At 44.4% G+C, this 143,577-nt stretch overlaps 5 protein-coding genes and 3 long non-coding RNA genes across 23 annotated transcripts in view; 4 read left to right on the top strand and 4 right to left on the bottom strand.

Annotated features, from left to right (window-relative positions):
* Positions 1-1,683, bottom strand: part of LOC146181928 (uncharacterized) — a 10,179-nt gene extending 8,496 nt beyond the window's left edge. The window contains exon 1 of the long non-coding RNA XR_014700028.1: positions 1,571-1,683. This is a non-coding gene — a long non-coding RNA (uncharacterized LOC146181928). The remainder of the gene's footprint in view (positions 1-1,570) is intronic.
* Positions 1,684-17,437: 15,754 nt separating this feature from the next.
* LOC146181927 (uncharacterized) lies at positions 17,438-25,418 on the top strand. Its single transcript, XR_014700308.1, has 3 exons — positions 17,438-17,714; positions 22,381-22,437; positions 24,792-25,418. It is a non-coding gene; the product is annotated as an uncharacterized LOC146181927 (long non-coding RNA).
* LOC146181926 (uncharacterized) lies at positions 17,739-30,333 on the bottom strand. 3 transcript variants are annotated; one of them, XR_014700307.1, is made up of 4 exons: positions 30,278-30,333; positions 19,813-19,860; positions 19,290-19,338; positions 17,739-17,920 (listed from the first exon to the last, which is right to left on the bottom strand). XR_014700307.1 is itself a non-coding variant. In XM_084576929.1 (4 exons), exons 1-4 carry the CDS (start codon positions 24,248-24,250, stop codon positions 17,750-17,752), a joined length of 321 nt encoding a protein of 106 aa, XP_084433055.1. In that variant the 5' UTR covers positions 24,251-24,314; the 3' UTR covers positions 17,739-17,749. The 3 variants fall into 3 exon arrangements, 2 of the variants coding, with proteins under 2 accessions (XP_084433055.1, XP_084433056.1); XM_084576929.1 differs by lacking the exon at positions 30,278-30,333 and adding an exon at positions 24,198-24,314; XM_084576930.1 differs by lacking the exon at positions 30,278-30,333 and adding an exon at positions 21,795-21,880.
* A 17,301-nt stretch (positions 30,334-47,634) lies between these two features.
* LOC146181924 (uncharacterized) lies at positions 47,635-95,628 on the bottom strand. 9 transcript variants are annotated; one of them, XM_084576918.1, is made up of 5 exons: positions 95,513-95,628; positions 67,505-67,660; positions 55,659-55,694; positions 55,118-55,166; positions 47,635-47,949 (listed from the first exon to the last, which is right to left on the bottom strand). In XM_084576918.1, exons 1-5 carry the CDS (start codon positions 95,580-95,582, stop codon positions 47,928-47,930), a joined length of 333 nt encoding a protein of 110 aa, XP_084433044.1. In that variant the 5' UTR covers positions 95,583-95,628; the 3' UTR covers positions 47,635-47,927. The 9 variants fall into 9 exon arrangements, with proteins under 9 accessions (XP_084433044.1, XP_084433046.1, XP_084433043.1 ...); XM_084576920.1 differs by having other exon boundaries at positions 67,505-67,642; positions 95,513-95,625; XM_084576917.1 differs by having other exon boundaries at positions 67,557-67,642; positions 95,513-95,554.
* On the top strand, positions 66,532-77,736 carry LOC146181925 (uncharacterized). 4 transcript variants are annotated; one of them, XM_084576928.1, is made up of 5 exons: positions 66,532-66,648; positions 69,779-69,845; positions 73,116-73,157; positions 73,579-73,627; positions 77,543-77,736. In XM_084576928.1, exons 2-5 carry the CDS (start codon positions 69,790-69,792, stop codon positions 77,711-77,713), a joined length of 318 nt encoding a protein of 105 aa, XP_084433054.1. In that variant the 5' UTR covers positions 66,532-66,648; positions 69,779-69,789; the 3' UTR covers positions 77,714-77,736. The 4 variants fall into 4 exon arrangements, with proteins under 4 accessions (XP_084433054.1, XP_084433052.1, XP_084433051.1 ...); XM_084576926.1 differs by lacking the exon at positions 66,532-66,648 and adding an exon at positions 66,668-66,704; XM_084576925.1 differs by lacking the exon at positions 66,532-66,648 and adding an exon at positions 66,959-67,110.
* A 477-nt stretch (positions 95,629-96,105) lies between the features above and the next one.
* LOC146181923 (uncharacterized) lies at positions 96,106-103,621 on the top strand. The gene is made up of 4 exons (XM_084575575.1): positions 96,106-96,246; positions 100,106-100,144; positions 100,621-100,669; positions 103,363-103,621. Exons 1-4 carry the CDS (start codon positions 96,191-96,193, stop codon positions 103,531-103,533), a joined length of 315 nt encoding a protein of 104 aa, XP_084431701.1. The 5' UTR covers positions 96,106-96,190; the 3' UTR covers positions 103,534-103,621.
* Positions 103,622-110,165: 6,544 nt separating this feature from the next.
* On the bottom strand, positions 110,166-123,752 carry LOC146181922 (uncharacterized). 3 transcript variants are annotated; one of them, XM_084576912.1, is made up of 5 exons: positions 123,567-123,752; positions 122,835-122,864; positions 118,204-118,245; positions 116,595-116,643; positions 110,166-110,352 (listed from the first exon to the last, which is right to left on the bottom strand). In XM_084576912.1, exons 1-5 carry the CDS (start codon positions 123,620-123,622, stop codon positions 110,209-110,211), a joined length of 321 nt encoding a protein of 106 aa, XP_084433038.1. In that variant the 5' UTR covers positions 123,623-123,752; the 3' UTR covers positions 110,166-110,208. The 3 variants fall into 3 exon arrangements, with proteins under 3 accessions (XP_084433038.1, XP_084433039.1, XP_084433040.1); XM_084576913.1 differs by lacking the exons at positions 122,835-122,864; positions 123,567-123,752 and adding an exon at positions 121,499-121,706; XM_084576914.1 differs by lacking the exons at positions 122,835-122,864; positions 123,567-123,752 and adding an exon at positions 121,531-121,701.
* Positions 123,753-124,145: 393 nt separating this feature from the next.
* Positions 124,146-137,410, top strand: LOC146181921 (uncharacterized). Its single transcript, XR_014700305.1, has 3 exons — positions 124,146-124,278; positions 128,330-128,366; positions 136,745-137,410. It is a non-coding gene; the product is annotated as an uncharacterized LOC146181921 (long non-coding RNA).
* The last annotated feature ends 6,167 nt before the right edge of the window (positions 137,411-143,577 follow it).

The raw sequence follows: 143,577 nt of genomic DNA, 5'->3' as shown, positions 1-143,577 counted from the left end.
ATTAATGACCACCACTCATGCTGCTGGCTGACAAACTTGAAGGACCCATGTGGCCGGCTAGCTCGTTGGGCCTTAGGCCTACACGAATTTGACTTCATGATCGTTTACAAGTCTGGTCACAGGCACATCGACACTGCCAGTTCGTGGCGTGCACCTGTGCAGACTTACCAAGGCAGCGCAGATGACTATGTATTTTTTGGTGCAGTAGCATCGTCCGACATCATCGCAGAACAACATGTGGACGAAGAGCTGAAGCTGCTCATAAAGAATCTGGAAGGTTATCATCCATTGATTCCGTCCCGCCTGGCTCGTAGGCTGCCATCCCTCTGTCTTCGTGCTGGAGTGTTGTATAAGAAAAACTCCACTTCCACAAGTAAGAATTACTTTCTGTTATTACCATCCGCCCTCCGCAAAAAAATACTCCTCATCTGCCACGACGATCCCCCCTCCGAACACCTTGGATTCACGCGAACACTTGCCACAGTGCGGCAGAATTTCTATTCTCCCAAGTTTTCCTCGTGTGGGAAGCGATACGTTCGGACCTGCCGTAAGTGCCAGAGTAATGAGGCGTCTCCTCTGAAACTTCCTGCCATGTCGCACTCTATCCAGCCTCCCAAAACACCCTTCGCGGGCGGCGGCGGACGAGGCAGCAGACCAAAACCCCCAGAGGCCAGAGCCGCACAGCAGCGCACAGCTCCAGCATCGAAGAAGAAAATGGCAGGCGACGACATTCCCAGCCAACCGTGCCTTATTGTTGACTAGGGTGCCTAGATAGCCTCGGTGCCCAGGAACACAAGAGCATCGACGTACCCTGTTATTGACGGAACAAACATATCTCATTATTTTTACAATCTGTGATTTTTCTGCCTTAGAGAAAAACGTTGTACTAAATAGTTTCAAATGTGTCGTATATATTTCATATTCATTTTGTATTATTTTGTCCCTATACTTAAAATGAAGAAAAAATACATTATAGATGTGTTATGAGTTCAACACTGCAGATTTTTACAAATATAATGAAATCCAATTTTGTGCCCGCTAAGTATATTGTTACGCCCTTAGCGTCGCGACGGAGACATTCTAGTCGGTTCAGTACGCTAGGTACACACGGCTAGCGGGAACGACACAAATAAGTGCCACAAGACAAAGGTCAAACGGGCGCGCACACTTCTTCTTCCTCTTCCTTCTTTCTTCATCCGTCCTCTGTTTGAGAACAAGTCCGTAACAATATTTATAATGTATTAAAAATGTACTTTATTAGGTTCGTCTTCTTATGCGGTGATGAAATATGTTTCACCAATAGACTGACAGCGTACTTTCAAACCATTAAAAAGTACTCATTACCTTTTTTAGTGGTGGCAGGAAGTAGAAGTATATACTGTCAAAAGTATGAATACCTTGTATCCTTCGGATACACTCACAATGCACCAGACATAGAAATAGAATTCTTGAAACTAGTCATAAATAAATATGACTAGTTTTGTGCCTCTAAATACTCTACGAAAATAAAAAATCCACCCAGCATTTCCAGAGCTGGCTATCAAGAAACAAAAAGAATAATTATATTCACCAGTGTCACAAGAGCTGGTCTTTGTCACTGCTTTCGTGCCCCTTGCTTTGGAGCTTTGAATGGCTTACACGAGCTGACGTTCCATACATTTTAAACGAAAAGTGTTGAGCCTTGCTGGCCTCATTACGCGATACATCATGCGTCTGTATGCGTACGTGTGGAAATTTTAATTACTTGGCGGACGTCAATGCGGCACCTGCTATGAAAAGTTTCTTTGTTGTTTATTGGTTCACAGGAAGGGAAAGGCGCAGTATCTGTCACACTTGCTCTGTGGACACCTGAACCGCGCCGTAAGAGAAGGAAGGAAGGTGGGAGTGAAAGTGGAAAGAGAGAAAGGGGAGCCGTAATGGAGGGCTACGGAGTAATTTCGACCACCTGGGGTTCTTTAACGTGCGCTGACATCGCACAGCATACGGACGCCTCTTCGTTTCGCCTCCATCGAAACGCAGCCGCCGCGGTCGGGTTCGAAGCCGGGAACTCCGGCACAGTAGTCGGGCTTCTTACCACAAGTTTCGTGTCAGATGTTTTCCTGAAGACCATTTCTTGCGCAGTGATCTCAATACTGAAATTCGATTACGCGTGTAAAGTACCATATCCCTGATAGCCAAGTTACACGCTATTTCTGAAAGAGATATGAGCTAAATGAATAAGTGTGAATTTTAAAGGTAGGTTTTACTGTCGAGCAGTACTCTATGTGTACTTCACACGAAATAATTTCATATTTAAAAAATTACACCTTCAATACACTGTCGGCGTGTTAAAAACGCATTAATATTTTTCACGTATTCGAAATATGCTCGCAGCGTAACATTTCGGACAAATTTTAACAATGCATTTCCAATATGGAGCAAGATTTGAAATGCACTTGAGGCAAACTATGTTTATATTTACAGCAGTACAATTTTAATTAATTGCCAACCTGCTAAAAATCCGCGTGTATTTCGCCTATTTGAAATATGCTCGAGTGCACTTTAAAGTATGGTATTTGTTATATATGTTAAAAATACAAATCGCTTATTCATAAATAAATTTACCAAATCTATTCCTAACACATTTTGGGCACATTCCTGAATACAAATTATATTTAAAACACTTAGCGAATGTCCCGCTAAATATTTCAAACGAATTGTATTTCTCTAAAGGGATAAAATAGGCGTGTCAGATCACATGAGAAATACTTCAAATTAACATGCTGCACTCTGAACTTCTCTTCGGAGTATTATGCAGCATGACCGCAGAGCTTCAAAACAACTTAGAAAAAACAAACACTTAGAAAAAAAAAAGGCTGTAAGAAAACCGTATATTTCGTGCTCCATAACTGGGGGCTAATTGGGGGACCATTCAGTTTACATCCCCATTCCAAAGAAAGGCAGTGGCAAAGATTGTTCCAACTACCGCACGATCGCGCTTATTTCGCACGCTAGCAAGGTGATGTTGAAAATCCTCCAAGGTAGGCTGCAGCAGTATGTGGATCGGGAGCTTCCGGACGTGCAAGCTGCGTTTCGCAAGGGCAGAGGAACTAGAGACCAAATTGCCAACCTTCGCTGGATCATGGAAAAAGCAAGAGAGTTCCGGAAACCCATCTACTTCTGCTTTATTGATTATGCGAAAGCGTTTGACTGCGTAGATCACAGCAGGTTGTGGCAAGCTCTCCAAGAGATGGGAGTTCCAATTCACCTCTTCTGTCTCCTCAGGAACCTGTATGAAGGGCAAGAGGTCACAGTCAGAACTGGGCATGGTCTTACTGATTGGTTTCCGATTGAGAAAGGAGTGAGGCAAGGCTGCATACTGTCGCCCTGTCTATTTAACCTATATGCAGAGGGCATCATGAGGAAGGCCGGTCTGGACGAGTCTTCAGCTGGAGTGAAGATTGCTGGAAAACGTATCAACAACCTTAGATATGCGGATGACACCACTTTAATGGCAGAAAGTGAAGCGGAACTCAAGAGACTTCTGATGCGCGTACAAGAAGAGAGTGAGAAGTTTGGGCTTAAACTGAACATTAAAAATACAAAGATCATGGCGTCTTGCCCTATCAAGTCCTGGAGCATCAAGGGACAAGAAGTGGAAGCTCTGACAGATTTTCTCTTCTTGGGCTCCAAGATTACCTCGGAAGGAGACTGCAGCCATGAAATTAGGAGACGCCTGCTTCTTGGAAAGAGAGCAATGGTTAGCCTTGACCGCCTAGTAACGAGCAGAGGCATTAGTCTGCCAACCAAGATCCGTATAACTCGTGCTATGGTCTTTCCAGTTGTGATGTATGGATGCGAGAGTTGGACTGTGAAAAAGGCTGACCGCCGAAGAATTGACGCGTTTGAATTGTGGTGCTGGCGAAGACTCTTGAGAGTTCCTTGGACTGCCAGAAGATCAAATCAGTCAATATTGTCGACCATAAACCCTGACTGCTCATTGGAGGGTCAAATTCTAAAGTTAAAGCTCAGCTACTTTGGTCATCTGATCAGAAGAGAGAAGTCGCTGGAGAAAGATTTGATGTTGGGAAAGGTTGAGGGTCGCCGGAGAAGGGGTAGGCAGCGAACGCGATGGTTAGATGGCATCCTCGAGGCACTGCAGATGAAGTTATGTGATGTTAGGAAGATAGTGAGAGACCGGAAAGCGTGGCGTGACATAGTCCATAGGGTCACGAAGAGTCGGACACGACTGGACGACTGAACTGAACTGAATTGAACCATGAAATTTTGTTTATGTATGCCGAAAAATTCTTCCCACAACAACCTTTGGTTAAGCTGCATGCTCCGATGCCGTAATACTAAGCAGAGGTAACACCACAAAAAATCGTATCACGCACACTTTTCGCATAAACAGGAATGAAGGTATAAGCCCCCGTGGAGGACACCATCTTCCCAGAATTCCCGCTATCCAGAATTGGCGCTATTCAATATCGATTGCTTTTCCAGAACGTGTTTCCAGCGAGGACATGGTAGCAATTTGTCACAGACAAGCGATAATGATGGCATTAAAAAGCGTGCACAGCCATTTTTCTGCAAAAGCTGCACGAGATACATTCCTGCCTTACAACTGTGCAGAAAACAGTTAAGACATCTCTAAGTCACAAAAGAGGGTGTGAGTAATCTGAAAGCCATTACTATTTATTTTCTTCCCGTCGCTAATCGCGGCCTTCATGGACTATGTCTCTAGAGGACAATAAATTTGATAGAATGACCAACCTTTCATAATCGCACAACATTCAGGTTTCGCGCCGAAGTACTCAGGAAACCATTTTTCGAGCCAGATAGGAACGTATCACGCGCCACACTTCAGATGTTTGTGAAGCTTAAAAAAATGTGATCGCTGCTCTGGTCGCAAAAATGGTACCACTAAAGAGTTCTCCAAACAATGCGTATGTCCGCATAGCGATGCATTTATCCTTTTATGAACAATAATTAGTTATCCTTGAGTTTTTATTGAACAGCATCGCTGTGGGGGCGTTACGCACCGTTGATATAAAATGCTAAGTCAGGAATAAACAGTCTGCATAAGAGGTGGGAGTTAATAGCAGCAGGGCTAGGCTGTTGGGCTAACTCGAGGTGAGAGGTATACCAGATTTGATTATCGGGGCTCCAAGAGGCGTTTACTATTGAACTTAATTTTGAGTACAGGCTCCTATAGTCTACCGTGTGGCTGCCGTCATCTACATCGCACTATAAGGCACTCTTTTAGGGCCTTCAAACTATCTTAGTGAAAGAATATTCATGTGCGTTAAAGAAGTAGCACGCACGGATCGCGACTCAAATTGCTGCGATTCAACTCCGCTTTATGACTTTTTCTTTTTATTTCAGTGTAGGTAATTTTCTTTTTTTTTTTTTTGAGAGGCACATCGTAATGTTGTTTGGCTTAGTGTACAACCATGGCGATGACGTCACAACCTTGCCGAACCACCTGATAGAGCACTTTCTAACCTGATGAACTACTGGCTGCCGCCGCCGATTTTCGACGATGTCAGTGCACTCTGGGGAATCTAAGGTTGTCGAAATTTCTGGAGCCCTCTACTACGCCGTTTGTCATAGCCTAAATCGATTCGCGAAGTTAAACTCTTCAAGCCATTGAGTATGTGCCCAGCCATATTTAGTAACCTGACCTCGCCGCCATTTTGGGCGTCCTGTTCTGACGCTCGTCAAAAAAAACTGTTTACCTTTTCCTGTCCTGCTAGCGCTGTGCAGCGCCTTTCACCCGTTAGAGAAACGCCCTTAACACACCGGCGGGGAACGCAAGGGCTGTCGTGTAGAAACATGCTTCTTTATAAGTCTGGTACAAAATATCTTGATTTGGGCTCGAACTTTTTCCGTTTCCTTCTTTCTACCCCGGATCGACCAGAAACTGGCGGCAAACGGGGCGAATTTCTGTGCCATCTTCCTTGTTACATTTCTTATTTTCAGATCAGCAAGCCTTCGACACTGGCGATGCATTTAACATGCCATTTTCATGCTATGTAAAATTCAGGCGCAACATAGTCCTTCCCTATCATCATACATTTGTCTATCAGAAGAAAAGTAGAAAGCATCTTCTCGGAGCCTACAGCACAAACTAAAAGCGTCAGCTTGCATGCGCATGTTTACGGCCATACATTATTTCATCTTCTGATATCCTCATAGCTTCCGCATTGGAAAATTTTGTGTCCGTTTTATACCGGGTTTTGTATACCGGATTCTCGTTAAGGCTGAAGCGACATAAACACGGACGGAACTCTGATTTTTGAATTTCCTATAAGGTATGTGGCTTACGTTTCTGAAGAAAAAAGCAGTGTCGGGCTTAGAAATCATACAAAGCTAAACAATAGCCAGTACATTTAAAAAATACCAAAAATGCAAAACTGGAAAGAGAAAATATTTCGACCAGAAGCTGGGATTCAAAGTTTAGAACTTCAGTCCTCACTACCCACACCCCGGCACAGGAACCATTACTCCATGGCTAGAGTACCCCGATACACGAACCATTACTCCATGGCTAGAGTACCCCGATACACGAACCATTACTCCATGGCTAGAGTACCCCGATACACGAACCATTACTCCATGGCTAGAGTACCCCGATACACGAACCATTACTCCATGGCTAGAGTACCCCGATACACGAACCATTACTCCATGACTAGAGTACCCCGATACACGAACCATTACTCCATGGCTAGAGTACCCCGATACACGAACCATTACTCCATGGCTAGAGTACCCCGATACACGAACCATTACTCCATGGCTAGAGTACCCCGATACACGAACCATTACTCCATGGCTAGAGTACCGGGGCGTGGTGAGTGAGGACCGATGTTCGAATCGCAGCTTCTGGGATCCCAGCTTCTGAGATTCGAATCGAACTTCGGTGTTCACGCACTACAACCCTGTACCCTAAGCATTACTCTCCCGCCACTTACGAATGCGGCAGTTATTTTCCCCCTTATATCACAAACTGTGCTCTTTCGCACTTCTTTCTCGTGTGTAGACGTTGCGGTCCTAATTCACCGTTCCCCCTTTAAACCCGTTGAATCGTTTTCCTAGCCATCACGAGAGGTCACGAATGTCCCGCATCTTTATAATGCAGCGCTGTCGTGCAGAAAAACCTCAGAACATTCTAATTTAGTAGTTCTTAGTGTTTCTACGTCGTCTTCGAAGGCACGTTAATCTTGCGACATAGAGATATCCGGCCCAATAATGTTTGTCATATTGCATGTTTTAGCTTCACATTCTGCCAGCGGAGCAGCGATGTTAATGAATGCAGTTCCGACTAAATGTTTAGCATATGTAAAAGACTCGAAATGTCACCCAATATGTGGCTATGTGTATATTTCGACGGTCAGCGATGTGTTTCACTTATGATCAAGGATATTTTTGTCGTCGCTATTGAACCGCTGCATTCTTCCTTGCTCTGTAGCGTCAAAAGTTCTCATTCAGTTAAACATATGAAGGTATACCGCAAGGTGGGACGAGTTGCAGAGGCTGTTGCACACGCAGTCGCTGCAACGGTCGCTGCCTATCTTGTATATAGGTTCCATATAGTCTTGTATATAAGTTTCATACCGGACTGAGATGTCCTATTGAGATGCTTACCGAATTTGGTCTGTCTGGTATTAACTCCATAGTGAACCGGTCCGCCCGGACTAAGATACATTCTGGGGGCATGGTCTATACGGCTCGCCCTGCATACCGGATGTGTCTTGTCCGATATAAGCCCTATACCGGACTGGACTGGTCCGTTCAAACGTTATACCGGTCCGGTATACACTTGCTTAAGGGGTTAAAAAGGAAAACGACGCAATGTTTTCGAAAGCCCGGTTGAGCACTCTGAATTGTTCGGATAGATTCTGAAAACATGAAGGAAAAGCTATGCTGAAATACAGGTGCCTTCGGCGAAGTGACTACATCTTATTTCTCGTGCTGCAGTTCTTGAAAGAAATTAATTGAAGCATACAAACTTGTTTCGAGCGCAATTTTGTTATTGCAGTTTGAACATCAATAATTGATTCGCAATTATTCAACCTTTTATGAGCTTGGCTGGGGAAAGTGTGTCGCCAACCAAAGTCAACCACATTATGACATACTTTCTATGCATTAAGCATAGAGATTTAAAGCTTTCAAGAATTGATAACGGCTCAAGTTTATTTAATGTGTAAGCCCAGAATATGTTTGCTAAAATATTCGAAAAAGCTGCATAATCAAGTGGCATAGGTATTATGTCACACCACAAAATCATTGCAAGTATTTTATTTCCCATAAGCCATATCTTAGCAAATTTAGCCTTCCAAACTTTATTTCAGGCAGCGGCACAACTGTTGAGGGTCTGAGACAATGGTAATGTCAAAATCAGCTCACAAAGCCAGCTAGTGTGCAAGCTAGGTGAGAAACGCTTCTACCTCGCAAGTGTGCACACACAAAAAACCCACCCACAGGTAACTGAACGAGTAAAACTGCGCGAAAAAGACAGGAAGTAAGAAACACACAGGCACAAACAAGGCGCAGACTTCCAACTAGTTTTATTCACGAAACAGCTGGCTTATTATTCTCTCAACAAAACAAAAACACTATCGCGAAAGTCGCTTGACAGTTACAACAGCACATTATTGCAGCATTAAAGCGACTGTGAAAGCTGACTTCCAGATACTCTATCTCCTGCCTCGATAGCGATACTGACGGCGAACTGACGGAGTCTTCACCTTTCTTTTGGCGATTAGGAAGGCCTCGATGATCTCCCTTTCAGTCTTGTTCCTTGCCCCTACCGAAGAAGGTGGTTCTACCTGACAGGGGTCACATCCGCAGCTTTTGCAATGCAGAGGTAAATTGCTACCTGCTACCGCGCAGTTTTACTCGTTCAGTTAGTATGAACAAACTAGCCCTTCAGAGTGTATTACTCCATCCACAGTACAATGTGATCCAAGATGGTCTGAGTAATGTAAAAGTAGCGAACGTTACCGTTTGCTTCTTACGTTTCATGATCACGTCCATCATAGAAAGAGCCGCTTTCGGGAGTTAATCCTGAAAAACCAGCTAACTCTTGATAAAATAGGTTTTTCCTGTCGGACGGCAGTGAATAACGGTGCTGACTACCGAAAACTTGGCCGAAGAATAAACATCGTCGGTGCTGCCTGGAGAGGTCACAATGTCGAAGATCCAAATATTTTACATTTGTTGGTGCTCTGGAACCGGAGGCTCGTCCTCTTTTAGACATTATCAATAGTGAAAAATAATTGGAGAACGCTCAGAGAAACTAAAGTAAGCAATGCATTTTATTAGAGGCTAATAGCAGGCGTCATCAGAGGTGCGAGTTAGCAGTTGCAAGTTGAAAGTCTAAGGAATGCGGCTAGTACAGCTACTAACAAGCGCTAATTAGCGGAAATCATTTTAGCTAAGGCGGTGCTGCCATGTATTGCGTGGCTGCTCTTTACGCGATAATACAGTTCCTTAAGGCCCAAAACTGTCTCGCTTTCGAAAGGATCGCCACCTAGTTTACAACTGTTCAATTCCAGTTGATAAAGTTAATTTCATTTAAGAGGAAGTCTTTTCCTTTCTTAAGTGGTTTGCTTGGCGATGGCTGTAGCCCTGTGAATGATGCCACAATTGTGCCGAGCCGGCAGATAAAGCAAATTCGCCATGCGGTAGAACCCATAAGACCAATACTGGTTACACGAAGGCAATGTCAGCCCTACACAGAACCAGTACACTGCTAACACAGTTCGATAGGGAGTCGATATATGCTGCTTGAGCCCTAATCAGAGGACTGAGCATCACTCTTCTAGTTGGATAAGGAGTGCTGTAGCCATAAGATGAAACACCTCCTTCCAACAATATAGTATTCAGCAACCACAGCTGGACCACGACACTGGGTAGTATGATAAAGGCGGAACGCGCGAGCTATATAAAAAAAAACTTAGAAAGTAAGTATTTATCGCACCTTGGGAGGGCTAGAGAAAGTCCAAGAGCCCTCTGGCCTCCACTTCCCGCCTCACACGAGTGAACAGTTCTCACTGGTTCATTAGATCTGGGGCAAGCAAGATCATCCTCCGAGGGAGAGCGAGAAGGATTTATAGTGAACCTGACGGATCGCAGGTAGGTGTAAACCGAGTTGTAATGGTAGAGGTCGCCTGCTAGTGCCTGACCGGTCGAACAGTGAGTTCGAGTGCATGCAACTGACCGTTACCAGTTAGACACACGAGTTGGTGAGAAGCTGCCTCCATAGTGCGCTCTCGTCAGTGTCCGGGGAATGTTGTTGCGGTGGGCAAAGGCACCTACTCTCGCGTTATTAAGTCTTCAAATCATGGTTTTGGAGTATGCCGTTTTTGCCACTGTAGTGGGCGTTATCAGAGTGTTCCACCGACATCAAGAAAGAGGTGTCTCGAACGTGCGCCGGACAGTGCCAGTTATTGAGGGTACCCTTGTTTTCGCATCCCTACGTGTTGCAGAGCGCGTGAGTGCCAGTGCACATTAGGCCTCACGTGGAATGGTGCAACAGTAACTTCAGTATGAGCTTATTAATCCGTGAAGATGGCCTTCACGTCCGCTTGTCGTATGTCCTGCTACCCAAGACCGTTTTTTGGTTAGCCTCATGTCTGTCGAGGTTGGCGATTCGTGTCATCTCTTTTTCAGGAAGAGAGAGACAAACATTTATTATGAGCAGGACTGAAATGTTCAGCCCTAAGAGGGCAGCCTCCTCTGTCCAGGAAACAGTGGACCCGAGCCTACTGCCGAGTCCGGCTGACCAGACTACGCTGATCCTCCAAGCTGGGGCTTGACAGCTCAGTCTCCCACTGCTCTTCGGTTATGACCATGGTGGTTATAGTGCCATTTGGTCCCTTGCATCCCCACACCATATTTTGGAAGGTGTTTGGTACGTTGCAAAATGCGCATTTATATCTGTAGGTGGTAGGCTAGGTTCTGTGTAGTAAGGTACCGTGGACGTGGCTGTTGGTTTGGATTTTTCGGAGGGTGACTGCTTCTTCTCTGGTTAGTTTCTTGTGGGGTGGAGAATATTTTCTTCTGTCAAGTCTGTAATGCAGGAGGATGTCAGTATATTTCTTGGGTACATCGTGTGTTCTCCAAAATCCCTCTGGAAGTGGTGCCCGGTTAGCATATCCTCGGGCTGAGGCATTGACGGCCTCGTTTCCTTCTAAGTGAGTGTGTCTCGGAGTCCATATGATGTAGGTATCTGGGAGGTGATGAGTTGTGGTGCGACGGAAGATTTGAAGCGCTATGCTGGAAATTCTTCCCTTTTGGCAGTTTCTGCATGCAGACTGTGAATCAGTGAGAATGACGACGTGTTCTTTGCTCATCGAGACCGCCAATGCAATTGCGGCCTCTTCGGCGGCGTCAGTGTCATTTGTTGGAATAGTTGCAGAGGTCTCTTCTGTAAATGTGGAATACATGACGCTAATGGAGTGGGCTTGTCTTCCCGGGTATTTTGCTGCATCAGTGTATCTCGTTTCCGGATCTGTTCCGTGCGCTTTGCTCAGGGCCCGAGCTTTTGTCAGGCACCGGTCTTTGTTGTATGTAGGATGCATATTTCGCGGGATAGGGGCTACGGTGATGTATGAGCAGATTGCGTCCGGGATGCGCTGCTTGGTGTTTTTTTTTTCTGTTCTAAGCCTTCTCTGTATCCCAGTTTCTTGGTGTTGTACGTCCAGTTTCTGTTAGTTTTAAGCGTTCCAATTGGTTTGCTTTGTGGGCCTCGGCAAGCTCCTCCCACGTGTTAAGCCGCGTTCAGACTACGTGCGCATCCGTCGTAAGTATCGTATTTATCGCAGTGCGTATAGCGGCTGGAACTCCCGTTTAAGTAGCTTGCGACCGCGCATGTTCACACTGGGCCGTTCGGTAAGATGCGTTTTTTACGACCGGCCAATCACCGCTCTCAACATGGCGCCGGTTAGCGAGCGGCTGATAGCGGAGGTCTGGGCTCTTCAAGCTCAAGATGAGAGGTGAAAGAAAAGACTGGACACACAAATAAAATACGAAAACGAACAATGGGTATATTAGCAATTAACCACTCGATTACAAATACACTTCGTTTCGCACACGCACGTTCGCACACAGTTTTCAAACGTTCGCTCACCAACAGGCGTACGGTCCGCCTGCATCCCTTCTTGCGATTTTACCAGGGCCCCGGAGCGATCTTGAAGACGGGCCGGGACGGTGACTCAAAGGCCGTACTACTGACACCAAACAATGAGCCGGGGCGCGCGGCAGACACGGAAACGGCCGCGGGACCTCGTCCTCCCTCAGAAAATGCTGTTTTCTTTTTCTCTTTTACGGTGAGGTTCTTTCAAACTTCGACGAGTCCGCACCAGCTCCGTTCTGCGGCCCGACCGCAACGTCGCCCCGCATCGGCCTTTCGCTGCCGGCCAACTGTTTCCTCACTTGTCAACGGAGTCGATGGGCTGCGAGAATGCACGGGGAGGAAGCGGGCATCCCCCGCCTCCATAACCTCACTTTTCTAAACTAGAGAAAACATTTGCTTGTTGAGAGCTTGTTCGCACATGAAAAAACGGATTGATAAACCACTTACTACTTTGACTCAGCGCACTGGCAATTTGCAGCCAGGCATCGTTTTGCACTTCTCTCTGTACGATTTCAGCTACTTTTAGTAGAGAGCCGGCCTCTGCCGAACTTTTTTTTATGAGAGGCGGATAATTCCACAGCGAAGATTCCGCACTGCACATGATCAAGCTGCGGACAGACACAATCACCGACACAGACACAGACACAACACATAACACCGTCCAGACACTTCAGCAGAGTAGGAGCGTTGGATGATGTCGCCTACAAGGGTTTGCGCACGAAATCAGGGAGGACCGGAAGCCCCGTGACCGGAAAAGGAAAACCGAAATGGCTGTGCGCATTGGTCGCGCGTGACAGACGTATCTGTGCTAGTCGTAAAAGTCGCGGGTCCTCCGACATTTACGCCCATGCTGGCTGCGTACGTAGCGCATTTTACGCTCAATACGACAGCAGTCTGAACAGACACGTTACGTTTTTTGCGCTTACGCTTACGATCCTTACGAACGATACGTGCGTTGCACAAGTAGTCTGAACGCGGCTTTATGAAGGGCGAGGTGGACGAGGCGTTAGATGCACGTTCGGATGTACCGATGGCGATTTTGATGGCTTTATGGATGAGAGTGTTTAGTTTTTCCATTTCTGCTTTCTTTAGATCTAAATATGGTGTTCCGTATGTTACGCTGCTTATGATGAGAGCCTGGATAATGCGCACAGTATCTTGTTCTTTCATACCGTGTCTTCTGCTGGCCTCGCGGCGGACCAGGTGCGCCACTTGAGTAACAGTAGCCTGAAGTCTCGGGGGTGTTGCAGACCCTGATCCATCTTTCGAGATGTTTAGGCCAAGAATGCGAAGAGAGTCGGCTTGAGGGATAAGGGCTCCCTCAAGAAAGATTTCCGGATCAGGAATGTCATATTTTGGTGGTCTTCTTCGAGTTCTGGCTTTAAGAACCAGGAGTGCAAACTTCTCTGGTACGCAGATGAGTCCGCAATTTCTTAGGTAATTATTCGTGCAGTCGACATCTTCCCGAAGGGTGTCTTGCTGCTAGCCTGAGCAGCCACCTCGAATTCATATTGTTATATCATCGGCATATAGAGCATGTCGTATGCCGTTGATTTTATCTAGATCCCTCGGGAGTTTCATCATAGAGATATTAAATAAGAGGGGCGATATAACAGAGCCTTACGGGGTGCCTTTGTCCGCTACCAGGAATTTGTCCGTCTTGAGGTTTCCCAGGCTTATGGTGGCCGTACCATTTGTCAAGAATGTATGAACATGTATTTTATATCTACCCGCCGCGTGTTTTTGAATGTGATGTGACTGGCCGTTCGAAAATTCCGTTTATTTTACAAAGGAACGAGTGTACAAAGGTAAAACTGTTAGAGCCCAAGAGAATTTCATTTAAGGATTCCAACGAACACGAGACGAAACATTTTTTTCGACAACGTGACATAACTATTTAGCAAATAACATAAGAGCAAAGACCTAATGACAGGGCGACATCAAATAAACACTCTATCAACATTCGCGAGCACAACAAAATACAAACTAAGACGAGTTATGTAAGATAAGAGTTTGGTTGTTTCTGAAAGGTGCGAAGCTTAGGTAAAAATTAAAAATTATAATCAACACTATTCCTTTGGTTCGTTGCTCTAATTTCTAGAGTTTGTTAGCCATAATCAGAGCATACAATTGGAAGGAGGAGCAAGTGCCGTACAGTACAGTAGGTCTTTTGAGCAGGTCCTGGTGGCAGTTCCTGGCCCTACGGGTTTGGGACGGTGGGCCAACGACGCTCGCGGCGGGGGCTAGCCAATTTTTATCTGTTGTAGGCCTCCATTGCACCCGCCACCGCTTCGGTGGTGGTGGACGACAATCGTTGTTGCGACGCGCGTCTTTCTCTCCCTCTTCATTTTCTCCTCTATTTTCTCTTCTGTCCGCATGAGGCAGCGGAGGGCCCCGCCGGGGTGGTGCAGTGGTAAGACGCCCGACTACTGTGCCGGAGTACCCGGGTTCGAACCCGACCTCGGCGGCTGCGTTTCGATGGAGGTGAAACGAAGAGGCGTCCGTGTGCTGTGCGATGTCAGCGCTCGTTAAAGATCCCCAGGTGGTCGAAATTACTCCCGTAGCCCTCCACTACGGCTCCTCTTTCTCTCTTTCCACTTTCACTCCTATCTTCCTCCCTTCCCTTACGGCGCGGTTGCGGTGTCCACAAAAAAACAAGTGAGACAGTTACCGCGCCATTCCCTTCCTATAAATAAATCAGTAAATCAGGTAGCGGAGGTGGCTCAGCTACAGAGCCAGTAGCAGGCCCGTGCATTTTCTTTTCCTTTTTCCTACAGCCACAACAACAACAACAGTAGATCTTTTGATGCTTGATAAGTGAGAGATACAGTTGATAAATTTACGACATTGTTAATGATGTTGTAACTCTGGATGATGACTTAAATAGTAGATCCGATGATTTCTGTCTTCGGAGGTGTGCAGGACGAAACGAAGAGGCGTCCGTGTGCTGTGCGATGTCAGTGCACGTGAAAGATCCCAGGTGGTCGAAATTACTCCGGAGCCCTCCACTACGGCATCCCTTTCTCTCTATCCACTTTAACTCCCACCTTCCTACCTTCCCAAACGGCGCGGTCCAGGTGTCCACAGAAACAAGTGTGACAGATACTGCGCCTTTCCCTTCCTGTGAACCAATAAGAAGAATAAGAAGAAGAGGTGCGCAGGACCGGCCCATCTTGCCACTGAGTTGGTTTTTTGCCGCGCCAATTCTAAAGAATAATGGTTTGGTTTGTGTAGTGCAACGTCCCAAAGCGACCTAGGCTATGAGAGACGCCGTAGTGGAGGTGTCCGGAAATTTCGACCACCTGGGGTTCTTTAACGTGCACTGACATCGCACAGCACACGAACGCCACTCCGTTTCGCCTCCATCGAAACGCAGCCGCCGAGGTCGGGTTCGAACACGGGTACTCCGGCACAGTAGTCAGGCGTCTTACCACTGCACCACCCCGGCGGGGGAAAGGATAATAAGTTCGTGGATATTACATGATGCATCTCGGGAACCTCGGCTAGACCCGCGCAAGTGGCACCACTGTGTGGAATACTGGCACCGAGTAGCCGCCCAAAGACTGAGGATTAGAGCTGTAGAGAGTTAAGGGCTTTTAATCTTGGCAAAGCACTAGACCATGGTAGCTAACATGCAAGAGCGCGTGCTCACACCACAGCACAAGTAGCGGTTCTCTCGCTCTTTGACTAAGAGAGACTATGGAGAGAGTAAAAGCTTTATACCACCCGCCAACCGCGAATTATCACATGTTCCAAAGCCATGGGCTTCTGTATTGTTCTTTTAGTGACAAATCCGTGGGCGAACTTTATCTTGGCCATCAGAAGCGTCGTACGTCTCGACCATTCGTGCTGGTCTCCCGTGTTGTGGCGCGTTAACGTCGGGCGCAGGTAGGTGAAAACATGAAGGAAAACCGCGCAGCGGCTGCATTAAGTATGTTCGCCTGTGACTAATTTGGAGGCAACCTCTTAAAAAGTGGTGATTAGGAACATGGATAGCAACTCTGCGCCCCATGACATTTCTCAGGTTCCGACATGCCATGCCCCCTCGGTTCTTCTTTCTGTTGAATATTAGTGCACTCTGATGAATCCCATGCAATTGAAAATATTCGAACCCCACCACTACAAAGTCCTTACAGCCTGATTTGTTATACCGGACAAAAACATAAAACAAGCATTGCCATTTCTCTGTAATATTGCACCAAGGCACGTTGTAGTGGACTTCAAAGCAAGACCTAAACTAAAAGTAAGCACTAACAAAAATTTAAATCGCATTAGGGATTTTTCAGTTTTCGTTTACCGTTTGCCCTGTTAAGAATACAAACCAAAATAGCTTTTTTAAATAGCATTGTATTTTATGAGCCTAATCCGCCAGGCCTGGAGCACCGCCAGTTGCGAGCGGTAGCCACGATCCCTTTAATTTTTAATATTGTCAACTACACTCAAAGCTTTCAAATTTGGCTCAATATCTCATTTATTGTGTAAATTTATTGGAAGTAGCATTTGAGGAGCCATTTAAGTGTCCCGCATAACGTTTATGCCCAAGTCATAATTCTCAATCATAAACAAGTATATTCAAGATAGACAGCTTGTTGTTGAATGCGTAAAGCCACGCAAACGTGGCGTCCACCAACTCTTTGCAACAGAAACCTCCGGGTGATGTGAGTAACATTTTCTGACTCAGCTTTTTTGGGGAGAATATACTCTTATCTTTATTTCATTCAGCTTTGCCAATGCGGTCTTGAGGACAGCTAATGTGTCGGGCGCTTTTTCTGTCACAATTGTGATGGCGTTTTTAGCCGTCGGCCAAAGACGCTGTAATTTCAGACATATTATAGGGCAAGGTAAGAGCCCCATCCATACATGCATCCAAGGAAGATGTAATTTTTATCTTGTCTTCTCTTTTCAAACCAGGGACCGATTCGCTCCTAGCAACTGCCGGCTCGTGGTCACAGGTCGAGACACTATTATACTAGTCCCGCTGCTATGTGCAGAGACAATCATCCTTTGCAATGCCGAATCGCCGCGCCCAGAGAACACTAAGCATGCCGAAATTGCCGAATTCACATAATAGTTTAAATGCGGTGCACATTCGACGTGGAAACGGACCAGTGGCTCGGCATTGAGAGGCCTGAAATGGCGGTTGGATGAGTGGCGCCATCTGCAGTGCACGAAGTGAGCTGCTTTTTTTAAGCTATGTATAAATGATCACCTTATCTCTGCTACGCTGCGTTCAGCTTTAAAACTGGGCTATGCCTTCAGTTCAAAGAATATATTCGCTCCCGGCAACATGTTTCTTTTGGATGAGAAGTGCACCATCCTGGATAAGAATTATTCCACGGGTATTTTTCACGCGAATCGTTATGACCTTTCTGATTAACATTCTGAGAAGCTAGCGGAAGCAAAGCCCATTATAATATTCCGACTCTGGAGATTCCGTGAACTGCTCTAGTTACTAAATATTTATGGGAATTTATTGCGAGTGATACCTCCCGCACTACTGTTTGGGTACTGTTCCAATAATGCACTTTTAGCGTCTCCAACATAGTATATCCGGGGACATGGTCCGTCTATTCATGGCCGAGTGAAAGTAAGTAGAAAAACCATCTTTGCTCTTAACCCTCTTTATTGAGTTGCATATTTTTTACGAATTTCCCGAGAGATTTGGTCGTGAAGTATGCCCCTGGCTGGCGACCATATGCAAGAAAGTGGCAGCACACCTTTTCCTTTAGCGTTTGCCACGCACACGCAATCTTTGGTACCACACGTATCTCCTAGCCTCTCTGAAAGGCCACACTGTACGAAAAGAGGAAAACATAATTTTTAGCATGAGAGCAATAAATAATATAAAACTCAGGAGTTCTAATCACATCACATTCCTAGGCAAGAGCGGAAAACGAAGAGGGTCTGAAACACGTTTGTAGTCCACTAAAATAACTTCACGCCAGTTTATTTTTACGTAAGGGGTGTTTCTATGTAATGATCGAACAAAATACACCATACTGCATCTTCCCGAGCTGAGTACGCTGTCGACACAGCTCTTGCGTCTCATAATCCTAACAAAACTACATTTATGGATCTAGTTTACCCATACGTTTCTTGTCATCTCTGTGTAGGGGCACCAAGGACATACTTCAATAGTTTTAGTCAGGCGAAGACAAAGAGAATTGTCTTCGCCTAAGCACTGACGAAGACATGTCCCCTTATCGAAATGTGTGGCTCTGCTTACGACTGAAGCGCCCCCTCAAGCCGTATTCAGTGCTCTTCATTCCGCATGGTAAATGTAACATTAAGAAATTGGAAGCGTGCAGATTGGGTGAGAGAAATAAATTAAGTTAATGACAGCTTAGTGGACATCCAGAAGAACACATATCCCAGTCGAAAATAACTACAGAAAATTTTCTGTTGTTACGACACACTTTCTGTGCGGTTTTTGACGGGAAACCGGTTATGACAACAGAATATTCTGTAGTAACATCAGACCTTTCTGTCGTTACGACAGAAAAGTACTACAGAACTACAGACAACAGAAATATACTACAGGAAAACTACAGAACTACAGGAAAGTACCACAGAACTACAGGAAAGTCTGACGTTCACGACAGAACTACAGAATATTTCGTCGTATTTTTGACACGGTTCTGTAGTTTTTTTCGACTGGATGATCAGGGCATGTAATGCGAAGAGAGAATAACCAGTGATCAAAAAGGGCAGAAAAATTAGATATCAATGGAATGAAAGCGTAGCAGGGGCGGCGGGAAGTCAGGTGAAATTGGGAGGTTAAGAAGTTAATTCGCACGAGTAAAGTGGACACAGCTAGCCCAGGATCGAGTAAATTGGAGGAATATGGGAAGCGCCTTCGCCCCGCAGTAGATATAGTTAGGCTGATGATGATGGTGTTTCGCAAAATAATCCTATGCTGACTGCCATGAAGTATTTACCTCAGCGGTGGCGGATTCTTAATACATAGTGGTGACATGCCCCGCAGCAAAACATAAAATTAACGATTCCTCCGTCTTCAATATTCGCGCTTGAATTGCAGTGCCGGATTAGCCATCTCTACACCTTCGTAAACTGCCGCTTTTCCTAGGGGCAAGGTGGGTATGAAGTTTCAACGCTATGGTTATGTCAGTTTGCAGTTCAGAAAGTATCAAATGTCCCTTACCCAAGGCCTGCAACGAAGATTCTTGTTGCGTCTATTTGTGTACGTGACCCTGGGCATAAAAGAGAATTGCTTCAATAACTGTTATCGCACATCCAAACGAATGAGATAAGATATTAAACTCGCAACAAACTGTCGCTCTTCAGAACGCTTCCTGATAAACCAAAACCGCGTCTACGCTATTCACTATAGGTGAACTTTTAGTCAATAAGAGCACTTTTGAGTTAAGAAAAAAATAGTTTTGCGCTTCCCTATGATTCTGTGTGCCACACGTTTACAAGTATAAAATTTCTTCACTGCCTAAGATATGTGCTTAGTAACCTAATATAAATCACACATTTAGAACGACTGGACACCACATGGTACTCTGGTACACATAGTACTTCCTCTTCACAGTCACTGATATAAAATCAGAAAAGTGGCATTCCAGCTTGGTACCGGCACAACTTAATTATAAGATTATATTTCTGCCATTCGTGCACGAGTATAACTGGATTGAGCAAATGACATACAAATAAGTGATTACCATCTGGATAGCTTCGATCGGTCTTGGAGTACATGTGGTGGTTGGGCTCTATAAAAGAAACAGGACACTCAGATTGAGAAAGAAAATAGTGTCTAGACCAGAAGACATGCATATCACTCTTAATCGCCGCCCACGCTGAGGTTTGTATCGAAATAGGTTACCCTATATATATGTATTCCTCTAAGAAGTAGATATTACACTGGTGTTTTATTTGAATTGGTGTATAGTGTTTAATATTTCAAAGCGGCTCAGACTATTAGGAACACTGCAGGAGGAGGGAGGAGTCTGGAAATTTCGAACACCTGGGGTTATTTAACGTGCCTTTAAATTGCACAGTACATAAGCTCCTCGTTTTGCCCTTCGCCCAAAAAACGGCCGCCGCCGCCAGCATTTGATCCCATGTCTTTGAAATCCAGAGTCAAATGGTATGTTTTGCCTATGTAAATTGTACGTTGTGTAACCACGCTATTTCCTAAATTGTTGTTGTTGTTGTTGTTGTTGTTGTTGTTGTTGTTGTTGTTGTTGTTGTTGTTGTTGTTGTTGTTGTTGTTGTTGTTGTTGTTGTTGTTGTTGTTGTTGTTGTTGTTGTTGTTGTTGTTGTTGTTGTTGCTTTAGGAAGTATGAAAAGAAAATGCACGGGCCTGCTAGTGGCTCTGTAGCTGAGCCCCCTCCGCTGCCTCGTGCAGACAGAAGAGAAAATAGAGAAGAAATAAAAGGATTAGGGAGAGAAAGACGCGCGCCGCAACAACAGCCGTCGTCCACCACCGAAATGGTGGCGGGTGCAATGACGGCCTGCAACAGATAAAAATTCTGTGCCAGGCTAGCCCCCGCTGCAAACGGTGGCGACCCACCTGTCCCAGCCCCATCAGGGGATTACCAGTCCCAGCCCCGTAGGGCCAGGTTGATAATTGCAGGAGCCTGGTAGTGCCTAATGTAAGGCTGCTCGGAAGGTGGCACTCGGTAGATAATCTGCCACATCTCTGCAGTACGTGCATGATATAAGATACGTGTTCATCCACAGCTTGCTGACAGGGAGAATGGGCTAGCAATGTTTTCTGTATAGTTAGCAGTAGCCTGTATTACGTAATGTATGTCCCAGTCTTCTGAAATGAGGAAAAAATGAATGATAGGAAACTGAATAATATCCTTCAGCCAAATATCAAGACAAAACTTTGGTGGTGTACTTTAAAACCAAGACAGTGACGACACTCGTGCATGTTTTTGTTTGATTCGCGCCACTTCTTTTTGCGTCTAAACTATGCACAAACCTGTCCTACTTATGTAGAAAACGTCCGTATTTAAATGGAGTGAACAATACGCTCAAAGCGCAAAAGACAAGTCAACAGCGCGCACAGCGTACGGCCTGCATGGAAGCATACACAGAAATGTTTTTCTAATGACGCGATGCGTAAAGCTATATTATAAATATTACAGATCACAAAGTTACCCCATTTTGACATCTGCTGCACCCAAAACCACATATAGGAAACATAAGCTGCACTGAACCGTCAGAACATTTTCGGTGCAGCCGTCTTGTGTAGCCTATGTGAGCCGACCTGGCTCCAGTCTCCCTTTCGCACCACTACAAGACATTTCTACTTCACTGCAGGCGCAGTAAGGTACATAAAGGAGACAGCAACACTGGTCCGCTATTCATTCGATGAATTATTTATGTCACGCAGATACCAAATACAAATTACAGGAGTCAGTGCACTAGGACAGGAGTTATTAAGGAATCAATATTCAGAATGGAAGCAAACGAAACATTTTCGTCAATTCAATACTCCCGGTCTTTCGCTTTCCCATTTCACCTCTCCAGTGACGACACGTGTGGGACCAATCGAAACATCCTGCATGAGCATGTCAATACAACGTCCCGGAAGATCTCTTCTCATAAATTCCTGGTTGCTATACCACGTTTTTGCTACAGTTGACGAGATCTCTCCGGCACCTTGCAAAAATAGAATGCGGAACAAAGATACCGGGAGCAGGCAGGGGATGAAGACATTCCTTTGCCACCATGGACCCTCAACTGTTGTGCATTTCTCGTGAGCCCGCTCCTTTTCCGTCTCTTTCTCTATCTGCAAACATCCTACAATAATGAGGAGCAAGTGGAGAGGCAGTTGAATTCTTCCATGCATAATTTGTCTGCATAGCCACAGGTGGCTGTCCACGTGTATAGGGGCGTGAAAGCAGTGCAAGCCTTTGATACAAAGTAGTAACCAGCGCCTCTGTTGGTGGTTTTGAGTCACTTGCTTTGCCGAGCCCTTGCGCAAAGCAGACATGTTGAATTAATGGACGTAATATGCAATACAACAATGCTACACAACAATTTTTTTCTAATGGACACAATTTGCAGTGCATTTGCTATTTATTCAATCGTCAAACGCGTGCCTGTTCACGTCATATTCGCCGCAAATTGCACTCACTGTGGCGACACGACTTCTAGATTAAATGAAAATATTAGATACCGAAATATTTGCTTTACAACAGGCGGTAATAATACCGCCATAACTCAACAGCTGCAAAAAAAAAAAAGCAAAACAATGTATTCAATTTATGTTTCAGGTCCCCTTTAAGACAACTTTGGCAGAAGACGTGAGGACGGCGCCATTTGAAGCATAGGTAACACACAGGCTGCTTAGCACATGCTCAAAACCGCTACAGAGAGCGAGAACTGTTTTAACGCAGAGACCACACTATCTCATCTCAATATCTCAGCCATTGTTCAAAATCCAATGACCTAGGGTTTCTTTTTTATCGCGCGTTGCAGCAAGGAAGCTTGACAGTCACCTCGACGAAATCCTACGAGATGGGTAGTAAATATTGCGCATAAAAAAATTGCTTCCAGTAAGCCTCGAAATAGCGACAAGACAAAAAGATCAGTCTTGCCGGTCATATCCATCTAAACAACTAATTTCGTCTTCGTTGTCTAAACTGCCAGTCTTTCTCGCTGCGCTTCTGATGCCCTTATCTGCGTCCCCTCAGGTAGTTTCACTGGGGACCGGAATGAGTGACACTAATGCGAAAGCATCCCTGGTCTCATAAATGCCGTTTACAGTAATTATGGAGATATGGTTAGAGCGTGTCGGGAAGAATACTGGCAATGAGTGTCTGCAGAGCGTGTTGGCACAAACTGGCACTTAAGAAAAAAACACTGCCGCGTCTGGGTATCGAAACCGCGCCAGAACGAACAGATCAGCTTCTCTGACTCGTGCACGAAAGGATTACACTCGCCGTCACCGATCTCGCCTCATTTAAAACTGCAACGCACAATTGCGCTGAACACTGAACACCGTCGTCTTGAAGTTCCATATACGCCGCTCCTTCATTTAACCTAGTATATAAGCCCATATGTCCCTTATGAATGCGGCAGAGGACCGTGATCGTAGCACCGGGCGAATACACCAGGTGGCGCGACAGAACTTCCAATGATTTCGCATTCACCCACATAAGAAAACTTAAGTGTACGTCTTGACTCTTTTTTTTCATCGTGATTCTGCTGCTGTATTACGACACCTGGACCCCAGGTAGCGCGTGAAGAGGGGCAATGTTGCACTTGGAACAGAAACCAACAAAATAATACGATGCGCCCGCATATAAGAACCTGCAGGGAGGCTTGTCGTGGAGGTTAGCATAAGATCGTTCGGTTTATTTGTAACAGAGCATCGCCGTAATAAACGGCGATAAAGAGAGCGGTCAAGACGACAGCGACAATGCTAGTGCGCGGATTGCACGATAAGGTCAAAGCAGACCAGCGATGATGACACTGGTGAATATTCCTTGCTTAACTATACAGTCTGAATCTATTTTTTTTTTTACTGGGACACAGTTCAAACGAAGCTATTTTATCACTACTGGCAACTGCGGTTGAAGACTCCAAGAGTTATAGCTGATGCACAAAGGGAAAAGCAACCACTAAGGGCTTTCACACAGCGCGGATTTTAAGCCCTTAATTAGTGGACGCATATCCTGCACTAAATAAGCTTGATGAAAGTCTAAATCAAGAAAGGCTCATGGGGTTGAGATAACTTAACTAGCGTGTCATCATGGTCCAGAGCGTCTTGTACCAATAATAGCCTGATCATGCAGTTCTCGCACAAAAACCTAAGTGCATCATAAAGAGAGAAAAAAAAAAACAAGACTCTGGGGTCTAAGATTCTCCAGGTGTATAGTTAATAGAATGGGGGCATCAATAATATTACGTCCTGTTTTGGAAGTGTTTTCATGCAGAGGTGCCACGTATCAGGAATCCGTGCACAGGGCCGCATAAAGAAAAACAAATTTCAGCTATTCCTACTTTACGAGTAAACTCTTTTCCTTTATTCTCATCGCTCACTTAAATACAAGATGCACTATAACTGAATGAAAAAGCCCATGCTTACACTGATATAACCAATGCCGCAAGGAAACAGAATAATAGGCATGTGAACTTCATCTGTCCAGCTCCCTATCCGTCCGTCATCAAATAGAATGTTTCTCAGAACGTTTTCTGGCGGCGATTAACGCTTCAGCATTTATACAAAATAAATGAATATTTACTGAAACCCAGTCACACGTCAAGACTTTTTTTTTTCTCCGTCATGAAATATTTATTGGTAGCGCAAATATTTCCATCAGAACATTGTGAAAGAAAGCAGGGAACCTTATTCTTAAAGGACCTTACTTATTAACGCGCAAATATTTCAGAGTCATACTTTGATCTGTTGGCACTTTCTTTTCCTGTACAGTTTAGCTTCTTTCACATTTTTGTGTACCTATAGCATGATATCTTTCAAAAACATCACAAAATGATGCAGTAGAAGGCACTCCGTCCATATCTTACGTGCAAAGTTGAAGCGATAAGACATGATCTGTTTCGAGTGGCTGAATCGCCTCCTAAAACACGTGCTAACGTGGAACCTCCTTCTTATAACAGTCCATCCGGTACCTGGCAATGTTTTATAATGCTGCTGCAGCTTTTGTATTGTCTTTTTCAGGTCAGTGGATCATAGGTCTCCAGTTCAAGCAAAGCCATATTCAACGCAAGAGTCTTGCATTTTTTTTTTTATTTGAAAAGTTTGCCACAATGCATAAGCATAAACCGCCGCCGTGAATTCGGCGCTGCCCAGGCGAAGACAACTTCACTTGCCGAAACGTTGGATAACCGACTTGTATGGATGCCGTTCAGTTTTGTACCACTCTTTTGTACTTCTTTCGGCCTTGGATGCTTTTTCAAATACATTTAAGAGCTGCAAATGCTAATGAAGGCGCTTCTGAGGCTTTAAACACACTGTGTAATTACTTTGGTTGCGCTAGCTGGCCCATGACCATATTTGATATGGAACACGGCGCCAAAGGGACAAGGTGAAGAAGGAAGTTAAAAGAGCCGCCAGCTCTGTTGCTTTGCATTCGTTCTCAATGCTGGCAGGACGCAGACGAGTAGTTCTGCCAAGCGTTCTTCTTTTCAATTCATTTAGAATGGCCCTCCTAGTGTAAAGAAATCATACGCTACCAGACTCAGGTATGAAGAACAGCTGGCACTGTAACTCACACAAATGACTCCCTAGGTGCTTTTGGAGTTGATGCTGCAAAAAATACCTGTTTCTTGTATGCTTTCGCAACGGCTTGACAATCAAATGAAAATTCTGCTTGACGCTTTCAAGTCAAAGGATAGTTTTTGGAAGGTTTGAAAGCTTTCGAATAACGCACGTCTGCACTATAAAGTCATTTTGCGCTAACAGTCATGAAAAGCCGCGGTCTGAATTTTCTCTAAAAAAAGAGTACAATAACAAACGTAATTAATAAAAATAAATGAGGTTGAAACCCTTTGACGACGTAATAAACTTATACCGCACGGCCAGACTGAGACACAAGAGGAAACCAATGACAATCTGCTTTCCAATGTTTCTGAGATACTCACGGATAAACTGAGTATTGAATGACCTCAAATTGAACGTAGTCACAGATAGGCGAAATAGCAGCGGTCGAGGTCATTCGTTTCCTCTGAAACTTCTTTATTTTTGCGCAAAAGTCAAAGTAATGAACAGTTTGTAGAGCATAGTCACGCATTAAGGCGGGGGCGCTAAGGTCAGCGTTCTCTGCCGATGAAGGAAGAAAATAACAGCGCGTGCTCGGCGCGCACGCACGGCACGGGCTGTTCGGTTCGAGAAGCCTGCCACGCTTGTCATTTTTAGTGCTTCGCTGCGAGTCTGTAAATTACGTACAAGTTTCTCAAAACAGAAAGGGTCTAAATTTTACACCACGGAGGTCGGTTTAACTACTGTTAGCTGTTTTCGACAAAAGTTATGGGGTGCGCCTCGGCTTCCTTTCGTAGCAACAACTCTCGTTTACGGCTGCGATTTGACCATAACATTTCTGATAGCGTTCCGTACGTTGGGGGTGACGTTTCAAATTCCTTGGTCGGCCCTGTTGTTCTTCAGATAAACCTGGTGTGCAAAATGTGCATCCGTCCTTTTAGCCAACAGCCGGTCTGTCTACTTCATCGAAGTCATTCCTCCCACCAGTCCTTTTGAATGAGTCGCTTGTTATTCCGCTGAAACTCTGACCCTCTTTAATGTTCATTCACAAAGCGTAGTGAATAAAATGTTCAGTCCATTCTAGCTCAGCTCGCAGTTTTAATCTAGCTGCGAAAGGCCTCAAACCCAAAACATTAGGAGGTATCTTGATCATAAAGCTGTCCCAGTTTCGCCCACTTCTCCTAGCCGTATGCCTTCACATCTTTTTCGGATTTCAACAGTGCCGAATATGTCTTTATCGCTGTCTTGATGATCGTTTCGATGAATTTCCAGTGCCTAGTAAAACAAGTCACGTTAATATGACAGTTGCGTTTTTTTTTTTTAGAACGCTTAAAACCTGCATTAACCGTTTAGTCCCTGTGAAAACTACACAGCTAGTACATGTGGGGCCCACGTAGGTCCCATATAGGCAAGTCGGTGTGGGCAATCATTATAACAGCGGACCATGATGGGGGCACACGAAGGAAAGCCCCATTTCGGCTTACCCCCGCTAAAGCTTCAGGAGGGCCGTATCGGCCTCACTTGGGCTAATGCAGACCGCATTCTTGCACCGAGACCACAAGGGCCCCTTGTGGGATATTTGAGGGCAGGTCAAACCTAACGCGGGCTCTGTGAAAAAGCCTTCGTTGAGGCGAAATGGGACTGCCTGCATTAAATCACCACGGGGCCTGAGGTGGGCGCAGAGGGGCCAAAAGCGAGCTTTCCCTCATTCTTCCACATGCGGTCCCTTAAAGGTTACTTGAGGGCATGGCGGAATATAAATGACAGCTGAAAGCGAGCAAGCCTTCGTGAAGTCCAAATGAGTCAACCTACATTAAACCACTTGGGCTTTCATATCGGCCTTGACGGGCTGGAAAACGGGCTTGCCTACATGCTACCCAAATCGGTCCCTTGTAGAAAATTTTAATGCATGTGCGACAACAAGGTGGGCCTTAGGCGAGAAAAATAGCACTCACACCAATAGGGACAGCCCGCGCAAATTTGCTAAAGGTCTCATATCGTCTTGGAGGTGATGGACACTAGAGAGTCCCCTCATGATAACCGCATGCGTTCAAATTGTTACGTAAGAAGGCTGACGCGAGCTAAAGAGGTCTATTTGTGCTAACAAGCCTCGCTGACCCAAATCGGCCTGCCGATTCATTGCCGCTGCCCGTCCTACATTGGCCGTAGCGGGTCTGAGCACACCGGAGGGCCTCTGTACTGCTGTGTACGCATTCTTTCCATCATTTTTTGTAGCTATCCTAAATTACTATTATAGACGATTTTATAACTGTTATAAGCCTTTTTAATCAGTTATTAAAATTGCATGACATTTGTTCTCATGCTCATCTAAAATGCGCTCTAATGTCAGAACATACAACTTAACTGCCTGTGGAATAGGAAGACTGTGCGAATACATTAGTCAAATGTAATTATGTATTCGCGTTGGATCCGTTTCCGATGTAAAAATATGTGCAAGCTCAAATTAGGCTTACTCCTGCAGAACCTACATTGATCCCATTCCTTTATTGGAGGGGCTGACCGAAATCATAAGTAAACCTTCATCGAGAGCGGCTGCCCAAATCTGTTCAAAGTGGGAACACCGAGGGAAGTTGGCGAAACATGGGCCGCCCAACAAGGGTTGTCCGCATCGCTCTTAAGAGGGAATGATCGGGGAGTTAGTCGGTAGCCTACGTGAGGCTCCCGCCGACCCCCGTCGCAGCACCCGCATTCACCCTACCGAGGCTGATCGCATTGCTCCTATAGAACCCACCGGGGCACCTATTTCATATCCCACTTTGTGCTGCATGTGTAAGAAAAAAAAACAATAGCCTTCCCTCGATCAGCCGTGGTATTTTACATCTCTCACGATGGATGAAACGTTACGATCATCGAGATCATGTTCTAATCCTGAAAGCGTTGCCCGTTTTAACAAAACTAAAAAAGAGCTCCGTGTTTTTACAACTTCTGCGAATAATTTTTATCTCCATATTTAACGGTAAATGCTACTACACAGCTATCCCCAAAAGTGTAGTCCACGATCATTCGAAATAATACTCCAGCCAATTTATTTATTGTTATTAACCAACCAGTTCCGCACTCCAAGGGTATTTGAGATGTTTTATACTATTTCTTTCAGCCTGTATTACAGCGCCATAATTTTGTCACTCAATGAGTATGCGTTATTCTGATTTTTCCATTGAGAGTGTAAATGTTCCGATATGGTACTGAATTTATATCCTAAGAAAACGTATTAGCTAGATGAAACTCAAATGAATTCGTTGTTAAATATTCGCTGCGGACACTACGGATTTATATTTAATAAATTTCTCACTTCTGGTATTGTACCTAAGCCTTGAAAATTTTCAAACGTTCTTCCGTTACTCTAGCCGGGCAATAAGCAGCAGCTTGACAACTACAGGCCAATCTCGCTTACATCACCATCATTTAAAATGCTGGAGCATACCAACGCACATTTTACAATTTCTTAATTTCAAATAAACTTCTATCTAATGTTCAGCATGGTTTCAGAAACGGCATTAGCACAAGTACCCAATTATTGAAATATGTGCATAAGATTGCTTTTAATCTGGACGGTCGTTATGAAATTGGTGCGTTTTTCATTTACTTGTTTTTCAAAAGCTTTTGACACTAATTCATTCTATGGTAATGTTGAAATTAAATCATTTCTTGAAGAATTCGACCTTTGCGACTTGAACCTCTATTTTTTTCTCTGAGCGTTCACAGTTTGTTAACTACAATTATAAGTCCAATCTTTGACGCCGCTGTGGCATCTGGTGAGGCGAAGAGCTCGGTCTTAGGACCTTTATTATTCATATTCTATTTTAATTACATCACTCTGGATATTCAAATGTATGTTGATGGTTGCATTTAGTAGAGACATTATTCACTCTTTAGACGATGATTCTCGCATTAACAAAACATTTTCTAGCTTAGGCAAGTGGTGTGACATCAGGAAGGTGAACAATAATGGCCGCAAATCTGTTCTCATTGCGGTAATTTTCCTGCCTTTCGATCCTTGACTACTCTTCTCATAAAAACCATTGAAATGATGTATGAAAAGAAGTATATAGGAATTATTTTTATAAAGTCATTATCGTACACACATATCGATTTCTTTTGTAACAAAGCTCTCAAACAATTAGGATATATCGGACGAATCCAGGACCTTTTAGCCAAGGAGACAAAACCAACGACGTTACAAATGTATAAATCACTTATCCGTCCAATTCTTCTCTGTGGTTGCTTTGTGTGAAATCCTTACAAACTAACGGATATTTAAAAATTGAAGCTCTCCAAATGAAAACAATTGGATTTATATGTAGTCAATTTCGCCGTTGAATTTAACCTTCGTGTGCTATCTGATCATTACAATGAATTTCCATAGCCGCCTGCTGCCAACAGGAATCATTATTTTTTTTTTTTACCCTGCGGTGATCATTCGCTGTACCGACTCTCAAACGACAAGCACCTCTGGAGTGCCACACCATCACAAGCAAGACGTTACGATGATCTTTATCTCTCACCCTGCACTGGTCGCCCTAATTTGCTGAAATACAGTTTCTATCGGCGTATCATTAAATAGTGTAATACACTGGCCGGTCCAATGCGTTTTTTTTTCACAATATATTTATTTATACATGCGAGAACTAATTCATAATCTCTTCATTTACTGTTCCCACGCACCTAATATGTGCTGTTTGTATGGTTGCAACTTTGGAACATAAATTGAGTCCTGCTGTTTCTTTATAGTATTTATGATACCTACGAAGTTTGTACATGTCCATTCCTGCGACAGCCCCTGCAAAGGCTGCCGTTTGCTCATATAATTGGAGAAATGGCAAGGGCCTTCGCCCTGCAATGCTGCTGCTGATGATGAAGATGATAATGATGATGATGATGGTGGTGGTGGTGATGATGATGATTAGGATAATAATAAAAATTACGGGGACTCTTAATCTCCGCTCTTAAGAATATGACACGACAGCACTTTACACACACGGATTATATTCTCTAACTTCTTTAAATTCTTATTTTTTCACATCAATACTAAGCAGCAATCATTGGCTTTTAATTGCAGCAGTATAACCGATTTAAATGCGTTTTTAATCTTTTTCAATAACTTCAATTATTGCCTTCATTCATTACACAAAGCAAATTTTCCTAATTAACATCATCAAGCATTCGCATTTAATTCTGAGAATTTTGCCACCTTTGAAACCCCTTTTTAAAATTGGTTTTTTTGCAAATATTTAGTTCCTGACATATTTACAAAAATTTCATTAAGTCGATATTTTCTGTCACACAGAGTGAGTCACCAATCACTTCTGCCACGATTTATTATGAGACAATTTTTATGCAGCCTCCGATTATTTCCGACATGCGATGCCGACTGCTACGACTCCGACGGCATTTTGACCGAACGAGATGTATAAGCTATCATTTAAAATAAATATTGCATTATATCAAGGTAAGAATATCCCTTTACCCTGGCTCCCGGAAAATAGCAGCTTTACCGAGAACCACCTGTCGAGAACCCCCTGCTTGAAGGGATGCACAATATTCCCGCATATCCTTATCACCAGCCAAGACCGGAATACAGCATCCTAATCTTGGAGATTCACGTACGTGGCGCGAACTTTTAGGCGCACAATTTCGCAATGAGAAATATTTTAATAACGAGGCTTGCTTGCTTGCTCATATCATAGCTTATAGGATACACCGTAGCCGTAAATATACTACAAAATACCGCTCTGAGAGCTAAAAGGTTATTGCTAATTATTGTAACCACGGCATCCCAACTGACTTTATGACAGTGTGAACTGCTGCATACAAGCATAAGACAAAATTCAGAAACAAGAACTTGTTCTGGATTAGAACATTGCCTTACTCTTGTCAGCATGCTTCTAATAGTATCTCACTATATTTTCACTATAAATGCCAGAAAATCATTTTCACAAATGCATACCGATGCTTTACAATGGCGTTCGCCGGACAAATTGAAAGCGACATTTCTTGATGCATTAGAAAGCTATGTCGGTGCCATAAAATGTTTATAGCTCTATATGATAACAGTCCAAAGCAAAAGAAATGCAAGAAAGCAAACTGGTTATCTGAAGAGGCCTTGCAAATAGCTGAAGAAAGGAGGATGGCAAAAGTTATGGGGGAAAGAGAAAGATACAAGGTTCTCAATGCGGATTTTCAGAAAATAGCAAGGAGAGATAAGAACGCCTTCCTGAACATACAGTGCCAAGCAATTGAGGACAACAGCCAATTAAGGAACACAAGAGCTCTGTATAAAACAATCAAAGATATCAAACGAAGCTTCTGTGCTAAGCTGGGCGTGATAACGGACAAACGAGGTAAGGACCTCACTGAAGCCTTAGAGATAAAGAATAGGTGGCAAGAATACACAGAAGAACTGTACAAGAAGGACCCGGATGTGCAAACCCAACATAAGACGGTTGTGATTACTGATCTCGAGCCGGGCATCCTGAAGAGTGAAGTTGAATGGGCCTTAGCCAGTTTTGCTAAGCACAAAGCTAGCGGGATTGATGGTATTCCAGCTGAGTTGCTTCAAAACCCCAACCACGACGCTGTTAACATTCTGCATACATTATGTCAGAAGATTTGGACAACCCTGCAGTGGCCACATGATTGGAGGAGGTCAGTTTACATCCCCATCCCAAAGAAAGGCAGTGCCAAAGATTGTTCCAACTACCGCACGATAGCGCTTATTTCGCATGCTAGCAAGGTGATGTTGAAAATCCTCCAAGGTAGGCTGCAGCAGTATGTGGATCGGGAGCTTCCAGACGTGCAAGCTGGGTTTCGCAAGGGCAGAGGAACTAGAGACCAAATTGCCAACCTTCGCTGGATCATGGAAAAAGCAAGAGAGTTCCAGAAACCCATCTACTTCTGCTTTATTGATCATGCGAAAGCATTTGACTGCGTAGATCACAGCAGGTTGTGGCAAGCTCTCCAAGAGATGGGGGTTTCAATTCACCTCATCTGTCTCCTCAGGAACCTGTATGAAGGGCAAGAGGCCATAGTGCCACAGTCAGAACTGGGCATGGTCTTACTGATTGGTTTCCGATTGAGAAAGGAGTGAGGCAAGGCTGCATACTGTCGCCCTGCCTATTTAACCTATATGCAGAGTGCATCATGAGGAAGGCCGGTCTGAACGAGTCTTCAGCTGGAGTGAAGATTGCTGCAAAACGTATCAACAACCTTAGGTATGCGGATGATACCATTTTAATGGCAGAAAGTGAAGTGGAACTCAAGAGACTTCTGATGCGCGTACAAGAAGAGAGTGAGAAGTTTGGGCTTAAACTGAACACTAAAAAGGCAAAGATCATGGCGTCTTGCCCTATCAAGTCCTGGAGCATCAAGGGACAAGAAGTGGAAGCTGTGACAGATTTTCTCTTCTTGGGCTCCAAGATTACCCCAGAAGGAGACTGCAGCCATGACATTAGGAGACGCCTGCTTCTGGGAAAGAGAGCCATGGTTAGCCTTGACCACCTAGTAAAGAGCAGAGACATTAGTCTGTCAACAAAGATCCGTATAACTCGTGCTTTGGTCTTTCCAGTTGTGATGTATGGATGCGAGAGTTGGACTGTGAAGAAGGCTGACCGCCGAAGAATTACGCGTTTGAATTGTGGTGCTGGCGGAGACTCTTGAGAGTTCCTTGGACTGCCAGAAGATCAAATCAGTCGATATTGTCGACCATAAACCCTGACTGCTCATTGGAGGGTCAAATTCTAAAGTTAAAGCTCAGATACTTTGGTCATCTGATGAGAAGAGAGGAGTCGCTGGAGAAAGATTTGATGTTGGGAAAGGTTGAGGGTCGCCGGAGAAGGGGTAGGCAGCGAACGCGATGGTTAGATGGCATCTTCGAGGCGCTGCAGATGAAGTTATTTGATGTTAGGAAGATAGTGAGGGACCGGAAAGCGTGGCGTGACATGGTCTATAGGGTCACGAAGAGTCGGACACGACTGAACTGAACTGATGATAACAGTATGTGACATTCATATATATAAATCGTAGTGTATGGCGAAAAAACAATTCCTTCTCCATCGTCCGTTGTAACAGTTCAGTCGCCATCAGAGTATAGGCCCGGTGTGTCCCAATACATCGTGATTTTCATTTTTTTTAGCCCAGTTCGCTCGCACTGCGTCATTTTTTTAGCAAGCAGAATTTGCAGCAGAATACGATGTATGTGAAGACAAATGGTGCCAAACATATTTAATAACATTTATTTCATATTTAAAACTTATTTGGTCTCTTAAATTTCGACATAAGGCCTCAGTGACACTACCTCCACTGAAAGTGCATCCTGCTACAGTGCTCTTTGTGAAGATGTTGCAGCTTACCCGTCACAAATTTACGTACAGGATAAATATTCATGGTATCAAATGACAGCAGACGACTGTGAAACAGTCATCATTGATGAAAGAATCAAATACCGCTTATTATTGCGCACAATATGCCACTTCGTTCCCGTTCTATGCAGCTAGGATAGCCACACGAGTTTTACGCTTTAAAATCAGCAGAAAGCTATGAAATTGCAGCAGTAATTGGAGGGTGCTCCCTATTTTTAAACATTGACATTCTGTCGTCAGCTGTCAAGAAAGTGGCAGAAATTTCACCCTTTGGCCGCAACAAAGGTGCTTATGGGAATAGCAGTCACCACTTCATCGCTCGCAGTAAAGAAAGCCTGACATATATTTAGCACTGTTAGGCATTTCTTTAAAAGCCATGCTTCCTTAGTGCACGAACATACGGTTTTTATCGGCAAGGGTGGAAGAGCAGGCTAGTTGGTAAGTATAATCTTGAAAAAAACTTCACACTATTAAAACGTGGACAGCGAAAGATAGGATGGCACAGCTTAGACTTCATCGGGTTACTTTATTGCAAACAACGCAACATTATATGTATATATATATATATATATATATATATATATATATATATATATATATATATATATATATATATATATAGCCAAGCCTTGTCTAGCGTTTTAATCCGATCACGAACCCAGGCGCGCGCCGGAGCCGGCGCCGCGGGACGATGATGATGGTATGTACAAATGAAAGAAGAAGGTCATGGCATGTACAAATGAAAGAAGGTCCACAGAAGGCTCACAATATATATATATATATATATATATATATATATATATATATATATATATATATATATATATATATATATATATATATATATATATATAAGTAAGTGGGCGGGAACGTGCATGAGGAAGAGCAGCTGGGTCTGCACGCGACAGAGAGATAACAGAGGTGAAAAAGGCACGAGATAACAGTGCCGTACCTAGGAACAAACAAAAACATAGATAGGCGAATAAAAGGATGACGCCAATAGGCAGTAAAAGAGCAACAGATAATATTATGCGATTACAACATGAAAACAAAGTGCAGTATAAAGCCAAATAGGCATCTAAAAGCTGAACGAAGAACCAATGTCAGAAAAGTCAATGGGAGGTAAATGATGAATTCAGAAATCGTAAACATTAAAACTTGAAAATTAGGGAAAGACGACTTAATTACTCTAACTGCACCTGGCTTAAATAGTTGAATCCCCGTTTTGTTAGAACTATCGAGGGTGTTCCTACACAGTCTTCTCCTAGCTTTAGAATGTGGGCGACTTCTGGGATTTCACCTGTGATATGATGTGCGTTTCTCGCGATGACACTGCATTCATGAAGAAAAGGCTCACAGGAACGGGAGGGGCACGTTAGGTAGTGGACTCACAGTTCTCTCTTTACCCTGTTGCAAACATTATTGGAATTCTCCATAAGACGCTCACTGAAGCAGGCCCGTGGTTTGGGCCACTTACGCCTCGCCACAGTTCAAACTTCCCAAGGAACAAAAGGTACCTTGAGCTTAACCAGTCAGGCTGGCTCTCGCAAATCCGGGGCATTCACTCTGATGCACAACTTGGATAGGTTATTGGGCGTCGAGAACACAACACTGAGTAGGCAGATAAAGAGCCATAGCAACCTTGCGTTGGTGGTGTAGGGCAGCGCTCTCTTGACTTCCTTTGTGTTTCTTCAAAAAGAAGATCAGCAAGCTCGCGGTAGCCAGCTTTTACCAGCCTGTGAGTTTGCTCTTTGAGGCTATGGTCCACAGAGAAAGCATTTGCTAAAGTCCCTCATAGACATGTATTGCTTAACCTCTCACGTCTAGATCTGTATCCCTTGGTTCTGGAATGCATTCGAGCTTTTCTAACTAACTGTTATCAATTCCTTCGTGTTAATTCACACTCGTCCGCCCTCTTTCTTTTCTTGTCTGGCTTTCAGCACGGTACCGTTTTTTAGGCCTCTTCTATTTTTTATCTATATAAACGTCTAATTTGCCTTCCATTATATAATCTGACTAACCGACTAATAACAACATCCTTTAATAAGATCATGTCCGCAACAAATAATTGTGCCGAACTTCGCTTATATGTCAGTAAATAGCACTAAAGCATGTCTTTATTTCCATCGACAGGCAGCCACCATGACAATACTTACACAGCTGCCTGTATTCCTATAATATCAATGAATGCCTACAAGTACCTTGGTATCAACTTAAGTAAAGGTTTAGCCTGGTCCCATCACATACATCATGTCAACTAATTCTGCCAATCAAATTCATTGTTAATTCCGGCGTAACCTTTCAATAGCCCCCGTTCAATCAAGCTTCCAGCTTAAATAAGATGTATTCGTCAGAAAATTGAGTTTGCATCTGTCGTATAGATTCCTATCACATTAGCCTGTCTGCACTAAAATATCAGCTTCATCTTCGCACACTAGCCTGTCGTCGCTTTGAGACGTTAAACCCCACAAACCAAACCAAACCAAACCAACACCTACCCTATGCCTCTATACTCTTGAGCAGTCTCGCGTTGCAGAATATGATCTTTTTTTTTCATCACAACAGCCAACGGCTTGAATGACCTTCCATCCAAAGTGGTAACCATAATTTGAAATGAATTGAAAAAAATTTATTTCCAGTAATATACAGGAAATGGGCCTCGGGCGACAAGCTACAACGTTAGCTTGAGGGATACCCGAGGCCCAGTAATGGCAGAGTGACAAGACGTGTGACATTAAGGCGAAGATATACATATATAACATGAAAGTTATGAAGCACGGAAAGAGCACATATATACAAATGAAACAGCAAATTAAAAACTAGCACAGTAAATTAACGGCCCACAATAAAGCAACACTATGGATGAAACATAGCAAAACGTAATGAAAATGAAGGGACTATTCTTATAATCTGAATAAAATAAAAATAAAATAAATAAACAGTGTTTAAGGCAATTGGAACGGAAAGTACAGAGAGACAGTGCGGAATTGATAAAATATAGCTTAGTCTTTACTTGAGGGGGTAAAAATGTTTGGGTTGTGTATGTTATAATGATTTAATATGCACGGTAAAGTAAAACGAAGGCTCTGGTTACCGTATAACGTCCTCGTTCGAGGAACGTCCCATAATTGTTTACTTCTGGTGTGAAAGGGTTTTTGTAAGGCTTAAGTCCAGATATATTCTTCAAGAAGTCAGTTAAGCATTGAGGTGACAATTTAAGGCAGTGAAGTAGTCGATACTCAAACATGGTATGCACACGATGAATCCTATATTGCGGAAATAGTGTTTCTGTGTGGGCAGTGTAGCATGCACCAGCGATCAGTCTAATTGCCTTCTTTTGGAGACCAAGTATGATGTTTATATTTGTTTTGGATGTTGTACCCTAAACGAGGTGACAGTAGTTTATGTGTGATTGAATTATAGGGTGATAAATAAGGAGCTTATGCTTTGGGGAAATTTCGTTCTGCAGTCTCGAGAGGAAACCAACAGAACTAGTAAGCTTGCTTTCAATATACATTATATGGTCAGACCACCTCATGCGAGAGTCAAATACAACACCGAGCGATTTGAACTTGTCTACAATTTCAATAATATTATTTTCTAGATGCAGAGTATTATTTACTGTAATATCCAGGCTAAGGGGACGAAAAAAGACTGCTTTGGTCTTGTTAGAGTTAACTACCAAACCATTAGCTGTGGACCATTTGTGGAGAGCACAAAGAACCAGATTTGCACTATTGATTAGATCATCGGCAGAAGAGCTTTTAAGAAAAAACTTGTGTCGTCAGCGTACTGAATGCAACTTGTATGATAGGCTACGCTCGCAAGGTCGTTAGCGTAGACATTAAAGAAGAACGGGCCGAGAAGGCTACCTTGCGGGACACCACATTGAGTGAAAAGGGAGCTAGACATGTGATTGTCGACCGAAACGACCTGCTGGCGCATGTTTAAATAAGAACGAAAGAGTTGGAGGGAAAGACCACGGAAACCATAGCTTTCAAGTTTACAGAGTAGTATTTCATGATTAAGAAGGTCGAAAGCCTTTGTAACGTCGATGAAAATACCAAGGGTCAAGCTTTTACCTTCGATATTATTTAAAATAATTTCCTTTTGCAAAAGTAAAGCAGATCAATCCATTTCACTTCAAATCTGCCATCGAAGGTCATCTATACATGCATTAGTTTTATTCTGTAAGCCTACCCCCATAACAAGTTATTTGAGAATATTTAAGAAATAATATATAATCTTTTCAATTTTGGCAGTAATTTCGATGCAAACGTTCTGATATTAGCCTAATAAATACATTTGCCTCTCTCATAGCTAGTTCCTCCCCGAATTTTGTCATTACTACTCGACTATGAGTAATTACATTAATCTGTGGGCTTCCATTTATTCGGGCACTGTTCTACTAATCCTCTACTTGTGTCTTTAGCTCGCTTTTCTTCGTGGTCATTTTATTGAGCATAAGTACACAGGAACACATATTTACTTAGATCTTCCTTCATTGAGTTTAGAAGTTCCGCGGAGCTTCTGCAGGGCCTGATTCTTATGTACGCCACTAGCTGGAGACCATATGCAAGCAAGCGGCAGTTCAGGTTTTCCGGGACCATTTTTCACACGCACACAATCTCTGCTGCCGCAAGAATATCCTAGCTTCTCTCTCAGTCCACACTGCACGAAATAAAGAGCGTGCACCAGATTTTCTTCTCCGCTCTCAGCATAACGAACCATATTTGGCCGCTTTTTACCTTTCAGAACAAAACTTCAGGGGTCATTCTTTACGCCCCAGGCCTCGAATTATGACGTTGATAAAGAGGGATGAAAGATATGCTATCCTATCACTGCTGGCGCTATGACAAACAGGAATACGATGTCACCCATCAGTGTACAAACATCACAATACGGTAATCGATATCGTGCCTTTAAACCGAAACAAAACTCTGTTCTGCACCCAGCACTGAAACCTATCGGTGATACTTGCGTCCAATACTCGATTTGCTATCAATTTCAGCTGAAACGGCAAAACCACTTCGAACATGAGGATTCAGCTCGGACGCGTTTTGCTACTCCTAATAGTCGCAGTTAAGAAACGCTCTGACTGAGAGAAGCTCACTGAGAGAAGCGTGCGCCCGCAGAAAGAAAATGCTGAGTACAAGTTACAGCAAAATTGCTAAGTTTCAAACATTTTTTTAGAGTTCAACGTTTCACCATGTAAACATGCATCCTTACTTTTCGGGCTATTTTCAATGCAAAAACAGCATCTAATGAATTCAATGAACATTTTAAGTCCGTGTTTAATGATGACAATAGCATTTTTCCGAAATTTGAAGCTTCCCTCCCGCCTCCGGATGACGTTGTAGTTAGTGAGCATGGCATTTTAAACATGTTACTTAACCTTGACATAAGGAAATCACCTGGACCAGAGAACATACCTAACCCCTTTTTGAAAAGATATGCACAATGGACATCTAAGTACTTCTTTGTTATATTTACAAGGTCCTTACATGAGGGTCAAGTGCCGAGAGACTGGGGGACTGCTAGAGTGAAACCGCTTCATAAAAGTGGAGACAAGCGATTAATCAAGAACTACCGCCCTATTTCACTCACATCAACTGCTTGTAAACTACTTGAACACATAATTCACAATCACATATCAAACTTTCTCGAAGCTAATAATTTTTTTACTAAATATCAGCATGGATTCAGGAGGGGTTACTCAACTTGTACACAGCAGAAACTATACATAATTTCGCCTCGTCAATTAGCAATGGAACGCAGATTGATGCCGTATTTATGGACTTCTCGAAAGCTTTTGACAAGGTTACTCACAAAAAGTTAATTTATAAACTGGATACAATACTTCATAACAAACAATTAGTAAAATGGATTTCAGCCTACCTTTCAAATAGAGAACAATTCGTTGTCTTTAACCATCATTCTTCTGACAGGCTTACAGTTCACTCTGGCGTCCCCCAGGGCTCTGTTCTTGGTCCTCTGTTATTTTTAATATATATTAATGATATTGTCGTTAACATTCCTGTAAAAATTAGACTTTACGCTGATGATTGTGTTATTTATACAGAAGTAAGAAATGTATCTGATCAACAACTACTTAATAGTGCGTTACAAACAGTTTTCGCATGGTGTGAAGCATGGCAAATGTCCATTAACTTTGAAAAAACTGTACTAATGAGAATTACTCACAAAAAGAAAGTCTTACCTTTCGATTATTGTATTAACGGCATGACACTAACTGAAGTGGCAGAATCTAAATATATTGGGCTCTGGGTCAGTAACAATCTTAGTTGGAATAAACATGTTGATCTCATAACGTGTAACGCTTTCCGTAAACTCTTTTTCTTGAGACGGGCATTGCGGTTGTCTACCCCATCTGTACGCCTGCTTGCTTACAAATCTATTATTCTGCCTACCTTAGATTATGCTTCAATCATTTGGGACCCATTCACGCAAACTAACATGAATAAATTAGAGAAAGTTCAAAAGAGGGCGGCACGATACATATATAACAATTACCGGCATACATCAGTAACACACCTTTTAATTCAAGCTGGCCTTCCGACAATAACTGAGCGAAATCGTTGTGCACGACTTAAATTTCTGTACCAATTAATTAAAAGACACTACAGATCAGAACTCACCGATTTGCTTGTTTTTTCGTCCGGATACGCAACCCGACAACGACACCAGCTAACTTTAACTCCTTTTCGCGTTCGAAATAACTGCTTTAAATACTCATTCCTTCCACGAACTATTTCCGATTGGAATAACCTCACTAACAATGAAGTGCTGCAGCCATCACCTACGTTGTTCTCGCAACATATCACCTAGTTTCTTTTTATTGCTTTTGTTATTTCACTGCTGTGTTGTATATCTTTGGTTTTATTATTATTTGTTCAGAAGGGCTTCAACTTGCACTGTAATTATTGTTTACTTTTGCCTGTTTTGTTAAACTACATAGTTTGTATTCCCACCCTGCTAAAATCCCAACACTGGGATTGCAGTATCAATAAATAAATAAATAAATAAAATGTTATTTCAAGGTCTGCCCTGAAATCTAGCCACTCAGAAATATGCATAGGTCGTGCCAGAATGTAAAATGCTTATCTGCGTTGAAAAAAATATGCATTGTCTTTCACCGTGCTCTCCAGTTCAGGCATGGCAAACCAGGCTTGTTGAGAACAAAGAAATTCTATAAAAGTCACGCCTCTATTTGGCTAATCTTTTTGACATTTAACGCCTTACAAATTCTTAAAAATTCCAAACACGCCATCTCAGCAACAATGCAAGAAGCAGAAGCTGATCCCTATATTAGCGGGACAAGACTATATAAGAATCGGCCTATTTGTAACATATTCCTCAATTGAAATTATTACAAAGTAATGAAAATCATTGTGATCGTTATATATTCATAGGTGTAAATTATGACAGAATTAGATGTAACCCTTTCCTTAGATGTTTTTGTCATGGTATCCCATTGTGCAAGTTATGGCTTTTTTGCATTCTTATTAATTTTATCACCCGTAGCAGGCTGCAGATTTAACCCAGTGAATTCATGTTTTTATCACTAGGCTGGGAGATGCTCTGCATACAGACAAACGCAGCTGCAGCATGCTGCCCAGACCTTCATCACTCTCGACCATGCAACGCGATGAGTGCATATGGCAGCTCGGCCTCGTCACGTCGCCTAATGACATCACAGGCTCAGAAACCAATAAGCAATCGGCTATTCACCTGCTACCTGGAACCTGCCAGTGCACCTCTAAACTAGGTCAAGCCACCCTCTCCCGTGACGTCAACTATCCCTCCAAAAAGTTAACGCTCAGCTATATGTCACGCGATTCTCTTGCGTAATTTATGTTTCGAGCAGTAAGATATTTTCCTCGTACAAACCTTCCGCCGGATGCCCCTGATTTCAGCTCACTTTTTACTCGAATGTCATTCCATTAATAACGCTGCGCTGCACACAGCCTGTGCAAGTATGATCGCGGAATCTTCGCTCTAGAGCGGCACGAATAGGCTGGAAAAACACTTTGACAAATTTGAGCCATATTCAGCCTTTTTGAACACAGCATTTATGAAGCCCAAATCTTATTACCGAGGATCTCATTTGGTCAAGGGTCCGCAGATATTTCTTCAGGATATGGAATTCTTTTTCTGGCCATGCCGATGCGTCTTGAATTGCGGAGGTAAAGTGGACGGTTCTTTAAGAGAAATTCCCCAAACGTGCTAACCGGCTGCGTGTCTGGGACTGCACAGACGTTTCGATCTTTGTAGCAAATATAGCTTGCAGGGAAGAATGATTATAGTACATCAAAAGAACGCGCTCAGACTACCTTTCTGCACAAGTGAGGGTATACGACTGCTGGTGCGAATTATAGGGTGGTTGGCATTTGGTACCGCATTTCCAAAGCAAGAGATGGAGAAAAAACTGCGACAGCTAGCATGGTGGGTATGAGAGAGAGAGAGAGAGAGAGAGAGAGAGAGAGAGAGAGAGAGAGAGAGAGAGAGAGAGAGAGAGAGAGAGAGAGAGAACTTTTAATGAGCATAATAATCAGTAAAAATTCGCAGGAGCTGGGTGGTCGGTGCCCCTAGTCCAGGGCTCCGCTGGCAGCAGCTGACTTGCGGACTAGCTGGATAATCCAGGCTTGCTGGTCCAGGTGGTCGCTGGTCAGGGCCGCCTCCCACTGCTCGTGTGTCGGGCATGGCACTATTAACGTTGGGTCAGGTTTGTCCTGGCATTCCCAAGAGATGTGATAGAGTGTGGGGCTTGCACCGCACCAAGGACAGTAAGTCGTGTATTTTGTTGGGCTTATCTTATTTAAAATTTGAAGATTAGGGAATGTGTTTGTTTGTATTTTTCTCCAGTCTATAGCGTCCGAGGAAGGAAGTTGTTTGTGTGGTGGTGAGGAAATTCTTCTTTCTAACCGTAGGTGTTCCAGCCTGTCGCCGTAGGGTCCTAGGAGAGGGGTGAGGTAGGGATGGGGATCCGCCCGGTTTGCAGCTAACGGTGGGTATGCAGCTAATTAACATGCTGCGCTCCAAAATTATAATCGAAAATTTATGCGGTATGATCGCAGCGTTTTCAGCTCAAAAACGTTTTGCCCTAATTAAGGATGTACTAATACATGGTATTGTGCACTGTATAATAGGGCACCAGTTGAAACACGACCTTTTCACTGATGTGTATATACCAGCGCGAAACAATACTTTCAAAAACAGGTACTTGGCAGGGATACATGCGCAAATTGGATTTTATCGTGCACATCCAACAGAACAAAAAGGCATATCGCATGTATAAATTCCCACGAAAAGCAGAAGTTAGATTATAAAGCATAATGTACTCGTTTTCATAGCTATTAATATTCTTCCACAATTATGCGCAGTTAGCCCTAGTTCATCTCAATGTCATGCCGCTTAGCCTTCTAAAACTTGCTTCGGCCAACGGCAGAGCACCATTTTTTCACAGAAAAGCAATGCGGTTGAAAAGCATGTCAGTGTCGATTTTAGAAAAGCTTTCAGAAAAACAAAAAGAAAACATGGACACCAAGTCGTGCAAGATGATCTGAGTCATCTGAAGCTCATTAAAGTAGTTTTTGTGTTTTCTTTTTACTTTTTATAATGGCGTTCATCATAAACTGACCTGATATAGGACGTAAAGCCTGCTGTGCCAACCACCTTCCTATAATCCTGAAAGCTTTATTACAGAACTCACAGGAAACGGCTTTTCGTGTCGGACGGCAATGTTACCTGGAGTAACATCTCAAGTCTTGCAGGATAAAAAAAAAATATGACCAGTTTATCCTCGAAAGGTTTCTTGTTTTCGCAATCCAGAAATTTTCCGGTTGCTGGTGCTCTACAGCCCCGAACACTTTTGTCATCGGCTGTATTTATTACATTTCGGCAAAACCTTAGAAAACGCATCATTATCATCTTGAGCTGATTCGATTGTATGCTACACGAACATCACTCATTGTTTTTGAACAGAGCGCCAAATTGTTTACTCATAAGTAGCCCTCATGAGTGGTGCAAATTAGCAGTGAAAATTAGCAAGCCTAAGTTGCAGGGCCAATTAGCAGTGATAAGCAGTGCCGCTACTTACGATGGCTCCTTACGATACTAACTAGTGGTCTTAATTTTAGCTAGGTTTCGCTGCAATTCACTATGTGTCTGCAGTTATCTGTATGGTATGAAGCAGTCCGTTTGTGCCTCCAGACTGCCTCAGTGAACGTACATCTATCTCTGCTTTCGAAGTAGCGCAGCCAGATCGCAGCCAAAAGACAACGATTCAATTACAGCTCACCACATTTTGACATTTCAGAAAAAGTGCTTTTATTTCTTGAGAGGCGCATGGTAATGCTTTTGGTTAATTCTTTGTTCCTGTGGTTGACACCAGAACTCTGCCGAACCACCTGATAGAGAAACTTCCTAATCTGAGAGCTGAAGGCCATTTTCTACGACTGTGGAGGTATAACCATGGGGTATAATGTGAATTCAGATGCCACAGATGGGCCATATTGCTTAGCACTGGGAGGGAAATGAGGAAGGAAGAGAGGGAAGGAAGAAAGGGAGGAATCGAGGAAGGAAGTCGTAAGTGAGTAAGTAAGTAAGTAGGTATGTACGTAAGTAACCCGGTAAGTAGGTAAGTAAGTAGGTACGTAGGTAAGTAAGAAAAGAAGGAAGGCAGGAAAGTTTTATTGTGTTGAATTTTATGGCACTTCGGCAGCTAAGGCCATCAAGCGCCAAGTGCAAGGTTTACCTGTCTACTAAGAGGAAGCTGGACTATTATTTCAAAACACTACCGTACGCTTAGGACGTTTGCAGAGTTTACGAAGTAAAAAAGGGAAGACGTAAGGTTGAAAGTTGGACGAGTTGAATATGGTTCATTTTGAAGGTAGCGCAAAATGAAAAAGAAGACGTTTTAATGACATTGTCCTAGGAGTGCTAAGATGTAAGGAGATGTAATTTTTGAAGAACTGTGCGAAATTACTTTTTTTTTGTAAGTTCATCGAGTTTTGTGCAGGATATTAAGATCTGGTTTGAGGTCACCATCTCTCCGCTGTGTTCGCGTGTAGGTTTTGCCTTTCTTTGCAAGAATGAAGTTAGGTGTTAATTGTGTGTGCCCGATACGAAGGCGGCATGGAATTATTTCTATGGACGTAGTTGATGACTGCATGTTTTAATTCTTCAATAACTGGCTTTACAGGGTGTAACTTGTTGTTTAACCCATTATCCCATGCTACTTGCCATTTTTCTCTTAGTTTATTTGCACAAATGTTATTGCTTCAAAGAGCGGAATTTTCAATTGCTATATTTCAGCATTACATACGATTGCGGCACATAAATTAGCCCTGTCGTTACCACTGATTCCGACGTCGCTTGGTACCCAGAAGAACTTAATGTTAAGTCCTTGTGTTTTGTCATTACTATGTTATGAGCTGTCACCTTCTAAAGGTTCTGTTGCATTTTTAAGATGTAGTGATGCAATTAGACTGAGGGAGTCTGTACAATGAAGTCTGTTTTCAATGTTGTTGTTGACTTTTTTTTTTACTGTGGAGATACGGTGCACCATTCGGAGGTAAATATTGAGGCACACTGAAGCAGCCTTTATATTCATTCCGTTTGTCTTCTTCTGCCCCGCCGGGGTGGCGCAGTGGTGACGGTGCTCGACTACTCTTCCTAAGGACGCGGGATCGAATCCCGGCTTCGGCGGCCGCTTTTCGATGGAGGCGAAAAGCAAGGCGCCCGTGTGCTGTGCGATGTCAGTGCACGTTAAAGAACCCAGGGGGTCGAAATTTCCGGAGCCCTCCACTACGGAGTCTCTCATAGCCTGAGTCGCTTTGGGACGTTAACCTCCCCCCCCCCCCCTCCGTTTGTCTTCTATTAAGCACTACCAGCAGGAAGTGCTATTTTGGAATCACCTCTGTAAAATGCTGCGTGATCACTTTGCATCGCATTTAGTGCCAAGAACTCTTGCATAATGTGTACTTGGGGTGTTTGTGAAGTGCGTCGGTGAGAGGTCACATACAGAAGGGAAGTTGTACCAAGGCGGCAATGGGTTACTAGGTCTGAGTTCAAGAACAGGGAGTGTATCCTGTACTATGAGTTCCCGGCACTATTCTTCAAAACAGAGTACGGAAGGTACGATGGTTTGGGGCTTATTGTTGAACAGTGTTTTTGATGGCCGTTTTGTAAATATAGAGTAGCAGATATGTATCGGTCACGAGCGGATTTTTAGAACGCATGAAAATGTGAGCATGGTTCTGCTGTTTTGTATGGCGGTTCATTTGTTTGTACAAACAGACTTGCCACAGGCGATGTCCTATATGCGCCGTTCTTAAGACGCAAACCTAAGTTATGTACTGGTTCCAGTTGTTTAAGATATGATGGCCTTGCTGACCCATAGACCACACACTCGCAATCTAACCAAGAGCGCACTACTGAGCGATAGATATGGAGAAGACAGGTTCTATCAGAGCACAGTGTGTTCCTGTTCTCGTTTTTAATTTACTGACCATTGATACATATGCTATCGATACCCCCCCCCCCCCTATGCAATACCCCACTTGGGGCCTTTAAGGGATAACAATGATGATGATGATGTGAGTACTTTAAGGATCTTGAAAGCTCTAGAGGCTTTGACTTTCATATTATTTACGTGTGGAACAAATGTGAGCTCCTTGTCAAAGGTTACTCCTGAAAATTTGTGCTCTTGCTTTATTTGCTGTACGGTTTCATTTAGGAGCAGAGTGGGACTGGGGTGCAGGCTTCTCCTGAGAGATAAAAGAACTTCAAATCCTTTTTGGGCACAAAACCTAAACTCATTTTTGTCTGCCCAGTTACTAAGTTCGTGTATTGCAAGTTGTATCTTTCACACGTCGGTAAGCTGGATGATGTGCACGCAGTTTGGAGGTCATAGATATAAAGTGACTATATGCAACACACTTTGAGATTACTTTGGCTACGGAATTCATTTTTACCACGAAAAGTGTAGTGCTGAGAATGCATCCCTGAGGTAGGCCGTTCTCATGCGTGAAATGCTTTTAGAGGATTGAACCGAGGCGTACTTAAAATTAACGATTGTTCAAAAAATCTCTCAGGTAGTTTAACATTAATTCACGTATGCGCAGATCTGCGAGGTCAAGGAGTATTCGATATCTCCAGGTGATATCATAAGCTTTTTTCATATCAAAAAGCCCGCCAGTTAGTGACGCTTGTGTATGAATGCTTCTCGCACAGCTTTTTCTATCCATACGAGACGGCCCACTGTTAAACAGGCTTTTCGGAAGCCGCACTGGTGGATGTCAAGTTCGCAGTATTCAAGAATTAATATTAACCTAATATAATACCCTTTTTGAAGTATTAGGCAAGACAGTTGGTAAAAGCTATTGGTCTGTAACTAGTAGAAGTTGGCAGTTTTCTAGGCTTCAAAAATGGTACAATAACTGTCTTTTTATAAGCCTCGGGTATTTTTTCCTAAGCCCAGGTTTCGTAAAAATAATTCAGCAAGATTTCGTAAAAATAATTCAGCAGTGCTTCTACCACAGTTTCGCACGAATGGGCCCGTATTCGATAATATATCTCATCGGGGCCTGGTGCTAGTGTAGCCACTTGTTGGAATTTGTAGCCTTTCGCCTACCCAACTGGCGGACTCCTTTCTACAAGCAGTCTCTAAAATGATGCCACCGCATCTCTTTGCCAAGTCAGGATACCCTCCAAAACAATTACCCTGTGAATGTTTAGCTAATGAGCTTAAACTTTTGAATTTTGTGGTTATTTGAGTGCGCATATCTCCGCAATTAGCCAAATAGTTTCCCTCGCCATTCACTTAGCTGGTCACATCCCGCTTTTTTCCGCATTACCGCTCGACTATACATTGCATTATGACCAAAATTTCACAAAGCCCTTTTAAATTTTATTGAGAGCAGCACAGGTCACGGCTTTATTCGGACATCGTTCGACTAATCCCCATTTTGTGCCTTCAGCTCTATTTGTCCGTGGCCATTTGACTGAGCAGAAGTACACAGGAAAGCATATTTACTTAGAATTCTTTATTGAGTGTTATACATTTCGCGGAATTTCCGCAAGGCCTGGTATTGAGGTACGCCGATGGCTGGCGACCATATGCAAGCAAGCGGCAGGTCAGGTTTTCCGGGAGCACTTCTCACACACACACAATCTCTGCTACCACAAGGATGTCCTAGTTTCTCTCCCAGAGCACACTGCACGAAACAAAAAAAAAGGAATATTAAAAGAGAAGAAATAGTTAATAAAATACCGATTATTGCAATCTGAGCATCATTTCTCAGGCGCGAAAGCGCGATCAAAAAGTGTCTCAGAATCTGTTCGAATATGATAATGTTACTTCGTATTAATCTATCTCAAATCAATTCCGACATTTATCTAATGGTCGGGCAACAACTAACACGCTGTTCATCCGTTAGAGTCGAGAAAGATTTTCGCACTTTAGCTATATTATGTGCCATAATTTTGCTTCCTTGAGGCAAATGAAAATAACTTTATGGACAAGGCACCTCGCAGTTTTACTAAATTTATCAACCAATGCAAAGACATATTAAAGTACACAAAAAGGGAACGAAAGGAGACATTCGTTTAAATAAGACATGTTTTGACACAGTGCCTCACTTAGGATCTTCCTTTTTCATGTTTAAATGGACCCCTGCCCACTGCGGGCTCCATGGGAATGAACAGGCCGATATTAAAGCGAAACGCGCACTCATCAATGGCCTCCAAACAGCTGTGCCTTTTTCAAGAGCGGCTACGACGTGCCTTCTTACGAGTTGTATGAAGAATGCCACAGCAGCTTACTGGGCCCAGCCAGAAGCCCGACACATTCGTCTAAAAAGGCTCTATCGAACATTGAAGTTTTATGTTCCGCGTGATATTCCGCGTCATCAGGCATGCTTACTACATAGACTTCGTTTAAACGTGGCTTTCACGCGCAAGTACTTGCATTTAAATGGACAGGAGGACTCGCCAGAATGTTCAACTTGTGGCTTCCCAGAAACTGTGGACCACATATTATTGGTGTGCCCAGTGTATGCGGGCGAAAGAAGTGTGATAGCCGCTTCCTTGAAGCGTTTGGACAAGAGGCCTTTGTCGGAGGAACTGCTGCTGGGCGCTTGGCATGACAAGGGGAAGGGTGCCCAGGCAGTGCATGCTCTTTGCCGTTTTTTGTGCACCAGGGGGCTTGATTCACGCTTGTGAGGCCACAACGCATCATCATCATCATCATCATCATCATCATCATCATCATCAGGCACGCTACTCTGCCTGTATATATATTTCATATGCCTTCTCCCACATCGTCACCCATCATGATCTTCTTTCTTCTCCCCTTCCCCAGTGCGGAGTAGCAGGCCAGATTTGAATTATTTCGGCCAACCTCTCTACTTTTCCTTTCAATAAATCCATCTATCTATCCTTTTTCATATCACTCACTTTGAAACATTTAAAAGCAAGGTTTGGCGACCATTTTTGTGCTGTATATGCCAATTCATGTTATTCCGGTGGCCGCACACGATGCCGCAGCTTGTCCGCATAGGTAACGACGCACTCTTCTGCGGTGTGACCGAAGCGTCGGCAGTCGTCACAACGCGGCGTACGGCAGTGCCTACGAATGTTTTGAGTTTGAGTTTATTTTGAGTTTATTTTGATTTAGACAAAACTGTCTGGGTGAAGAGGGCTAAAGGTGACACGCGTGGTCACCTGACTGGGCCCTAGACACTCTGCATTCATGCAGACAGAGTTTGGAACACAGCAAGAACACAGCAAGTTTGGAGCATAGCAAGAACACAGCAAACGATTTCATGTTGCAATATATACATAGGAAAAAAAAACACCTTTGTTACAAAACAAACAATACCCACAGATAGGTTTGCTTGACAAAAAAAACACCTTTGTTTCAAAAAAAAAATAATACAAACAGATACGTTAATTTGACAGAGCGAAAAGAAAGACATTCCAGAAGAACTTGATCTTCCAAACAAGGTATAATATGCGAACATTGCATTGCTTACACACACCAGCTGGTTTAAACTTATTCACGTGGCATTCACTGAAGAAAATGACTAAAGAAGAAAATCTTTGCCTGTTTCCGGAAGGCAGGCAGAGAGGAACAGAGGAACAGGCAGAGAGGAACAGGAGGAACAGAGAGGAATGTGGCCAACACGGTTGTATCGGAGGCATAGCGGTGGCCTGCCTAGTATTAAAACAAGGCTCTGTATACCACAAATAGTCAGAGCATGTGGGACGTCGCCAACGCCGACTCCTTCAGCGAGATACACAACATCCCGGTTCAGCGTTCTCAAATCTTCCATTTCCGCCACTTTCCAATTTTCTGTCGAAAATGAAGTCACCAGTAGTGCCTCACGTACGAAGGCGTCTTCCAAGCGTTCGGGAAGCCACAGAAGCTTGGTTGGTTGGTTGGTTCACAGGAAGGGAAAGGCGCAGTATCTGTCACACTTGCTCTGTGGACACCTGAACCGCGCCGTAAGGGGAGGGAGGAAGTTGGGAGTGGAAGTGGAAAGAGAGAAAGGGGAGCCATAGTGAAGGGCTACGAAGTAATTTCGACCACCTGGGGATCTTTAACGTGCGCTGACATCGCACAGCACACGGACGCCACTTCGTTTCGCCTCCATGGAAACGCAGCCGCCGAGGTCGGGTTCGAACCCGGGAACTCCGGCACAGTAGTCGGGCGCCTTACCACTGCACCACCCCGGCGGGGCAACCACAGAAGCTTCAGTTTCACCGCTTTTGGTTATGGGTCCACGACGACAGAACGGCGGCCCTTAACAACGAGATCACCGCAAGCCACCAATTTCTCTTTCGATTGGCCCAATTTGCAGGTGACCATCCATACATGGAACATTTGAAATTGGCCAATTGAACTAATTTCCTTGAGGTCCACAACATTCCGAAGGAGTCTCTAAAATCTTGGGCCCGGTACGGGCGTCCGGCAAGGTCCGCATGCAAGAAAATGGAATCAGCGACCAGCTTACCAGTTGGGAGACGTGGCAAAACAATCCGGTATTCATTACTGCTGGCATTAGCCTGAGAAGTACCTCGGCCAGAGGCCGATTGAAGCCTTTAAGTGGAGAACATCGAGAAACGCAACCGCTTGGAACAGCGTCTTCGGCGCCACTCTAAGATATGTTTCTCACGTGCCTAAGCCATACAAGGCACGTGAGAAACATATCTTAGTTCGCCTTGTCTAGCGTTCCTGCCGTCTCCATGGCATCATATGGCATGAAAAAAGGGCTGCGCTCGTGGTTACGTCATGCCGACGCGGTTGCCATGGTGACCGCCACCGATGACGTCATGGCGCATTTCACCAGGAACGTCGGCTGAGGCCGCGAATAACCAATGTATATTCGCCAGTCCTTAGTCGCGGAGGTTCCAGCCCCCGTTCCTCAGGCCTGCGTGCCAGGAGCGGGGAGTAGGGGGCCTCCTAAATCGGTGGAAATTAAAGTTTTAATCAATCAATCAATCCCCAGGAACGTGGGAGGCTGTCAGAGTTTCGCAGCTGGAAAGATTAAGTCGAACGACCACGGGCAGAACTATACTCGAAATGGTGGGCCTGCAGACAGATAGGGGACTACGAGAAAAATCAACTATCCCACAGGACTGCCGAGAAATTCTAATCATTCCCCCCCTCCCTCGTTACATACATCCCATATTCAACACAGAGAGGAGGGAGAAGAGAGCAGAAGCACTAATCAGAAGCTTCAATTCGATAGACAGCAAGTCGGTTGCGTACGTGGATGCGGCAAGTGGCAAAACGGGGGCGGCGGTCGCCTCGGTGGTCGACGGCCGAGGTGCCCCGGTATCAGCCGCCACCATTAGAAGCCGCAACACCGCAACGGCTGAAGAGGTTGCAATAGCGCTCGCTTGCGTCGGAACGCAAGCCAATTTCATAATCAGCGATAGCAAAACGGCTATTTGGAATTTTGCAAAGGGTAGGGTCTCGCCGAAAGTGGCAAGGATTCTGGCCAGTAGACGAAGAAACAGAAAACGTCGCCTAATTTCGACCCCTGCACACACGTCCGTTCTTGGCAACGAAGCGGCCCACGAGTTATCCCGAGCTCTCTACTTCCGGGTAACTGTGGAGCCGCCCGATTGCCGGAACATGGACGAGCGTCTGCAAAATTATACGGAGATTCTTCAAAATTACAGGTTAAGCAGGAGACTGGTGCCACCACTGGATAAAAGTCTAAACAATAGGGAGGCAGTCGCATGGCGGCGCCTGCAAGCTGGGAACTTTGTAAACCCGGTCTGGGCATATTATGTCCAAATGGATGATAGGAGAAACGATAAATGCAAACACTGTGGGAAGAGAGGGACCCTCGACCATATAATCTGGGAATTTACTAGCTCCCCAGGGGCTAAAACAAATATAAATTGTAGAGAAGCCTGGGAAGCCCTGCTGCGGAGCGAGGTCCCTGCTCCACAGCTACAAGCCATCCGCCTGGCGGAAGAAGCCGCGAAGAGCCAAGACCTCTTTGCCTGCTTCTGATCGCGGAGGTCTCTGCTCCCGTCCCTTAGGCCTGCGTGCCGGGGGCCTTCTTATCTGGTGAAAAAATAAAGTTGTTATCATCATCATCCCCACCAGGAACGTGATGTCGTTGGAAGAGAGCGGCGGCGCAATATGCCCCCGATAATTTTTCGCAGCACCTATTCCTATGATCGCCTAAAGGCCAATGTCCCCAGTTCCATTGCAGACTCCCGACAGCTGTTTTTATTCAATTGTCAGTTGTTTCTTATTCATCATATACCTGTAACTGCGATTCCTCTCTCTCTTTTTCCAACATTCATGTAATTAATCTTTTCCTTCTTTGAAAATATAAAACGGGATATGACTATAGGCGTAAAGCTAGACAAATGTCCCATATAATCTCTAACTTGCACTACAACAGAGAGCTAGCAATAAGATGATTAGTTTTCCCAAGCAGATGTCGGTGAAATCTCTGAAAGACAACTCTAGAGCTGACGTTCTAAAAACTCGAAACCTTACGCATATATTACACTTTTAAAGAGGAGGGGGGGGGGGGGGGGGGGGGGTGTTCTAATGCAATTTCTGAAAAAACGTTGTTGTAGTGGCTATTAGGAACGTTTCCTCATCAACCGTTAAAAGTAGCAAATTGAAACTCTCAGGACAATATAATGGGTGCCTGCTGCATCGACTGAAGTAGTGAAATCAGGATGCGCCCAAGTGTCGTTTTTCAGTATATATTATAATTCAGTCTTCAATCACTGAAGAAGTTGTGATAAACTAAATGGCAAGGTTCCCAAACTTTTTGTACATGAAATAAGCGATCTTGCCAAATCAATGTATTTCAGTGAGTACTGCGCATTATTATTAAAATACTTGCAGTAATTTCTTATAAATAAACAAAAAACAAACAAAGGAAACTGCTGTAAATTTTGGTTCTTCTGGTGGCAACACCTTTTTTTTTTAGTAGGTGTACCTTTTCCGATGTCTTGTTTTACAATGTTTATTATTTTACTTCAATCTGCCTATTAGTTCTCAATAAATCGCGGTATGCCTGACGCCAGCTCATTCATAAAACACACAGTCAAGATTCAAAACTTTTTTTTTCCTAGTACTAACTGAGAAACGTTGAACCATCCTCACCCACCCACTCCTCACGGAGTACCATCCCCCCTTAGCGTAGTAGCATGAATGTCAAAGTAGGATGTCGGCTTTGTGACCAAAATTCATTTCCATTCCCATTTGAGATAGGATTCTACCTTTGCGATTGGATGGTTAGGGTAATCTAACCCTCGATAACCTCAAATTTTAAGTCAGAAACAATACCGCTGGGCCATACAAGCACTTCCTATGGCTTAGTCAAGTGGCACTTAACTAAACTATAAGTTTTGATTTAGGAGATTAGTGAGGTATGAATTAAGAGATTAGTGATAAAGCAATGTCAAAGTGCATTCGTGTGAACATGGTTCTAGGAGGCGAGCCCCACACGTGAAGGAGTCATGCTGTCGCGTCCTACTCCGAAGGCGTAGCTTAATGTCCCGCACATATTTCCCCGCCTTTGCTAGTTACTCTTCTATTAAAAACTCATCCATTCTCACCACCTTCCTCTCTTGTCATGATTGCTACAGTCCATCTCTCTACACTCTGTCCGCGCTCTCCCTCAACTGCTATACGTTGTTTTGCTCTCAGAAATTCAATGTATAGGAATCACACCTCCTACCGCGCCCAATCTACCATATACCCACACACGAGTGGCAATTTGTCTCACACAGGTCCATCAAGGTAGTCGTTAACTTAATATGATTTTTGGCCTCCTTAGTGTGAAACACTCTATGTGTTATTTGGCCTTTACAATGGAGAGATGATACAACGTGAGCTCCAAGCGTACCTTATACACAACGCCCTATGCACTGAAATAAAAGGAGAAGTTGTGGGCTTTCGCATCACAAGCAGCAAAGCGAGCCACGAGTAATGATTTGAATTTCCACTTATAGCTTGTTCTCACGTGTCCGGGCCGCAAGCCACTGTTGCAATAGCAGTCGACCAGTAAGTTAACTGGCATGAAGTTCAATGGCTCAATCAAACAAAGGCCTGGCTGGAAACAGCAAGTGAGGTGATTGTAATAATCAAAACTAAGAATTAAAGCTACGTCTCAAGTAGTGACCATGTCTAACGTCGAAGAACCTCTAGCCTTTGAGCGCTGTTTTACAGGGCTTCGGTCATGTCTCGTGTTTCAGTGTGACACACAGTGTGACAATGTAACAGTGTTTCGTGTGTGACAGTGTGACGCGTGCATCTTCCTTGCTGTCGTCCTTTTAATAAACTGCATAGTAGACGCGGTCGTAGTCACTCAAATAACCCCAGTGGGTCGTGCGGAGGCCGACGTCTAATAATAATAATAATAAATTGGTTCACAGGAAGGGAAAGGCGCAGTAACTGTCACACTTGCTCTGTGGACACCCGAACCGCGCCGTAAGGGAAGGGAGGGAGGTGGGAATGAAAGTGGAAAGAGAGAAAGAGGAGCCGTAGTGGAGGGCTACGGAGTAATTTCGACCACCTGGGGATCTTTAACGTGCGCCGACGTCTTTAAACATGAACCTTGCCAATGTATGTCTAAAATGTATAATTTGAGAGGTCTATCATACAATTACCTTAGTAGTCACGAGTTCTTAATGCACAGCGGGTACATAATTGACTCTAAACACGTGAATAATCATTTCACCGTCCTCTATAGTATATATCAGTCCGCATTTCAAGTGGAGGTATATCATTTGTGCCCTCTAGCTGCACGAACTTGCGTCTTTGCGAGAGGCAAGGTCCGCTTCAAGTTACAGCACTGTTAGTGTTTCATCAGTTACAAAACTGTAAATGACACTCACCCAAGGCTTGCAGTAATGGTGTCTGTTCTTAGTAGTTTGGTATGAGATCCTAGGCAAAATACGAATGACTTCAGTAAACGTCGCACTTTCTGCTTACTAGGATATGTCTTAAACTCAAAGCGAAATGTGGCCGTAAAAAACTCATCTTTCATGAACAGAAACCACCCCGACATACTGCAAATTATAAAAATTATGCTTTTATTTAGCACAGGAATTACTGCATTAGCACAAAAACATTTTCTTACTTTCGTATGTGCCACAAACTATATATACTTACATTTCTGAAGCATCATCAGCATGACAGACTGCCTACAATATTTATTTATAAATTCTGGCAATATGCTAGTATACTGACACTTGTACAATTCATAGTAGCTGTGAATGACAATTCATAGTAGTTGTGAATAAAAAAAAAAGTGACCCTAAAACTCACAACCTAGTTTGTTGGGGCAAACAAGTAACGTGAAAGATGAGTTTTTCTGCAATTCGTGCCCAATAGGTAAAAACGGCTAGATAAAATGGCCTGCAAATAGGACATTACCAATTTGCCAGCTTCTTTCGGTCTTGCGGTTGAGCACTGCAAAAGGAAACGATGACGCTGAGGTGAAAAAAAAATAAGATGCTTACATCGTCAGCCACGTACGTAGCTTTGGGGAGTAATAAAATAATAATAATAATAATTGGTTCAGAGGACGGGAAAGGCGCAGTATCTGTCACACGTGTTGCTGTGGACACCTGAACCGCCCCGTAAGGAAAGGAAGTGGAAGTGAAAGGGAGAGAGAGCGGAGCCATAGTGGAGGACTACGGAGTAATTTCGACCACCTGGGGATCTTTAACGTGCGCTGACATCGCACAGCACACGGACGCCTCTTCGTTTCGCCTCCATCGAAACGCAGCCGCCGAGGTTGGGATCGAACCCGGGTACTCCGGCCCAGCTGTCGGGCTTCTTACCACTGCACCACCCCGGCGGGGCTTTGGGGAGTATAAGGAAAGCGTTTTTAGCGATATTCTGCTCAGATGGTAGGAAATCATCCTTCACGAAGAATTACACCACGATGGACGCTCTTGGGGAGTATTGCTTTAAAGTCCTGCCACTAAAATCAAATGAAAAAAATGACTTTTTTTACATAAGAAAATGTCTGGTAGAAAACACTAAGTCAGCGAGAACCAAACCAAATCAAGTTCGTTATGCAATTCAGAATACTAACCATGAAATTGGGTTTGCTTTTAACGGGAAAGCGCAGCAAACCACGGAGAAACGACATGGTAGCTATGAAGTAACTTAGTCACCGGCGCTGATACTGAGGTAACCACGCGCTCGCCTCATCCTAGTCACGTGACAACCATGACGTCACTCAACCGCAGCTGCGCTGGTCTCTTAGCCGGTGCCAATGGATCGCAACAGTTATTTCAATTTAACGGCAACAGGGAATGAGCCAGACAATACGCCTCCTCAAATATCTGCGTCCCAGAGGTTGCGAAGACGACAGGCTGAATCCGATCATCCAGTTGACGTAGCTCGCCGAGTGGCTGCAGGAACGAGACAGAGAGGCGGGTCGAGCGAAATATGCCGCCAAGACGTCGGTAGAATGTGAAGCCCGTGTCGCCAAATGTCGCAATGAAGATGCCGAACACCGCCGAAGACGAGCCCAATCAGATTCCTCACCTCAGTCACAGCTATCAAGCAACAACCAAGCAAACAACCAAGTTCTGGCCGTTCTTTACTAGGTTTAACTTTCAAAATATTGCTTTGGTAACTTAAGTTTAGCGGAGTTAATACTTTCTGTCCTTGTTTTCTATGTACAGCATTCCACGAGTGGTGACGCTCTTTAAAGATGTCTCCTGTCTCTTCTTTAAAAACTTCGTTTCGCCTCCATCGAAACGCAGCCGCCGTGGTCGGTATTCGATCCCGGGAACTCCGGCACAGTAGTCGGGCGTCTTACCACTGCACCACCCCGGCGGGGCGTGCGATGTCAGTGCACGTTAAAGAACCCCAGGTGGTCGAAATTTCCGGAGCCCTCCACTACGGCGTCTCTCATAGCCTGAGTGGCTTTGGGACGTTAAACCCCACAACCCAAACAAAACCATCTTCTTTAAAAACAATTGGCCGTGGCTTACCTCAACTTCTGATTCATTTATAGGGAGGGGAAGGCGCGGTAACTGTCTCACTTGTTTTCTGTGGACACCTCAACCGTGCCGTAAGGGAAGGGAGAAAGTTGGGAGTGAAAGTGGAAAGAGAGAAAGAGGAGCCGTAGTGGAGAGCTACGGCATAATTTCGACCACCTGGCTTACCTCAGCTAGGCCAGGATATAAAGCTCCTAATGAGAAGCTTCTTACCTTGCAAAGGCCGGCAGTTCCTGGCCCTGCGGGGTTGGGACGGTGCGCCAACGCCGCTCGCAGTGAGGGGCTAGCCAGTCACCGAATTGTTTATCTGTTTTAGGCCGTCATTGCACAAGCCACCGCTTCGGTGGTGGTGGACGACGGCCATTGTTGCGTTGCGCGTCTTTCTTTCCCTCTTCTTTTTTTTTTCTTCTCTATTTCCTCTTCTGTCTGCGGAGGTAGCTCAGCTACAGAGCCAGTAGCAGGCCCATGCATTTTCTTTTCCTCCTTCCTACAGCCACAACAACAACATAGGCCAGGATATACGTAGCAAAATCATGTGTACCAGGCACTGGGCTGCCTACTTTTCTCCAATTCAATCTAATGCCATCTAATCCAGTGTTATCCAAATCAAAGCATTGTAATCAATTCCAGTCCAATCGAGTAGAGTTCATTCTAATCGAATACAATCCAATCTAATCTTATCCAATTCAAACCAGTCCAATCGAGTTCTATCCAGTCCGGTCCAATTTAACCTAGTCTAATCCAATCTTGTCCAGTGGTGAGTGCATGCTTTCCTGAAATGCGCCGCTGACTAGCCTATCATCATCACTACTATCATTCTCATGCTAGAGAAGGAGAATTAAGATGCGCTACTCATAATCCCAGGCGTGACGTGGCGCAAATTCATGATATTAGCTAGCCCCACGCCATCTTAGTGGTTTCTTCAGATTTTACTGACCACCCACATTTACTAGGATTTATGTAGGAAGCTTATGCTTCGGTGCGGTTTTTGACAGTAAGGTTCTCGAATAAGTACTTAAATTCTGTTTCGCGCAAGATTCTATACAAGAAATTGATAACAATGCTTTTTTCCGTCACCATTGTATCGTTCTTTATACTTTAGTCTTAAGGGTCATGATGTGCTAAAGAGGGTGCGAAAAATGCCAATTTCTGCTTGCAAGAAAACGTTTTTCTTTAAATTATACATCGACGCTCTACTTGTTAACACATGGCTCCATGGAAAAAGTATTTTTGTATCGTCTCTAAACTGCAGTCTGTGTGATAAGCCTGAAACAATTGATCACTGTTTAAGTAATTCAAAGACGCAATTCTCTCTTGCGACGCGCTGCAAGGAACTCTAAAGAAAGACTGATTTAAATTCGTACATTGTGCGGTATCTTGCTGTTAAACAATCTGATTACGAACCATATGACATCTTTTTATTTATTGGACTTCATAGCTTGGAAGACAGACATGTTGGATCGCAACACTGAACCTATTGTTCAACCTAGAATCCATGTTAAAAGATAATGCTGCAACTGAAGGACATTTATGAAGAAAATGACTTTCAACTTGACTGGTTTCCGCTCGTGGTACGGTGTTCATCTTTTGCCTGCCTTTTAGTTGTGTTTTCTGCTGTGAAGCTCACCAACGGATGAGTTCTTTGTAAATAGTCTGTGTACATAGCCATTTCTGTACATAATCGCGTGTAATAATATAGCACGTCTGAAAAAAAAATCCCGGGTGTGGCGCAATTGGTTAAAGCGCTCCGCTGGGTTTCCGAGGGATTGATGTTTAATTCCCGGTGGACCGGTGGAGACTTTTTTTTTTAATGGGAAGACCGGCCCAGCATAAAATTAGCAGAGGCTTTCCCGGCTATGCCATCTCAATCTAGATTGCAAGTCCAGGTCAGTCTGGTTTTTTAGCTATGTTGTTGCATTAAACTCGAAACATTTTCTTCTTTTGGTTGCTTCTTGATTGCCAGATGGCGCGGCCAGCACGCGGTGTCCGTCAGCAGCGCCGGTTACTAGGCAGCGACTCTATGACTCCTCGGAGCACCGCCACAGCGAAATCGCAAGTTCGCGACCAATGTAGCTTTCGCTACATTATACAAAATGAAGGAGACACTTAAGATCCACAGTTAAGGGTATGACGCGACAGCGTTTCACACGCAGGCACACAGACGATATGTTTCTTTTTTCTTCTTATGTTGTAATTTTAACTTTTTTTATGGCCCGCCAGGCGATGACGTCATCGCTAAGCTCGGACGCCGCTTCTTGAAACTTTGTACGTCTCAGTGAACGTTACTCAGAACTCGCTTTTGCGATAGTCCGAGTCTGCGGCTCACTTCTGCCACATTCTGTACTCCCCTGAAGGGGCTGGGGCAGGTAGGTCACCGCCGCTTGCGGTGGGGGCTAGCCTGCCACTGAATTTTTATCTGCTGTAGGCCGTCATTGCACCCGCCACCGCTTCGCTTTGGTGGTGGACGACGGCCGTTGATGCGGCGCGTCTTTCTTTTCCTCTTCCTTTTCTTTCTTCTCTAATTTGTCTTCTGTCTGCACGAGGCAGCGGAGGTGGCTCAGCTACAGAGCCAGTAGCCGGCCCGTGCATTTTCTCTTCCTTCTTCCTACGGCCACAACAACAAGAACACTTCTGCCACAGTGTCTCCCAATCTCGTGCCCGCATCTCGGCATTTTCGTTCCGCCTAACTCTCATGCCACTACCAAGCGTATGTGACATTGTGACTGAGGACATTGTCATCATCAGCACGTACGAGCGTGCATGGCACGACTTGTGTGGCGAATCAGTATGGACTAGTACACTGTAGTATGGATGCGACTGAGGACATTATCATCATCAGCACGTACGTGCGTGCATGACAACTTGCATGGCGGATCAATATGGAGGCTATACAAGGTTTGTTCAGATTCTCTCTCGCAGAGTATGCCCATGCTTGACGAGAAGAAGAGCAGAGACGAAGTAGACAACGACAGTGCGACTAAGTAAATCGTACAGTTGTAGCTTAGCAGACTGAAGGAATGCTAAACGAAGAAAATAGTGAAACGTCAACATATTTCACCCTTAACGCTCTGTAAAATTTCTTCTATTGGTATTTACTATATTCTAACGAATTTCCATGTAAAATTGACATTTATATGCACAGTCCTAAACAAGTATGTCATTTTATCGGTGCCGTAAACTTTGGCTTAACCGTGGACGAGTCATAATTGAGGCATAACTGGGTGAACCAGCCCTCGAGGGCACCGTGATTTTGAGACTCAGACGCACGTCATGCTTTCATATGTTCGTGAGAATTCGGAATTATAGCCTAGAAAGGAAAGAAGCATTAAGTTGTCACTTATAAAGTGTTGCAAGCTGGTAGAGGGCCTCTTGCAAACAATGATGGCTGTATTATGCAGTTTTCGCAGAAACTGAAGTGCATCATAAACAATAATAAATGCAGAGATCATAGGATCTCGTTTTAATTGCTGAAAGTTAGTTCACCACTGAAAATATGCCTCCATGCAGTGCACCTTCACGTTCTTATGAAGATGGTACCAGCGAATAAAGATGCAGAACCAGAAGACGAGGTGCACCTCTGTCTTGTTCTATTTCCTTGTCCACTGATGCCATCTTTGTAAGCATTATGAGCCAACTTGCCCAGCAATTTACGCTTCGCACGAGTACAGAGGTGCTAGGCGCAGGGAATCTTGCACTCCTGCATACATAGTATTATTATTTCTATGGTTCTGCTTATTCCCCCCCATCCTTAACTGCCGCATAAATTAAAGGGCAATTTGCATACAAAATGACACAGTTAAGGCTTACTCAGAGGTAACGACGAGTGCCGACAGAAAACAAAGTGACAGAACAGCCAACTTCATATCTGGAGAACCGTAAACGTTCAACAGCACACAGAAGATTTCAAGAAAGTTTTCTGGATGTGGCTAGCTCTTCGGCATTTATACTAAACACATGAATACTGTTTGAAATAATGTCGCTTGCTAAAATTTATTTCTTGCTTAATCAAGACATATCCGCTGGTGGCGCAAAGCTATTCGGCAAGAAATTTGCAAAACAGACAAGAAAAATAGACCATAAAGCGCTGATGTAGCAATATTGTAGTTCCACGTTCAAAGATATATAGAAAGTCAGACATTGATTTATTACGCGTTATCTTGCCTTGCATCATAGCTACTTTCGCATTATGACAATCACGATTGGTGACCTCATCGTTCGAGGACGTCAGAAAGCGAGATATTAGAAGACACTGTAACCATATTTGTATGTGAGGCGATCAAGTGATATGACGCTTAGAAAACGTCATATCACTTGATCACGATCGTGAAAACGATTATTAGGAAAAAATGCTAAGGAAGACCTTTTTTAGGGCTTTAAACGTGCTTTGCTTCAATTCCGGTTATAACGAAGGGCCGGGTCTCTGTCTAGTGTTCTACTTCTCGATTTTTTTGTGAACGCCATTTATCTATAGAAATCATACGCAACAATATGCAGGTATCATACAACTAGAACGCTGTGCATTTCGCAAAGATTGCAAAATTTATTTGCAGAGGCTGCCAGGAAAGAGGAACACCAGCGGCAACTACCTATCGGTTGGCACAGAACAGAATCGCGAAATTCGACTACAAAATTTACAAGTTCTAAGGCTACGATGCAGTTTTGTAATCTTCGGGTGCTCACATACCTCGAAATTCTAGACAAGCACAGTTCAGTTCAGTCGTTCAGTCGTGTCTGACTCTTCGTGACCCTATGGACCATGTCACGCCGCGCTTTCCGGTCTCTCACTATCTTCCTAACATCACATAACTTCATCTGCAGTGCCTCGAGGATGCCATCTAACCATCGCGTTTGCTGCCTACCCCTTCTCCGGCGACCCTCAACCTTTCCCAACATCAAATCTTTCTCCAGCGACTCCTCTCTTCTCATCAGATGACCAAAGTAGCTGAGCTTTAACTTTAGAATTTGACCCTCCAATGAGCAGTCAGGGTTTATGGTCGACAATATCGACTGATTTGATCTTCTGGCAGTCCAAGGAACTCTCAAGTCTTCGCCAGCACCACAATTCAAACGCGTGAATTCTTCGGCTATCAGCCTTTTTCACAGTCAAACTCTGGCATCCATACATCACAAGCACACATTTATATAAAAAGACACTATATAAATACTCTGTTTTGCGCCTACACTAACACTATAATCTAATAGTCTACGTATCCGTACATTATTCTTAAGCATTCTGGTAGGTTCACGTATTCATTGTCGCGAACAGCTACAGCCGGTTTTCAGAAAAAGGACTGGGCTTTCGTCACAGCCTAGTGGTGGAATGCTGAATCCTGCCGCTGCTGCCTTCGTTCAACCGGCGGTGGGATGAGCTGTCAGGCGTGGAGGCGAGGTGAGAGGGACCGAACTTTAAAGGCCGCCAAAACCCGGGCTACCAGGCCGTGGCCCACCTCCATTCTTCTGTCCTGCTCGTCTTTCGCTCGCCCGTCTCGTTTGCTGCATGCGATTCTTCTCCCTCGCTCTCCCGTTCGCCTCATTCTTTAGTTTGGTTTGGTTTGTGGGGTGTAATGTCCCAAAGCGACTCAGGCTATGCGAGACGCCGTGGTGGAGAACTCCGGAACTTTTGACCACCTGAGGTTCTTTAGCGCGTACTGGCATCGGACAGTACACGGGCGCCTTGTTTTTCGCCTCCAACGAAAAGCAGCCGCCAAGGCCGGTATTAAATCCCGCCTCCTTCTTTAAGCTCTCCACTCCCTTGTTGGATGACAGGTCTCCGTGGCCGCCGGCTGCCTTTGTTAGCTCCCCCGCGGCTTTCGCCCTTTCGCATGCCCCGTCCCAAGGAAGTCGTCGGTGGCTGTCCATATACTAGAGATTTAGCCCACCGTGATCCGTGATCCGCCACCGCGCATTCCACTGCGCATGCTCAGATCCCCTTGGCGCCGGTAGATGCCGCCACATACTGGATGTTGGCACACAGACCTGCCGCATCGGAACCAATCAGCTTGTGCGCCCCGCCCACGAGCGGTAGAGGGCCACGGTGGCGGATCGCGGATCACGGTATGCTAAATCTTTCTATTGTCATGTTACCGTGTCGCGATACCAAATATGGGCATCCGTAGAGTTTGGCTACTCGACGCGTAAGCCCTACGCTCTATTGTTGGTTGACCGGTCTCCGCCGCTGCCAGCTGCCTTAGCTCCCTTCGCGGCTTTCGCCCTTTTGCCCTTTCGCAGGTCCCATCCTAAGGAAGTCGTCGGTGGCTGTATATATATGGATAGGTTTCCTTGTCGCGATACGAAATATGGGCATCCGGCATACGTAGAGTTTGGCCGGCATGCCGCGGTCAGCAGTGTCCTAGAAATGTCACTGACTGGCGTCCGCAGCCTCGCACAGAATGTTCGCCAAACATTAGGAGTTTAGTTTACCATACACACACGCACACAGACACATTTCGGGTGCGTTTTTCAAGAACGTCAGTGTTTTTCTTCGTCACGATTACTAAACCAGTGCACAATTTCAAAAGTATTCTTCAATGTAAACACCCTTCGAGTGCACAATGAGATAGCAAGGAACACTATGTGCAGGAACATCAGACGAGTAAACAAAACTGCAAAGAAAGGAATGCGAGCGTCAGGTAAAAGCAAAATATTTTTTTACTTCAAGAGATTTTCTACTTGTTAGCTAGAGATCGCCGCGCCAACTACTCGGTTACGAAGATGTATACCTAGCAGCTGGAAGGAGAGAGGGAGCATGAACAGTGTCAGGTGGCATTGCTTATTGCAATGTCATATGAGCTATAATTTCCGCAGATTGTAGTGCCTCCTCCTCGAGGAGGGCGCCACTGAGCTGCGCTGCAGCAAGTTTTCCAGTTCATCACAGGAACTTAAGTATTCGAGCCGGCTGCTCTTGCCCTCGTGCTGTAATGCAGGGTTGTTAACAATGGCAGGGACTGTGCGCTGGTCGTTCTTCCCCTCTTGTTCCCGTGAGGCAACCGTGTCGGCAAGAGACGAGTGGGCTGGTGCTTGCTTTAGTTAGTTAGCGTGAACCACAGCCATCGATGCCCTTGCGATATCGCGAATCCTGAAATCGACTGCCGAGAGCTGCTCTATTGTGCGGTACGATGCTTTCTATTTAAAGGTCAACTTGCGGGCAAGCCCTTCCTTTACATGCACGCACTCTATAGGTATACCCGGTCTCCCACCCTGAGTGGAACTGCCCAGCCCTGGTGTCGTACTGCTTTTTCCTCCAGCCAGCTGGTTCCCGTAATGCTTCCGCTGTCCTACCTGCAATCTAGATGCCAGTTTGGCTCGATAATCCTGCAGAGAACCGTATGCTGGGGTTTAGCTTGTGGTTAAACCTGGAGTTACACGAGGCCAATCTGCATGGCTACGCTTATGTTCGGCTTGAATGTAAAGAGATGGCTTTTGCACATAGTAGTTTACTCTATGATTTAAGCTTTATTTATGCCATAGGGGAATCACTTCACGTATGAGCACCCCTTGCCTCTCGTAATTGAGCATTCGCATTCGGGTGTAGAAAACTTCTAGTGGTATGACATCGTCTCTACGGCGAACTCCGGGACACACAGCTGTTACAAAGTTCGAACCGTCTGTCCTAGCGACACGCTGTGGTCGCTCGCCTCTACCAACTACCGACTTATGTCTTCTTTTCCTTCTTCTTTTTTTTTTCTTTTTTTCTTCTTTCTTCGCTCTTCGAACAGGCACGTCGGAATAGCGAGACTGTGGCCAATGTAGCTATCGCTGCAAAACAGGCATAGTTCAAAGTGGCCTTGTTTTATTGTTCGTATGGGGCCCGTCAGCGCGTGCCGCTACGCCGTATTAACGGCACTAGAATCGAGGAGAGCGGGCAGCGACCTATAGGGCACGCTAGGGCTGCTGTCTCGCCGCAGCACGGGCGCGCCTACGAGGCGCTAATTTTTTGCCGTGGCTCTGAACCCGACGATCGGCCTCCTTTGATTTCAGCGCCTACGACCAGGATTGGATAGCACAAGGAGCTACAAATGGACATGCCTCCGATGCCCGCTCCGAGGCAGTGAGTGCCAGTGTCGCGTAGATGAGCGGGAGGGGCAGGCTGCGTTAGGTAACATTTTTGTGCACAATCTGTATGTAGTTTGTTGTGCTCCAGACGAGGTAAAAGTTACTTTCGTCGATCTAGTGCTGATGTTGCAAGCCCAGAAGTCTCTGGGTTTCTTTCAAACCTTATTATAGTCAAGGTTTCGATGGCGCCCTGAATGTTCGCGTGCAGACACTCCTGTGAATAAGAAACGCAATGTAGCTTTGTGCGTAATGGCAGCACGTATTTCTCGTGAGCTAAGTGACCTGGAAAAAGTAGAGTTCGTAGACATCCCTTTTAGTTTTGGCGAAATAGCTGAGAATATTGAATACTAACAGACTGCTGCAAATGGCCTAGTTCTCCGATGAGCAAAAAATGTTGCTTTTATTTCGTCCTCACCTGGAGCCTAGCTATGGAGACTGCCACTGAAAACCACCAGGGCGTGTTTCTAGAAGACAGTTCTGAGCCATTTCACAAATATAGTGATATACTTTTAGGAGCACAACGACAGAAGAAAACTATTCTTCTACCACATAACAAAGTTTTGCGTTTAAACTTTGTCCTCTGCTTGCAAGAAGTTGTTTTGAAAGTATCATAAAGACAAGGGCGCCACATTTGTAAGAATAACTAGCAGAAACCTACCAGCGTCAGAACAAATTGACAGTTGTGGTACAGTCTTTCAGTATACGAAACTATCGAGCATTAGTAATCTGTTTCTTAGTGAAAAAAAAAATGCATTTTTATACATCTGCGAAAATGTGAGCCGGCTCCTCCCCAATATTGGAACGCTGATTTGCATTGCTTTCTGATCTAAAGGCAATGCAATTATTTTTACGCATTCTTTCAGGCTTATCGATGAAGGGTTCTCAGTAACGCTGCTGTTTTCTGGCAACCCCTGTGAAAATATTTTTTAACGTTTCTGCAGAGCACAGCGTTCTGGATGTTTGATATCTGAGTCTGATTGCCTGATTTCTATATAATAATGCCGTCCTAAGTGAATAGACGAGCGGGACGCTTTGAAGAGATGCTTCCTTCATTATAGCCGAATTTAAAGTAAAGCACGTTCAAAGCCCCGTAAAGTGTTTTGATTAGCATTGCAGCCAAACATTTTATTGCATGAAGAAGCAAGAAAGAACAATTTAATATGCGACAAAATTCCAAGCAAGATCCACGGCTTCAGTGTAAATGTCAAGAACTAGATGATAAGTGGGAGGCTTAGCGTGGAACAGACAATGACAAGAGAGGCACACACGTCTAAGTTCTCGGTCGGTCTAAGGTGCAATTAGCAAAAGAGCTTCTTGAGGCGTCATTCATCCATAGATAAGGAACCGATAAGTGCGTAAGTGAAACGTCGGTTGTTCTGTTGAAAAAGGAAGCATCGTTTTTAAATGTTGTGTAAGTTTTTTGTATGCTTCCGGTATTTCTTCTCTATTTCTTCTGTTTTATCTGCCTTTGGGTGGCCCTAGATTATCTTGAATTATCTTTCCAGTCATGCAAATTCAGGGCTTTACAGAGCATGCGCACATATTTTTCCTCGAGTTTGTACATTTTCCCTTCCAATTTTCAGTTGTAAGTTAGCGCTCGTCCTGTGTGCCTCTCTTGTCCTTGTCTGTTCTGCGCTAAGCCTCCCACTTATCATGTATTACCAACTAGCCCAGAACTCTACTTTGGTCAAGAACTAGCCTCAGCCAAAAAAGCTTCTTTCAATGTTCTTTTTCCTGACAGATGAATAGGGTTCTCCCGAAATGAGTTAGACAGTTCATTTCCTGTATGTTCTTTTGGCATTGGCCGTTATCTCTAGGTAAGCTTGTACTTATCATCATGCTAGTATTTCGCACTTTAATTTAAGTCGATTATAGAAATGAAGGAAAGGCGGGTAACGATAAGAAGAGTTATGCCAAGACAATGTAACAGCCAGGATTCCTTCCGCCTGGTTTCTTTTTCTAAGCATGCACATTATTATCATTAAAGAGTCAAGTTTAGTAACTAAAGATGGGAAAAGTGACGTTTAGTTTAGATACAGTGCCGTGGGCAATCTTGCTTTCAAATTTCTGAAAACTGACCAGGTAATTTCTAATGGCCGCCTAAAGGTCTCTAGTCACAGACGGGACGGACCCTAGACGGGACCCTTAATGTAATAGTTAAAAATAATTATCATGAATTGCATAGCTAGATTACTAGTTAATGTTACTCACAATTTTTGTCACCAATACTGGTACTGTGGTGCTGCGGAAGAACCTTTTTTACCTCAAAAAGCCCATCCGAAAATTGTTGGTGGCTTTCATGAAACAATTGGCACATAGGGACTTTCCATTTGGAAGAGAGAGATACGTCTGGAAATAGGAAAGACACTAAACAGAAAACAATGCACATAAAGAAAATCACATTCCTTGTTACAATTATGGACTGTATAACGAACTCGATTCGGTTTTGCTTTCGTTTAAGTTTTATATATGAACCTCGTGCGCTGTAATTTTTCACATATTAAAACAACGTCATTCCTTATTGTGATCTTAGTGACTGGACGTAATGTCTGCCGTGCCCTACACCTGTACAGACCGCAACGATGTGTATTACAGTTCTTAAATTAAAATTGCAAAAATATTAAGACGACCACCCTGTATAGAGTCTTCGCTGCATGGGTTGGGACGCCGCTCGCTATTGATATAATAATGCATAAAATGTGAATGTATTACGATGCGCCTTCTTTCACGGTAAATCGATGCTATTCGAACAGCTCTTGCAGCTTTTTGTCGGGTTGTTCATTTTGCCCAACAGGAAGATTTATTTTGTGAGACATCGGCCTCTCTTAGTGTATTGTGTAAACTTCGTTGGAGGAACTTATATATACCTCCTCAGTGTTTCAAAGCCAAACATCATATGGTGCCCTCTAATTAGTCAGCAATTACTAATTATGTACTGATTAGTTATATTTCAAGTATTTTATTGATTCCTAATGAGATGTCACACTGCTTCTGCTTTCATTTAGAAGATATGACATCGGCATCGAAGGTTCATTTGTCATCCCGTCTCGACCAACCAGAGCCACCGCAAAAGCGTTACACTTTTGCTGACGACAACGATTAGGCAAAAAAACTTTCGCCATAATAAGCAAAGCAATGTAGCTTTGTGCATGATGGCAGCAAGTATTATGTCTTAATTCCAATGAGTTAAGCGACGTGGAAAAAGTGCAGAGTTCATGGATATCTCTTTTAATTTTGGAGAAATGTCAGAGCATACTGAATACTGTTAGGAACGGACTGTTGGTAATGGCCTAGTTTTCCCATGAGCAAAAAAAATATTCCTTTTATTTCGTCCTGACCTAGGGCCGAGTTGTAGAGACTGCCACCGAAAACCACCAGGGTGTGTTTTTAAAAACCAATTTTCAGCCATTTTTGGAATATAGTGGCATACCTTTAGGAACACAACGGTGGAAAAGACTATTGTTCTGTCACATAGCAAAGTGTTGCATTTTAACTCGGTTCTCTGCTTGCAAGGAGTAGTTTTGAAAAAAAAAAAACACGAGCGCTGCGTTTGTAAAAACAACTAGAAGAAGCCTACCAGCGTCCGAACAAATTGACAGTTGTGGTATAGTCTTTCAGTATACGAAACTATTTAGCATCAGTAATATGTCTCTTATAGAAAAAATGCGTTTTTATAGATCTGCGAAAATGTGAGCCTGCTCCCCCCCCCCCCCCTTCTCCCTCCAATATGATGAAGCTGCTTTGCACCGCTTTCTGATTTGAAGGCAACGTAATAATTTTTACGCATTCTTTCACGCTTATCGATGAAGAGTTCTCGGTAATGCTGCTGTTTCCTGGAAGCCCCTGTAAAAAGATTTTTTAATATTTTGGAAGAGCTCAGCGTTCTGAATGTTTGATATCTAAGTATAATTGTCTGGTTTCCATATAATAATGCCGTGTTAAGCGAATCGACGAGCGGGACTCTTTCAAGAGATTCTTCCTTCATTAAAGCAGAATTCGAAAATTTAAAGCAAAGCGCATTAAAATGCCCGTAATGTGTTTTGATTAGTATTGCAGCTAATCATTTGCTTGGAAATGTTATATTCCTTGCATGCTGCACATATAAATTATGCATATCGGGTCTTCTTAGATTTACTTTTATCACATTACCGATACATAACGTCTTCGTTTAATAATGTCAAAATACCAGAGAGGCTAAGATTTAAGGCAAAAAACGCTATAACATTAGTCTAACTTTCTGGTTCAAGTGCTAGTAACTGCAGTGGTGCTGCATCATTCAGTACGTTCATTTTCCTGCTTTATTTCACGTTTCTGTCACTAAATTGATGGTCGATAGCAATATTTATTGCATGAAGAAGCAAAGGAATAACAATACAACATGCGATAAAATTACAAGCAACATCCACATCTTTAGTATAAATTCCAAGAGTTAGCCACAGCCAGAAAACTTTCTTTAAATGTTCTTTTTCCTGTCGGACGATTAAGGTTCTCCTGATATGAAGTGGACCGTTCTTTCCCCGTGTGTTCTTTTGGCATCGGTCTTTATCTGCTGGTAAGCTCGCACTTTTTCACTGTAGTAGTATATCGCACTTCAATTTAAGTAGATTATAGAAATGAAGGAAATGCGGGTAACGATAACAAGAGTTATGGCAAGAGAATATTACTGACAGGATCCCTTCCGCATAACTTTTTTTAAGCATGCACTGCCAGGAGGCATATTATTAAAGAACTCAAGTTTAATAACTAAAGAAGGGGGCAGCGACGTTTTGTTTAGCCACAGTGCCGTGGGCAACCTTGTTTTCAAAATTCTAAAAACTGATCAGGTAATTGCTAATGGTCGCCTGAAGCTCTCTAGTCGCAAATGGGACCGTAAATGCAATAGGTAAAATATAATTATAAGGAATTACATAATTAGATCACTAGTTAATATTACTGCTAATTTTTATCACCAATACTGGTACCGTGGTGTTGCAGGAGAAGCTTTCCTGTCTCAAAAAGCCCACCCAAAAATTGTGGGTAGCTTACATGAAATAATTACCACAGAGGGGCTTTCCATATTGAAGAGAGAGACGTCCGGAAATAGGATCGCTACACATTGAAGATAATGTGGAGATGAATCGCAGACACAGTCGTTGTCCGGTCTCCACAAATATATTTTACAGCACCAGCTGAGATCCAGGCGGGAACGGAACAGCGAACCGTCGCCATTCAGTCCTGCGGCCACGGAAAACAATCTGCGCGAGCTTGGCAGGCATGCTGAGGCTGTTGTCTTCTACTGCGGCCGGACTATGATGTCATGCTATAGGGCGCCCCTTTAGCGATGAAGTCATGACCTAAGGGGAATGGCGAAAACCGGATACTCTGGGTGCGAATAGTACGCGGCGAGAACTGGCATGATCGGGAGGGGTGTAGTGGCACATTTGGTGATGACATCAGAGTCAAGGTGGGCCGGTTTAAGGCGATCAACGAATATTGTGTCCTCCCGGCCATTGATGCGCAGTAGAAAGTGCTTAAGAGCACGCCGAAACACCTCGAACGGACCATCGTATGGCGACCGTAAGGTGGACGTACGGCGTCGTAGCGAACAAAGACGTGAGTGTACCGCTGAAGGTCAGGGTACGTGGTTACTACGAGAATACTGCCGCTGACGTGGTAGAACGACAGTGCTCATTGCGCTACGTAGACGGCAGGCGTAATCTATGACGTAAGCAGGCGTGGGTAGCGAGGGCTCGAAGAACTCGCCAGGGGCACGGAGAGTAACGCCAAACGTTAGTACTGCCGCACAGGTAGAATAATCACTGCGAAGTGCTGTGCGGAGACCAAGCAGGACGATCAGGGTAGGCGCTCAAACCAATGTGAAGGGAAAACGGACGCCATAAGTGAAGCTTTGAACTGCCGGTGAAAACGCTCAATGATACCATTGTAAATCGAGTGGTAAGAGGACGTCTTAATGTGATTGACGCCCAAGAGCCGAGATAGGTTGGCAAAAAATGTTGAGTCAAATTGACGACCACGATTAGTCGTAATGGTGGAAGGGACACCGTAACGGCTTATCCAGTGTGTGATGAATGTTCTTGAGATCGGCTCCGCCGTTATGTCCAGAAGATGCATCGCTTCAGGCCATCTCGTGAAACTGTCAACGCAGGTTAAGAGGTAGCGGTGGTTCCCGCAGGCAGAAATGAGACCGACACTATCGACGGGCAGATGGCTGAAGCGGGCGTCCGCGGACGGGAAGGATCCAAGAGGAGTCGCAGTGTGTCGGTGCACCTTACTTTGCTGGCAGCTGAGGCACGTGCGTGACCAGTGGCGAACATCGACGTTGATTCGAGACCAGACATAACGAGCCGTGGCGAGGCACTGTGTTGCGCGGATGCCAGGATGGGCCAAAGATGGAGGCCATCAAAGAGAGTTCGACGGTTGATTGAGGCACGTAGGGGCTAGGGCGACCGGTTGACGTATCACACGAAAAGAACGGCGTAGTGAGGGAGCAAGACGCCCTCCTACACCAGAGAGGTGTCGCGCGTGCGAAGCCATTGTAGCTCGGCATCGGCTCGTCGAGGAGCAGCCATAGCCATGAAGTCGATGATTGGCCGTCCATTGTGCGTCACATTGACTACAGAACCAGGCACAGCGTTGGCATCTATGTTCGACTTGCCGATAACGTTACGAATGTCGTAGGTACATTCGGAAATATACGCGAGCTGCCTGATTTCGCGAGGAGCGTAGGAGGAACTGCTGGATGCCAGCGCAGGCGACAAAGGTTTTGTTCAGTAAGGATATGAAAAGTGTGTGCCTCGAGCTAATGACTGAAGGGATTCACTGATGAACATATTGCAAGCAGCTCTCGGCCGAAGGTGCTCTAGCGGCGTTCAGGGGCTGCAAGCTTCTTAGAAAAGAAGGCAATTGGCTGTCAAACACCAGCCACAAACTGTTATAAGGCCGCGCCGAGAGCAGTGTCCGATGCGTCAACCATAACGGGTGTGGGCGCGTCACATTTGGGATGGACCAGGAGCGTCGCGCCAGTGATGGCAGCTTTGATGCTTCTGAATGCGCCGCCACCGGTATCACTCCAAGCAACAAGAGCTGTCGGCCGTGAAGGTCGTGAAGAGGTTATAGTATTGCAGCGCAGCGAGGAATGAAGTGCCGATAATAGTGGATATATATTTGTGGAGATTAATCGCAGACACACTAATTGTCGGGTCTCCCCAAATATATTTTACAAGACCTGCTGAGCCAGGCGAGAACGGAACAGCGAACCGCCGTTGTTCAGTCCTCCAGCCACGAAAAACAATCTGCGCGAGCTTGGCAGGCGTGCTGAGGCTGTCGACCTTCTCCTGCGGCCGCACCACGATGGCATGCTACAATACCAAACAGAAAACAATATACAAAAAGAAAGCCACGTTCCTTGTTACATTTATGGACTGTATATATTATCTTAAAAAGGGGTGAAGGGTGCTGCCATATTGGGGAGTTGGGCTGCTGTCGTAGCACAGGAAAGTGTTGACGACTTCCCCCTTAAGAGCCTAGTCAAACCGGTTTCTCCCAGGGTCGTAAAATGGTCTGTAAAGAAATCGATTTGGTTTTGCTTTTATTAAAGTTTTATATTTGAATCTAGTGTGCCCTAGTTTTTCACATATTTAAAAACGTCATTCCTTATTGTGAACTTAGTCACAGGACTCTTCGTAAAGCGCCATTTTGCTATCATCTGAGCGGAATCTCGTTAACACCGCTCTGTCATTACTCATCAAAGTTTTGCACATATGTGGCGAAATATGAAGTAGCTCATGTTTCCAAATTCAGTGCCCTCGTTCTCTTTTTTCAGTGCGCAACCCTTACATCAGGACCGGTACAAGCTACGAAATTGGTAATGCACTATTTGCAGGTCTTTTAATGCTTCATTCTTGCATTTTCTCCTACAGTACTAAGTTGTGAATTTCTGATTACTTTTTTATCAACTGAGGCGATGAATGTTCAGACGTACTGCAGTAGATATGTGCCGAAATATTTACCAGCACATGTGATAAGCAGTGTATTATGATGATTATGGTTCAGCATGTCAACATGTTTAGCCAGTGGGGAACATGACAGATAAAAGTTTTTTTTTTTTGTAATCTCTAGAATGCTTTTGTTGAAAAAATAGTTCCGATTTTGTTAGGAAGACGCAGCAGTTTCAATTTATCAGGGAAGAGTTCTGCAGAACGATATTTTACTCTGAATATAATAGCATGTCTCCATAAATGTGAACTGCTGTAAAGTTTACGGAAGTCATCTATTTTTATGTCCAGGATCTGGGCCCAGAATAACCAAAATCAGCACCGCTATTGCAAGCCTTGGGTGAGTGATCGTCGGGTTTGTAAGCAGTAAACTAAACAGCGTTACAACTTCAAGTCGTCCGTGCCTTATGCAAAGGGCGTAGTTAATGCCGATCTAGAGAGGACATACAAGCTAAAATAAACGGCTAGCTGCATTGTTTTCATTACGATACAATTTACGCAGCTCTGTTATAGGCGTTCAAAAAACTTTAACGTGACCATTATAAATTATTCGCCAAGTGCATACACCAAGCTTCTCCGGAGCGAGCAATGGAAACATTCTTGAGGCACTTCAACCCCTTAAGAGCGATAAAGCGAAAACCTTTGGAGCTGATTCTACTGTAATATTCATTTACTAGAGAACCACCGATCACACAGTGCTTATTCCGTGCCAGATTCGAGGTGAGCAGCTCCACCGGAGGCGATGGCACGCGCTCGTTGTGGTGCTTTGCCTTCATAGCAGGCGGCAGATGGCGTGCACCACGCGCCCTTCTGGAAACCAGATTGAAATCATCGTCGTTGCACTCGTACGTTACCATGGAGACGGCAGTAACAGTATACAAGGCGAACTAAGATATGTTGCGTGCCCAGCGTGAAGTAGTCTCTAGCCTTTGATAAGAAAGAAAATTAACTAAAGAAGCTTAACTGAACCACTTAAATCTAATGGACTAGGCGAATAAAACACCACGTAAGTGGAAAGACGACATAAGAAAAATTAAGCAAAAGCTTGAAATGATTGACCAAAAATGTTGTCGCGGGGCGCCGGTGCGAGGGAGACCTGAATAGGCAGTTTTCGGGGAGAAAGAGAAAAGCCGGGATGAGCGAAATTGCAGTTACAAAATAGAATGGGGAGGGATTATAGCACATGACGAAGAACACATAAAAAAGGCGTTTTTGAATACTATCGGGCGCTTTGCGCACTACAATATGTCAGAAAGGACACATTTAGGGAAACATTTCTTGGAATGGTGCCAAGAATATGTAATGAACAGAAACAAGTATTAGAGGAACCGCTTTCTCAATCAGAAGTTCAACGAGCCACATGCAATTTAAATTCCGGAAATCCGCGTGGACCAGTCATGTTAAGCGCGGCGTTCTGTAATAAATTTAAGGAAGACATTTCTCCTCTGCTAACAGCATTGATTAATGAGGCGCATGAGTTTAAAGCACTGCCTTCTTCTTTTGGTGTGTAACACGCTGCCCTTATTCCGATAACGGAAGACACAGAAAAGTTGACAAGTGAAAGCATACAGACATATATCAGTTACAAATGTGGACTACAATATATCTATGAAGGTACTAGCATCCAGGTTGCAACTTAAAATGAATAAAATACTAATAGTCCATGAAACTTGTGGTATCGAAAGTCCAGGACTGCCGCCTTAGCCCTCTCTTGTTTTGTACATACATTGAAGCAGTTTGATTAAACAAAGTAGAAAATAACGGTATTAGAGACTTCAGGTTACAAGCGAGAGAAATTAAGTTGCTCGCTTATCCGGATGACGTGGCAGTGTCTCCTGTAGACTGTAAAAACCTACGAAAGGCTTTCTTTCGTGTTAGGCTATTTATTGAATAGACAGGAAGTCGAGTAAACTGGGCGAAATGCAGTGGGCATAAAGGATGTCTAGTGACTTCGGTTAACTTTGCAAACCTGTCCTGGGTGTTAACCTCAGTGAAGTACCTTTGTGTTCCCCAGGAGTGTTATCGCGACCGCAAACCATATTGAAAAGAGCAGCGGGGGACACCGACGCCAAAGCTGACAAGTGGAAAGGAATGCGGTTATCTCCTTTTGCCAGGGCTATAGTGCGCAACTCATTTTTCATAAGTAAGGTGTGGTACGTGATGCAGGTGCTGCACTATTCCCGACTTAATGAAAAAAATGTGCACCAGACTTTCATTGTTTTTATCTGGGCTTCTAGATAATTAATAATAATTATTAAAGATACACCAGGACAAACATTTTCAGAAGGGTAAAGGGTGGAAGACTTCTGCTGGGCCAACTTCGTTTCCGACAAACCGTTCACAGGTTTTTATTTTTTCGCGACACAAGTCACTCATTCTCGCACACAATCTGCCAATTAAGGCTCTTTTTCTTTATTTTTTTGCGCAAGCTTGACATAAAGCATATTATAAAAACTTAAGTAAATTATTTTCCGTAAGGAATCAAAGAAGGCTTCCCGCTCTTATCGTTGTCGGTGAGCCATTTGGAGAAGTCCTCTTCCCTTGTGTAGTGACGATTAGTGACGTCGTGGTTCGATATTGACGCTACCACTTCACCACACGCGTTCTTTTTCCACAACACAGCGTTAATTTCAGATGTAAAACTCAAAGAAGCGTTCCACAGCGATACATGGGCAAACGCTACACTCCCTCGGTCACCGTCACATCCTGCGTTTCCCCGCCCCTAGGGTGCCTTTTCTCTCTCCTTAAGGCTTGGTCATGCGTTACCGGAATGGGTTCTCGGAACTGAACATATGAAATGGAGAAGTTTTGGACATGTCGGGGAAGTGGTTATAAGTGCTAGGTTTCTATCTGCGCGTCTTTCACAGGTTTACGTAAAGTGTAAAAAAACAGCATCGTGATTTATATGCTGTTTTTTTACCTGAATCTTTGTAGAGGGTCATTTACCGTGGAGTCGAAAGCAATAACGTAATAAAACGAGGGAAGCAAAAGCATGTATCAGCAGCTGCCAAAAGTTTCTTTTTTAACTTACGCACCGAAGCTTAGGTCGTGAAAGTATTTCTGAATAGAAAAGAATTGTTCATTGGGATCGCGTGCAGACTGTCTGATATGCAAGCAGTGGCAGGCAGTTGATCATGTATTATTGCACCATTAGGAATGTGTGTAGATTTTAAGACGCCTTACGAAGAACAATTAAGAAAGACATTCCACTGTACTCCTATGGAACACGATTTCTCTGTAGAACATGACGAAGTCGCTTATGATACAGTAGTGCTTATTGGGCTCCACAGTATTTGACGTTCGAAAATGGCTGTGCATCATTGTGAACCAGATGCAAGGACAGCCCGAATCTACTTTCGCGAAAGCATGCACTGGTTTGTGGAAATACAGTAAAGAGCTGATCCAGTTCTTGAATGCCTCTCGAAAGCTGAGCCTCTGATGTCAATGAGGGAGTTTTAATATGCTGGAGCCAGATGTTCATGCTTGATTATGATCCCCACATGCAAGGGGATCTTTTAAATAGTCACTAAGTAAATGCGAGCTTGTTGGAAACAACTGATTGATTGATTGATTGATTGATTGATTGATTGATTGATTGATTGATTGATTGATTGATTGATTGATTGATTGATTGATTGATTGATTGATTGATTGGGAAAGGCGCGCGGCTAGTCGTTTTTTTTTAAAGATCTACAATTTTTGCACTGATTAGTGTTTTCTGATGCAAATAATTTAAGGACACAATTAATAAGTCTACTAATTATTAAACTTCGGTGAACCTAAAGAATTCTTCATATTAGGATAGCCAACTCTGAACAGCTGTCAGTTTTACTTGGTTAGGTTCACCGTATTATTTAAAACCTTGGTTACATTTAACCGGCACAACCGGTATATATGACACGTAAGCGTTAATGGCTCCTTTCTTAGGCTATCCTCGCTTATCTTCATTCGCATACGTGCATATCTATATCCGCTAATCCACTACTTGCATATTTTTACCTGCATTACTCTATAATATCATATATTTACGTCTTAAGCCGTCATGTGATGTGACAAGCTATCCAGAATTGATATCCAGCCCCGCTTTAACTAACCGACATGCTTGCGATAAAATAACCGTGTCTGAGCCTGGTATCGAGAAAGGTACCGTTGAGCCGAGTACTATCTCAAGGAAGGTAGGTCTAGTTTGACATCACCGGTATTTTGTTATCTATTTCTGCTCTAATCCAATTGATTTTCTGATTATTTCGTGCAGTGCGGTCTGCGCCAGCAGATAGGAAGCGCCTGTGGCAGCCCCCGTTGTGTGTGTGTGGAAAATGCTCCCGGAAAACCTCGACTACCGTTTTCGTGCATATGGTCGCCAGCTAGGGATGTACTTGAAGAGCAAGCCCAGCAGAAAATCCGCCAAATTCAAAAAACTCAATAAAGGAGATTTTGAGTGAAGATGCATCACGGTGTACTTCTAATTAATGAAATAACCCCCAAAAAAGAGAGTTGAAGGCAAGAAATGGGCATTAGTAGAAAACTGCCCTAAACATACTTGGGATTTGCCACTCGCACTAAATTATTAGAAAGGTTTGGGAATTTGGGCACCTAATAGAGTTCCGTCTCGTCATGTGGACGTGTTGAAAGAAAAAACGGGCAGCAACCAGCTAAGCAAAAAGCCACAGAAACTATCTGCCTATAAGTATAGAGATGTTCGCATCCAACTACTCGGCAAAAGTAAAGGTTGAAAATTATTTCTTAAACATTTCGCCGTCAACCAGGTTGCGTGGTGGAAATTAAAAATGTTGAATGGGGCACGGCTTCTGTTGGCTTTCAGAAATTTACTGGACGCCGGCATAAAAATTCTCGTGACAAATACCACAACAACCCTTTTCAAAGCAGGTGATCTCGTTTTCAACATCAACTACGATTCCAATAAGTGAGGCAACACTTTTACATATTAAAAAAAAAGCTTGAACTCAAAGCGTAGTCGCTGTTTCTTTAGCGTATCCCAACACGGCTAAGAAATGCGCTGCTATTTTTTTTACCACTTTTATCGGTGAGTTTGCTTCAGCCACAACAGATGGCGCTTGTCGGACTACTGTCTTTATAAAGCGGAGAAAGATAAATGGCGAAGCCTGCATACAGGTACAGTGTTTGTCTAAAGTAAAGAGGCCAGGCTGTCTGCTTCTGAGGTAATTCGTGCGGCTTTAATGCCTTTCCAGTGTTGCGCATTTTTTTATGGTAAAAAGAACGTTAGTCCTACCCTCTCCAATAAGAGCGACCTCCACTAATTCTAAATAGGCGCCATTACACGGCTCAGAAGCAGACCCCCTCGGCTGTACACTGTTTACAAAAGCTGTACATACAATTCATCAGCCCGTTTACACACAATGCCCCGGGGTCATGTGACTCCAAAGGAAAACCTTTTATGGACCACATGGTATGCACTTGCCCAAACAATCCACCTGATGACCCAAACGCAGTTCCGACAATTGAGAGAAGTTAGCTGCCCTATCCAGCTCCGGAATCGAGGACCAAAGCGCCCTTGTGACAAGAGCACTGATGGCAGCGACAGCCGCCGGATTCCCGGACTTGGGACCCCACCGACACATTCCCCTCCCTTATCTCTCAATAAAGTTTTTCAGTCAGTCAGTCTAATTCTACGAGTCACGGATTACTGCTTCCTACTAAGTAGAATCTCGATAAACGGAACCTCAAGGGACCGGGAAAATATGTTCCGTTTATCAGGAGTTTCGTTTAAAGAGAGAATATATAGGTTCAGCATTGCGCAATCCGCTTCCGCGTGAACCCTACGTGGCTGGCGCGCGCGCGCGCGCAGTTGGCAGTCTCAGCGGATCTCAATTTGCGAAATCTAGGTAATAAGGAGAGCGGTACACTATGAGAACAAACTTTATTAGAGAAAAATAAGCAGTGAATTTTTGTTCCAGTAGTACTAGTACTGAAATTTAAAAAAAAAAAATGTCAAAAGAGTGGGAATTACCACTTATTGGCTAGTGAAAAAGGATTCCTGAAGAATTCCTGAAGAATTCTTGTTAGGCTGCTTTTGGGGACGGCGTACTTCGTCGCTAGCGCCGTTTTCGCGAAGCCACCACTCTCGAAGTCGTTGATGATCTCCATCTTCGTTTCCAACGCAAGTGCATTGTGCGGTCGTTTTTGCGCTGCCATCGGACCGAACAAAAGCTCTAGGGCTTAGGCCTAACTGAACACAACCGCCGTGAACGCGAGCGAGCGATGCGGAGGGCAGTGTACGAGCAAACCGGAAACCGCCGGAGACGGAAACCGGAGTGGTGACGCGGGGAGGAGAAGGAGGGGAGCATTGATGCGTACCGCGATGGCACTGCGCTTGTCCAACTAGTTGCGGTTTTGAGTTTTTCGGTTCCGTTAACGCGGTGGTCGCAAAATTTGAGTTCCGATTAACGAGATATTTTTTACATTGGCTTAATACAAAACCAACCAATCGCGAGGCGTTTGTTCCGTTTAAGCGGTAGTTCCGTTTAACCGATTTCCGTTTATCGAGATTCTAATGTAAACTGCGTTTTAATGCTAAAGTAGTTCTTGGTTCACAGCCGGGTTGGGTGAATGGTATGCGTGGACAAGATGTGTGGCCATGAGATGTCTTCATAAAATAACGATGCTATAGGACCGCCCATGTATCGATACCCGTTTAATTAACAGCTGATAATTAATGCCAATAAAAAAAGTAATAGCAAAATGTGCACATATTACTATAGTTATGATAGTCGTGATAATGGTACTGAAAGAGCATCGATAAGACTGATAGCGCAGCTCAATGGGAATTTATGCCACCATAAAGGCTAAGCATATGGCGTCACGAGATTAGATATTTAGCTAAGGTGGAATTTAGGGATGGTGATAGGACAACGTATCTCATAGGAGCCCAAAACAATCTACATAAGAAAAAACGTGGGTGGGACGTGTAATTAGTTTCCATGGCACTGACACGACAGCGAAGCCAGAGTTCAGCAGCTTGCTAGAAGGGGCAAATAACCAACTAGAATTAGGGGAGAAGAGTGTAACGATCCATAAATATAGAAAGAGATCAAGGTATGTAACCTACAGTGTTTTTCATTCTCGCGCATGAAGGGACTTCAGTGTAGCTGTGTAATATGTAACTTATTAATACAAAGATGCCCAGTTATATCGACGTGTGCTGTTTGCTCCGGGCGGGAGATGCCGGTCTTGTGAATGAAATAAGTAAAATATAGCTTCAGGCTCGGCGCTCGGCGCGGACTTCTCGCAACACCATGGCAGTGCATAAAATTTAGCGCTTACTAGGACATCTATCTTCGTTTTCTGCCGCCATGAGGAAAAGAAGGCCCGACCTAGGTGTGCGTAGGAGGGTGCCGTAAAGAAAAAGAGAATAGCAAAAAACAATACCTACCTAGAATGCACGGGCCTTTACCGCATATCGCGTCTTGAAAAACCCGTCACGTTAGTATGTGAAGACAAATTCGGAAAGATGGCATTAACGCGAAGACGACAGAAAAATGCCTACATTGCAGAGGTACTGAGGACTACAGCGCAGTAGCAACACGGACAAGAACAAGAGAGACGGACGCAAACACGGGCGTTTGCGTCCGTCTCTCTTGTTCTTGTCCATGTTGCTACTGCGCTGCAGCCCTCATTATAATGAAACAACAAGCCAGCTATTACTTATTGCAGAGGTCCCCAAGAGAGCACTCGCGAAACGTTATGAAACAAAGCGAAGACCTTTAGAATGAGGCCTGTGCGGTGAGTTGGTTCATTACTTGAAAACAGTTACGGCGCAAAAAAGACGTCAAAAGAAAGAAAAAGACTCCCCGTGTGCACGTGGCATGTAGTTATGCGCATGCATTGTACGCATGTATTGTGCGCATGTATTGGGCGCATGCGGTTCCTTTATTTTCTTGTGTTGTCTTCTTTGCGCCGAAGTGTTTTTCAAGCCATCAACCAACTCGCCCTACAGGCCGTCATTCTAAAGTGCCTTTCTTGTACAGTGGGCCCTTTTATGTGTTCGACTCCCTCCTATTCTCACATACATGTGCTCACCGACCACGTAATCTCAAATAATTGCTAATAATTTCAAATTTTGAAACGTGCTGCAACTCAGATCTACAATCTGAGATAACGGTTTCTGCTCCTCTGTAGTTGCGACAGGTGTAAGTGACGTGTTAAAATTTCTTTATTAATGCATGTCAAGCATTACATATTTCAAAGGTTGATGAAATATAGGCATGACTCTCATTACCCATCATTGCACCATTACGGTATAGTTCGCTATATCTGAGCACAAATAGAGGATAAACGACTATTTATGGCTAAATTCTACAAATCAATAAAATACGGAACGTGCTGTACATAGCAGAAATTTTCCCGGGATTCTAATGCGAAACCAGAGTGCAGCATTTTCGGGGGTACGAGTTGCAAGAAACCTCATCTGTATGACGCAAGTCTATATATTTGAAAAATGTTAAACATTTAAAAATTGATATATGATTTATTTCGCTTCTCGCTTTCAGAAATAAAAATGCTAGAAACGACGCAGCATTTTTTTCTGGGTTAAGGTCACTTTAAAACAGCGAAATGCGGCAAAGTTAAATCTGCATTTTAAAAGAGTTTGAAGCTTAAAATTTAAACTACCTTAAAGTAGTTCAGGAACGTTGGGGTGAATGATTAAAAAGGTTCTGCTGTCATCCGAGGCCACTACATATGGCTCTGACGAACTACTGAGATAGTGCAGCAACAGTATGTCCCATTACAGCACCTCCATCGAAGGAGTTCTTTCGCAGCAGGAGTTTTCTCAAGGATTTCGTGCAGCAATTTACGACTGCATTGTAGAAATTTCCATTATACCTTCATGTACACATAAAAGAATATTCCTTGGCTTCCATATGCATATTGGCAGGCATTTCCTCTGTACATAGGTATTTATAAAATACACATTGTGATAAATGTTCTGCGACTAGCTTTGCTCATTAGAAGGATGGTCTTCACTCCAAGGAAACGAAACCATGGCGATTAAGGCATTCGAAGAGGTTGATGCTGAGCTCCTGTTTACGCTCGCTTTAATGCACTGATAGCACAATGGTTTTACTGTATTAAGAGGAATCAGGAAATATGAATACACATTCCCTGATGTAGCATATAATTTATAAGGATAGGGTTTTATTCATTGCGTTTCTCTATCACTTGACTGATGCTATGAACATGGCTTATTGTCGAGTTGTTCCAACGGATTTGGCTACGGCCGATAGATACGGTATGTGGTAAACAACTGCGGCACTTAATGCCGTAAACACCTCATGTACAAAGCTATGCTCACATTCCGAGCGATAGGGCGGCACTTAGACAGGTGGAAGTCGCAAGATACGTTAGGCATTAATTTTATATACGAATCTATACGGTCGCTCAATAGCAGGCGAGTTGACATTGTGAGCTTCTGAGCTTGCAGCGTATTGCCGCTATATTCTGCAAGCCCAGAGGCTTTCAAATTTCTTGCATAGCACATCACAGTTGATGTTTGGATGAGTTTTTAACTTTTGGACGTTCGTGGACTTTTTGGACGTTTGCATGTTACAGATGTCTAGCCTAGCCACCTAACGCGTCTAAAAATTCTGCTTTAACTTTGTCCTGACCTTGAACCAGATAGTTTAGACTGTCGCTGAAAACCATCAAGCTGTGTTTTGTTCAATAATTTTCAGCCATCATTGGACTATAGTTACATGCTGATAGGAACATTACACTGATGGAAAGAATCTCATCTTTGGATACACAGCAAAATGTTGCATTTCAACTTCATCTTGTGCTTACAAGGAATAGTTCTGAAATGCAAAAAAAAAAAAGAACAACGGGCCACATTTGTAACAATGAATAATAGAAAACTACCGGCGACCCGAGGAGTGATCTGCGCAAATAATGGCAGTTGTGGTGCAGTCTTATAATATGTGAAAGAATTCAGCATTGCTCAACTATTTCTTATTGAAAAAAAATGCACTGGTAATGAATTTCGGGAAAAGTGAGCCTGTCCTCCTTTCCCCCTCCTAGCATGGAAAGCTGCATCAGAGCGCTGCCTAATGTCAGCATAATGCGCCAATTTGGAATTCCCTTCAAGGTTCTCGGTAGAGGCTTTTCGGCAATAATAGTGTTTCCTAGAAGCCTTTCCAAAAGGACTCTAACATTTCTCAAGTGCACAGCGACTAGAATGTCTGATATCTGTGTCGGATAGCATGAGTTTATTGGCCGTTTAAAATGAAAAAAGAAGCGGAATGGTTTGTAGAGTACTCCATTTGTTATGTGAAGAAGATATGAAAGCGCCATAACGGGTCCTTAGTAGCATTTTCAATTAATAAATTCGTTCAGAAACGTTATGTCGCCAGAATACTGCACATAACAAATTTAAATATGGTTCCTTTTCGTATTTCAATTTATCATCATTTCAGAATATCGAAATTCAAAAGAAGCTGAGATGTAAGGCAAGTAAAACAAGACAAAAGTCAGTCTTTTTATAGACACGTGCGCCTGCGCGCAACTATGAATGCTATTGTGTGGCGTAAGCGTTTTAAAAAAAGTTACTGCTTTGCTTCATGAGATCCTTGGCAAATCGATGTTTGCCGATAATGGCTATTTCGTGAACAAGCGAGGAAAAAAACATAATATGCGAAGGCATTCCAGGAAGCACACACTTCATTAGTATTTATGCACAGCCAGAACACTTGAAATGTTCTGTGTGCGGCCGTACAAGTAGGGTTCATATGAGATGAAGTTGATAATAATGTTCCTGTGTTTTCTTCCGGCATTGGTCCTCATCTCTAAGTAAGTATGAACTGTTTCATTGTGTATGTATAGTGCACATCAATTTAATCGGTCGTTTAGGTTGAAGGAAATGAATGGAGCCATAAAACTAGATTTAGTTCAGTCGTTCAGTCGTGTCCGACTCTTCGTGACCCTATGGACCATATCACGCCATGCTTTCCGGTCTCTCACTATCTTCCTAACATCACATAACTTCATCTGCAGCGCCTCGAGGGTGCCATTTAACCACCGCGTTCGCTGCCTACCCCTTCTCCGGTGACCCTCAATCTTTCCCGACATCAAATCTTTTTCCAGCGACTCCTCTCTTCTCATCAGGTGACCAAAGTAGCTGAGCTTTAACTTTAGAATTTGACCCTCCAATGAGCAGTCAGGGTTTATGGTCGACAATATCTAAATATAAAAAAGGAACGTTACGGGGCGTTTCTGTGCCATCTTTCAGGTTCTCTGAAACGGGCAATCGGTGAAAAAGGCCGGCTGCAGTGTAAAGTGTGGCAACGGGAAAACGACAGGGCTTCCTGTCAAATGGGAAAAATATCGCAAACAACGCTTTGCTCGCACTGCCAAAACCTATTCACGTGTCTCACAATGTAGGCTTCACTTTTTACTTCAGCGCCCCCTTTCTTTTCTGCAGTGCACAACCGCAAAATCAGGAGCCGGTGAAGCTGTCAAGATGGTAATGCCCTGGGCTGTTTTTTCCACTCGTTTCGTCCTATTGTGCAAGTATTGCAAAAATACTAATCTTTTCTGTTCCTCGTTTACATGAGTTTGCCCTGACAAATTAGGATGTGAGTTGTCTTATCCTTTTTCTATCTGTTGCGGCGATGAATTGTCAGCTGTGCTAGTGCATTAATATTGTAGCGCACAACTGGTCACTAAGCAGATATCTTAGGCAGTTTGTAATGCTGAAGATGGTTCATCATTCTAAACGTGTTTAGTCGATGGCATATATAAGAGAGCAAACATATTTTTCTTTTACCTCAATACACTTTGTATTGAATAATTAGATAATATATTTATCGTGAAGAGTCGAGGCCGTGTGTTTTATCATAGATGTGTTATGTAGACCAACATTTTGCTGTGAGTATAATATCAAATGTCCAAAAGTAAGAAGGGCGATCATTTTTATTGTATTCATCCATATTTACCCCCAGGATCTGGCACCACAATAAAAAGAACAAGCATCGTTACTGCAAGCCTTGGGTGAGTGTCATTTATAGCTTTGTAAGCGTTGAAACATTACCAGCGCTGAAGCTCCCATTCAACCGCTCACCTTACAGAAGTGGTAATTCATGCTCATATAGCGAGGGCTAAAACTGTACTTCCACTTCAGCGCGAAGTAATATCTACAGGCAGGGGAATTAGCTCCATATTTTCCAGTGCAGCATATCACGACTGCTCATTCCGAAATTTCGACTGATCAGGATATACCATGCTGGACATCTGCATTGATATATTTTTGGATGTTCTCACGGGACTCGGGCTCTGCTCTCAGAGCCGAGAGCCACGCCGCTAACTCGGGCCACAGCCGTGGCGGGGAAGGCCATGATGTTTATTGGGAGCGCATAATTTTCATCCTTGGTCATAGTAGCATCCGCTCACTCCAGCGTCGCGCCGTCGTCTCGCCACTGCAGAGACGTCTGTCGAAGATGAAAGGAGAGTGAGAAGGAAGGGCCTGCCGACACGCTACGGCAGGTTACCCTCATATAGACCGTTCCGCAGCAGCTCCGGGGGGAAGCAAGCCGAGAGGGGAAAGATGAGAGCTCTACGAGAAAAAGAGTGTTCGCCGCACCGTGAGGGCGAGGGGAATGTTGAACTGCCACAATTTCTTCATATGTGCGAACGTAATACATCATTTTTAACAGGTCGGCCTCCGCCCAATCCAGTGCGATTACTTGAGAGACTACGATTGCGTCAACGAAGCAGCCACTTAAGGGGCCACGTATACCTAAACAAATTCACCTCGCTGCATGTAAAAGTGTCTAAAACACGAAACCTTACCGAAGCCCTGAGAGCAACGCTGAAAAGCTAGGGTTTCACCGGTGTTAGACATCCGTACTCCTGTCTTTGGCGCCTCATGATAAAACTTATCTTTAAGTTTCAAAACGAACTGGGCCTCAGGCGCTCTACAATGTACCCCAACTGTCCTATAGTGTCTTCGCAATACTGACAATCGTCGCATTTACTGTTTCCAGCCAAGACTTTGTATTTTGCATCAATCTGCTGATCGCGTGCTATTGCAGCAGTGCCTTGCGCCAGACAAGTGAGAGCGTGATATAACTAGGAATCGAAATCATTACTCATGGCTCGTTTTCCTCCTCTAAATTCGAAACCCAATAAGTTCTACAATTATTTTATTGGATGGCATGTTATGTAAAATATATGCCTGTCGCTCACGTTAGATCATCTCTGTATAGCAAACAAGATCTGAGCAGTCCCAGCTGTCTACTTTACTTTGCAGCCCTGTTCAAATTACACATGAAAAATTTCTAAGAAAACCGAGCATCTCTATGAAGTCAAGGAGACGCTTCGCGGGCCTGTGTGGGATACATTAGCATCAGCGTATGGTTAAATGGGAGATTTGACACTTCAGCAGCAGTTAGGGATTCCCGTTCACTCAATATTTAGGAGTCAAGACATGATAATACATGATATACGAGCTTCGGAAAAGGGTAGATAGAAAGTAGGATGAAGGATTGTAGCTTATGATGACAAAAAAGAAAGGAGGAGGGAATGGATGAGTTGTGTGTGTGTGTCCTAAGAGAAACTTGCCTCACCCTTGCATCCAAGGGCACCAGTGGGTAATATCTCAAGGGAGCAGCCAAAGCCGGTAATTCCTGCCATGTGGTTTGTTTAAATGGCGCACACAACCTGACCGGGAGTCAGTGCCCGGGCTTGTCGCCTGTCAACATCTGCCACAGCCATACTCGCGATTGTCCACTCATAGCTTCAACTCCGGCGACTCTAGGTTTTGTGAGAGCATGGCATTGAACACTAAGGTGTTAATGCATAACGTCAGGGTAAGAATGTAAGAAAAAATACGGGTAATCAGCAGGTAGCGCAAGGATGCAACACCTTATATATATAAATGACTAAAATTACTTTGCAGGCCTGATGAATGACTTACTGATTCAAAAGCAAATTAAAGAATGATTTGATAAGCGTGCTCCAGAGTGCGAATGCGCAGAGTAACAATACTCCTTGTCGATGGACTTGCTTTTCAGAGTATATGTATTAAATTGAACTTTTACGTATAGCACCAAGAAGTGAAGCAAAACTTACAAATTGAAATTTTAGGTGTGAACGATATAAGAGAGGAAGATAAGTGACAAATTGTGTCGACAGTGACCTCATTTATAAGTATTTTCTTGTTTCCTGACCTATTTACATACCTCGAGATGCCTTTGCAAATAGTTGAGATTGAAAGGTTCTGGTAGAATTCAGACAAATGAAAAGAGAGATATTTTCGTTTGCTTCAAGAAAGCGACATTGTGGCGCAGATTTTATTGCTGATTTGGGCACGTATAGAACGGAGAATTACAAAAATGCAGTTTGGTTAGGAAAAGGCTAACACGAGTTAACATAAACTAGAATCGATTAGACATTTCAGGCACAATTCGTTTTCCTCTTTCGCCCTTGAAGAATAATGACTGGATTAACATCACCTGTATATTTTTTTTTTTGCTACTTCTGCTGTGTTATAATCCCTATTCTCTTTATTTCGTGCAGTGCGGCCTGAGACAGGAGATAGGAGACCCCTGCGGCAGCAACAGTTGTGTGTGTGTGCCAAATGCTCCTGGAAAACCTCGACTGCCGTTTGCTTGCATATGGTCGCCAGCTAGAGACCTACATGACTATAACAGGCCCCAAAGAAAAATATTCCAAAGTTATCAAACTCAATAAAGGAGGTTCTGAGCAAAGATGCGTTTCTGTGTACAATACATTCTGAAATGACCAGCAATAGTGAGAGCGTAAGGTACTAAATGGGGGTCAATTGATCAGCACCCGAACAAAGACGTGGTCTTTGAAGGTTGCAACAAAATTATTAGCAACAATCGGGAACTTGAGGGTCTACCGGGATCCTATTGCATCGAGTAGACATGTTGAAAAGAAAACGCGAGCAGCGACCAGCTAAGTTAAAAGCGTGGTTAAGCATTTGGCTACTTAAACGAAGATGTTTGCATTGACATAAAGACCAAAATTAAAAAGTTGAAATCTATTTGATCGAGATTTTGCAGTGAATAAGGCCACGTGGCGGCATCTAAACAGATATGCGGGCTTGTCTTCGGTTTTCTTTTCCGTACGTCAGTGGATGATGATATAACGACTCCCGTGAAAACCTGTGCGACAACAAGGCTTTTCAAAGCTCAACCCCTGTATTCAACTTTTTCAACAAATCTGGATTTTTCAAAGTGAGAGCACCCTTTTACATGCTAAACTTAGAGTTTGAACTCGAGGCGTATTCACTGTTTCAAAAGCGGATCCATCGTGGCGAAGAGATGCTGTGATATCATTTTACATACCACTTCTAGAGAGGACCAATGGCACATCATGTGAAACTGTGCCAGGTTCCCGACCGAAGCTGCATCCAAGACATACTCGTCGGAATTTCAGAGTGCTGTGCAAAGTACAGACAAGGACATTCAACTATGGGCCGTCCAGCAGGCCCGGGGTGCGCTCGAAAAGCACAAGCCTCACAACCCACTACAAACGGGCCAAATGAGGTAGTGCAGAGTAGGGTGTAACCACGGGTCGACGCTTGGCCAGCGTCACGACGCTTTCACCCGTCGTTTGCCGGCTCCTTAATAAAGTTATGGATACATAGAGAGACGCTCGCTTCAAGCAGAGCAGATGGCTCGTATCGGACTGCCGCCATTTTAGTTCTACGAGCCGCGGAGTGCTGCTGCTTTGCTATGTAGAATGTGAAGTAGGTTTAATTGCGAGATCATTCCTAGGCTCATGGGCGGCGTGAACAGGTTGTGCGAACAAGATGCGTAACCAAAAGATGTGTACATGAGTTAGCAATAAGGATGACAATAACTTACAATAACCTGGCAATTAATTGATTATTCGTTGTAATGAGATAAATAATAGAATATTTCAACACAGATTACTAGCTAGACAGGATAGTCGTGGTAATATTGACACAGATATGATAAATATCTCTGATATCGCGCTCAATGAAAATTTGCGAAACTATTAGCAGCAAACATATGACGTCATCAGAACAGTTTGATGTGATCGTGATGATTATTGATAGTGGTAGTGACAACGACAATAACAGTGGCCAAATATAGCTTGCAGCATATAGCCTCTATATGCTGCAAGCCAGGAGGCTTTTGGATTTCTTGCATGCCACATCATAGTTGACGTTTGAGTGACGTTTTTAATGTTTGTACCCCGACTGTCACGAATAAAAAAAAAACGCAACGTGCAGGGTCGTCCACTTCTATCTATAACACGGCCACGGCTTTCAAAGTAACATTGCTTCCAACACAGCTGCCTATTGAAGCAAATCAATACACAGAGAGAGGGAACCTGAAGTGAGGCTTCGCATGTTCTACCACTTGACTTTATTGCGTGGTCGAGCTGGGTGCAATAGCGCTTTGAAAGAGGTTATCTTGTTATAGCTAGAAGTGGACGACACTGTACCTGTGTACAGAACGTGAGAGTGCATATTTTATCTTATAAGCAATCAGTAAAAATAGGCTACCTGCCTGATAAAGGTATTGAGTTCATGTACATCTTTTCTATGTGATCAAATAGCAGATCATCGATGGACACTGCTAGGAACTTACATAAGTCAATAGCCTAGCTACCCAACGCGTCTAAATATGCTGCTTTTATTTTGTCCTGGCCTCGCTGCAAATAGTGGAGACTGTAGCTTAAAACCGTCCACCATGTCTTCAAAAATAATATTCAGCCATCTGTGGAATATAGATACATACTGTTGGGAACATTACACCGATAAAAAGAATCTAATCTTTCGACACACAGCAAAATTTTGCGTTTGAACTTCATCTAGAGCTTGCAAGAAATAGTTCTTAAACTGCCATAAAAAAAAAAACGGGCCGCATTCGTAACAATAAATAGCAGAAACCTACCAGCGTCCCGAGCAGTGATCTTCGCATATATTGCCAGCTGTAGTGCAGTCTTATAATGTGCAACAAAATTTAGCGTTAGTCACGTATTTCATATTGAAAAAATGCATTTTATTGAATATCGGGAAATCTGTGCTTCCCCGGCCCCGCGCCCTCCTAGCTAGAGAGGCTGCATCGGAGCGCTAGCTAATGTGAGCATGATGCGCCAATTTCCAAATCCCTTCAGAGCGATCGGTGGGGGCTTTTCGGCAGTGATGCTGTTTCCTAGCAACCTCTCCAAAAGGACTGTAACATTTATGAAATGCACGGCTATCAGAATGTCTGATACCTGTGTCAGATAAATCCTTTCGGAAAATTGGTTTGGTTTTGGGGTTTAACGTCCCAGAGCGACTCAGGCTATGAGAGACGCCGTAGTGGAGGACTCAGGAAATTTCGACCACCTGGGGTGCTTTAACTTGCACTGACATCGCACAGCACACGGGCGTCTTGCTTTTCGCCTCCATCGAAAAGAGGCCGCCGAGGCCAGGATTCGATCCCGCGTCCTTAGGCACAGTAGTCGAGCGCCGTAACAACTGCGCCACCCCGGCGGGGCCCACACGAAGTGTGTTCTGGTGAAAGACGCTGTTGATTCTGCTAGTTGGCCTCATTTTTTTACTTCTGCATTTTGGCCGTAAAGAGCAGTGGTCGACACTACATGGGAAGATCACGAGCTGTGGGTAGAAACAATTTAAGATTAATTTATTTTCCGACTTCGGCAATGCTCCGCATATTAGAGAGTTTTCGAGCTAGATTCTATTTCGAAGTCAAAGTGCAGATAGCATTTGCTGCTGTGCAAGTTGCAAGAAACCGAAGTAGTGTGACGCAGGTTTATAATTGAAAAATGTTCTTCCTTAAAAATTGCCTTTCTTGTTGTGCAGCCGCACGCTTCTCGCATATTGAAGTGCTAATAACGGCAACAAAGAAGCGCTTTCCTAGGATTGTTATCATATCAAACAGCGAGATGCGTCAGAGCTCAATCTGCATTTTAGAAGTGGCTTTTGCGTCCCATTTGTCTTGGAAAGAAAATGACTTATCGATGAAAGTTTCGTCTGTAGAGATATTTGCGCTAGACTGAATGTCGCTGCGACGATAGATAACGTGACGTCTTTAATTGCGTCCGCCCAGGGTGCAGCGTAGATATATGGTCGTTTTTAAGGTACGGGTTGCTTTAGCGCAGTTTGTTTTTTCTCAGCTCATTCATGGCATATTTTGGTATTTTCTTACAGCAGATACAAGTGCATCTGAACATTTCTTGAACCTTTGTTTATTAGTCATAATTGGAGACGTGCGGCGTAGCACGCGCACCTGGTGCGAATTTACTAAGAAAAATAGAGCATCGAGGAAAGGGTTGAGCCAAGATACGAAAGAGCAACAAACCGAGTTTACACCTTTCCTTGTGCAGCAGTGAGCATACAACGGAGTCTGCTGATGTTTAGAGATGATGCTCTAACCACTTTCATATCTAGCAGGCCACGCCGAAGGACCATGTAAGGCGGGTCTAGTCCGCTTCCCTTGCCAGCGGTTTCTGCGTGTTCGTGTCCATGTTCCATCTCCAGGAGTGCCTAAATCTCGCCATGTAAAAGTGACACAAGAATTCGCCTATTCATAAGCTCCACGAACTGACAACCTTCTCTGCGACGCTCAGAACCGTGTGTCGTTCCTTATCTGGCCGGATAATGCCGCTGTGCAGGGCACAATTAGCCATAAACTCGGAAAGCAATGAATTTTTCATTTCCTTTTTCGCCCCTTCTCTAACAAACGTGGCGAAGCGTCCATCGATAATTGAGAGTTATTGTGCTATTTCCTTTGCGAAAAAGTAATAACCGCTCTAAACCATTCCACAGTGCGTCCATTTGCGCTTATGATCGTTACCTCTTGGCTCATTCAATCTAATCCAATGTCTTTGTAACAACCATGCCATTCGCCTTTTAAATGTTACCAGTAAGAAGATCCGCATCCACTGCTGCTGAATGTAGAGCGTGTAATGCTCGTACTGAGGTGTAATACCGAGGCCCCTTATACTCTGCCATACTTTATGAACGACTTTGAATAAAGTTTCTATTTTGCCTCAGCTACGTCAAAAACCGCAGCCGATTGGTGCATGTAAACATAGGCGATTCGGGGTGTGTGCACACTATAAAAAGGATTACAGTACGTCCTATCGCCATGGGGCACCATTACGTGTCTCATAGAGACGTAAGAATTTTTAACTCCTCCACAATATTTTAGGGACCAATGCGATCAGGATAATAAATAAAGAATGCCCAATTATTACTTTAACTTCCATTGCACTGTTCAGTTTTCTGAACTGGTGGAAATTCTAATGCCGTAACGTTCTTATATGTAGAGTTCCCTTTCAAGTTCCACCCCATCTGTGTGCAAGCGTTCTACAAACGCGAGCGCGTATGTTCATAAAGAAACGAACACCCTCGCAGCCCCACCCTGTCCTCGGCACTGACATACAAAAATTAACGGCGTGGGGAGGAGAGGATAATGGCTGGAGGGAGTCATCAGGAGTTCTTTAAGGCAATGGGGAAGGGGAAAAGTTTTTTGAAAGAGCGAGGAGTCAAAGGAGGGCGGGGAAGGAGAATGCGGAACAGTAGAAGTAGCGAACTCTGCTTCGGCACTGTGTTTTCTGTGCACCCAAACTCCACTCACGTTTGCTTCCATATATATAATAAGGTTTGCCCTAGCACAGTAAACCAATTTCAAAGATGTTCAGAGTCGCCTATGCTAACTTCCAGTATTTTTTTTCGTTCACTACAGTTGAATAATTAGTAAAGGCTAATTAGCTGTTTTTTTAATTATTGGCTTGGGAGAAAACGTGTCGATTCAAAAGTTGCAGATCTCGACAAACGGATAGCTATGTTTCCATCAAACAAACGTTTACGTAAAATATTTTTACCAGCCGAAAATGATGTCTGGCGCAATAAAAAAAAAAAAACTTCCTCGTGACTGCAGCGTCACTTTAAAGCCTCGAGACGCATCCGAGATAACAAAACCTGCTTTTCTGGGCCATTCTCTCTGCGATGAAGCTGGTTGTTCGCACTTGGTGAATGATTTATAATAACAGGTGGTCACGTGACATCCTTTTTTGAAGGCCTATAAATAGAGCGGCGTAAGTCGCAGCGTAATGGAAACAGCGTAGCTATCCGTTTTTCGAGACGATCCAAACCTTTTGCTTTGACACTTTTTCTTTCAAGCCAATAATTAAAATGTAACTAATTAGTCTTTACTAATTAGTCAACCGTAGTGAACGAAAAAAATACTGTAGGTTAGCATAGACGACTCTAAACATCTTTGAATTTGTTTCGCTGTGTTAGGGCAAATCGTATGTTTTAAAACAATGGTTCAGGTTAGCATTTATATATGCCATTACGTTGATATGCATTATGATGAACATTCCATTGCTACGTTCATTTCCTATAAGGATGGTACTGTACGAGCCATGAGGATCAATAATAAGAAATCACAGTGTCTGGCGTCGAAATCGCCCAATTTTGTACGCTCAATGCATAATGATTTAAATATATGAAGGTTAATCGCGGCTCTTTTTGATACACTCAGTGACGTACACAGCAATGGCAACAAAGGGACCAGCTGGTCTGTCCCCTTATGTACCTAATCGAGCATAAGTCTCCAAATAAAAGCAGTGACGTATGCATGTGGTTTTTAAGGATAGGATGTTAATGTATCTGGTTGCTCTGTTATTTCATGGATGCTAAGAATTTGATTTATTTCCGAGTACTTCTTCCTAATGTGGATGTGACCGAAGTACGTAGTGTGCTCTAATGATTTCTCACACCTTGTGCAGCAAACGTCTTGAAATGTCACTCTGCGGTGTGCGATGCTGGCAGTGTATTGCGGCTGAAATGCTGGCAAGCGATAAGGCGATAAGATAGTGATGCTAATTATGGGGAAATAATGCAGCATTCAAGTAGCTATGGGAGTTTTGCGACTCATTTGCGTTTATATCATGCCTTTCATATGTGACTCATGGCGTCAGCTTTTTACAAATAATCGCTTAAAGCTGAAGTTATTGATGTTGTCGCACTTTATAGGGAATAATTTCTAGCTGTTCTGGGCATAAATATTCTTTCCTTTATCAAAACTTTACAGTCTATATTAAGAAAAGCAACAGAAAATATTGGTTTTTGAGTGCATTAAATATTTTATGGAAATATTGCATGTCTAGTAGAGAGATAGCGCTGAGATTGCACTGATGGAAATTATGTAAATTATTGAATATTCCCATTTACAGCTAAGCGTTGCTTTTACATTTTGTCTCATACTCGCAAGGGTATTTTAGCAATGCCATGAAAACCGGCCGGAGGTGTTTGCGACAATGAATAGCATGCACCTACCAGATTACATCACAGCTAAAGCTCTTAAAAAGGTAGGTTACTTACGACGCACAGTACGGGATGCTCCTAAAGAAGCAAAATTGCTCATGTACAAAACTCTAATTCGCCCTATTCTTGAATACGCTTCTAATGTCTGGAATCCATACAAGCAATGCGAAATCGATCAATTACAATCTGTGCAACGTAAAGCTGTAAGATTTATTTTTCGCCGCTACGACTTTCAATTTTCACCCTCATCTGCGATGTCTTCCCTAAACATAAGCCCGCTTGCATCCCGCCGAAAAACTGAGTCCTTAAAACTTCTTCACTCCATAGTTCATTCTGCTAATTGCCTTTCAGAGGGTAAGCATATCTCGTTTTCAAAACCATCTGCAACCAGGAGCCATCACGATCTTAATATCCAACCTTTTTTTGCCCGCACTAACGTTTTCAAATACAGTTTTTTTTTCGCGCACTGTGGAGCGTTGGAATTCTTTGGATGGCAACATTGTGCACTATCAATCTCTGATTTTGCGTCGGCAATTGAGTCGTAGCATTGTATGTTGTTTTTCTAGCGTTTATATTTGTAATGCTTGTATGTACTTTTGTACGCGTGGAATTGTTCCACATTTTTGTACCCACTCCTGCTATAGCCCCTTGAGGGGCTGCAGTATTTTCAAATAAATAAAATAAATAAAAATAAAATCCTCAAGAATAATGTACGGATGTACACACTGTTAATTGTTGTCTTGGGGTAGGCGCGAAACATAGCGTTTATAAACTGTCTCTATTCAATAGTGCGTGCTTGTCCAGGATTTTGAGGGATGTGAACACACAAAGTTTACAAAACTGTATCGTAGACTTAGAACCTGTAAATTCCGTTTTGGATGACCGAGAGGTAGTTGTCGGTGGTTCTTTTCTTACCTGGCAGCCTCTGAACAGAAATTTCGCCATCTTTGTGAAATGCAGTCTTCGGGATGTATGAGATCTGCATCTTGTCGTGTGTAATTTATATGGACAAAAAAATCAAGAAGCAGAGCACTTGGCGGAGATTCGCCCCTTTGTGCTAACCGAATTTGAAGCCAATTTGAAAAAAAAAAAATTTTTGAAGCCAAGGCGTTTTAAGCCTCAAATGGGGTCTTCATTAGCATCTTCCAATAATAATTTCACTTCTAAACGTCATTTCACTTGATCGTTTCATTCGCAAAATATCGATGCAGTGACTTCCAATATCTCTCTGTCGTCCTCGAAGGAAGAGATCATTATTTGAGATTGACAAAATGCTAATTTACCTATGATGTAAGGCAAGAAAAAGCTTAGTAAATCGGATTCAATTTTACATTTATATATGTATGTGGAACTACAATGTTGCCACATCAGCACTTCATGAATTTTATTTTCCTTCTTTGTCTTGCAAACTTCTTACCGAATAGCTTTGCGCCATTAGCAATTATGTATTGATTAGGCAAGGAATAAAACGTTGACATTTGGAATAATTCCAAGAACACGCGTGCTTATTTATGAATTCCGAATAGCTAGCCGCATCCAGAAACCTTTCCTTAAATGTTCTCTGTGTTGCCGGACGTGTAGGGATCTCCTGAGATGAAGTTGGCTGTTCTGTCTGTTTGTTTTCTGTCGGCATTCGTCGTTATCGCAGAGTAAGTTTGAAGTGTGTCATTTGTACGTAAATTCCCCTTTAATTTATGCAACAGTTAAGGATAAAGGGAATAAGCGGAACCATAAAAACATTAATGTTATATAAGCAACAGTGTCGGCATTCCTTGCACCTACCATCTCAGTACGCATTCAAGAGCCTACATTGCTGGTAAAGTTGGTTCATAATACTTACAAAGTTGGCACCAGCGAACAAATACCAGTTACAAGACACAGGTGTACCCATGTTGTGTGAGCACCTCTTCTGATCCCGCATCTTTGTAAGAATGTGAGAGTGCACTGCCAGAAGACATACTATCATTAATGAACTAACATTTATCAATTCAAACTGGATCATCCTACGATCTCTCCATTTATTCTTCTTTATGATGCACTTAATTTTCTGCGAGAACTGCATCACACAGCAATCATTGTTGCAAGAAGCCCCCAACCAGGTTCCAAACTTTTATAAGTTACAACTTAAAGCTTCTTTTCTTTTAGGCTATAATTCCGAATTCTCACGAACATATAAACGCATGACGTGCGTCCGATAACGTCCCACAATCACGGTGACCTCGAAGGCTGGTTCACCCAGTTATGCCTCAACTATGACTCATCCACGGTTAAGGCAAATAAATTCACATACTTGTTTATAACAGAGCGCTAAGGGCGAAATGTTGTGAGGCTACACCATTTTTCTCGTTTGGCATTGCTTTGGTCAGCTATAGTCCCGGAATAGAGCGGCCAACCAGCAAGTTTTATTTTATAAAGAATTTTTTTATCATCATCGTGTTCTGACACCAACGTCCTCCTCCTCATGCGCTGCTTTTAGGTACAAACATGCAAGCTGTTCCAACAGCAAATTAGTCTTCTTCATACGTTATATTGAATCTGTCACACTGTAATCACACATTCAAAATGATTATACCCCATTCCGGCCTTTAGTACCACCTCGTGAGAGGAGTTGAAGGCGGTAAAAACGATGATATCCCAAGCCTAGTGGGAAAAATGGAGAAAAGTTTTTGGACGTCTTTTAAGATCTGATGATTACCTGCACCTTAAATATTCTTGGAGTATTGAATTATGCTATTCACGGCAACTTGAGATTTATTTAACAAATCTGCGTTGCCGTATCCAGCTTCTAAATGTTTATCTTCACGGTTCTGATTTCACACTTTCTCCGGCCTGCGCATTTTTCGCAGCAGTTATTTAATCATGAATAATTGGGTCCTTTTTTAATATTTTGCCTTCGCTTCGCTCCGTTTAGAATACGGTTGATGGAAAAACATTGCAAGAGCTTGGCCTCAGGTTAATATCCCGATAATATCATTTGGTGCAGTCATCTTTGGCGACAGTCACAGGTCTGCTTTACCGCCATGCAAAATTTATTACTCGAATCAAATTGTTTGCGTTGCTACATTTTTCTAACATCACTTGTTCTACAAATCCCAGTGTCAATCTCGCATGTGCGTTATGACTTTTCATTTTTTATTTCTGTCAGTCCACCTTTTAGTTTTTTTTTTCCTTTCCAATCATTTTCTTTTTAGACATATAAGTATACGTCAAAACTTTCACTTGCCCAATTCTTGGCTAGTCCCCCTGTGTGGGTATGTGTCATATGCTATTTGGAAAACAACTAGTTAGGCACGATAAAAATTTTGTTACCAAGATGGTTGCTAAAGTTGTTGCCCAGCAAAGCTGACCTGTTTAATTTTGATCCCGCTTGCAAATTCACTACCGGAGATGTTTTAATGCATGGGCACAACTAGCCAGATTATCGGATTTCGATGAGATGGCTCTGAAGTATCCGTCGTGTCAAAAATAAGACAAGAAAAAAATGGCTGGGGAAATATTTAAGCCCAACTTTAAGGCTGCGACGCGACAGATTAAATGGCTCCCCAATTGCCGCCTCCCCTTTGGTCCTTGGTCGTGACCATTTGCTTTACTACTCGCTCAGTCAGTATTTTATGACTCTGTTATCAAACAGACATACATTAACATACGGTTCAAAGAAACTATATTACACGGGAGGCTATCCGGCATATATAAAAATCCTCGTTTTAACGAATTCGGACAAACGTGCTCGAGTGGCCTAGGGAAAGTATGTCTTAACTCGAGGTTGTATAGCCATGGAAAGATTGATTCAATTCTCAACCTTCCTTTCCAAAGGCTAAGCCAGAGTTGGCAGCACCAGCGATGTCGACCATGTCATGTGAGCTCATGACGTCACTCAGCCCGATGGCCAGAGGGCGAACAATCATTTCACTGCCAACTACTAATTACCAGAGCCTTTGCCGCGACTTTTCATTCCCAACGCCGACGTCAACAAGGGCAAATACAGTTTTTCTCTAGTACAGCGCTTTAAAAGGGATTGCTTTAAAGCTCGCCGCAAGACTTGAACCCAGGCCGAGACAAAAGGATGAGATTCACTGGACACTGCATAATGCCACTGCACCTTTTGGTAGCTAGTTTTTTTATGTGCTAGGCTACCAGTTATTGACTCTGTGCTTAGCATGTGGGTGTCTTCACCTCCTGCTCCTGAGAAATGTAGACTTAAGACATTATACACGCCTACTTTAGCTGAATAAAATGCCTAAGCATCAGGTTTACTCGAATACGACTAATAGCGCTACTGCATGAAAAAGGCATCAGCGAGCGCAATGAGCACAGCAGCAGTAAAAGCAAAAACAAAATTGGTCGCTGTTTTCGCAACATAAACACCCAGTACTCCGTCAAGAGTATAGAGGAGCTAAAACAATTTCATTCACATGCATCTTTGGCAAGATACCCCAAATAGCATACAATGAGTAACCCCTTTTATGTCAACATGAAAGGTTGGCCTGGGTATCGCTCTAACACTCATGTCTGCACCCTTCAGGGAAGAAGTGGGTCCAGTTTGATCTTGTTCCTGTGTATCTCGCCTAGGATTGATACAAACGTTGCAATCACTAACTTGGCGCACATCGCCTCATCAGGCGCCCAGCTAGGCGTCACTTGTGGGGAACTTGAGGGCCGATCCAAAACTGCCCGCTCAAAAGCCTTATAGGTCCCGCATGGGCCATTTCATGGCCAAAAAAAGCCAGCCGCATTTTTTCCACATGGGTCTTTTGTGGAGTACTCGCGGGTGCAGCGAAAATGGGGGCTTTGAGCAGAAAGAAGACGCGCTAGCCTTAATGTCGCTGCTAGCACAAAACTGTCATATGTACCGTTGCTGTGGTGATTGGCCTTAACAGCGGAGGGGAGTAGTAAAAGGTTTCGCTTTTTAAAACCACTATAGGGGACACTTAAACTTCGCCTTGAAAGGTATGGCACAGCAGTGCGGGCTACCGCCTGAAATATATAGTCCTGCTGCTTCAACCAATCCGTATGAACATGTATGTGTGGCCAAGGAGTAACGCGCTTGAGTCTGCGTCCAAGAGCATTGGAAGGTTGTTCTTCTTCTACCTTCCCGCCTCATATGAGCAATAGGAGTTGCCGCTCTTCCCAACATTCTAATATCACGTGGTTTTTCTGAGCCACACAGGCCATTTTGAAATCAGTGCCTAACCATGACAGTTGCTGGCTACCACCCGCCAGTGCCACGCACGTGATTCTTCGCTCGAGACGCCACAACCGACGCGAGATTTTCTGCGTATCGGCAGCGTTAACGAATCCCTGTTAAAATCAAGCCGAAGTTCTTAGAATTCTGGACTGCATAAGCTTGATTCGATCTGGCTTATTTTATTTCCTTAAGGTTTATTTCCAACCATTTGAGTAAAACATCGGGGCAAATAACGCTTTGCTCATACTGCTCAAAGTTATGTACGCGGCAGATGACGTAAAATCTTATTTCCTTGACCTCAGGCACTCCGTTTTCTTTTGCAGTGCTCAACCACAAAACGACCCAAAGAAGCTGTCGTTATGGTAATGTCCAATTTGCAATTCGTTTTGTCAAGCCGCTTTTACTTATTGTGCACGTATTGCAGAAATACTCATCTTTTCCATTCCTTGTTTACTTGTGTTTGCCCCAACAAAGTAGGTTGTGATTTCTCCGATGATTTTTTTATTGATTGCGACTAGGGAGTATCAGAGTACTATTGTATTGATAGGTTACTGAAAACGTATCGCAAGCAGTCTATTGTGAAGATGTTTCAGAACTGTAAACAAGTATAGTCAGGGCTACATATGAAAGCGCAAAATGTTGTTTTTTTTTTGTTCACTCAATATTGTTTGTACTGAATAAAAGCATAATTCTCATATCGGGAAGTGTGTGGCGGGGGTTGCTTTTTATGAGGGATGGGTTTTTACAGCCACATTTTGCTGCGAGTTGGATAAAATGTAGCGATAACCAGGAAGTGCATGGGACCACATTTACTGAATGCATTCATATTTTCGCCCAGGATCATGTACCACAACAGCAAGAACAAACACCTTCATTGTAAGCCTTGGGTGAGTGTCATTTTCACCTTTGTGAATGGTGAAACGTCAACAGCACTCAAAACTCGAAATCAATCGCGTCTCTTCATGTACGAGTCCGTGCACCTATAGAGCGGAGAGAACTAATACCTCCACTTCAAGCGCAGATTAATGAATAGAGGCCGGATAAATAATTTCATGCTTTAGGAAGCACCGTGCCCGACCCGACTTGTGACTGTTCAGGTTAATGTATGTTTGACTTCTGCATTTATACATTGTGCACATAAGGAAAAGCAAGATTCGTGTTGAAACAAGTCGACCTCCACAAGATCCACTGTGGGTATTTTGGGAGTCTATGATCACGTCCATGACGCAGCCACTAAAAGGACGACAGCAAGGAAGAGGTACATGCATAACAAACTGCATTCACTTCTCTGTGTCTCGCAGTCCTAAAACACGAGACCTTACCGAAGCCCTGTGAAACAACGCTGAAAAGCTAGAGGTTCTCCTACGTTACAAATGATCACAACTATCTCAGACGTCTCATCTTGAAACAGCTTTCATTGTCACTTGAGATAGTGACAATCGTCCCATGTGCTGTTTCCAGCTAGGAGATTGCTTAATAGATGCCTTGTATTTTGCGTCAGCCTACCTGCTGGTCGACTGGTAATGCAACAATGTCTTGCGTCCCAGGCACGTGAGAACTTGCTATAACTAGTGCCCAAATCATTACTTATGGGTCATCTTGTAGCTTTTGATCCGCAAACCAATAACTCCTACATTTATTTTATTGCATTGTACGTTAAATAAAGGGTATGCTTTTTGCGCACTTTATATCCTTTGTTCACTGTAAACAACATCCAAAGAGCGCCAGCTGTCTACTTTACAATGAATTCATCTTTAATTTAGACATTGAAAATCTTTCACCAAGAAAGCTGTAACTCTCCTTCAAGTCAAGAAGGCGTTCGTCGTTTTCTCGTTCTACGTGCGGCCAACGCTAAGGCTTGTTGCGCTGTTGTGGCCCGCTTTTCGCTTTTGTCAAAGCACTCGGCGCCTATAAAACTGAGCACGCGGCACGCGGATTGAAGCACCGTGCCACAGCAAGGACTCTATACCGTCGGTGTCACACTACATTGTTTCCCGCAGGACTTTCACGCGTGAGCTCCTGTCTGCATGTGTAGTCTGCCTTACATGTGCGCATGGGTAACTTACATATGTCGTTCAGTTCTAGCTTTTTTTGTAGATTTTGCTGGATGCTTTCTCACTGCATTTGTGTGCTTGATATAATAAAAAAAGCACGAATATTTGCGAGCTATACTTGCTCGACATTCTGTTGCAAACTGGGCGGTTATATGGGCAATTTACAGGCCTTGCTGCCCAATTATGCGGAGCCTGTTTCTTTGGAAGAGTTGCTGGTTTGTTCCTTTTCTGTGCCATCTTTTAATTTCTGTGTTTGATTGTTAACTGCACTTAAACAGCAGGATTTGAGCCCAATAGAATGACAAAGGTTAGCGAGCGCTGTAAGACACTCTTCAAATGGACGGCTTCGAAAATACGGTAGGGTGCATCCAGAAAAATGACACTTTATAATTCGCGCCAATGTTATACGTAGTTGTGACGTCATTCAACGTAACTAACATTAGTTGGCCCCCACTCCTCGGGGGGCGCTGCAGTGCCCCCGAGCCATCATGTTTTTAACGTATGGGCGTCCATGGAGCCTTCGCTACCAGTCCGCATATATACTTTGTGCCGCGTGGCAGAGAATCGTATCTGTCTCGCGAATGAGCTCGTGGTTCAGGAAGCTTGGACACATTAAAAAAACACCTATACTGTCCTCCTTCTTGCGAAGTTTGTCGACGACAACAGTATATGTAAAGTCCTGATTTAGCGAACAGATTTGTTTGCCCTGAGAGAAACCTGTCAAATTCAGATATGCAAGGGTATCGTTGGGTTCGATTACCACCTAAAAGGAGCAAGTAAGGCTGACAGCTCCTGTGGTTTAGGGACGTTACACAATCTGCCCGTGGGTCGGCGCTTGGCCCTATGATGAAAGACCTTGAACGCAAATGACAAAAATACTTTAGAAACTCGATATATAAGCCACTGATTCAATAGCATATTTTAGATTTAGCCAATAGGTAAACTCAGGGCAGAAAAACGAAAAGATAACAACGCTTTTTATGAGTATACTTTCTTTTCAGACTAGGGAAGTAAAAGAAATCCGCATACATGACTCCAAAATGGATGCGAAAACATTGCTTTTCAAAGCTTCGATATGAGTGACATAAAAAAGAAAGAGGCTAAGAAGCACTTTGTCGGAAGTCATCTTATTTATAAGATATTTCTCGTTTACTAATTGCGTACCTCCGATCTGCCCATGCAATTTGTTGACAGGGGAATAATTTGGTGAAATAGCGAGGCGAATTGTTCATAAAGACTTTTTCATTTGTCTCAATGAAACAAAGTTTTGCCACTGAAGAGCGCTAACATTGTTCGTGGCTCGAATAGGTGCACAGCGTGTTTGTTGTTACTCGACCATTAAATAAATGCAGGCATTTATTAGGAATAGACTAACACGAAGTCCCATTAACAAAATTGAGCCGACGTTTCGCCAACGCTTCGTTTTCTGCTTTCGCGCTCTAGGAATAAGGTTTAGGCTAAAATAATTGATAGTTAATTATCTATTTCAGCTCTGTTACAAGTCCTATTCTCTTTACTTCGTGCAGTGTGGTCTGAGGGAGAAGCTGGGACAAAGCTGTGGCAGCAGAGATTGCGTATGCGTGGAAAATGCTCCTGGAAAACCTCGACTGCCGTTGGCTTGCATATGGTCGCCAGCTAGTGGCATACGTCAGTACCAGGCCCTGCGGAAGTTCCAAGAAAAGTATCAAACTCACTAAATAAGGTTCTATGATATGCGTTCTTGTGTGCTTCTACTGAATGGAATGACCATAAACAGAGATTTGAAGACACAGAAATGGGTGTTAGCTATTCGAATACAAGTCCGGAGACGTTCGCATTCAAATGCTAAAAATCCTCGTATTCGTTGTTTTCAACCGTATCCCAAAGTGGCAAAGAGATTGAGTGATATTTTAGAAAGCGCTCGTAGTGAGGAATTCGCTTCAGGCACAACAAATAGCGCCTACCTACTGTTGCCTATCCATTTGTATTGGCCGTTACTGCTGGCTATTCGCTTAAGGCAATGTATATTCCGTTTTATTTCCAAATCGTTTCTTACCTCAGGGGGGTGTGGACAAGGTGAGTGACCACGAGATGTGTATATAAAATATTGACGTAACGAACAGCAAAAACTAATGATAACTAGAAAAATATCATTCACTAATCAGTGGATATTGTCGACCATAAACCCTGAATGCTCATTGGAGGGTCAAATTCTAAAGTTAAAACTCAGCTACTTTGTTCATCTGATGAGAAGAGAGGAGTCGCTGGAAAAAGATTTGATGTTGGGAAAGGTTGATGGTCACCGGAGAGGGGGTAGGCAGCGAACGCGATGGTTAGATGGCATCCTCGAGGCACTGCAGATGAAGTTATGTGATGTTAGGAAGATAGTGAGAGACCGGAAAGCGTGGCGTGATATGGTCCATAGGGTCACGAAGAGTCGGACACGACTGAACGACTGAACTGAACTGATTAATAACAAGGTAAGTCATAGCATCATTTGTACAGATTACTAGAGCCATGATATAGTCATAATAATGCTCAGACGAGGGAGACAGAATACGTTGTAAAAGCCCAGTGGTTCGGGCTAGTTGGTTGCTATTCACGGTGAAAAAAATACGCAGCACAAAAGCGACGTAGACACAAGCGTAAGGAACAAACAGGTGCAACACCTGTCCTGTCTTGCTTGCTCCTTACTATTGTGTCTACGTCTCTTTTATTGATGCGATTTTTTTACCATGGATAGCAACAAACTAGCCTTAACCACTGTGATTTCGCAACGTATTTCAAAAATTCGCCGCACAAAATAGGCGTAGACACTAGCGTAAGGAACAAACAGGACAAGACTTGTGTAGCACCTGCCCTGTCTGATTTGAGTCTTGCGCTTGGGTCTACGTCTCTTTTGGGCTGCGAATTTTTCCACCATCGACTGCGACCAACTAGCTCAATCAGCAGTGCTTTTGCAACGTATTTCAAAACTTCGCCGCGCTAAAGAGACGTAGACACTGGTGTAAAGAACAAACAAGTCAGGACTGGTGTAGCACCTGTCCAGTCTTGTTTGTTGTAGACACGCTTGTGTCTATGACGTAGACACGTAGACACGCTTGTGTCTACGTCCTTTTTGTACGCCGAATGTTTTCACCAAGACAGATGAGATTGATAACTCATCTCAATGAGAATTTGGAGCCCATTAACGGTAATCATATGACGACATCATATTTGAAAAATAGTGATAGCGGTAGCTGGTTATGTGATATTTATGGTAGAGTTAGTTATAGCGGCAATTTGCGATATTGATAGTGATAGGCCAACGTATCCAATATGAGGCCCATTGTTTACTTAAGAAGACAGCGTAGGTGTTATGCCGTTGCGAATAGCGCATCTGCCAAGATGATGTCCCTTTCCCCTTTTTGCGTTTAGCTGCGGCGTAAGCTGAGAGCGCCGTCTACGACGCAGGAATCGCGTGACATATTGCGTGTGCCGTGCCGTGATTCGAACCTTCGGGAGTACGTGCCGCGCTCCGCGTTGTGTTTATACCAAGAGCCCGCCCTGGCGCCGACGATCATGTGAGCAGGGTGTCGAACCCGAACCGAACCAAAAACTGGAACTGAACCCTAATTTTTTTCGGAACTGGAGGCGAACCGAACCCGAATTTTTTCCGTCATCTTGGTACTGAACCAGAACCGAACCCTTTCGAATGAACCGTTCCGAATCGGTCTGGCGCCGACGATCATGTGAGCAAGGTGTCGAACCCGAACCGAACCAAAAACTGTAACCTAACCCGAATTTGTTTTCGGAACTGGAACCGAACCGAACCCGAATATTTTTTTCGGAACTGGAACCGAACTGAACCCGAATTTTTTTCCGCCATCTTGGTACTGAACCCGAACCGAACCCTATCAAATGAACCATTCCGAATCGTTTCGAGGTACGTTCCGACCCACTTTTACTGGCAACCTACCTTCATTATTTTCCTTTTATCGCTGCTTTTGAAGCACTCTTCTCGCTTATTCCCAACGCTCCACTGCACACCGCAAATATCACAACCATAGTGAAAGGTCGTCGCTCACAAAAATATGACAAGAACAAAGGATACTATATTGCCACATGCGTAGCACAAATCTCTAGTGTCGGGCTATCGTTTCATCCCGAACGCGGGTAGACGCTGCATGCCGAATGGCGCCACTCACGGAGGAAGTTGCCCCATTCGTGAACCTTCCTAGGCAATAAAATGACAACATTTATTTCGTAAATTGAGTTACATATTTTGATAAACATATAACCCTGTACAATTCAAAAACGAAATTACGAATCTTAAAAAAAAAAGCCACGCAAATCATTTTGTTTTCTATCGTTCGATGATGTCGCAATGAGTCACATGGCACGTGCATAGCAGCCCTTTGCGATGCGACGCCAGCAGATGCAATTTGGTCGACCGAGACTTCAGAATGATAAGCCGACGCCGTTGGAGGGCTTGCTACCTTGGCTAGCAATTTACCTGTCCTTTCTTGAGTTGTATCCGAACTTAGCCCAAAGCTGATTCCATAATTCGATTTCCCGTTTGTTTTCGCTTTTGTCTCTAGCGATGTCTGCTTGAGGCACATTATTGCGGTCTGTGCAAGTGTGTTATGAACTAGAGAGGACATCACGTACGTCATATATGTTAAAGTGGAAAATAAAAAGAGGATTAATTACATTAATTAAACAAGCATAAAAGGAGCTTTGATTCCTAACACTAGGGCAATGCTTATGCGGTGAAATTGAAGGAAGGTAACATAGAAAGGCAACGAAGGTTTTGAAATGCTTTAATTTGGAGTGTAGTTAGAAATATTTGAAGTCGAAATATGCATTTAAAACCTGAATACCTTCATTTCCCGCATGGTATAATAAAATTGTGCCGCATGTTTTATGCATTAAATACTGGCGCCATTAGATTATCTGATGATGTAGAATTTAATATGTGTTCGGCCGTAATACAACGCTCAGTGACGCCACCGACAAAGCAGGAAAGGCGACCCAACCATGTTGCAAACTTGTTTTTTTTTTTTTGACGTCGGATATTTCTTACCACATCGTCGATCAAGAAATTTTAGAAGCGTCTCATATATGAAGTTCACAGCCTTCTATTTGGCAGTATGGTGTTCCTTGAAATATAAAGTTGATAACTGTAGCTAACTGTATAACTACTAAGCATTAAGTAGATTACATCCGCCACGTGGTCCAATTCAACTGCACATGCTGTCTCTCTTTTAGGTTAAAACACAAAACTCTGCAATCGTTAAGAAATAAATTTTAGGTTTAGAACGTTCCAAGAATGTTAATGCGGAAGCTTAGTTGGAAGTTACCTTGAAATGCTCGCATCTTTCATTCACGTTGAAGGGCACCTAGCTCGCCTCATACACACTTCGGTCACCAGAGCACATATCTTTCATGTCGACTTTCCTATGGCAGTTACGATGAATGGCATTTTAATCGGCTCAATCACTTCCCCCGTGACGTACTTCTCGGTTTTTCTCGCCCGCGACTAAACCTTGGCGCGTCGTCACCCATAGCAGAGTGGACTGAAGCTATGACGATCTGAGCGCACTGCGGCGACGTATATAAGGTGGACGAGTGCGCTGCGAGCGTGCTGCTGCTGTTTCCAGAAACTTATATGGTCGCCGCCGTTGACATTTCTTTGCAGCCCCTGAGTGGCTCTCACACCACCACTGACGTTTCCTTCCGCCTACCCAGTGCCGCTGTTTTATCGCGAAAGCAATACTACTTTCACTTTCAAGCCTTTGCGGTGCGACGGCTGTGCCCATGAAATGACCTTTCGCATGACCTCTGTGTGACGTCACGCCTCAAAGTTGGGCGACCAACTCGCGCCGTGCGTGAGAGACGACGGTGCGCATGAACGGCGGCCTAACTCCCGCTCTCTCCGCCAGGAGCGCCACAGGTGTTATGACGTCACGCCTCAAAGCTGGGCGACCAACCACGGCCGCTCAATGGAAGCCGCCTCCATTGAGCGGCCGTGGACCAACTCGCGCCGTCCGTGAGAGACGGCGGTGCCCATGAACGGCGGCCAAATCCCGCTCTCTCCGCCAGGAGCGCCACAGGTGTTTTGACGTTATACAGCTGTATAAAGCGGCGACCGACTCGCGCCGTCCGTGAGAGACGGCGGTGCGCATGACTACGATGCCGCCTACTGCTAAGGATGCTTTCGCAACCTACTGGGCTTAACCAAGCTAAGCCTCTGCCAACTTTTTTTTTTCCCTCAACTACCTCCGGCGCCGCCACTTACATTTCCCCCAAATTTGCAACTGCACTCCGTTGCTCTTTTTGGGAAATCTCCTCCTTATTTTTCCCTTTCCCTGCACGCTAACTTTTTCTATGCCCCACAACGCGACGTTGAACACACTAACCGAAGCAGCCCACTAATGATAAACAGGGGGAAATAGGACCCGTTTTCTGGAAGTCGGGGTAGAGTCCGGAGTCTCTCTATACCGACTTCCTGAGAACGAGGACTGGGTACTCGAAGATGAACTGGCGCGCGTCAGAAAGGCAACAAATGAAATCAAGACGCGCTAAACCTTTCGTTTCAAGAGCAACTGACAAAAGAGCCGGCCCTTATCGCGCGACAGTCAACTGAAAATATTGGGTATTGTTTTGATGAACAATTATCCTTCATCCGTCACTTGAAATATATTCAGGAAAAAATTGCAAATATCTCTTTAATGTTGCCAAAGTTGACCTGTACCATTTGGCTCATGACACCAGAACATTTAAGACAACTATATTTTAAAGGCTTAGGAAAATTCGTTACATGGTATCCCCATATGGTACTCATCGTATTCTCAAATACTAAGGAAATTTACAACTATTTAAAGCATTCTCCTTTTGAATATGTGTAAAGCATAAAGAACAATCTTTAGGTTGACTCTCTGTGTCTTGTGCAATATTCCTCCTCAATACCTAAGCACTGAAAAAAAAGAAAGCAGTACTCGATATTTTACATAACAAAACATATTTTACATAACATCTTCAAATGGGAAGGAAGAGATATTACAGTAAACCAAATTGTTAGTGAGGTGGACAGATGGACTGTGCATCTGTCTGAACAAACTAGTATCTCGTTCGAGAAGGTTGTTCACTCTGACTTTCAAATATATGCAGACAGATCAAAATCTGGAAACACAGTTGGAGCAGCATTTGTAGTCTTCGACAAACGTGGGGATGTTATCCACTCAGCAAAATTTACACTTCCCTCATATAGGAAGCAATAAATTATATTAAAGCTCGCAATCAGACAAAAAAAACTATTAGATTTTAACGGACAGTTTATCATAGTTAGAGGGATTACGGAATCCCCATAACAGTAATTGTTTTATTCACAATATTACAGACGAACTGTTAACTGAAGCACTGCTTACAAAATCTCTTACATTGGTCAAAGCTTCTCGTGGAATAATAGGAAACGAAATAAAGCAAGATTACAAGGCCTATTTATTCAACATCCAATAACGAAACAGTTTATTAAGAGAGGATTGTATAAAGAATAAAATAAGAAGTGGAGTTTAATACGGCAATAACAGGGCCCATAATGTAGTGATTAAAGGAAGGAAGGAAGGAAGGAAGGAAGAAAGGAAGGAAGGAAGGAAGGAAGGAAGGAAGGAAGGAAGGAAGGAAGGAAGGAAGGAAGGAAGGAAGGAAGGAAGGAAGGAAGGAAGGAAGGAAGGAAGGAAGGAAGGAAGGAAGGAAGGAAGGAAGGAAGGAAGGAAGGAAGGAAGGAAGGAAGGAAGGAAGGAAGGAAGGAAGGAAGGAAGGAAGGAAGGAAGGAAGGAAGGAAGGAAGGAAGGAAGGAAGGAAGGAAGGAAGGAAGGAAGGAAGGAAGGAAGGAAGGAAGGAAGGAAGGAAGGAAGGAAGGAAGGAAGGAAGGAAGGAAGGAAGGAAGGAAGGAAGGAAGGAAGGAAGGAAGGAAGGAAGGAAGGAAGGAAGGAAGGAAGGAAGGAAGGAAGGAAGGAAGGAAGGAAGGAAGGAAGGAAGGAAGGAAGGAAGGAAGGAAGGAAGGAAGGAAGGAAGGAAGGAAGGAAGGAAGGAAGGAAGGAAGGAAGGAAGGAAGGAAGGAAGGAAGGAAGGAAGGAAGGAAGGAGCAGATGCAGGTGCACGGGTGGCAAACATCCCTAGATTCGCAGCCTTAATTTCTTAGTCTTTTAGTTCCCAAAACCTATCTTCTCATTCATTGTGAGCGGTAAAGTTCATTTTTTCTGATGGAGGAGGGGAAGAGGGTAGAATGGTTCGAAACGCCTTTTATGTTTTGATACCAACGCATTTATTACGTCATTCTTGATGTAAGTGTTCAAAAACGCACCTCTTCTCAGAACTCCAACTTTATTGGCTTGAGTTCCTTGGCGCATTCACTGCTTATTCGTGTATTGTAGTAAGGCATGAGCTGGTGACCATACGCAAGCAAGTGGCAGTCGAGGTTGTCCTGCAGGCCTTTGTACGCACACACAATCTCTGGTGCCACAGGGATGCCCTGTCTGCATTTTCACACCGCACTGCACGAAATAGCAAAAGTAAGAATCGTAAAGAAATAAACCGTTAACATTTTTTGCTTCAAGCCCTTTTTTTTAGACAAAGGCTGCAAACAGAGTATGCCTAAAACGTCTATAACGATTGGTCAAAATTACCTCGTGTAAACTATTTCTAGGCAATCGGTGATTTTATGTCAATTTTGGGTAACATGTACTATGCACTCCTGCCATTCAAGCCGAGTACGCTGTCCTTTTTCGGCACCATCATATGACTCCGGGAGGTCAGCAGAAATATCTTAATCATAATACGCTTCTCATTGTTACCACAAAAAAAAGGATTTACGTAAATAACTGCTTGATTTAGTTTTTGGTTTGTGTGGTTTAACGTCCCAAAGCTACTCAGGCTATGAGAGACGCCGTAGTGAAGGGCTCCGAAATGTTTGACCACGTGGGCTCCTTTAACGTGCACTGACATTGTACAGCACATGGGCGCATTTCTTTTCGCCTCCATCGCAAAGCCCAGCTATATGAACGTGCTTCCATGGAATAAGGGTGCCGTTTCTAAAACGGCTCTCAGGGTCTCGGGTTTGACTCCCATCTCTCACGAACTACGCAAGTCGGCACCTACTTCCGTCTCAGCCATGTCATATGCTATTGTCACGTTAAACATTATCATCGGCAGCAGGCAACGGACTACATCTTTCAGAGAAAAGGCATCTCTCATATCACTCCAATATATCCGGTTCTGTACCAGCTCCAGCTACCTTATCTCCGAAAACTCCGTTATCTCATACGCTTGTCTCCGTTATCTGGTGCGCTTGTCTCGTCTGCGAATGCATCCAGTTACCATTACAAACCATCTCTTACTTTTTTCTTACAACCTCTTTTCCCTTGATTCAGACTGTAATGTCTGTAAATCCCATTTGTTACTTGAAATGATCTACACGCAACCTGCCTCTCAGCACTGCCCTATCATTTTCCATTCCTTACCTTGTCCTCAATTTATTCAGATCCCGTTTCGTTAGCCGCCGCCATATGCCCCATTTCTTTCCCACGGGGAGTATTGGAAAGTTAGCGCTGTTGCGCTCTTCAGTGTAGAGGGATACTGGTAAACGTTCAGTCATTGTGTGAGAGTTTATAACATGAGCTCCAACGCCATTTTATACTTCTAGCTCTTTAACTCGAGTGGTCCGCGTATGCGGTTAGTACATGCAAGCGGACGTACTCTCTTAATCACTTCAAGCGCCTCACACAAACCACGGGCCAATCCCTGTCGTGTCATCTACCAATAACCACCTTAACATGCGTGCACGTGATATTTCCCCCATTTCAACTACAAAACGCCGACCCGGTTTTTGTAGAAAGGGCTAATATCATTTTGTTCTGATTACGGTTTTTCTTCTGTAATAAATACGTGGGAATATTCCGTCAAGTATAGTTTGTTAGTTTAGTTTATGGGGGCCTAATGTCCCAAAGCGACTCGGGCTGTGAGATACGCTGTCGTGGAGGCATCTAAAAATTTCAATCGCAGTACTTTTTTTAACGTGCACCGATATTGCCAAACAAACGGGCGCCTTGATTTTTCGCCTTTATCAAAAAGCGACCGCCGTGGTTGGGATTCGATCCCGCATCCTTCGGCACAGCTGTCGTACACCGCAACCACTGCCCCACTACGACTGGGCAATCCTTAAAGTGTATAAACGTGTTCATTTCCGTTCCTTACTTGCAAGGTAAGGATACACCTCAAATACTTGATGTGTCTTCTATTTTAGCTTATGCATATTAACCTCTCACTTCCTAATATTTAGTCATATCATCCTTTTTATATTATATATAAGCAGAGAGATGGGTTTCAATGCTCACGGGTTTGCCAGAGGACCGATGTCCTTTCCAACTTGGTGGGGGTAACGCAAGTAAATGAAAACCACAATATTGACTTTTGCGATGTTAGCTGACAGCGCACCGTATAAATCTCGTCCTGATTGCACCACTAGTTTTATTTTCCGAACACTGGCGTAGAAATGAAACACTAGAGTCTCTTTCAAATTCCGTGCTTTCATGATGAAATTGCCTGATTAAATCGAAAATATTTATATTTAAGTATCGTCTACAGAATCATGGCCCCCAAAAAAAGAATTTTGACAGCTTTTCCCGGTACCTCTGTCTCGTGTCCCGTGAACTACAAAGAAATTTCTTAAAACGATATTTTTAAGCAGTTTAACATGCATTTTTAAATAACCCGCTCATTTCTCCCAATTAACCACTCCCCACTCATCGCAGGCACCGACACAGTCGAAACGAAATGTGCGTTCTTCGTCGCCAATGCTTCTGACGAAGCCGATTTTCAGCTGCATCTATATTATTGAGACAAGTTAATAATCAGAAGAGGAAATACAAACGTTAGACTACGTATGTCATCTCTGCGTTGAAGTTTATTGTGAATAAGAGAGTGGTTTACCGTGTGGAAGCATTTTACTGTACTCTTTTAACGCTCCAACAGGCGACGTAACTTTTCACACAAAGTTCTTAATGCGTAAAAGACTGCAAAAACATAACCACTTGACTCTTTAAATAAATTTCCTTTTCCTGATATCCGCCATTAATTCCTACTTCCGGATACTTTTGCAAATAATCTGTTTTCTCCCCACTACTCTTTCTCTTGGCGTGTTACAGTTTGTCTAAACTCTAGATACACTTCCCAGGCGCTGTTGTATGCTGATGAAGCGCGTGTTCAGCTCATATGCTATAGAAATGTAAGGCCAGAGCCATCCGGGAAACTTCAACCTGATAGCATTCTGCTCTATTCTGCTTAAAATGAAGCGTCGACTTTGTCGCCGTTAGTAACGTATGCGATCTCATTGTGAGCGTTAAATCTCTAGCAGAATTTAGGCCGGCAGTAATTGGCCAGTGATATGGTCGGCAGGTTGTGCGACGTCCTGAGACCAGATGACATGGCCGCACTGAAGGGCCTTTGAACTCAGACTTGTACTTTGAGATGGCAATCCAGCCTCTGAGAACATTTGATCCCGAGTCAGGCACATCCCTCCTATGTCATTCACGCATGTTCGTACCAGGGTTCTTTAATATTTCCAGTTGCGAAACTTCCCATGGGCCCCATGTATCAAAAAACGGCGGTTTTTATTGGTCAAAATTCGGATGTTTACGAATAGTGGCGGCGCCCGCGGCCATTAAAGGAAACTTTCTAAGCAGCAAACTTTCAGATTGTTGATAAATGCACTACTTGAAAAAAAAAAAATTAAGTTGAAGACTTTTATTAGCAGAAGTCCTTAGACGTAACAGCGGTAACGGCGGTCCAAAACTTTTCTAAAGGCTCTGTCTCCGAACGCATGTTCCGGGTTCTAAGCCGGTCACCCATCCCTATCCGACCTATTCAGCTTCTCTGGGTCCCGGCCCACGCCGTCCACCCAGGTAACGAGGCGGCTCATTAGCTCTAGATTTCGTCAGCCGATCAGGAGACACCAACGCCTGGGGAGACGCCCGAGATCGTATGGTCGCTTATCACGAGATCACTATACACTACAGTGAACAACGTCTTGCCTATCCCCCTCCAAACAAGTATCTCACTAAACTGCAGCAGGTGACGTGGTGCCACCTACAATACTGCACCTTCCTCTCCCCTGCCTACTTAGCCCTTGTTCACCCGGGTCTGTTCACGCCAGAATGCACACTATGTAGCGCTCCCAAAGCGGATTCTGCGCACATTATTTATACTTGTTCTGAGCATCTTCCACCAGCCGTATGGCAATTCACAGACCTCGAGCGATGGGAGGCTGCGGTGTCCAATTCTGACCCGACTCCTCAACAGCAGATGGTGGACTGGGTTTTTTGGAAGCATCACTTTCCGGCCATGACACGCATCCGAGAACAATCCCATCAGTAGGACGTCACAGCTAAGGCTCACGTTAAGACAGTTTGTCACCACCACCCCCAACTGGTATGATCCAAAAGCTGTGGTTCGTATAGAATGGTTAAGAGGGGCTTTATTTCTATGTCCAGCGGCTTTTCGCATAAGGTGGCAACTTTTGGTCTCATGCTAATCAGTACGTGTGGGATAGAGCCACAAATTAAGGGGTTCGGGATTAAGCAAGTAGCAGAGCGCATGTCCATGACCTAGGATCAGCGAGAGAAGCCGGCTGACGGAAAAAATTAATGATGCCGCGTCATAACTATCGCAGGCGGAGCTTAGGTGTCCCCATCGTTTGTTTTCGGTGGACGACTACCAATAGCTGTGGAAGGGATTGCCGTTCTTCAGATTTTCAAGATGTTTGGGATGGAGAACAAAACTTTCTAAGGATGAGGACTAGCGCTATTTGGAACTTGGGAAAGCGTTTGTAAAGCTTAGGTCTTAAGCAAAACAGTACCTGCAAGAATTTCGCACTTGCGAATCAAGAACAGAAAAAACAAAAGGGGGGACGTTTGGCAACGCCTTCAAGGGTATGATAGGATGGCGTCAATGGCTCCCTTTGGCGGTTACTGCTGAGGATCCTCGTCTACTACATGCGCATTTCTACTTGTATACTCTTACAATCCATATGCCTCTATTTACCGCATACTCCTTGGCACATAGTCGCAAGCTTCTTCGTTATATGAAAGACTATACGACGTACACATATAAGGCAACACTTTCACAAGACCGTACAAGCATGCCGGGGTGCCGCACTGGTTACGACGCTCGACTACTGTGCCCAAGGACGCGGGATCAAATCCCGGCCTCGGCGGCCGCTTTTCGGTGGAGGCGAAAAGCAAGGTGCCCGTGTGCTGTGCGATGTCAGTGCACGTTAAAGCACCCCAGGTAGTCGAAATTTCCGGAGTCCTCCACTACGGCGTCTCTCATAGCCTGAGTCGCTTTGGGTCGTTAAACCCCACAATCCAGCCAAACATGCCTGAGTCCATCGCCTCAGAGACTCTTGTCGTACTGTAGATCCAGAGGACCTGAAACGTGGCATTCCGATGTCACTCTTCCGTCTCAAAGGCAAGGCCCGAGTCGGCAGCGCCTGGCAAATGGGTTTTGTCACATGATCTAGGGACACTGTACAACCGGACAGCCAAACAGCTCACGGCTTTGTCAGCGGCCAGCTACCACCTGCCGGAGGCCTGCCCATGATTTCTCACTTACAGCGCTAATGTCGACAACACCCACGCGGGATTTTCCGGACAGAGGGTCTTCTCACGCTATCGCGTTCAACTCCTAAAGATATTGAAGCCTTTCTGATGCAATAATATCGCCTCGTGTCAGAGCAGGAAGTTGTGGTTAAAGTAGAAGACAATTAATAGTAGGTTGGCGCCTTAAGCAAAGAATTAAATTATAAGTTAACAGCGCTAGCAACCTAACATGAGCACGAGACAAGAGGACGACACAACGTCGTCCTCTTGTCTCGTGCTCATGTTAGGTTGCTAGCGCTTTAACTAATAATGAATCACCAATAAGTCCAATCTACTGTTCTGGCTAAAGCATTAAAATTGTAGCTGACCGCTATACACTCGACGATTGCGACAACAGAAAATGTACCACTCGGTCGTTAGAATCCGCTTTGTGTATCCCTTGCGACCTGACTCGATATGGAGTACACAAATGACTTTCAAGATGTGATGCCTCAGACAGCGGTAACAATGGCAACTGCAGGAGTACCCTCTAGCTCCTGATGGTTTTCTCGGAAGACTTCGATCGCGCCTCTCACCCGTTTCAGACGTTCCTACACATCGCAATATGGAGACGCTTCGTTATACATGGATACCTTTTCGAGACAGTGGTCGAGAGGTGGCTACCTCTTTAGGAACCATCTAGTTGTTCGACAGTGTACAAAATATTTCCATACACAGATCCAATATATATTCACCTGAAGAATGGCGAAATATTAATTTGCAGTGCCGACAGGCTGTAATGCAAAACAATTTTGCAATATTGCCGCAAGCACTGAAGAAGAGAAAAAAAGCTGAAAAGAAATGCAAGAGTTCGAAATTTTTCGGACGCTCTTGCTTGGCTCTGCAGTTCGCGACTCGGTGGGCTCCGCCTATAAATTATTTGCGAGGGTCTTGTTTACGCAATATACGTATGCAAAACTAAGGATTATCCTACCTTTGGGTTAATTACCTGTGTGTGCAATAATTTGCGCTAGAAGGATATACGTTTTGCCACACCACTATTACTTCACAAACTAACACCTTTCTTAGAGGCGCGGTCAATTTGCAGTTTCTCCGCTCTATTTATAAACATGACGACTTTGAATGCTGGTAAACAGACTTACCCAAAGAGGACAATAACGGTGACGATTTCTGTTGTTTTCTCTCCAGATCCTGGACAGGAAAATGGACGCGACAAGTAAATTTCGCAGCACTCCCAACTCTCAAATACCGATACGGGGTATTGAAAACTTCAATCAAATGTGGCTCTTCACGATGCTTCCGTCATAAAACGAAACCATGCCGACGCTCTTCACTATGCGCCAACCTGTCGGACTCCTCGCCGACTGACGCCTCGGTACATAAGACTGTGCGCACTTTGCGCTCTCGAGCACCGCTTGCTTTTCTTTTAGTGCGAGTGCACCGAGATGCATCACGATTGCGCATGCGCAGCCGATGCCTCAGCATGGCGCAGCTTGATATAAGCGCGGAGCAAGGAACTAACGGGAGGGTTTATCCTAGAGCACTGCTGAGATTCAGACACGACACGCTGCCGGCAGGTACCGTTGTTGCGACAGCCCGTCATGGCGCGTCGCGGCCAATCGCGACCCTCCCATATCGTGTCTGAGGGCGTGCCTCCCATCCTGGCCCTGCAGTGAAGGTGTACCGGCAGCCAGCCACAAGACGCAACTTGTCGCGGTATCCGGCGTGAGTGGAGACCACAACCCCTCTTTTGTTGCGAAAGCAACACTACGTCAGCCAAAGCGAGACCTCGGGCGGCCGCAGCTATGTCGTGAAGAGGCGTAGTTACGAGAAGAAGAAAAAGAAGAAAAACAGAAGAAGAAGGAGGAGGAGGCGAAGATGAAGGCGAAGAAGACGAAAAAAGAAGACCGATAGGAAGAAGAAGAAGGCAAAGAGGAAGAAGAACGATCGATCACCCGCAGCTAAAACTTTCGCTCCACATACGATCCAGCAGCGTTGAACCCTTCTCGTTATCACGGCCTGAGCCAAGGAAGTCGTCGAGTGCTATCGAGCGGCGACCACCCCTGGGGCGGCTTGAGGAGAAGCGTCCTTCCATGAACAAAGAACACATCAATTTCTCCTCATTAAAGTTTCCTCCTCATCCTCGTTTTCGTCGCACTGTTTTTTCTTTAGCATTAGCCCTCTTTTTCCCGCACTCTTGGCCGCCTCGTATTGGTAGTGGCGCGCAAACTGCTTTCTAGGCTTTTTCGCTACAATAGCTGTCTAGCCTCTTCGACTTCTTTTTGCTATCCCGGCATAACCTGATATTTCCCTTATTCTCATAATGCTTCACTCCTCAAGTGATACCATGACTCACGAACCGAACTAGACAAGACGAGGCCTTGAAATCCTATCCAAGTTATTACATATAGATGTTTCTGAGTTACGGAAAAAGTTTCCGTCTCCGTACGTACGACGACTTCGTGCGTTTAATTTCTAAAACAGTTTCAGGATCGGAGACTGCTTAATTATTGATCTCTCAGAAAGAGCACACCACTATGGCAACGACGGGAAATCCTATGGTACACCCATGCTCCTAATAGTTCCTTGCCGGAATTGATAAAATTCATGATTACACATTCACAGCCCAGTTTGTTACCAGAAAACTGAAAACGATAAAGGATAAAAATGGCTTTTACTTGTTTGTACTTTTCCCATACATGCACAATGTGTCTCGTCATGCGGAGGAAACGATTCATAAATAGTGCTTACCATTTTGATAACTTCATTGGATCGTTAGTTGGTGGGTCGACTCTACAAATAAAAACGAGCATGATAGATTCGGAAAAAAACGGCGCCTGTATTGTCAGTCATGTAAAACTGGTAAAAAATAATTAGGCTCACGCGACAGCTGCCAAATTTTATAAAACTTTAAATGCCGTGGTATCCGAGGTTGCACTTCGAATGTCCGGACAACTTGGTGTGTACTCGCGTCCATTCCTGCTCACAGTCGTGTCTTTTGTCTCGATTGCAGGAGACCAGGTGTTCACAGCGATTGGCTTTAGGTGAAGCTTTCTTTATACACACAACTCGCCCGATTTCGCTCATTCTAGCGGAATGCAGTGCTCACCGGAGAAATCACAATACATAAGAGTACACTCTAGCAGGTACAAACCACTGGACATTGACATAATCATGAACGGAGACCCGATTCATCAGACGGACAAAATGAGAGTACTAGGGCTGTGGTTACAAGAAGGAGGCAAGCGTGATCATACGATCAAATCTCTACCACTCTGACCAGCCAGATCTCTAGAATGATAAGCAGAATAGAAACAAAAGGGGGATCAAGGAACAAGACGCAATACGGATAGTGACAGCCCTCGTCATCCCACGCCTCACCTAGTCTCCCATATCTTAAAACAACCAAGACGGAAAGGAACAAGAGAAACGTGCTAATCAGGAAGGCATACAAACTGGCTCTGGGATTGCCACCATACGCCTCTAACAGCAAGTTTGACGATCTGGGCATGCACTGTACCTTCGAAGAATATAGCAAAACTATGCTCGACTCCCAGATCATTAACATCATCAGCCTGACTATATCCACTGCAGGGCGAAGGCATCTCCCATATTTCTCCAATTAACCCGGTTCTGTGCTAGCTGCATCCACTTGACCCCTGCGAACTTCTTAACCTCATCCACCCACCTAATTTTCTGCTGCTCCCTGCTACTCTTTCCTTTCCTTGTAATCCAGATTGTTACCCTAAGCGTTACCATCCAACGAATCCAGTTTGGCTGCCAGATAAGAAAACTTAAACAGACCAAGACGGGCCAGGCTCTCCTTAAGAAACTCGGATATACCCTTGAATACAATGGCGCAGAAACCACAAATATCACCCCAGACATCAGGGACACTTTCACGGTCCGACCACTGCCCAGAAATATAGACCTTGTCAATCACAACGGCAGAAGGAATACCAGATCCAAAACCCTTGACAATCACCTGAACACAAAACATTTTGTGATCTACGTCGACGCAGCGAGGTACAAAGGCAGAAAGGCAACCGCAGCCGCGGTCACTGACTCTCGAGGCAAGCTCATATACGGAACAAGTATACGAACCAAATGCATCCACACAGCGGAAGAGGTGGCAATAGCCCTAGCAATCTCGGAAGCCGAAGACAACAAATTTACTGGATAGTCCCGGACTCACAAGCTGCCTGTCAAGCCTTCCAAAACAACAGGATTCAATCGCATAGCAAACAAGTTCCTAGCCGGCCGGCCAGATGGAACAGACCCAAGTAGGCAACACACGATTGTTTGGGTTCCCGATGCTGGGGTGGAGGGTAACATTAGAGTAGATGCCGTCGTCCGCAGTTTCACTAGCCAGGCGGCGGAGCCGTCGGTAGAGCCTTTCATAACACCAGAAACATACGGGGAAACAATACGAGCGTGTAGGGAGAGGCGTATAAAGTACGCACTTCCAATGGGCACACTATGCCGAGAACAAGCCACTACACTTAGGCGCCTACAAACACATATCCAAACAGAGCCCTGTACCACAAGATATGGCCAACACAATACAAAAGCAAATGTGTCTGGTGCGGAGACACTACTACACTATACCACACAACATGGGGATGTAGGGCGAGCCCCATAATGCCCTAGTCCTGTGCAGTGGGAGGACCTCCTAGCCAACTCGGGCGCACAGCATCACCTTATGCTGGTGCAGCGGGCCAAAGCCGCTGCCGAGGTCAAGGGACTCCTGAAGAGAGGACTGCCGACTACTGCTCTTTCCTAAACCACTACTCCTAACCCCCAATTTTCTCCAATAAAGTTTATTAGTCAAACTCTGTAGGGGCCACAGTGAGGGTGAAGTGTGCGCTGCTATCTTAGCTCTTATTAGGTAGTAAGGCTGAAGGTGTGCTGGGTTGATATGGCATGTTGAAGGATATTTTCAGCGAAATCTACACTACTGTAGGTTTTCAAGCCATTGGCGTGGCACCATGGCACCGTGTTACCGTGGCACTGTGGCACCGTGGAAGACGAAGAAGAAGTCGTGGGAGGCGGTAGCTGGCAGCTGACATGGCCGAGCATTAACTGGACGTAGGTCTTCCTGATATTACGTTTGGCAGGAGCTGTCAACTCGGGCCGCCCCTTTCGTATGGGAAGGTGATATCACAATCAGCCTGCCAAAATCCTTGCATTCACGTTATGCCTAGGCCACGCAGGCACGTTCATACGGCTCGGTTAATGCGGAACTTTATACGTTGGCCGGTAGCTTATGCTATCGCGTCATCGCGAAGGTGGGAGTGAAAACAGAGAGTTATATGTGCCGTGGTGGAGGGCTTCACCGCCGCGCGATAGAGGCTTTCGCCTCATCGCATTTAGTGGTCAAAAGTGCCCCCTATGGCATAAATAAAGCTGAAGCCGTGCAAACGCCATGTCTCTACATTCAAGCCGAACCTGAGCGTAGTCATGCAGATTGCTTTCGTGGAACTCCAGGTTTAAGTACAAGCTAAACCGGAGCTAATTTTTTCAGCTAAAAAACACGCACGCACAAGAGAGAAGCGCGCAGGAAAAGGGTATCGACTAACAACTAACTTTTTTTTTTTTCATCGAAAAGAGAGCACTCATTAAAACAACGCCTGCGCTAAACCCGGACAGGTAACAATACTACGTCATTCAAAAAAATCTGATTCTGTAGATGTGATCGCTGGAGATGGGAAACTGATACATGCATCATTGTGTTTCGCTTTCTCGAAGGCCTGAGATATTGCATATGTCTTTCGTGTTCTTCCAAGTCCGACAGTAGACACTTCGACTGAGTGGCTAAGTGAGTAGCATATAAAGTAACCAAGTGGATGCACGCAAGCCATTATCCGCAAAGAGAGGCACAGAAGACAGCGATTAACTCTACTGCGTCACAAAACTAGGACGGGGCTTACGTGTGCCCAAATTTTCGTTCCTTCACTTTCTTCTCAAGATAGCAAAATCCTAGTAGTCTGCATTCAAGATAATATTACGACTTCCTACTACAGTTCTCTCCTACAAAACACCATACTTCCTTATGTGATGTATGGGCACTTGGCCTACATCTGCTTGCTGTTGTAGCATGAGAAAAGTCCCGTGCACATGGCAGCCAAGTCATCGCACTGCTTGAAGTTCTTGGCGTGAACACGGTGCTGTAGTGTACGGATGGGATGGGCTCAAACCCTATTGTAAACGTGCGTGACTGCATGACGTCATGGCCGTCGAGACGAACTTTCCTATAGCAACAGCGGACGCGCTGTAGAACGCCACTCCTGGAGTGTGACGAGTCATTCGAGCCAGCCACAAATTTGCATTGTCCCTTTACGATTGTAACACATCAAGAATGGCAGATTACCTATGCGGGCGCTCTCTTCTCCGGCTATTAAATCTGCATAATCTAACCGACGACGCAAAGGACGCATTTCACCGATGCTTTTTTTTTTCTTTCTCTCCTTGCTTACATTATTCTTACATATTCACCCTGTGATCCCGTTAATACCTGATGCCATTTTATTTTCCGGCTCTCTTTGCTTAATTTATTGGACGTAATTTTCATGGTGACTTGCATATCTTCTATTTGATAGCAATATATTCATGCATTTTTCATCCCATGTCATTAAGTTCTCGATATGTTCGACAGTATTTCACAATCATTTGGTATGTTCAAACGAAAACGAATATGCAAAGAAGGAAACAATTTTTGTATCCTGCGCCGTTCGTCAACGAGGCAGTTGAGGTACATTATCTTTTGCTCTATGGCAAAGCTAGCAGCACACCAGTCACAATTACCGTGCTCAAGCCAAACTTTGCATACTGGCGTCTGCTCGCAGACTATTTGGGCAACACATCACCGCGCGCAAACCTCCCCACTGATGTCAGTGGTGCTGGTAGACGCGCCCGCTCATTCGACTATCAGGGGCAATGTCATTTTCTTTTTTCTTGAACACCTGTGTGGGGTTAGATGAGGGGGGCGAGCAGGATCACAATTTTTGATCACCTATACGAAGCGAACTTAAGATTTTTTGGGCTGTTCAGAAGATTAACGGGATACCTACCGGTAACGTACGTTTTATGATTCAGTAAATAAATAATTTTTCATTGGCCTTTTCAGCGCCTCGGGATAAAGGTGAGCGCACAACCTGTCGTCCGCCTTACAGATAGAAGCCTAGGAAGAGAGCTGTTTAAAACGCATAATAGATCATCTATTTCCGCGACGTTATCCCTATGGAAAATAATTCATTATCACCAACAAAGTGCCTTCGTCTAGTGCGGGACAAATGCATCTACCATAGCCACTTGATGCAACATCTTCTGTGCTACTCTTGTGCACACCGTGCCCCGGTAAACTCTTAAATCGCATCACTTACTTCTGTCTGACGCCGGCTGCTGGTGAAAACCTGTATATAATGAGAACCGGAAGGAAACCAGGGCACAAATAAATAAACTCAAAACAACACACCCAAACATCTAATACTCTCTCTTTAACGCAATGGACCCAAGCGCTTCAGCCCTCTATGACGAAATACTAGAAGGTTACCTTGAAAATCAGCTTTTTAATTACCTACCACTAAGGTCCATAGGGTCACGAAGAGTCGGACACGACTGACCTGAACTGAAGGTCACAACACTGTCCGAGTTATGCGGCGGCCGCCCATCGAGGGCCATGCTACAATAGTGATTTCCTAATGTTATTACACGTATTTCCTGGGCTATACATGTTTGTAAGGATTCAACATAAAAGCGTAAAACGAGGATTACACGTTTAATTGTGATAACATATTCAACATTAACACCTGTTCGAGAGCTCCTTGATACAACGGTACCTGTTTGATTCAATTTATTTGGAAAATTAAGTGCATCATAGAAAATAAATTGACTCACAGTTCCTACATTCCCTTTGATGAAGTTAATAAAAGTGATCTCATGTAGTGTGCGCCCTCCTGAAAGCGACTTCCATGCAAAAATGCTAGGAATCCTGGCACAGCGCTATTTAAGTTTAAAAAGTTCGTTTCTTCCTGTTTTACCCTGAGCTTTCATCGAATTTTATTCGCTAAACTTCAAGCGCACATTATATATATAATGAACAACAGGATGCTTACTCATAGAATAAAACCAGTGCTGAAAGAAAATAGAGGGATGGAACTGCCAGCTTCATATCAAGAACTCGACTTGACGATACGGATGCAAACTGTTTCTAGGAGTGGATAGGACCTGAGAATATATATTCAAGAAGACGAAACTTAATGTAGTTCTGTCACATATTAAGTTTCTTCTTTCAGGCTGAATTAAGTCAAGGCGGCGCAAATATCATAGGCAGGAACCTCGTGGAGTATGCGAGAGAAACAGATCATCTTGAATGGCTGTCATTAAATATTTACGCATTCACACACATACATTTCTATGAAAGGTCAGGTTTCTATGCTAATGCGGTTTCACTTGCTCTGTACAATAGATTCGCTCTCGATTTTACATGCTTGAATAACGAGCTCGTCTTTCGAAAATGTTGAAATACCCAACTGTGTAGAGCCCTCAATGCGCATTTTTATGTGCAAAATTCTAGTGAACAGAACATCTCAAAGGAAATTTATAATTTGCGAATGAAAATAAAACACACCTTCAGACATAAAAAAAGAGGCCAAGTTCTCGAATAGTTTAGAAAAATTGTATCTTTCTGAGTAAGTACCTGCCTGAAGCAGCTCTCGCTGTTTCTTAAAAGCGCACTGTTAGTTCGAGACGTGTAGGTGTATTTCCTCTGTGTATATCCTTTGCCGCCAGTTTCGGGCACCTCACCTCAGACTGCAGGCGAGAGAGGTAATTTACGCTCCTTTAGAGCCAGTAGACGAGTATGTGCTATTTTCTCAGCTTTCATCTTGAGACCAAAGCGGCAGCTTTCCTTTAAAGGGAAGGAATTTACATTTAACTGTGCACATCGATCTGAGCAGAAATGTTTACGCATGCACTGTACACAACATGGCTTCTGTTGACCCGCGATAACGCGACCTCACATAACACGTGCACCGTGTACAGGTGAGCTCAGAGCCCATTGATTGATTGATTGATTGATTGATTGATTGATTGATTGATTGATTGATTGATTGATTGATTGATTGATTGATTGATTGATTGATTGATTGATTGATTGATTGATTGATTGATCCCCTGCTCCCCGCTTCTGGCACGCAGGCCTGAGGAACGGGGGCTGGAACCTCCGCGACTAAGGACTGGCGAATATACATTGGTTATTCGCGGCCTCAGCGCCCAGAGCAAATGGTCGTCCTATGACGCAATCTTGCATTCTGGCTTTGGGTCGTACACACGATTCGGGCATCGTTTGCCGTTATCGAGTGGAACGCGTAGTCTTGACGCGCCAAGCCGTTCTATAAGGTTATCGTGCTGCCAGAAAGTACAATACCCAAGTATGTACCGTCTTTTCCAAAAGTAACCAGGCTGCATGTTTTGCTTCTCGCTTGTATTTTAAAGCCGACATGGCTTTCCAGATGATCACAACTTGTTAAGTGAGGACAGGTTCTCGCCTTTACTTTGCATATATTTACAGCTTCAGAAATGGTACGAATTCTCTGCTACTCGACTGAGAAGCGGAACCCGCAGCCTGGTAACTTTTGGCAAAGACGGTACGTGACCCTTTGTCGACACATTTTGTAAGCAGAAACTCCGTCCAATGCAATTTGGCAAATTCAGAAACTTAAAATGCCTGTCCGCGTTTGGGAAGCTTCATCCACGTCTTTGTAGCTGTTATAAGTGCTTAAATGGAAAGCCGTTAGACATATTACTGTGTGTGGACACCAGGAGCATATTGTGAGGGACTGTACTAAACGGCCCAAGAGAAAAAGAGAGAGGAATCAGCTTATTAAGTAACCTTCTCGTGGTTTGATCCTAGAAGACACCTCAAGCCTTCGCAGAAGCTCAGGCCCTCCTCGATACCATCTCTGAACATGTTGGTCCGAGCTAGCCGTTTTTTCTCCCCCTGCTCGAGAGGGCTGTAATGTTTGGTGTAACCAGGGTTAAACTCCCATGATTTTTAGCATTCAGTAGTAAGTTATTAGGGAAGTTACTCTTGGGGGTAGGCTACCCGCTTAACCAATCTGTGCGAACTTCCCTACGTGGCCAAGGGGTAGCATGTCTGATTTGAAATGCGAGGGCCCTGGAAGGCCGATTTTCAAGGTCACCCTTGCATCTCAATTAGGCGGTTCATGCGAAATCGCCCATCTCACAGTCCCTTTCCGTCGCACAATCCTACAACCAATGAGTGCATGGCCATGTTAACTGCAGGCTGCCACCTTCCAAAGTCATGCCTGTTAATATGTGAACGCGCCCCTTAAATGCATTGTGTTAAAATGATCAGTTCCCCGGCATCGATACCTTTCGAATTGATCAGTAAAATTGGTGTCATGGCAATAGACAGAACCTTCGTGCGCGCTAACAATTTACTGGGCTGTGAAACGCTGTGATGTTCAGAGTACCACATTCGTTTTCAGCAAGCTGCCCACGTGTTTGTAGCATTAAGCAGACCACGGGGGCCGTTCTTCTAAAAAAACCTCTAAAGGAGCATCATTCAGCTTTCGTTGGGAATATTTATTGTTACAATGTTACAAAAACAACTTGGAATGATAGTCAAGGTTGTGGAGCCGCACAATGCTTTGTTTTCTCAAGGGTATTTCGAGTTCTGGCGCGAAATATGATGGTTAAAACTTGATGCCTTCTTATCAAAGAAAACGGCGGCCAAGAGCTCTTTAAATTTTGCTCTCCATATACCGCTCATGGAGGACGAAGCTTCAGTCACTTCCTGCACTAACAACACCGCATCGTAGGTCTGCGCCTCGTGTACGCAGTGCTCTAGGAGCAGGACACCTTTCCCAGAATAACCTGCGCGTACTCATGAAGCATGACGTTTTTAAATCAGCATCGTCACTACTCTCCTCTTGCATTTCGCCGAAGTTGCTGCTATGCCTCCTTATACCAACCAGTCAAAACATTTCCTACGGAAAAAATTAGCTGGGGTTTAACTTTAGTTAAAACCGATAGGTTGCGTAGGCAAAGCCGACGCAGCTTATCTTTCTGTTCTTCTTCCGTTTGCGGTTCGCTTCATATCGGCGTGTAAGCGTTGAGCTGTAAAGAATAGTAACTGGTGTCATAACGAGTGAATTTAAGAGCGGCGACATGTGGCAATCAAAAGGATCATTAGCGATTATTGGGGATTCTTCTGTCTCTTCTTCTTTTCCTCCTCTCTTTTTTCATCCTTTTCTTCATTTCCTTTTTTCTTTTCTTCTTCACTAAAGGTCAAAGGTCAAACGTGGCTATCGGTCGGGTTTACGCGACGGGCTGAAACCTCGCGTAGTATTACTTACGCAATAATAATCAGAGACTCATGCGGCGTATACGCGAGAACGTTGCATTTCTACATTATAATAAATTATGTCGTCTAAGTAAGGAGAACAGGGTATTTGACGCTGTCTCGTTAATAGCGAAATGGTGGCATGATGAACCCACTGTCAAGCTTGCAAAACGGCAAGCGACTGAAAGATGTGAAAAGTAAAACTATCAGGACAGTGCAAGGGATCTAAAGGCGGTGTCCACAAAGAAAACTGGCAAATGACGGATGTCTCTGAATGGGAAAGCAGATGAAGAGATGCTCATTCCTTACATGGAAGGACAATTACGTGGGATAGGAGGAGGGTTTTATTCCTCATTGAATTTCTTTTTAATCTTGCTCATTTGCAAACCAATATATGAGTAACGCTACAGGAACAGAGTTTGAGAGTTCCCTGACCTAATTCGGGCGTTGGCGGTTTCGTGTCAGGAGATACTGGAGGAATGAACACAGGAAACATTTTTACTCTGAACATCAGCATTTTAAAGTCGCACCTCTGCACATACTATGTGAAATTTATTTGGGTGACGTCTGAAGGATGTGTTTGACAATAAAAAGGTGTTCCAATTCTGCTGCGATCGGGACATCTCTACTTGCATCCAGGTAACAGTTTGGAATCCAAGGAAAGGTTTCAGATAATCTGACAAAGCATTTTTATGTTTTCTGGGTCCCTTTATAGAGGGTATGTATGAGATTCAGGTGTACAGTAATGCGACAGCATTTGAAGCCATACTTTGACGAAAACACGGCATAGCAGCAGGCCAGGGTCTCTTTACCGTCGACCAAACTCTCCACCTTTCTTCTCAATAAATGGAGATGCGCAGATGGAACTTCATGAAAGAGACGATTTTCAATACACAGCCCGAGGGCGTGTTGCAGTTTTACACGAGGCGTGATCGACTGTGGCGATAGTGCAGCAAATAAAAAAGCGGCGATAGTTGAGTGCTCTCGTGCCTTGGCGGGGGAAGCCGGTCTGTTCGTCTTGGGGTAGGTTCGAAAGACAGGCGCGGCAAAACTTTTCCTTTATATATATGACGTCACATATATATGACGTCACCACACAGATTTAATATCTCCTTATTTTGCTCGAACTAACTTATTCGCTGAGTGGAACTGTTTGCCCAGGTCACCTCCATGAACTAGCTGCTCGCTTTCTTGGATTTTGTGGCGTGCATTGTGGCTCTTTCTGAAAAACAACGATTATTGACTGCAGGCTCCTCGCTTTTATATTATATATATATATATATATAATGTGGGTATGCGTATGTGTATATGTATGTGTATGTATGTATGTATATGTATGTATATATACATATATTTTTTTATTTCCTTTTTTATATTTTTGCCATACACCTCAAAGTTCTCTGTAAGTGTCTTGGTTTTATTACATTGCAAACTCTGTTGCAAGTGCGTTTATGCTATATATTGCTTCGCTTTGTGTAATTTATCTGCTTGTTTCTTTGCTATGTATAGTGCCCTACCTGCTTGGACCTAACCACAATGAAATAAGGTACGACTTCAGATTCGTTGATTTGTTTTTCACAGCTTCCATTCACAGGATCCTGTCATGGAGCTCGTGAGGGAGGAAAGGCTCGCATTCAAATATTTTATTCGAATCACTTCGCCGCGAGGATCTACGATGCTCGTACGGAGCGAATCTCGGGCCACGTTGCTAGAGGAGTAGGGGCGGGGTAAGGACGGACTTTGTGCAATCTATCGTAGAATACGTTTTCACGCCCGCTCAGCGTCGGGTCGAGCAGCAGCATGCCCTTCTGGGTGCTGTAGAGTCCCTGCACGGCTCTTAACTGTCCACCATCTAAAGGCTGTTGTGGACCTGCGGGAAAATAGAAGAGACTGAGGAACAATTGCAACCAGAACTCCCGATAAGCATTATACACAAAACAGAAAATACAGAACTACTAACTCAATTAGTCCTCAAAGGAGTTACTGCAGTATTGCACTTTTGTCCTAAAGGAGTAGAGACAACAAATTTTTGGTTTCGCGTTTCATCCTTTGTAATGATGCTTGAGGCATGACTGTACACGGATCACTACGTCATATTCGCCTACGGTTGCTGAATAATTTATAATAGAATTTTTTTTCTCATCTTTACGGTTTCGGTTTGAACAGTCGATCGATGGCTGTGACGTCAAAGTCAAGTCTAGGTCATGTGAGGCATGAAAATACATTCGTGTGTGGTCTCAATTCACTACAGTGATAATATAAACCTTCTTCAAAAACAGGAATCGCTACAAGTGAAGACTTTGCGATTATATCGATCTTTTTTTTCATGCCGCGCATCAAGACTTGATTGTGACGTCGCAAACATCTCTCGGCTGCCGAAACTAAATCTGGCGAGAAAATAAACTTTTTATTAGGCGAAAAATTCGTGCTGGTCGATATACAGTAATGGCTTGCGCATCATTAACAAGAAGAAAAATGCCACTAAAATTTAGTGTCTATAGTACTTTCAGTACTCGCCTCCTAAATAGGAAATGTCGTGTTAAATATCTAGTGTCAATCGGTTGTCAAGCTTTCCTTAGACTGGTGTCTCTTCCCCACCGTAGGTGGAGGGCCCCGGTGGCCTCGTCAACTGTGTAAACATGAGGTTAAACTCACGAAGTTGTTTTACGCTGCCATTTATTTATTTATTTATTTATTTATTTATTTATTTATTTATTTATTTATTTATTTATTTATTTATTTATTTATTTATTTATTTATTTATTTATTTATTTATTTATTTATTTATTTATTTATTTATTTATTTATTTATTTATTTATTTATTTATTTATTTATTTATTTATTTATTTATTTATTTATTTATTTATTTCTCGAATGCCCCTGGTGGGGTATTACAAGAGGGGTGGGCTGTTACAGTTCATTGGCGAGTCTTTCAATGAATGCTTTGAAGTGTGCTGGATGAGCGAGATGAACTGCGTCGGCAGGAAGGCGATTGCAGTCCTTTGCTGTCTGGACGAAAAAAGCATTTAGATGTGCAGTGGTATTCGCGGATGGCGGGTATACTACTTTATTGTGATTAAGTCGATGGGATCTTCAAATCAGTAACACTTGAGTGATATGAGTAGTCTGAATGAATGAACCTTGCTGCACGATTTTGGATGGATTCGAGGGTGAGGGAAAGGTTAGACTGGTGAGGGTCCCAAACTGCGCATACGTATTCCAGTTTGGGACGGACGAGTGTTAAATATTAAAGACACCTCATCAACTATTACAGCTAGGACGATCTTCAGGTTTCTCCTCATAGCTGCGAAGCAATGTAGAAAGACTTCATTATCGATGACGCTTCAAATTTTCACTGCTTTCGCCCAATTCCTTTTCTCCGTAGCCCGATGCCGCCAAGCAACACCTCACCGCATTTATCTTTGCTGGCGTTGGTTTTCTTCCTCGGTGTAAGCGTTTATGCATTAGAAATGCATCACCTCCGTAGATTACGTCATCATCAGTGTGCCTACTCCACACTCTGCTCTGCGGGGAAGGCTGATCACTGAATGTTTTGTTGAAAGATTAAGGCGTCAATTTAAATTTTAGCGCAAAATGAATTGGTATGATTTACCATCAGCCTCCACAGATTCCACTCCATTGATTTGGTTGGATTCTAAAAACAAAATAACGCTTCTTTCTGTGAAATTTCCAATCAGCAGCACAGGCGATGACACTGCTTTCACCGGAGTTTTGAAGTTTGAACAAGGAGTACAAGGCGTATGAACGCACAGCCACGCCTTGAATGGAGTGCGCTACGCTTGGGAAATTACTATGCGAAGATAGCTGCGGATGACGTAAAACAAGAAACAACTTTTTTTAGTTTTTTTAGTTTTTTTTAGCTTTTCAAAGGGTGATAACCCAAGATAGAGTTATGGCTTTACAATGACCTGTATTCTCGAATTCTGCTCATCGAATCCTTTTCAACGCTATACAATTTGACCTTCTGGCATAAACATTTATTCAAGGCAACTAATTATCAGTAAATAAGACCTGAAATCAGTGCAGTGCAATTGCACTTGCTATAACAACAACTGAGTAATTAACTTTAATAATGGACAATCATACTCGACATAAAGCATATAACCGGATGCTATAGCGCAATTTTCAGTCAATATTCATAACTAGTCAATGGCAACTAGTTCCGGATAACCAACTATCCAACGGTATATGACTTGATGCCATAGCGTAAATGTTGATACTTAATCATATCGAATTAACTGATTACTAGGACCTGCCATCAAGCACGTGCAATTATATCGACATAGCACATGCTGCGTTATTAAATGCTAAACGAGAGTCGTCTCAAGGCAGACCAACTCCCATTTTACCTTAGCTGAGCTTGAGAAGCATCCGGCATCCGAAGACACGTAAGTGTGTGTTTATAGGAAATGAGAGGCGCCGTATATGATAAAGTTTTTCGCAAAAACTGAACCGCACCGCAACAGAAGAAAGGAAGGTGGGTGTGAAAAAAGTAAGAGAACAATGAGAGAGGGGAGAATGAGGTTTACAGGGCTACAATTTCGATTATTTGGAGACATTCGCAGACGAGACGTTGCCTGGGTTTGTACCTGGACTAGCGAACCTACTGCTCTTAAATACGTCGACTGGGAGAAACGAAGACTATGCACTTACCTGGCAGAGCCGGGCATGCGAAATTCACCTGGTCTACAGGCGCCAGACGCATTCGGGAAGGCAACAACCGCTGCTGCATACACAACCATATATGGCTTGTTACTGTATCAACCAGATATATTTCAGAAATAATTACGTAATTACAGCAATCAATAAAAATGTAATTAATACAGGGCAATCATAGTTGACATAAGGTATATAATCAGATGCTTTAAGTAATGTTCAATTACTATTAACAACTAAGTAATTAGTAGCGGGTAGTCAACAATTCGACAATATGTGGCTTGATGCCGCACCGTAAAAATCAATGCGCTTAGCCACCGTCTCGCTCCAATGAAGTGTTTTGGATCGGAACTGTCAATAAACCTAACCACGGTGAAAAGGCTTGAAAAAGCCATCTCAGGGCACCAAACGCCTGAACCGGGCGTTTATTATCGATAGTATTGGCACGAACCACTGAAATCTGTTCTTCAATAGCCGCCGGCATCAGGCCTTATCACTATGACTGCAGCACAGGGAAGGTTCTTGAGCTCTTTGTTCACGCTCGGAGCCGCAGAACGTGGTTTTATCATTTGCCGCGCAAAATGAGTGGAGATAGACTGACTGATTGATTGATTGATTGATTGATTGATTGATTGATTGATTGATTGATTGACTGATTGATTGATTGATTGATTGATTGATTGATTGATTGATTGATTGTGTAATTGGTTAATTGATTTGGTTAATTGATTTGATATATTGAATAATTTTATTTATTTATTTACTTACTTATTCAAAATAAAGCTCGAACAGAGGAGTATTGTTTGAGGGGGGGGGGGGGGGGGAGTACAGGAAGCGGATACAAAAAGCAGGTCATGCGTCATGAGATAACAGGCGTCAATCAACGGTTACTATAGGCTGAAAACGAAGTGCAATGCGGCGTATAGAACAACTAAGAAAACTATAGCAGTGCATGCTCTTTTAAGACTGCAGGATCATGAATAATATCAATGCGATCAGGAAGATCACTCCAGTAGTTTATGGCAAGCGGTAGCGCTGATAAATTAAGAGCTGTGATTCGGCCAAATATGCGCGATTACAAAGACAATGGCATGTACGATGTAGTTCGGCAAGGGGAAGGGTACTAGGATGCTGAATATGGATTATTTAATGGAGACAAAGCAAGGCAACCTTATTGCGTACCTCTGGTGTCGGAAGTGACAGCGATAATTTGAGATTAGCAATTTTATGCGAAGCATATTAACGTAGGTTTCGAGCCTTCGCGCGACGCCCGGCGGTGGCCACCATTGACCCTGAAGTGGGGTCACGTGACATGACGTCACGTGATGACGTCACACCGGCTGCAGATGGGGCCTCATATCGCGCCGTCGGACGTCGCCCGGCGGAGGCCTCCAAGCTTCGGTTCGCGCCGTCGCGCGCGACGCGGCGGCGGCGCCACCATCGCTGCATCGCGTGATATGTGATGTCACGCCAGGGATGAAGCGGCGCGCGCCCGCCGTCGCGTCAGTCTCTGTGCCCGCAACCGCGCCAGCGTCTTTGCGCCGGGCGTGTATGCGTAAGTGACGTGCAAACCAAGTCATGCATTTACGGACCATAAGAGTGTGTTTGTCGGGCTGCAAAGAATAAAGTACGACGATTAACCTAAAACCACATCTCCGTTACTTAGCCCCATCCACACTGAGGCAGCTGCTTAACATGCTTCGCATCCACTGGGCTTAACCTTGATAAGCCTCCAATTTTTTTTTGTCGATCACATTTCTTGGCTATATAATATGTGCAGCACGGTCCAGATTGGGTTCGAGCGATTGTATTAAATAGGCTTGATTCAGTGACCACATGGCTGCGGCGAATTCATGTCGGGCACGAACAAATGTCTGATAAGCTACATTCGAACAGCTGTTCGCGGCATCTCGAAGATTGCATTTCAAACAGCCGAGAGTAGGCGTTGCCTTGGGAGTAAAGATTGAAAGCCAAATTGCGCACCAATATGTACTTTCACGAGGATGAGTGCGCACAAGTATGTGAAAGCTTAAAGCGTATTTTTGCGGTAAAAGTCAGTTTTGCACTTATCTCTATTCAGCGTCATATACCACGACGCGATGTGCACCAGGTGAGATCTGATCCAAGTCTTTCTGAAGCGTAAGGTGATCAGAGGGTGAGCGAATATTCCAGTATATGATGCAGTTATCCGCGAGAAGTCGCATGGTTGAATAATGTTGGACGGCAAATCAATTATTTAGATGGAAAACAGCAATTTAATTATTAACACCAGTAATGAAATTATTACCACCACGCGCGCCTCTTTCTAAATTGTTCCAGATTGTTGTCATCACCTTTGGCCAAGTTACCTAGTTGACTCTTCGCCGAGTACAATTGAGAGCTGCCAGGCACAGCGGGCATTCGTAGTTCAACTATAGCAGCGAGTACATTTGCTGTTTATCGCCGCCGCCGTGTCACTGAGGTCTTTTGTGGGCAGAAGTCAAGGAGGAGGAGGAGGAAAAAACTATTAAAAAAAATGTAAACACTCCCAGGAGGACCTCTTAGTCCAGGAGCCCTCTGGCTGTTCCTTCTAGCTCAGCCCGCTCGACCAGCCGTAACTGATCTGCAGGTTGCGTGGCTAGAAGGGCAGCCTCCCAGGAGGAGGGGGTGGGGTGTTTGACGGGAGGAACGCGGATTGGATGTGGGCATTCCCATAAGTAATGGTAGAGAGTGGGTGGGGTGGCGTTGCATGTGGTGCAGTACGGTGGGAAGTCCGTGGGGTGAAATATGTGGGCAAATGAGGAGATGGAAACGAATGTGTTTGGAGTTGTCGCCAGTACGTGCTGTCGATGTGAGAAAGCGTGGGATGTGGTGGCGGGAACGTGGCACGGCAGCGACGATAGTACTGAACAATTGTAGTGTAGTCAAGAGGTTCGATGGTGGTGCATAATGAAGGTTTGGGGAGGACATCCACCGGCGCCCGGAAGCTTAGTTCTCGGGCAAACGCATGAGCGCGCTCATTTCCGAGGATGTCCTCATGCCCAGGAACCCATGTGATGGTGATGGTATCGGGAGGGGTAGGTAGAGTAGATAATATTTTAGCAGATGAGTGTGGGAGGGTTCCTCGCAGTAGATATCTGTATGCTGTTTGGGAGTCTGTGCATATTGTGGTGTGCTGAGTCTGCAACTGACTGATGTGTGCAATTGCAAGTGTAATGGCCAAGCATTCGGCCTCGGCGATGCTAGTGCAGTGGATGGAGGCGGCATTGAATGTTGAGCGGCGAATGTCCGTGAATACAGCAGTGCAGATGTGTGGAATGTCCGGATTGTGTGAAGCATCCGTGTAGATGATGTCTTGGCGTGTGGAGTACTGTTTGGAAAAATATGAGGCACGGGCTGCGCGACGACCTTTGTGGTGTTCGGGATCCATATTTTGTGGGAGGGGTTTGAGCTCGAGGAGGCGACACCCTGCAAGCCGCCGCGCAGGGGGAGGTCGTCATCGATTCGATTTTGCATCGCCCGCCATGTCACCAGTCCCTCGCCTGCCAAACAACCAATTCGACGACAGGCAGTGCCAAAGAAGGACACCAGTGGCACCAGGAGCAACAACCGCGGGCGACGTCGTGGCGCGTCGACGGAACTGTCGGCCTGTCAACCGAGGCGGTCTACCTCGCTGCAGCGTTTTGGCGTGCGTCGAGGAGAGAGTCCCTCGCCGACTAAACCTTCCACCTCAGAAGAGGCAGGGCCAAAGCACAGCAGTAGGCCTCTAAGGAAACAGCGGCTACAGCGTGGAGCACCACCGGAGGCGACACCCTGCAAGCCGCCGCGCAGGAGGAGGTCGTCATCGATTCGATTTTGCATAGTCCGCCATGTCACCAGTCCCTCGCCTGCCAAACAACCAATTCGAGGACAGGCAGTGCCAAAGAAGGGCACCAGTGGCACCAGAGGCCGCGGGGGACGTCGAGGCCAGCAGGCTGATACTTCAGGCGCACCATCTCCAGAAGCAGAAGTTTCTACTCTACCTCGGTCATGTGGAGCAGATGAAAAACCCGCCCGACCATCAAGAGGCCGCGGGGGACGTCGAGGGCGCCAGGGCGGCTGTTCGGGTGCAACCCCAGAAGAGGAAACTTCTGCTCTGAATCTGTCCTGTGCAGCAGGACCCGGCCGGACAACGAGAGGCCGCAGCGGACGTCTAAGGCTGCAGGCCGGCAGCACCAGCGAACCCGCTGAAGATCAGGAAATATGTGCTCTGGAACTTCCCCGTGGAGGAGATGAAGGACCCGGCCGGGCATCGAGAGGCCGCGGGGGACGTCGAGGGCGCCAGGGCGGCTGTTCGGGTGCAACCCCAGAAGAGGAAACTTCTGCTCTGAATCTGTCCTGAATCTGAAGTCAAGGAGCTGATTTCAGTACTCATACGCCTGTCTGTACTTCAGCGTCCATGGACTCGCACCACCACATGACAGTATGCAAAATGCTGGGAAACCCCCCAGGGTTTTTACGGGACGTATCGCTTCAGGAAGAGCTAGTACGCCAAGGTATACTGCCTTTGCCAAAAGTCTAGAGCCCGGGGTTCTACATCTGAGCCATAATATGTGGCTCGTAATGCATTCCCAGGTTTCTAAACATGCTGAAGGCAAGAAGATTTTTCGTTCTACCATCTCCAATCGCTAGTACTTCCGCGATTATTAATGAAGTCATAATATACGGCTTAAAATCAAACTCTCTGGGATCTAAACTTTTGACAAATGCCATGATTAGAGCTATAAGCAACAAATACCGCGCAGTATCTTTATTTATTACCGCTAGTTCCGTGTTTTGCCTGCTGCGAACATTCGACGTTCTTCCACTGGACCCCGGTGTAATCGGCGACCGCTCAAAACCTTGCCCTGTTCTACACATCTAAGTCCGGTCAACTCATTGTTCCTTCTTTCCCGCCGTGGTGGTGGAGTGGTTAGGGCGGTCGGCTAACTGTGCCCAAGGATGTCGATCGAACCCAGGCAGCGGCGGCCGCTTTTCGATGGAGGCGAAAAGCAAGGCGCCCGTGTGCTGCGCAATGTCAGTGCACGTTAAATAACTCCAGGTGGTAGAAATTTCCGGAGACCTCCACTACTGCGCCTCACATAGCCTGAGTCGCTTCAGGACAACAAACTAAACCAAACCAATTTTCCTTCTTTAATTTAAACTGATGTACACCCCGAAACTACTAGTGCGTCCGACGTTGATAAAGCCCTAGATAACTTACCACACTGACGAAATCTTTCTTGCAGGCGTCCCACGAGAAGGAGATGTGCCTGCAGTCTTCGTCGCGCACGACAACGCGCAGTATGTACTCTTGGTCGAAAAGCTGAAGGCGGCGGCTCCGGCACAGCAGCTGCGGTGACAGGCAGACGTGACGCATCGGGTGGGCTTCAGGATCACCTTGCGCGCCTTCGCCATGTTGGACTGGGTGTTCTGGGCGATCACCGAGCCAGCAGAGGTGTCAGTGCGTTGCCGTTGCGCCCGGTGCCGGAAGCAATGGCACTCCAAGGTGATGCGGAGCCAGAACATCTGCGCGTAGTGCCAACTCACGCTTAAGCTCCTTTTAGTGTGCTGTCCTAAGCAGCGTTGCCTCGATGTTTCAGTGATCAGTGTGAAAAGGGGAATGCCATACATAGCTGCCTTAGTGAAAAGCTTTGCCATAAAAAAGGCAATCAAGTTTTAAAAAAGCAAAAATTCCCGAAGCACACATAAATACCTTGATGCTGTCTTCCTTTGCATTTACTACTTATTGAATGAAGTCTTTTTAAGGTTTTCAAAGAAATGACACCTTGAGTCTTACAGAAAACGCAATCGAGCGTTCGTGTGCTGTGCGATGTCAGCGCACGTTAAAGATCCCCAGGTGGTCGAAATTACTCCGTAGCCCTCCACTACGGCTCCTTTTCCTCTTTCCACTTTCACTCCCACATTCCTCCCTTCCATTACGGCGCGGTTCAGGTGTCCACAGAAACAATAAACCTCTCCCGGCCTACGTTACGAATGACGTATCGGAGGAGGGGCGAAGGGAGTAGCCGCCTCGTGGTGGCTAAACATTCCGCTGCTGGTGGCATGGTGCAGAGAATTTGGTCTCGTCTGGTGACAACTTGCTGTATTTTTCGCAACGCCTTCAAGATCCCTCGTGGTGTGGTGCGATACTCGATCGCTGATGACCAACTACATGTTTCTTCCGTTCTATACGCGACCCAAATGTGTTTTTCAGCTGTGCAAAGAGCCAAGCGACAAAAGTCGTGCGCCGGCAGGCCTCGACATTGTTCTCGACCATAAGCACATTTTTCTAGTATACAAGTGAGTTCGCGTAATTCTGGAAAAAGAACAAGCACCTATTAGTTTGCTTATTGCCCTTCCGAACAAATCATGCTGAGTGCTGGCCAATCGCGCTCTAAAAGGCCCTGATGGCATGCGATCAATTGCAGCACTTTTAGAGATTCTTGTTCGGCATTGAATTTATACTAGTTAAGAAGGCCATGTTGGAGGAGCTAGCTCTCTCACCAAACGGCTCGCAAAGTCATGCCGGCGGCATTATCGCAAAAGTACAACAGCATCCCTTGACGGAATCATATAGCTCGTTCAAAAGCTATCGCTTCCCACGCGGAAAGTGTTTTCACTGAAATCATTTAAGCAACTTTATGAATATTTGTGCGCCTTGCATGAATATTTCGTGGTACAAATCGCGCTTTGTTACATTCCATACTACGGGACTCATTCGCGTGTTATTGCTAAATTCCTTGTAACACAGTTTTAGTGACAGTACAACACGGCTAGACGGAAGTAATTTTATTACTTTATCTGGCCGAACATAACAAAAACTAAAAATGTCTATACCAAGCACGAAACTCGCGCGTGCGGTGCTGTTTTCGCTCTTCACTGCTTACGCTTCGTAGGGCTCACAGTCGATATTGTGAAGATTATAAAGAAAGAAAAGAAAATGATGCTTGTAATATGCTTGCATTGACCCGTTTTCCAGCATGCTTACGCCCTATGAGTTTCAAGCGTTTGGTAGGACTTCAGGTCGTTCGCAAGCGGCCGTGCCAGTTCACTGAACAAAAATAATTGTATGCATGCTTGCTGAGAGTGTTATCTTTTTCAAGACAAACATTGCTAATAGGTGCGTGTACTAACGATTTCCGCATATTGTGCCGGATGCGAATTGGCTATCGCAAGATTTGAAGGAAGCATTGCACAGCAGCGGGCAGCTTCCCGCCACTCCTTGCAGCAGGGAGACCCGGCTGAAAGGAGCTCTTTTGCCCACCAAGCCGGGTTTCCTTCGGCGCACCCCCATCGTCACGTGCCTCCCTGACGTCACATTGTTTTCAAACAAGGATTGTGACAGATACTGCGTCTTTCAATTCCTGTGAACCAATTATTATTATTATTAACCACAAGGCTCAGCTGTGCGCCGTTTACTTTTTTCTATCTTATTCGCTGCATAGATAACTGTTGCGTATCTTCAAACTTCCACTTTCAGACATAGGCTATGCAGCACTCGTCTCTTCCTTACATTTAAAAGTAACTCTGAACCAGCAGAAGAGGTCTCTCAGGCGATCATATGGACTAATATCTTATGCTTCACGCGAGCGCTCAATGGGCGCCTGTGTGCACCCAGTGCTAGCACAATGAAAGCGACCCCATTATCTCTAAGCACATGTGTGCGGCGCCAGTCCAAAGAGCAGCTGATGCTTCATTCGCGATTATAAGATGCAGACATATGTCTGGCAACCGGACACCTTTTTTTTTTCCAGAATAATCGGTGGGAGAACACAACAAATCTAGCGCCGACACTCGTGGGACAAATTAAGTATGCAGACTTGATCTTGTGGCTGTTACTCTGAAAACAATGCAGATAAAATGCTTTGGAAGGTTAAAATCAAATATTTCTGAAACGAGCATTGCCGAAGTCGAAAAACAAATTAATAATTAAACTGTTTCTACCCACAGCTCGTGATCTTCCCAATTAGTACTCTTTACGGCCAAAATACAGAGGTAAAAGAATGAGGCCAACTAGCAGAATCAACAGCGTCCTTCACTATAATACAATTCGTCTGTGCCCCGCCGGGGTGGCGCAGTGGTTACGGCACACGATTTCTGTGCCCAAGGACGCGGGATCGCATCCTGGCTGCGGCGGCCGCTTTTCGATGGAGGCGAAACGAAAAGGCGTCCGTGTGCTGTGCGATGTCAGTGCACGTTAAAGATCCCCAGGCGGTCGAAATTTTCGGAGTCCTCCACTACGGCGTCTCTCATAGCCTGAGTCGCTTTGGGACAAACCAACCAACACTACGTCTGGAACGACACGCATACCGCTTTGTTCTTGGGGCAAACAAGCAAACATACAGTGCGATGGGCGGAAAATCCTCCGTCATTTTTCTCTCACCCGTTTCCTGACTGGGCAAGGTGGCTTCCCCACTTTGACGCTGTCCTACCAATGGCACTGTCAATTAGAAAAAGTTATCAGAACGCCCAAGCGTTCTGATAACGTTAAGACGTTCTAGTACTGTACCGGAGTACTCAGGTTCGAACTCTACCGCCGGCAGAAGCTTTTCGATGTGGGCTCTGATGTCAGTGCACGTTAAGGACCCCCAGGTAGTCGAAATTACTCCGGAGCCCTCGACCATGGCACCACTTTCTTACCGCTTTCATTCCCACCTTCCTTCCTTCCCTTGCGGCGCGGCTTAGGTGTCCACAAAAAAAGTTGTTACAAATACGACAGATACTTTATACTATAGGCCTAAATGTCCTTTCCTACAGTCAATAATAAAAATAAAGGTTATTAAATTATGATCAATTATTAGCCTGCACTGACATCACACAGAAAACGGATGCCTGTCCCATGAGAACTTGTCAGCCTAATCGTCCCACCCAATTATCTGCCCCCCCCCCCCCCCCGCTACACTTTCCTCCCCTTGGAATCCTATTTGTTCTTTTTAGCGACCATCGGTCATCATCTATTCACTTACACATGCCGTGCCAATGTCCATTTCTTCTGCCTAGTTTTGACTAAAGTATCATTACCTTGAGTTATTTCTTGAGTTTCACGGATGCGCACGTAGTCTGAACGCGGCTTTAGGCCCTGAGCAACTACGGCGCAAAATCTGCGTAGCTTCGAACGTTGCAGTCCCAACTGTTCTTGGCTTTCTGTTTTATTTTCCCTTTTTTTTTTTCGCTGACCCGAACCGAGTTCAACGATTGTAGCTCGCTTGTCTCAAAATGAGTCTGTTTCGAAGTTTACGTACTGCACGCAAATTGCTTCTCAGTCGTCGATGTTTGTCAGGATGCTTCCGAGTTTTGTAAGCCCGTCGTTTTCTATTTCTACGTGTGCCCAGTGTTTGTCCAGTGTTAAGCCCTGTTGTCATCCCATGGCCTGAAAAACAGCAGGAGCAACAGAAAAAAAACTACTATGCGGGGTGGTTAGTGAATCAGCAACTAAAACGGGTTTGATGATTGACGATGGCATGCCTTTCTTGAAAGAGAACAAGAAAACAACTGCAGGGGAATAGTTCTCAAAAACTTTCCACAATAGGGGAAAAGGACAAAGAAACAAAATAATACATCAAGGGAACCACATCTGCCAAGCTCATTATCAGAACTCGGTGGTTGTGGATTAAGGGGTAGTTACAGGCTTACGCACGGCAACGCAGTTTATTTTGAGTAGCAGCCATCATGCGGTCACGGATGCGAACATCTAGCTTTCCAACGGAGGGCGAGAAATAGCAACGATATAGGAGCCTCGACTCACCTTCCCACCTTCAGAGCCGACCGCGAGCAGCGAAGTCGAAGTCGACGCTGGCGGCTTGATAATCTGCGTTGATGAAGACGGCACGCTCGAAGCCGAGCTTGAAGACGACTCGCAAGAGGCCCCCGAAGGCTTGGGTGTCGGGAGCGCACTCGCAGCATCCTCCTTCCAAGGCGCGGAAACCCTCGATGTCGCGGTCTCGGAAGCCGAAAGCGGGATCGCTATGACCGACCTCTCCCAAGACGCCGACAGCGCGGAGCATATGATGCCAGCCAAAAGCCAGCTAGACGCCGACAGCGTGGAGCATATGATGCCAGCCAAAAGCCAGCTAGACGTCGACAGCGCGGAGCATATGATTCCAGCCAAAAGCCAGCTCTGCGACGTCGCAAGCAATGCCGGGGCTGTGCTCTGCTCGGCGGCCGGCGATGACGCTGGAGTCTGCACTGTCAGCGATGACGAGCGAAAGCCCCGTGGAAGGACGCCATCAGCTGGTACCGTTGCGATGTCTGTCGTGAGCAGAGACACGCTAGGGGTCGTAGACTTATAGGCACAGGCCCTCCTAGATGGCTTCAAATTGTCTCGTGAAGGCGTCCTAATAGGTGACGCTTTCGTGGATTGAACGCTTTCCAGTGTTCCTTCCGAGCGTGAATTCAACTTGACGCTGGGCGACCCATTATTAAGAAAAGGCGACTTTTCGTGCGAGCTCGTCCTCCGTGGCGGACCCCTAGACTTGGCCCCTCTTCTTATCTCTCCGCACTTCGTCGTCATTGTCCTTGCGTTGAGGGATAGCGGCATAGGTTTGTATGACGAAGAGGGCACTTCCGAGCGTGAATTCAACTTGACGCTGGGCGACCCATTGTTAAGAAAAGGCGACTTTTCGTGCGAGCTCGTCCTCCGTGGCGGACCTCTAGACTTGGCCCCTCTTCCTATTTCTCCGCACTTCGTCGACATTGTCCTTGCGTTGAGGGATAGCGGCATAGGTTTGGATGACGAGGAGGGCACCGGCGAAGGCGAGATGGTATAGGTACTGTTGATGTGTGCCACATTAAGCGGGCTGAATCCGAGGGAACAGCCGAGGGCGAACGCTTTTACGGTTACGTCCGTACACTTCATGGTGGTGGTGGTACTGTAAGTGTTGGAACGCTCTTCGGGCTCCTCAAAAGTGCCCCACCATTCGGGCGAATCGGGCTTGCCTTTAGCCGCGCTGCTATTGGGGGCCACCTGGTCTCCACCTTGCCTGCGACCGACGAAGAGTTATTGACACCCGGTATAAAGCACCGGCCGTGGCCGAATAACATGGCGAAAGAAAGTCTGAACCTTCTTTGCAACGTCACCATAATATGCGCAGTGATTAACAATTTGTATTTTCTGAAATTTACTAGTCACCGAGCCTCCAGTGTGCAGATATCTAACCCTGGAACCTTAGACCAATGGTGGGACGTATGCGATGTTTCTCAATTCATGTAACAGCAGTCTCGTCTAAATGTGCACTGAGGAGTATGTAAGACAGGTTCGAAATTCTAAAGGAGTATTTTTTCCCACACTCACCACTTGAGGACAATAGACATGAATGATTCCTTGAGCGACCGCTTCAGGCGCACCATCACTTTAGGCGTCGAGTTGGGGCTCTCGTAGACGGCCACCTGGCAGCACTCTCCGGTCACCATCTGGCCGACTGTGCACTGCAGTCCAAGTAGCCGCCGCAAGTAAGACGCTATCGTCGTGCCCAGACCGGACTCTAGGCAAAGGATGCGCATTCCAAGCTTCCGAAAGCCGTCCTGCCACTCCGGAGATGGATACCTGGACGACGGTGGATTCGGCCCCGGAAACAACTTGGAAAGACGATCCATAATGGCAGGTGACGGTCGTGCCGTTTCGAACTCGCCAACTGGCTTCTCAGTAGAATTTCTTAGTCTTCGGCTTGTGCAGAAGTTGCAAATGAAGATCCAGGGGCGGACCAGGAACGGCTCGGTGTCGTCCTTTGTTAAGACCTGCAAACAAGTTTCACATCATTTATGTCTGCGTTCATGAGCCGCACTCTGCGCATGCTTGACAGAATTCCTGATGTATGGCACCACGACCTCAACCATCGATAATAGTCATTAATGCAGTTAACATGGCACGAAACATTAAGCACTTCACACTTTCAGCTTTAATCGAACCGGCATGAAAATAAGACGAAGCATGAACATTACTTAATGTGTAGCCCCCGTAAAAAACAGAGGCATAGGAAATTAAGCCAGCTCGTTCTCGGCCATTAGAAATGTGACCTCCAAGGCATGTCAGTGTCTGCAAAGACCAGCTGAGGTATTGTAATATGGTTTCGGCTTTTGTTGA

This window comes from Amblyomma maculatum, chromosome 8, assembly GCF_055883805.1.
Source record: "Amblyomma maculatum isolate TAMU_Amacu chromosome 8, ASM5588380v1, whole genome shotgun sequence".
Lineage (NCBI taxonomy): Eukaryota > Metazoa > Arthropoda > Arachnida > Ixodida > Ixodidae > Amblyomma > Amblyomma maculatum.
Note: the sequence above shows the minus strand (reverse complement) of the source record. Positions and strands in the feature narration are given on the sequence as shown.

Coding starts and splice junctions, on each gene's coding strand:
- LOC146181923 (XM_084575575.1), top strand. CDS start 96,191: ATGAAGTTGGCTGTTCTGTCTGTTTGTTTTCTGTCGGCATTCGTCGTT. Junction 96,247..100,105: donor GCATTCGTCGTTATCGCAGA/GTAAGTTTGAAG, acceptor TTTCTTTTGCAG/TGCTCAACCACAAAACGACC. Junction 100,145..100,620: donor CCAAAGAAGCTGTCGTTATG/GTAATGTCCAAT, acceptor ATTTTCGCCCAG/GATCATGTACCACAACAGCA.
- LOC146181925 (XM_084576925.1), top strand. CDS start 67,080: ATGTTCTTTTGGCATTGGCCGTTATCTCTAG. Junction 67,111..69,778: donor GCATTGGCCGTTATCTCTAG/GTAAGCTTGTAC, acceptor CGGACGATTAAG/GTTCTCCTGATATGAAGTGG. Junction 73,628..77,542: donor ACCGCTATTGCAAGCCTTGG/GTGAGTGATCGT, acceptor TATTTCGTGCAG/TGCGGTCTGCGCCAGCAGAT.
- LOC146181922 (XM_084576912.1), bottom strand. CDS start 123,622: ATGAAGCTGGCAGTTCCATCCCTCTATTTTCTTTCAGCACTGGTTTTA. Junction 116,644..118,203: donor CCAATGAAGTTATCAAAATG/GTAAGCACTATT, acceptor TTTCCTGTCCAG/GATCTGGAGAGAAAACAACA. Junction 110,353..116,594: donor ACCGTTATTGTCCTCTTTGG/GTAAGTCTGTTT, acceptor TATTTCGTGCAG/TGCGGTGTGAAAATGCAGAC.
- LOC146181926 (XM_084576929.1), bottom strand. CDS start 24,250: ATGAAGTTCACATGCCTATTATTCTGTTTCCTTGCGGCATTGGTTATA. Junction 19,861..24,197: donor GCGGCATTGGTTATATCAGT/GTAAGCATGGGC, acceptor TTTCTTTTATAG/AGCCCAACCACCACATGTAC. Junction 17,921..19,289: donor ATCTTCGTTGCAGGCCTTGG/GTAAGGGACATT, acceptor CTTTTCGTACAG/TGTGGCCTTTCAGAGAGGCT.
- LOC146181924 (XM_084576915.1), bottom strand. CDS start 95,542: ATGGCGAAATTTCTGTTCAGAGGCTGCCAG. Junction 55,695..67,556: donor TTTCGGATGGGCTTTTTGAG/GTAAAAAAGGTT, acceptor TTCCTTTTGCAG/TGCTCAACCGCAAGACCGAA. Junction 55,167..55,658: donor CGAAAGAAGCTGGCAAATTG/GTAATGTCCTAT, acceptor TATTTTGCCTAG/GATCTCATACCAAACTACTA.